Below are 144,179 nucleotides of genomic sequence, written 5' to 3'. Positions count from 1 at the left end.
AATTCACTTCATAATTAAATAAATTGTATCTTTTTTTTTGTTTCTTGGGATTCACAATTTCCCATTCTATTATTTATCCTCTTCAATATCTCTTCTTCTAGCCAAATTCTTCTCTCAGATTAGAATTTCAAAGAGAAAATTAATGCCTCCAAGGGAGGTGGTGATAACAATTACAGATCAAGGAGAAGGACTTCAAATGAAAGAAATATAGTACATCATTTTCTGAAAGTTCATTAAGTCAGCTTTGCTCTTTAAATCTGTTGCTTAAATCTAACTTGGTTAACTAGAAAGTGTCTCCTGCTGACAAGTATACTCACATTCCTTCTATTAAGTCTGTTTTATTTTAATGTCTCAATGTATTCATGAGCATATCTATCTGGGCATTCTAGTGGGGCTCATAGCCTATCCATGTCTTCTCCTATGTCTACATCCTCCCATAAATCTTCGATAGAGGATGAGATCAAACTACCAATTAATTAATAAATATTTATTAACAACTATTATGTTTCAGGTACATTACTGAGTAAAGTTGATACAAAGAAAGGCAAAAACAGTGTCTACCATCAAGGGATTTATAGTCTAATGTGAGATACAACATTTGATATATAGATAGAAAGATAGATAGAGATATATATGGAGATATAGATATAGATATATGGGGGGGAAAGGAAGGGAGAGAGAAAAGAACTGTCAGTAGATGAAAGATATTGTTCTGCCAGTGACATCAGGAGGTAATTAATGTCTTGACTTGCAAGTGAATTGGATTTAAGTGAGGCAGAGCTGTCCTAAAGCAACAGCCTGATTTTCTCCAGAGAAAGGCTTTAGCAACTGGAGGGATTAGAACCAGCAAGCTCTTTTTTGGGGGGTGGATAGAGAAGAATAACAGTTGGTATAAAGTCATCAGAACTCTAAAAACATTTAGAAAATCACTGCTAATAGAAATAAGATAATGTATTTGTCTTTTCAAGTTTGATGTTACTAAAAATCATACTCAAAAAATGAAGTCATATGTTGGTTTCTGAGATTTTTAAAACACATTTGAAACATTTAAGAACTCCACTGAAATCTAGGTGTCACAGAGGCTAAAACTTGGGACTTGGAATTAAGAAGATCTAAATTTGAACATGGCCTCATACATGACCCTGGTCAAGTAATCTAACCTCTCTTATTCTCAGTTCCCTCATCTGTAAAATGGTGATGGTAAAAGCACCTACCTTTCTGTAAGGATCAAATGAGATAACATATATAAAGTGCTTTGTGAGCGTTAAAGCAGTATATAAATGCTAGCTGCTTTTGTCATTGAAATTGGGTTCACTGTTAATCTGTTGAAGAATTCTCAAGTTAGTTGCTAAGCAATTCATTGAATAGGAATCCCAGTGATAGCCTCAAGTTCTTGAATACCTCTCAAAATTTAATGCTATTGGGTCATGATTGCATCACATGGCAAGAAAATAGGAAAAACATCAAAGGTTCACTCTTGAAATTTTTCAATTATATCAACATATTTAAGTTACATAAAACCAATAGTCATTTGTTTATCTTGGAGATCTTCTAATGCATCTCTCTCTTATTGATGAAGAAATTGACACAAGGAAAGGTGAAAGTATTTGCTTGAGGTCATGTGGCCAGTTAATTGTAGAGTTGGGTCCAGAACCCTGGTTTTTTGACTGCCATTTCAATAGTTTTTTCTATGGTACCATATTGCTATTTTAGCAAAGCTTTCTAGAAAAGAAATAAACACGAGAATATGTGTTTGAGAGAAATAGGAACAAATGATGGGAAAAAGAATAATAAATAGATAATGAGTTAAATTCTGTCCTGGTTATTTTAATACACAATGTTTTATGGGTCTCATTGGTTCACAGAAATATTAGGTTCAGATGATTGACTGTCTTCATTGTCTGGCAGCAATACAGTGAGCTCTCATGAGCAGGAAGGCACCAGCTAAAGAGGGGTAAACTGGCCCAGGTAGGAAACAATAGGTCCCAGCTTTTATACCAGTTAGTTGTACCTCCTGCTTAGTCAGGGCAGTTTGATAGTACAATAGTTAAAGCACTGGAATTAGAATCAGGAAAACTCATCTCCAAGAGTTCAAATCCAGGTTCAGACACTTATTAGCTGTGTGACCTTGGACAAATCTCACTCAACCCTGTTTGCCTCAGTTCCTCATCAATAAAAATGAGCTAGAGAAGGAAATGGTCAACCACTCCAATATCTTTGCCAAGAAAACCCAAATGGGTCAGGAAGAATTGAATACAATTGAACAACACCTAGTCAGTCGAAATAAGGAGACCCAATCTCAAAATTACAATACCAACACCCCACAACTAATAATTTTGTGTTTGACTTGTGATGTGTTCAGTGATCTTGGAGAAGATAAAAAAAATAAAAAAGTAAAATTAAAAGTAAATTAAAGTAAAAAGGTAAAATAAATGAAAGAATTATATGTCTGAAACCAGGAGTAGTATCAAAAGTCTTCTAGAACAAATTTCTTACTTTAAAAATGAAGAAAATGAATCCAGTAAAATTTAAATGACTTATCCAAGGTTGCCAAGTTTTAAGTGACAGAGCTAGAATTTGAACTTTGAATGTGCTTCATCCATAGTAAACTCTTAATAAATGCTTGTTGGTTGATTAAGCAATGCTACCTCTGTGTTTTGCCATTGTCTCCTGGTTTCTCTCTTTAAGTGGGAATACAATCAATTCTAACCAACTCTTCATTTTTGGATTTTCCATACCCTTTGCTTTTCTTCCTTCTATCTTAGTTGCCTAATTTCCAGTCATTTCACTGTTCATTAGACAGCTTCACTAGTGAGAAGAAAAGAAAATGAAACTCCAAACAGCCAATCTTTCTTCTTTGTTGGCACCTCTAGTGAAAGATATGGTGAGTAATGACAAAACTGAGCTACTAAATAAAATAAAGCTTTTGAGTTGCCTACATATTTCAATTAATTATGAATTTACTTTGCACATCTGCTTAGTTCCCCAAAATGAGTAACTGTTAGTTGTCTATATACAATGGGCCTGTTTGAACATATCTCTACATTTATACTACATTAAATGAGAATGCTTCTAAACAGTGTTGTCTTTTCCCCCTGTTCTTACTTAACTGGGAAATTAGGAAGATTTGTTTTGTGAAACCCACTTAAGATTTTATGAGAAGAGAGCCTATATATGAAGTAGGTTAATCTCCCAGTCATACCCTTCAGGCACTATCAATTGTGGCTTTAGAGCTCTGTCAGTGCAAAGGTTACATGGGTTCCTAAATTGCATTGCTGCTAAATAAAGACATTTATGTCATTATAATATTTTTCTGCTAGGCCTAAAGTTAAAGATTCTTGACTTTTGACATTGAATGCCCTTAGTCCCTATAGACCTTCCAGCTTTAATTGGTTTATATCCCAAGAGCTTCCGAGTAGAATTTTGATTATCTAAAGTCATAGAATTCATAATCAAATCTCTAAGAACTGATGTATCCAAAAGAGGCAGTGACCTAAGACATTATCTACTCCAAAAGATAGGGTGGCAGTCATGAAAAAGCACATGAAAAATGTCCTTGATGTGAATTTAGAAAGCAGTATGGTATAATGGACCTGGACTGAAATCCTGTCTCTACTACTATGTGACTCTGGTTAAGACACTTAACTTATTCTAGGTAACTTTTGCAGACTATAAATTTCATAGAAGACACCAATTTGTATTAGTAGAGGAAATTCTCCACTGGGAGTTTTATATAATGCTAAAACGGCTATAAATATTGATGAAATCCCAATTCTATTCACTATAGTGTGGTTTCCTTGGAGAAGAGAGTGGTACAGGAAGAACACTCTTAGGATTTTCTCTCTTTCCATCACTCCCCTGGTCAGTTCCCTCCTTGACAACAATACTCAGAGATAATGCTAATTAGTTTGTGGATGTGAGAAGCTGAGGTAGAATGAAGCTTTTTGAAAATCACAAGATTAAATCATGAATACAATGAAATTTCATTATACCTTGGTTCCCTAGAGTACATATCTTGATACCAGAGTAATTATTGGAATGGGGTCCTATCAGACCTATAATGTGATCCTACATTATAGATCTTCATGAGAGCATTATATTATGGCTAATATATTTGCATATATGTACATGTACATGTTAATATGTAGGACCTTTCATAACCAATCAGATCACAAGATATCTATAATTTACAGTTTTAAAGAGTTGCCTAGGACTCATAGAGATTAACTTTCCCATGATCATAAAGACAGTATCTCTGTATGTGTGTGGAGATATATATATATATATATATATATATATATATATATATATATATATATATATATCTACCTATATATATATATCTATATATATCTTCACACCCACATATATATTTATATAATTATATATGGGGGTATATGTATATGTTTGTATATATGCAAATATATTTGGGTATATATTTATCACTATAGGGTGTTATATAGCTTTTGGTATCTTTTCTTTTGGGATTCCATGTCTGTGTTTGGATGTCTTGTATATACTTTGTATATGCTATAATAGATCCATGATCTCATCTGTGTGGATATTATTTCCAATGATAAATACTTAATGTATGCTTGCCTATCCTTCATGACTTTTGTCTATCTCCTACCTTAAAGTTACCATAGAGAGTAAACCCAATCTGTTAGGGATGTTCTTCACTTTTCTTTGACTTAATGACAACACTGATGTAGTATTTGGGTTATCTGTTGGTTTCCCCTCATACCTGTCACATGATTAGTCCATTTTATTTTTTGGTCATGTTTCTTTTGTGGCATCTTTTACATACCTTATTACATAAGTCCTTGTTGTTTTGCTTTTGGAAAACTTCAAAGTTCTTTTAAAGACTTCTTTTTATACTCCTTCCCCCTTTTTAACTTCATTATTCTTCCAGTGATCTTATATGCTATTAACACTATAATCCTCAAATAATTAAAATTGAGGATTAACCAGAGGGCAATGGAGAAGGTATTTGGCAGGTATCTATCTATCTATCTATCTATATACATATGTATGTATATATATATATATTACATATAATATAATATAATATAATATAATATGTGAGTGACAAACATAAAATCTTATTCAAAGTTATGTTGGCAAAGAGATTCATCCACAAATGTTTCTGTGATTCCAATTATTTGGAGTTGTTAGGTAAAACTTATGTGATTTTTTTTTGTCTAATATCTCATTCTTTTGATCAGTTCATTCTTTCTGGGATGCCTCCAAAACCACAAACACAAATACCACATTTATATAGATATTTCCCTTTCAGCAGGAAAGACATATACTAGGAGTGATGTGGTATGAAATGTACTGAGACTAAAGAAACCTCAGGAGGTCTGCATTTTTATAGATTTACAAAGTGAATTCAGCCATATCACTTCCACTTGCATTATACCTTGATCTTCAAAGGCATCTTAATTTAAATTCCCTGGAGGAGAAACAGAGTAAATGGAACCACCTACTACATCATAGACTTTTTGAAGACATATTCTATTTTTTAACCCCTCTCACTATTTTGCATAGTTCTGGTATCAATTATTTGATTGACTGAATGGAAGCAATCTAGCAATTATCTCTAATAACACACTAGAAATACATTTTAGGAAGGTTAATTTAGGAAACAAGGTTGAGAAACTTAGGTTCTGAATCTTTCATCTTATTGTATAACATTGAAAAAGGCAGAATCTTCAGGTTCGTTAGCTCTGAAATGGGATCAGGAAACTTCAGAAATAGATATGCAAATAACAATACCTTATAGCCTTTTATTACTCATTGTAGATGTAATCTATATAAATGGTGTACAAAAAAGTAAAAGTTATCTCCCATTTTCTAGTCATTAAAAGACTGTGAAAGTAAAACAATTACGAGCAATGGGCGAAAGAGAAAATACTGAATGGAATCTCTAGACACCATTTCCTTCTCTTTTCCTCCATCTTAGTATCAACATTTTTACTGATAAATAATTGGTACTTGAATTCGAATTCTGTGCAACTTTAACCTGCTCATTTATTTGTTTTATTTTCTGATACTAAACTAAAATCTCAATAAAGCTAAGTAATTTAAAAAGAATATTGTATACAGAGGGCAGCTAAATGAATAAAGAACTGGACCTAGAGTGAGGAAAATCTGAGTTCAAATCTGGTCTCAGACACTTCCTAGTTGTGACTCTGAATAAGTCATTTACCACCCATTTCTTCAATTTTCTTATCCGTAAAAATAAATGAGCTGGAGAAGAAAAATGACAAACCACTCCTGCGTCTTTGCCAAGAAAATCTTCCAAAGGAGTCAGGAAGAGTCTGACCCAACTGAAAAATAACTAAACAAACGTCAACAGCATTGTGTGCAGATGCAGAGAATTATAATAGCACCTTTTCTTTCAAAGATTAAAATAGAATTAAGAGTTTAAAATTAGATTCTTAGCTCTATATAGAACTCCTAATTTCCTTTGTCTCCTGGAGAAAGAATTAAAAGCAATAGCTAGAAGTTCCAAAGAAGAGAGTTGAGGCTCAATAAAAGGAGAAAAAATATGCTAACAATTAGCACCACCTAAAAGTGGAATAGTCTATGTCAGGAGCTGGTGGCTTGCTGCCTTACTGGTGATCTTCAAGCAAAGTCTGAATGAACGTATCTAGAGATACAATTTTCCTTCATTATAGATTGGATTAGTTAGCCCCTGAGATCCTTTCCAACTCTGACATTTTCTATATTTCAGGAACTGACATCAACTCAATTGAACAAGCGAATTAATCTGAATTTGTAATTTAACTCACTAGTGGTGCTACTGATTGTTGCTTAAGTGCTTGGACATCTTTTGTCATGACTGGTTAGGAAAGTAAAAACTTAAGAAATACTATTACTAGATGAGACAGTATATGTGCAGCATTGGAGCATCGTGAAATAAAGATTTTTATAGCTATTCAAATCATTTTCATAAGTGATTAAAGTGATTATATTTAGTGAAACTGAAAAAAATTAGCATCATCTTTTTTTTTAATGTAGAAGGAAAACCTTCCCTTCCATAAGCTTGAAATGAGGAAAACCAGCTTTCTTTCCCTTTACTTTTATGCCTTCATGCATGAACAAGCGTGACTGAGTAGAAATTGTTTATCCCAGATATGACAAACGTGAGATGGGGTTATGCTTTTGGTGACAGGTGTCATTTATATCTGCAAAATGGTAGGTGTGTTACCATGTGTCTGTCAGGGATATTGTATGGCACTTAGCATATTTTGCAGGCTACCATCCAGCAGTTCTGTGACCCAGCCAAGGTGACTTACCACAGCTCAAAAGAATGTGCTTTTTCCAGTCTTTCCAGTGACATGCATGATACATTATAAAATAATGCAATTTTCATTGCATAATAGCATATAGCATATCAATCAAATATGTTAAACTACTATGGTACACACATTTTTGTTCAAAAACACTTTAACACTTGATCTGGAAAGAGGGACAGGAGACTTATTAACATATTCTTAATCTTCTTGAAATGGTAAGCTTTTTTCCTCCTCTTAACTTACTCTGACATAGGTTAGATAATAATAATAATAACAACAATACTAATAACTAGCATTTATTTTAGCACTTCAAGATTTACAAAGAGCTTTGTATGTTTTGTCACCTTCAATTTCTATTATATAATATATGCTATTGATTCACTTGTGGGAAGTGTAATCTTTTTTTCCCCTTCTTCATTTGACTTTTAGTTACCCAATAATTTGGTTATTTCCCTGCAATATTTCAAGTAGGAATGTAGTGCTAATCTCCTTCTGACAAATCACTGTATCTGTTAACACTTTGAAGTAGTTTGTCATTGTGAAAAAAGTACTAGAATCAAAGGGTTCAAATCCTCCAGCTCACACTTGTTACATCTTTGACAGTTTCCATTCAAGTGTACTTTTTCATGCCTAGAGATATAAAAGTAAAAGAGAAAGAATATGCATTTTCCTCAGTTTTTTTTAACCTTGAATAAATCACTTAATTTCTCTGTGCCTCTATTTTATATAAAAATATGTAAAATACAAGATGTGTGTGAGTGAGTGGGGATGAAGTTTGAACTAGATTATGGCTTTTAACCTGGGAATCATAAACATGAAAAAGATGTATTTTTCTAATTGATTTCTTTGTTATTCTATGTATTCTATTTTAGGCCTTTACAACCATTATTGTGAGAAGGGGCCTCTAAGATTCACCAGAATGGTCTATACAGGGGTGTATTGGAGTTAGCACATTCAGGGTACAGAGAACTGAAGGTTAAATTTTCTGTGTAAGCATTTGCACCTCAAAAACTGGTGAGTGCTACAAATCAGGCTTTGATTTATTGTTTTGTTGATTGTCTAGACTTCAAAAATCAATGGAGAAAATATTAATAAGGCAGACTAAACTTTGAGAGTGTGTCTTGAATACGGTTTTTTTTGAAAACCAATTATTAAACATTCAACAGCACATCCCTAGTCCATGACATAAAAAAGATTAACCACCCCCCCCATGAGATACAAAACATTGTGGGGATATTCCCTATATTAATATAGATTGTGTCTTCATGTCTTAATGGATAGTTTAGTGAAATCTGTGTTTTCCCTTACCCTCTCAAAAATAAAAATCATCCCTTGGCCCTTTACAGATGATGAGCTTCTCCCAAGTTAGCCAGACTGGTCCTCAAACCAGATATACATACGTGCATACTTGAAAACTTTCCAACTAGGGAAGACTTGCTGGAGCTTGTGCTCTTCAGGTACAGATTCTGAGAATATACACTCATCATCATGCTATGGTGAGGCAATAGAGGAGGCTTGTGGCAGAGGATGACACCAGATGGATCACTATAAGAGAATTTGAGTCTTTTAACTCCGATATAAAGTAAGATCTAAAAGTTAAACTCATTATCCTAAGATTAGTCAGTCAATAGACATTTATTAAGCTCCTTCTATTCTCTGGACATAATGCTAAATATCGATGATATAAAAAGAAGCAAAAGACACAATTAAGGAGCTCACAATCAAATAAGGGGAACAATAAGCAAATACATTATGTACAGGAAAAACAATAGGAAATAAGTAAAAGAGGGAAGGCACTATAATTAAGAGAGATAGGGAAAAGCTTCCTCTAGAAGATGAATTTGTTGGGATATGAAGGAAGCCAGAAAAAGAAGGAGGCTGGAATGAGGGGAGAGACAATTCCAGGTATTGGGGACAGCCTGAGAAAGGGCCTGGAACTGAGAGAAGAGCGGGTCCTTCTGGACACAGTACAGGGATGGAGAGACAGTAAGGGGTAAGAAGGCTGGAAAGATGGAGGGTGGGCTCCTCCTATTGATTATAAGGGGCTTTGAATGTCAAACAAATGTATTTGCTGCTGGAGGTGATTGGGAGCCACTGAAGTTAAGTAAGTGACTAATATGGCTTGAGACAGGCAGACTCCCCAGCAGGCTATTTCAGTAGCCCAGGTTTCAATTGATAAAGGCTTGAACTGGGGTGACAGAAGTATCAGAGGAGGAAAGTGATGTATTGAGAAATGCTGCAAAAGTGAATTCAACAGATTTTGCTAACAGATTAGACATGAGGGGGTGGTCAGAAATAATTAGGAGTAAGGGATCCTGAAGTTCTGAGAGGATGGTGAGGTTCTTGACAATAATAGGAAAATTAAGAGAGAAAAAGGTTAGGAGGAAAGATAATGAATTAAGCATCATAGATTTAGAATAATAGATCTAGAAATAAATAGATTTAGACTTAGACGTCATCTAGTCCAGAAGTAGAAACATGTGGCCTTGGCTTAAAATACTCCAGAGGTGTCCTAACTAGATTAAATTGTAATTGGGGAATATTTAACGAAATAAATAAAATACAATAGAATATAGATAATGTTAATGTATGGTTTTCTAAGTCAATAAACCCTTAGAGTTTAGTCAGTGGTTTCCATTTCTATGTGAGTATGAGTCAATTGATCTAGTAGTTTGCTATCATTTATGTTTTTTAATAAATGACAAAGCTAAGACTTAGAGAAAGTCTAGATATACAATTATTAGATGGCAGAATTAAAATTTGAATTGAGGATCTCTGACTTCAAATGCACAGCTCTTTCTATTTCACCAGGTTGACAAAGAATTTTAGCTAATGATTTCCCAATAAATTGCTTCTTCGCTTCATCCATGTTTATAAGTAAAGTGTAATAGTGAAGTGAGAGCTTTACTTTCCTTCTTTTATTTTGAAGTTTAAGCAGTAATGCTTAATGCTTAGTAATGCTATAGCTGAGGCTGGAGGGAGTGTCGGTTTGCTCATTAGACAAATATTAAATCAAGTACTTGATTAAAAAAAATTTTTTTTAAAGGTTTTATTTTCAAGACTCATGCACAGGGGCAGCTAGTTGATATAGTGGATAGAACACCAGCCCTGAAGTCAGGAGGACCTGAGTTCAAATCGGACATCAGATACTTAAGGCTTGCTGGCTGTGTGGTCCTGGTCACGTCACTTAACCCCAATTGCCTCAGCAAAAGCAAACAAAAAAAACACATGCATAGATAATTTTCAACATTCACGCTTGCAAAACCCTGTGTTCTAATTCCCCCCTCCTCCCCCCCCCCGCCCTTCCCGATCTCTCCTCGAGATGACAATTCAATATATATCAAACATGTGCAGATGAACTATTTTATTAAGTAAAGCAAAATTAAAATAAAATTTACCTAACTCCCAAAAAATATTCTATTGAATTCTTATGACCAATCTTTATTTCTAAACACATTGAGTATTGCCTGGGAAATTGCTGTATCCAGCATATTGGAAGAGAAATATCTGTGAATTTGAGCCTTTTGAGTACTGTAAAATGAAAAGTTTAGATTAGATAAACATTTAGATTAGACATTCAACAAGTGTAATTATGGAATCATCTGGAAATTTATAGGAATAAAGTCTAACCAAAGTTAACCTCTTAAATACAGTTTGAGCTCCATTAGTCTTAAAGAGGCAAGCTCAGCCTGGCTGGACTCTTTCCTATTTCTTCATCTTTCCTTCTTTATCCCTCCTTTCTAATCTTTGTGATCCACTGCAGTTATGAAAAAGAAATCAAGCTTTTCCTTGTATTTAAGGATTAAGTCTACAACAGCTTTCAAATTATAGAATTATAATATGTTAAATTTGGAATAGACCTTAGAGCTCATCTGATCTTTTTGTTTTACTTTGTTTAACCTTAAACCAACCTATGATGTTAGAATTTATCAATAGACATTGATCCTCCCATGCTTTGTCTACATCATTTCATTTTTTCCCTCCTCCTTTATTTCTCTTTCTTATTTGAGAATGACGAGAGAGAGTGAGGTCATTGAAGGCAGGGATATCATAGAAAGAAACTAGTGGGATAAATAAATTGTCTGGGATGTCTCAAATGGGTATGAAGCTCTAGGAAATATAATGACCTAGGTCTTCCAATCTTATTTCAGTCATAATTATTATATTTATCTAAGACAGCTGATGGCATGGACTAGTTTGACTCAAGGCAAAAACTTTCTCTGATTCCTCTCTGATTCCTTCTCTCTAATTTCCACTCTTGTGTGGGTTGAGCTACTCCTTCCCACCTAGAGAGAAAGTTGCCTTAGGCCAGTGCCTCAGAGAAGGACTTTCTCCTGCTTTCACATTTACCAATCTTCTTCCTCCCACTAGAAAACTCTTAGTTTAGATTTATGTAGGTTATTTTTTTTTTTTTTGGCTCGGATTAATTTAATCTTTTCACTATTTGAGAAGAGCTATAATAATGTCTCAGTTCAAAATCAAACAAACAAAAAACCTGTTTCATCTCAAGTTATTAGCTGCTTAAGAAATCCCAGCAATCTAAAACATTATTTCCAGAAACGTGTGCAAAAATTGGGAATTTTTAAGGTAAAAATGGATGGTTATCTCTTTTGGTTGTTGTTATGGAGGAGCAGCGTAGGATGACAAGTCCCAGATCAGAACAAAAATATTTTGTGAAAGCTGTTAAAAAGTGACATTTGGTATATAAACTTAAGTGGATGTGTTTTAGTTAAAATGATTAAAACCAAAGCAGAATGGTAAAATTTTAGGGTTCAAGATTAAAATAGAAATTAATTTTTGAACATATAAAATGCCTTGTTGCCTCTAATTATTTCCTGTATGATTTTGTAAAGCTGAAATTAATTTCACAACTCAATTTATATTTTGAAAACTGTAAGTGCTCCTTAACTTTATTGTAGTTATATACAGAATTCCATTTGGTATTAATATAGTTGCAAAAGTGATCTTTCTTATCTTCTGCTCCATCCCCACCCCCTTTTAGCACTCTGTCTTCATAATCCTTATTTATTTACTGGTTGTTGTTGACCACTAATTGCCTCATAAAGTAGTTTCAGCTTTGTTTGTAGAATATGTTTTGCTTTGTATGAGCCAGATAAATTCCTCCCCGCTCTAGCAAACCTAAGGCAGACTCACTGAGTGATAGATTGCAAGGGTGCTCTGAATCTTCAAGTACTTATTGAAGATGTGTATATGTGATTCTTATTTTAATTTTTAAAAAAGGAATCCACTCTGGTTAGGCAAAAGAGTCAGAGTGAATTAATTTGCATCAATAGGAGCATGAGAATTTTGAGTGGGATGCCCTCCATATGGCAAAGTTTTCCACATTGTGGGGCATGTCTCCCCGGAGGAAGGTGAGACTCACTCAGGAAGGGTGTGAAGCAACAGTCAAAATTAGTGAATATTTTCAATTTCAACTCCCACAGAAATATGGGAGAATATTTTTTTTCAACAAACATAAAGTTCAAATCAAAATCAACAAAAGCGACACTAATAGGACTAGATTGCTCTAATTGACAGGGAATGCAGGGCAGCTGTTACTTAATATAGTTTGTACAAATAAGGTAGAATTTGAGTCACCAGCAAGTGCCAGGTAGGCGTTATCCCCTACTGTTGCCCTCCGTTCTTGTAAGCTCATGACACAGTTGAGTTGTACCATTGTGAAGTTTGATATATTTGAAAGTTGTGAGTCAAGTTCAAGTTAAAAGGTAAAATTAATCAGTCTCTCCTGAGGAATTTTAAGAGTACTGGAATATGCTTTGTACTTCTCAATAACATTCATTTTAGCTAGTACAATACAAAAAATCTTGTAATGAGGGTAATCTGGGAAGCCATCCCCCATAGGTTCTGTCAAGGGTACTTAACATGGAATCCAACGTGCTTCCTTGCTTCTTGTGGTGTTCTCCAGTTGGATAACTTCTGATACTATGTACTGGTTGATTACTAAAGGACATGTGTGACTAAAGACTCTTGGTTCATCCTTGGTATTTGTGACAGCAGAAAGGGGAAAGGAATTATAAGAAGAAGAAGAAGAAGAAGAAGAAGAAAAGAATTGGTTATTGAGCAGGAAGAGACACCACTCAAGAGATTTAAAGGGAGAAGCAGCTTTCATTTTTGCACTTTTTTTTCCCCCTGACCTGTCATGAGTATTCAAGTTTTCCCTCAGACTTCTTGGCAATGGAGAGAAAAACTATTCATTTTCCCCTCAAAAGTTATGGCAATTGCATATACATGAAAGGGAAATGACATGCTTGTTTGGATGAAAATGAGACTGGACCTCAAATTCTTGCTGTTTTTTTTCTGCTTTATGTTTTTATCCTCAGCACAGGTGATTAAACCGAATTTCTGATATGGATGATACTGATCCCTCATCAGGTTACTCATCATTACAAAATATTCTGAGGAGAAGATAACTTACCTCTGGAAGGATGAGCTGAAGATAAGCATTTGCTTCCAGAAGAAATGGACCAAGAGTGAATTGTTCTGACAGTACAGAGAAAAGATGAAGGCCAATTCCTATTCTGATCAGATAATTTATGATTTAATGTTTTGGAATCAATATATTAATAAAGTATAATAACCAGTTCTTGCCCTAAAGCAGGATTTCTTAAAATTTTTTCCACCCGCTACTCCTTTTCACCAAGAAATTTTTACACGATCCTCATCTTGAATTTGATCTGAGGTGTTTCTGTCAGTATTTGTGCAAACACAGTGCAAAGTGGGCATGTTGTGTGTTCAGAACCAAGACTACTGTGAAGTCCTGTGATGTAACACCGGCAAGGGCTACTACAAATACCTCAGATTCATTACAGATTTGATTTTGAATAAATTTGTGGTCATTGATTTCAGAAACCTTTTACCATTGCCAAATTTTTCAGTACTCCCACATTCAGTTACTCAACTCCATATGGGATCAAGAGCAACAGTTTAAGAAGCTTTTTCTTTGAGGAAGAGGTTGTCATTTCCTGGGCTACAGACCACTGTATTGAAATAACTTGAATATGGTCTTAAATAGTCTTTGTCTCTATTTTGTAGAAGATAAATATATAACCAATTTGAAAAGAAAGGTCACTGAAGCAGCTGAAATTATTACAAAGAAAACAGAAGCTGTGGAAATGGCAAGAGTATAAACCACAAGGCAAAAATCCAATTCATTGGATCCAAATGTAATTCAATATTTATAACTGGGATTTATAAATACTATTACTGATGGAAAAGAAAAATTGCTGTGTTTGCTTTGTATAAATGCTTTAGGTATAGATAGCAAGACACTAAATAAATTGGAATGACATTTTGATGTACAAATTTATTGACAAGAGAATGTTCTAAAAGAAATAAATGTTTTTAATGAGCAAAAAAAAAAAACACATTTTCAAAATGTCAGTGGTCATATCATATATATATATATATATATATATATATATATTTCCTAAAAGAATTTCTAAAAGTGCAAAAAGCTTCATTAGATAGAAGAAATGTTAGTACTGCCTGAATCTACTAACGTATTGATGTAGTAAAAATATTACATCTCATAACACATCCATGTTCTTAGCATGAAACCAATTGAAAAATATCTGTGGAAGATAAAATTGCTCATATCAGAAGACCTGTAGTCAATTAGCCAAGAAACTAAAATCTTTGTATTTTCCATTATAAATGGATGAAAAGGCAACTAGGTGGCACAGTGGATAGACCAACAGCCCTGGAGTCAGGAAGGAGGATCTGACTTCAAATGCAGGTTTAGACACTTGACATTTAACTGTGTGATGCTGGGCTAGTCACTTTATCCTGTTGCCTCACTTAAAAAAAAATTAAATGGATGAAGAAAGAAATGTAAAAATGCTTATTTGATTACATGTATATAATATGTTATAGAAATTGGCAGTGAAAATTTGCTACTTTGCAAATTAACCAATGGCAAAACCAAGAAAAAAAGAAAATTTCAATATAATGGATGGATTTTTAAAATGAAATTATATAATGTGGGATAGATATATTGCACTCTATATTTGTGGAGCTTAATTGATATCAAAATGAAAAACAGGTTCACAAGCATTAACTAAAAATATGTGCCCACTTGTGCAATTTAAGCCTCAGACAATCACTTGTAGTGAGAATATAAATGAGGAGTCATGTGTAATTTTTCAAGTTGTTATAAGAATAACCAACTTCAAAAAATAGTCCATTAAAAGGAAAGTTTCTTGCAAAATTATATGACAATATGGGGACAGAACATAGGCTCATCTATCTTACTGTAGAACATGTTTTTCAAGTGCCACAGTACTTTGAAGAGTGGTTAAGTAGAAATTGCTATTTGTAGTAATAATAATAATTAAGATGGAGATGAATTTTCTAGAAAAATTCCTCATAAGCTTGCATATTTGGCTTATTTTTTAATTAATTTTTTAAAATAAGCATTCTAAAATAAAATCTCCTATCTCACTTACTAGATTTTTGTAATCTTGATTAGAGAATGAAAAAGATTTTCAAGTAACAACATCATCATTGATACCATGTTTTGAAAATGTTTGTAACCTAAAGCCCACTTAGTATATTAATAGTATTGTCATTTTTTGTTTAAATTAGAAATGTGAAAATAATAAATGATTTTATTAATATATGTTACATTGCTTTTTTCCATTGAATGATTTGTTACAAATTATAATAATTTATTTTTTTTCCATTTTTATAAAATACAAGTTAAGGAAACTCTTTCTATATATTATTTCACAATAAGTCTGTGAGGACTTGGAAAATTTTTGCTTAAAAATAGGAGGTATATCACCATGTACTATGTAGAAATCATTGCTTTATGAGGTTCTATTGCATGGTAAGTTTCACTACTTCATTCAAAATATTAGTTTGGGACTATTATTTGGAACTAACTGAATACAAGATAAAAAAAAAAAGGAAGAATTGAAGAAGAGTGACATCTGAAGGGTCCGGATTTGAAAACAATTCTCAAACGTCTACCCATATTTCCCTGGCTCCATCAAAATTCTCCCTTTGGGCTTCCCTGAAAGGAAGGCATCTGGATGTATTCCAGTCCGGGCTTATTTTTTATCTTAACATTGTTGGTTTTTGTTGTTGTTGTTGTTGTTGTTTTTTGTTTTTCTGGTTCTTAATCAAGCATTGCTTTTGGGCAATTGGGAGAAATGTGAATAGAACCAATATCTCATTAAATTAATGCTGGCTTTTCCAAAGTACTGTTGCGCAGCATGGCAGCAACTGCTATTCCCCAATAAACTGTTGTCCTTAAAATATAAGATAACCCAAATTTGTCAAATCCAATGTATTTTTCTTTCTTTCTAGCCTTTCTTCTTTTTAATTAACAGGATTTTTCTATAATTACACTTCAAAATGATGAGCTACTTATAACAACTAATGGTGCAGTTATAATTTGAAGGCAATCCTCTGACCTTATGAAACATTTATTCTATGTCCATTCTAGTTAGGCCAAAAGAAAGGAACAAAATATTTCATAATTACAGGTTTCAAATAAATCATAATAATTTTGTATGAAACTTCTCTTAAAGAAAAGTGGGCAGAAGGAAAAAAAAATCATGGCACAAGGATGAGGATTTGGGGATTTTACTAAAGTAGAAAAAAGTAAATCATTGAAAAAAATAAGGTTATAGAGAGTGAATTGTACAGTCTCGTATAATTTTAAAAAATCATAATTTTTGGTATTGGCCCTTTTTAGAATCTTCATGACTCCTACATTATCAAAATGAGAGAAGTTGAAAACATTTTGAGGGCTAACAACTTTAAAAGGGTATACCTAGTCATGCTGGAGTGTTACAACCCTTTAACAAATTACAATCAAATAGCACAAACTCGAATCCTATTGACTTAACATTCATCAGTAATTACAAAAGTTGTAATTTTGAAGAAGAAAATAACCTTCAGTGATTATTTTATTGATTTACTCATTATAGTGAAAAGAACATTAACAAAGTTTTCATCCCCAGATTCTTCATCAGAAAATAGGATAGTAGTATTAGTGAGACAGCTCCCAATTCTGCCTCTGATTTTCTGTGATATTAAGCATATTAGTAAATCTTTCTGGGCTTCTGTATTTCTATCTGTAACCTGGAGAAGAAAATAGATATAATTAATCTCTATAAGGGGATAAAAGAGGCCATAAAAGTATTAAGAATTATTCAGGAATGAACATTCAGATTATTTACAAATAAGGAAATGGAGAAGAAAGGGAATAAGCATTTATATAATGCTTACTTTGTACTAAGCACTTTTACAAATGGTATCTTATTTGAGGATCACAACAAGTAGGAAAATAAGTGCTATTATTATTCTCACTTTATGGTTAGGGAAACTTAGCCAGATAGAAGTGACTTGCTTGGATTGACATAACAAATGTCTGAGACTCAGGTTTTCCTAACTCCAGGTCCAGGACTCTATCCATTTCACCATCCAGTTGCCTAAGTGTTAATTCACTAAGCATGAATTTATGGCCATCCTGATAATCACTTGATGGTATAAAATATCACTCCTATCATAAGAAGAGGTAAGTCAGAATTTCTGATGTGTTATGCAAGAAATAAAGGATTTTTAAAAAATAAACTGATAAAACTTTGGATGAAGCAGATTAGATGAAAAGGAATTGTGATCCCTTTTCTCTATGATTTTGAATATTACCTATTATATCCTTATACCTAAGCAGATCCATTACATGGATCATTATTTTAAAATCAGATTAAATATTTATTTGTAACAAGATTTATTTTGCTTGCTTTCTTGTTGAACAGGGAAAGGAACAGTGGGAGGGAAAGAATTTGGAACTGAAAGTGAAATAAAATTGAATTAAAAATAAAAATCAGGTTAAGTTACATAGGTAATTTAATTTGTTAGCATTTTTAACTTGGTATTTTCAGCATCTTGGGGATCTTCCCATTTTGCCCATTCTTTTAACTTTAAGCAATTATACCAATGATGAGAATTCTATTTTTAAAGAACTTTGAACCATTCTTCCTTAATAAGTCATTTCAGTGATTTTTTTTTTTTTTAAACTCTCATGGTCAAGAAATTCTTTCTGATGTCTAACTTTACTGCAATTTAAATCTAATTTTTCTTAATTATCTTTCAGAAGATTTTTACCAAGGTACCATTCAATTTTTCCTTCTCTAGGCTAAATGATCTAGTTTTTCTTTGTTGTAATTTTATGGTTTTATAGCATGCATTTACATAGTGGTTCAAGGCTTGCAAAATGTTTTGCATACATTTTTTTCATTTGACTTTCACAAGCTCTAAGAAGTAGCTACTAGCAGTCATAAATCTATTTTGTAAAGGAGGAAATAGAGGCTCACTAACATTAAATGGTCTCTAAGGATCATGTTCTAGGTGGAATTAGAACCTGGGACTCTATGGACTCACAGTCTGGTGTTCTTTCTACTGTATCCTACTATATTTCCTACTTTTACAAATTAGGGTCATTTGAATTAAATTACATGTACCATAAGCTGTACATGAATTTTACACCAATGTTGAGAAAGTGGGCACTGAGAAAATTGAAACATTCTGCTTGAAATCTTCAAAGAGGCAAGAGTTTATAGAAATGCTCTGATGTAATTTACAACCCATTGGGACAGAAATAACCCTATTTATAAATCTTTTAAACCTAAGGATCTCTTCATAGCCTTTAGTCTTTTCATATTTCTTTAGTGTACTACCTGCTAATGTATTGAGTGTGTGTATGTGTGTGTGTGGGTGGGTGTGTGGGTGGGTGGGTGGGGGGTGTTTGAAACGGGACAGTCTCCTATTAACTAAATCCTGTTAATTTTAATGAATTATATAGTTATACAGAGGAAGGGTCCTCCCTTTCCCTAGTTGATGTTGTCACAGAAAACCCAGAATAGAATCATAAGGTGTTAATTGGGTGTTTACTTTCTGATTTCTTTATGAGGTATGAACACCTCTGATTTCATCAAGAAAGGAAAAATAGGATTGGCTGAGTAAACAGATTAGCCACACCTCTGGGGGCTTTAAATAGCTAAACTCTGGATGAATTTCAGCACTTGAAGAGTTGGACATGTTGCAAGTCAGGAGTTGCTGTGGAGGGGAAGGAGGAGGAAATTTCTATATTCTGTCCTTTCCATAAGCTTGATCCCATCACCACGTAATTTTAAAGGAGATTAGCTGGTCATTAAGAAACACTGTATCCAACAACCAGAGATAGTCATTCCAGATAGATACAGATAAAAATACAGATACTGGCTATGGAGGGAAGCAGACTTGAGGGGAAACCTAGCTTCCAAGGAGAGAAAACGCCAACAAAAAGATGCATGGAACTAGAAGAAAACCATACAAACTCATGTGGAGGGGACAGAAGTAGGCATTTCTCACAAAGAAAGGGGCAAATATTCTGAGGCAGGCTGCTTGGGTCATGCTATGACTATAAACCCACCAAACTAAGTCAGCATCTTCTTTCCTCAGGATCTCTCATAATGAGAAAAATTTTCTCCTTTTTACAGGAAAAATCTGTTTATTCTTTCTTTGTTTTATATCTTTATTTTGTCTTCATAAACATAATTAGTCACAGACCTTTGCAAGTCTAGCTTTACTTACTGAAAATAGTTGGGAAGAGGAAAGTAAGGGAGAAATATCCTATGAAAAAGATAGTGAATACTTAATAATAAAAGCTTATTATGAGCCCAAGTTCTGACTCTACAAGCAGTAAAAACAGTTGCAGCTTTCAAGCAAATCATATTCTAATAGAAGAGACAATATGGAAGTTACAAGATATATAGATAGAGATATATACATCTATCTCTAAGTATGCATATATATATATATATATATGTTTCTATCTATCTATCTGTCTATCTGTCTGTCTATCTAGCTATCATCTACAGGTTAAATTAGGGATAATTTCAGAGGGGAAGCACTAGCAGTGCAAATAGGGAAGAGGAAATTAGGAAAGACCTCTTGCAGAAGGTAAGATTAGAACTATTACTTGAAGGAAACAAGGGAATCCAGAAGGGGAAGTGGAAGAGAAAGAACATGAAGACATCCAGTGAAAAGGCAGCAAAGGGATAAAGTATTGTATTCGAGGAGGAAGACAGATCTAAATCAGGTGTTTTTACTAGAAGCACTGTCTCTGGCTGGGAGCTTGAGGCTAACAAAAGAATAAAGATACAAATCTTTTGATATTTCTGAGTGTGAAAGAGACAATTTATACAGAGAAAACCAGCCAAAGAATCAGTATTAGGTTGAAGGGGCAAATAGAAGAGGTTAAACAACCCAGATCAACATTCCACTGTACTACTATTGCTACACATACATATCAAGAGAAATTGATTCCTTATGTGTAGATCTATAATTTGCTAAATTGCTCAGAAGTCAAAAGGGAAGGAGAGTAATCCTACCTTAGCTAGCTATATGTGGTCTTTTCCTTACAGCCACCTCCTAGAACAACAATTTACTTACATTCCTTTTGATTTTTTTGCTGGCATCTACTTTCCAAAATAAAAAAAAATAATTTTTGCATTTATGACAGGCTCTCTGTATACTAACATCTTAGACTCATGTGAGCTTTTTATTAAGTATTTGCCAACTATCTTTTTTTTTTCCTCTGGGATATTTCACCCTGTTTTCTCTTCCCAACTGCATAAGATAATAAAACAATGATCTGGAAAATCTTCGTTTTGTTTGGATACCATAAGAAACAATCCGCTTTGCTAAAGAATTTGAAACATAATTGGAGATTTGGGTGCATGCTTTATGCTAATGACTGGTCCCAAATGTTGATAATTCCAGTTTTGATCTTTTCTGAGTTGCAATTAAGTGAGTGTTAGATTTTCTTTTCTTATCTATCAAAAAGAATCGATAAATAAGAATGCCTTTGTTTCTTTTTTCTAGATCCCTCTTTACTGCTCTTTCTTGGAATGACCAGCTAAATATTTAGACACAATGGAAAGCAAAGGAGGAACACTTGAAAGAGGGATGGCTTTTATAAAATGGAATTTGAGGAATGCCCTTCTTTAGGATGAGTTGCAGATTTCTAAGCTCCACAGAAACTCCAATAAACCAGTTATATGTTAGTTAAAGTCAGGCTTCACTTTGCCTCAGCCTTGCCTCATATGGAGGCATGGATACAATTTAATTGGACAAAAGCTACAAAATTACATCTGTGGAACTTAAAAAAATAACAACATAAAATTAGGCAAGTATGCTGGTTTGGGACCTAGATTTATATGCCAGTTTTGCTACTTGTTTCCTTCATTTCCTCATCTAAAAATAAGGTAAGTTGTACTAGATCAGAGCTTTTTAAACTTTTTCCACTCATAAACCATTTTTGTCCAAAACATTTGATGTGATTCTGGGTATATAGGTATATAAAATAGGTATTGATAATAAATCATAATTTCACGACCACCCACAGTTACAGGACTTCATAGGGAGTCTCCAACCACAGTTTAAGAAGCTAGGGATTGGACCCTTAAAGCCTTTTTTCAGCTTTAAATTTATAATCTATTAAAGGAGTGATTTGTTTCTGAATGGTTGGGCTTTCTGATTTTGAATTATGTGCAGGGGGAAAAAATCCTGATCACAAAAGCAATTTGATTACAAGTTGGTTGATTACTTTGATTAAGCAAAATTTATGGCCTATTCAAACTGTCATTCTCCAAAAGAATTTTTTTTCATACTCTATCATGCCTGTCACATTTAAAATAGCAGTTGAATAAGAGAACTATTACAATATAAGAGAAATGGTCAGATTTGTTTGCTGTTCACTAAATGGTTCTGTCTTTGGACATAATAGGTTAGAAGAGACGCTTAGTCATTGTTTGATTAGAATCCAATTATGAGACATGGAGAAAATGGGAGATAGTATGGCTTATTACATATTCAGGAGTGCTGCATTTGCCTATGAGTGAAACCTTCTGTTGAATTTCTTCTACCAATCAGTTCAAGCACAAAATGTCTAAGTTGTAAGAGATGAAGCAGTGATTAGCATACGAATTTTTTTTAACCCCTGGAAAAATAAGATACTGAAACCCTCCAATAGCTTCCACCATAGTTTTGTTCATTTTTCCTAAGCTCTGCAACTGTCCATCTATGAAAAGTTGGTTGCATTCTACACTGATGTATTCTCTGAGGAGTCTTTCTTCTCTTATCCCAAGTCCCATTGAAAGTTATATGATCACATTGATTATAATTATCTTTGTATATATTTTATATAAATGTTTTATCTATAAATTATTTTTAAAGCATATTCAGGAACTTGATAATACTTGTAGTCTGTAAGGAGTTTGTTATCTCTGCAATCTGCTCTCAGTACATCTAAGCAAAATTATTTTATTTACTACCTATACATCTACAATTTTGTTTTTAGATTTGTGTTCCACTGCCTAGTTGCCAAATACACTTTGAGTTTTTCTAGATAAATAGGGTCCATAGTATTAGCTATTCATGGCAAATTGGAGAAGTATACAGAGATATTTTTGGTTTTATGTGGTTAGGTACAAGGAAGGTTTAGGGAGAACATTGTCCACAAAGTTCTCCTATGGTGCAAAGAGTAATCTTTTGGCTGACAAGAGGATACTTCCTCATCTGAATAGGGAAGGAAATTTCTATGTTAAAATATAGAGTTCTGGGAGTTGTTTGCACTTTTGATAATCCAGAATTGGTAACTCAAATATAATTTGTTTCATACAATCAGAGGATCCTGACTTTAGAGTTAGAAGCAATCTTTTAGGTCAACTAGCCCAAACCTCTCATTTGCAGCTAAGAAAACAGAGGCTGAGAGAAACAAAGTGCCTTGTATAAAGTAGCAAAAAGAGTAGCATAATTGTGGTTCAAAATAGATCTTTTGAGAATGAATCTTATACTCTTTCTATTATGCCATACCATCTGTATTTTCTATATTAATTTTCTTAAATTTAATTTTGCACCACATAAACCTAAAAACAAAATTGTAGATGTATAGGAAGCAAATAAAAAGCGAATGCCAAATTGACTCTCTATTGGTAGCTGAGATCTATGTTCAGATCCTACCTCTCATATTTCTTAGTTTTTCTGGCCATCAGTTTCTTAATGTCTAAAATGGATTTATAGTACCTGCTTCACAAGGGTGTTGTAAAGCTCAAATAAGATGATGTATGCAAAAAATTCCATGGATATCAAATGTGCTTTTGGAATGCCCAAAATATAATGTACTTTTTCTTCCCATCTCTAAATTGCTTTTCAACACATTAACACTTCTGGACCACTGGATTGAGCAAAATGAAATGCATTGGTAATATTTTGAAGAACTAATTGATTAAATTTGAAGTATTCAGTATGGTGCTCCCTTAGTTTGAAAGAGTTAATCCACTTCCCCAAATATTTACTAAGCAATGATTTAGGGAGAAGGAAGAAGAGCAATAGTTGTAGGCACTCACCTTTGATTTATAGGCTTCAAAAATTCTGCCTCAAGCTTCATACTATTCAGAGAGATCCCAGCTGTCTGAGATCAGGGAGAATAAAGCTCACTGTTTATCAGTTCTTCTCCCAGATTTTCTGATAAAATGTGTGTATTGCACCTACTCCAAAATTCATTTTGAAAAGTCAGACCCCAGAATTTTTCCTTGAACAGGAAAGAGTGGAGGGGAGGGGGCACAATTGTATACTGTGTGAAATAAGCTGACAAGAATTTTAAAGAGATTAAGTACCTGATATATTTTTTTCAATTTTATCTAAAAAAGGAGAAAAAAAAAAAAAAGAAAAGAGAATCCATAAAAAAATCATTCCCGGGAAGATAAAACTGAAAGAAAATTAAAATAGAAATCATCTCTGTATCAAAAAATATGAAAATGATTGCTTCTATATTTTTCAGAATTCTAAATCTATGTTTACTATTTTAAGTTCATATTAGAACTCTGTACTGATGAGACCAATACCACAGGTTTTATTTTAGAGTGAATCAGTTTACTCTGTTCCACAGTATAGTCTATAGCAAGTACTTTTACAAAACTTCAGGTGACTGAAAGTGATCCCAGCTTGACTGGGACTAGATAACACAAATATATTTGGTCTTAGTTAGACTAATCTTTATGTTAATATTGGGACTGAGAAAAGATTGAAGGTCAGAAGATAAATGTCTGGTAAATAAGTGCCTGGTAGAGATGAATCCAGGAGATGCCAGTTGGAGACATATCTTAGATGGAGACTCAGGTATTTGGAATCCTGGATGATAATTCTATTCAGGCAAAGCTATGGGATTTTTAGAGAAACTATTGATTCATGATGAGCCAACTACATAGTAGAGATATTTGAGAAAAGCTGACAAAGAAATTAGATACCTAGAAAAAAGAGAAGTTTATTCTGTGGGCAGAAACTAGTGAATCTGTCTGAGTTCTGTGGCTCAGAGAATTATGGAATACATCTAAGATTCAGAGAGATTCTGTCTTCTTTAGTTATTAAGGAGTACAAGAAAAGTAGGCATATGAGCATAAACAGTGAGCCCAAGACAGCAGCAATATAACATTATCTATAGAGTGAAAAAATGAGAGTAAGATAGAGAACCCTTAGTCCCCACAGAAATACTATTCTACGTTACTTTTGTGCTTTAATTACTTTTTGCAATTTTATTACGTGCAGTAAATGTACACTTATAAAGCACATTTCACTCCATTCCTTTCAAGGACACTAGCTAGGCAGTGATCATGAATGCCATTGGTAAACCGAAGGAGTAGTTTGCGAAGAAGTAGGAAAGAGAGAAATAGAAGAGTAGTGTGTGGATCAGGAAACAAATCCCATCTTAAATGTATTAGCATAGCTGGCTATTTAACCTTTTATCAATTCAGCTAGTATTTATAAAACACACATATACTAATCACTCCATTAGGTTCTGGGAAGAACCCAAAAAAGGAAGGCTCTGAAGGAACTTAGATTCTACCTGGACAAAGGAGAAAAAAAAAAAATTTATACAGATAAATATAAAATATCCACAAAGTTAAGTGGAAAGTCATTTCCAATGGCTAAGGGAACATTAAAGTAAATACTTTTAAAAGGAGAGAAGGAGAAGGAGAAGGAAGAAGAAGGAGAAGAAGAATTTCATGATGGAAATCGCCACTCTACAGTTTGTATTATTAGGGTCAATTTTATACATATATACACATACATGTACACATACATGTATATATCATACATACATGAATTATACACACACACACACAGAGTCAGAGACAGAGACAGAGACAGACAGGGAAAGGGAGAGACAGACAGACCGCAAGACCAAGAAACATTTTAGAGGCAATGGATAGAATGCTGAAATTAGAATCAGGAAGACTAGAGTTCAGGCACATAATGAACTATGTGGCTCTGACTTAATGAACTAAGCCTCTCTCTGCCTCTGTTTCCTCAATTGTAAAATGAAGATAATATTATCACCTACTTTCCAAAGTTGTTGTGATGATTAAATAAAGTCTTTTTCAAAATTTAAAGCATAGATGTTAGATATTGTTACATCTAGGACACACAAGCATTTGCTATAATTCAGTACTAAAGAAACAAAGATGAAAACTAGGTGGTGTTTGTCAGATATGAAGCATAGTTTTAATAGCTTTTTTGAAAGAAGCTTAGATTGGTAAAATAGAAACTTACTCTTTATTTGTGAACTGATTAAAAGATGAAACTACTTTAGAACAGTGTGGAAAGATTAACAAATCTTAATTAAGTCATGGATGACCATTCCTGTATTTGTATTCAGTGCATTTGTACCCTATGGTTTCTTTTTCCCTGGTATAACCAATATTACCCAAAATTTCTGTCCCTCAGGCTTTTATTGCAAGTAATTCCCATTTATTTTTTAGAAAGATATCTGGGGAGAAGTATAGATATGAACTGGAGGATCTAACCCAATATTCATTGTATAATTTGACTGTTTCTTAAAGTGATTTGTATTTTCTAAGTGATAATCTCAGCTGGCACTTCAAAATACAATCTAAAGTCTTTTGTTAACAATCCATCAATAGAAATCCATAAAACATAAAAGCTTTTACAACATTGCTATTGTTTTTACTATATATTTATTGAGCATTATACCAATGATGAGCTAGATATCATATACGATCCATACATTCTTGCCTGGAGTTCACAATTTAAACTAGGATATAAAAAGGTAAAAAAACAAGGGAAATATGCAGGAAATTAATTTATCTGGGTACAAGTTCAAGAAATAGCAAATTAAAATTTCCTCTTGTAAGTCTACAAAGTACCGTGGCATTATTGTCTCTTATGGACTCCAAATCCATCCCATTTGCAACCCTTGCAATTATTTTCTATCTTTATGGAGTTAACCTTATTGGGGCTGATTAAATCCACGAAGAAATCTTTCATAAAAACTCAATGGAGGGTCCAGATGGCAAGACAATAACTCCTTTTGTCAGAAGAAATAACTTGAAGATTTTTGTCTAATTAAATATTTGTGCTGGTGGGACTTAAATGAATTATTATTCCTGAAGGAAAAAAAAGGGGTCTGCATTACAAATAATCCTAATAAAATACTAATCATTCAGAAATTTGAATGTTGCTTTCATCCTTCATCATGTTCCTTGACTAGAGCAACAATAGTATGATATTCTGAAACCAGATAGTAACAGTAATTGAGATTTCAAATGGGAAAGTTCAGTTATGGATAATCAACATTACAAGTGTGTGTGTGTGTGTGTGTGTGTGTGTGTGTGTGTGTGTGTGTGTGTGTTACAAAATGCCAGAAAGGTCAATTCTATTCCTTTCCTGCTGTTTTCCAATAATATCTCACATTGAACTTAACTCTTATCAAAATATTTTCTGATTCAAACGCCAAACCATAATTAGCACCTTTTCTTTATAATGAAAATATCACCTGTAGTCTTTAAACAAATAGGGAACATACCTACTAGTTCCTTGCCTCCAGACATGGGTGTAACTATTAACACAAAATCATTTGCCCAATAGTTCAAATATGACATTTCTGCTGCTAAAAAGTTACATATTCCATCTTTTCTGCAAATTTCTTCTGAATCAAAATTCTTCTGAAATATCCCCAAAGTCATCCATTTTTTTGAATCCTGACTTGTATAAGAATGGCAAAAGACAGAAACAAAGCCAAAAACAACACTGGACCATTTTGCTCATGACTAACAGACGGGTGAGAACCTGTACCCATGCTTTCAATATGCCCCTTTGTTAGAGATGGTTAGAGAACACGGTTGTGATGAGAAATTTCCAGCAGGGGGCGTAGTTGTCACTATAGGGCAGGTTTTTTAACTGGCAACATCCCCACAGGATACAGAAATGTGAAATCTGCAAAGTTCCAGTCAAGTTTTAGTTATGATGGCAAAACCTAGACTGGAGCTGCTCAAAAAAGGGGGAAAGGTGATAGCTATCCATTTAGGTCTCAAAAGATCAAACACATTGAGACTTCAAGATGTGCAGAAGTGCTAGGATTGCCTAGAAGAATCCCTAAATTGAAAGCATTCCTGACTAGACTCTCTGAATTTTGCCGAATAAGATGAAGAATGAAATCCAAGAGGAGAAAGCCTCCATTGATTTTAGGTGTCTGGTACAGTAGAACAAGCATTTAAGAAATTCTTTGTTAAAGGTTAGAACAGGCGAGGTGAGTTCTGCTTTTTTTTTTTTTTTAAGTGCTACACATGTTTTCTTTAAATTGTTCCTTTAAATATTTTTTAAAGACAACATTTGGTGGTCTTTTTTTTTTAGTTAATGGTTTAGTTCAATTTTTAAATTGTGTTTTATTGTCCTTATTTTTAATTTTATTTTCTTCCCTTTATTTGACAAAGTGTTAATACCACAAAAGAGGATACTATTTTTATAGTAAAAGGTACACTTTGAGATGTTATACTTGTTTTTTCTTCTGCAGAACCACAGCCTTAAGAAGTTAATTTTTAAAAAAGGTTTTTTTTTTTTTCCAAACCAATTCAGTCTTAGACTATGCCTGCTGATAAAGAGTAATGTCTAAAATCTCAGCACCCTAAAATAATAATAACTGACAAAGCACCTTGCAAAGTGCCATACATATATTATCTCATTACATTCTCAGGACAACTTTGGGAAACAGATGTTATCATCATCACTATTTATCAAATGAGGAGACAGACTAAGAGACTTTAAGTGAATTCGACAAAGGTCATAGAGTTTTTAAGTGTCTGAGGTGGGATTTAAACCCAATTTTACTTTACTACAGGTCTAATGCAACAAACTATACCACCCTTAAAACAGGGTGGAAGACATGCATTAAAGGGTAATGAGGACCAAATATTTGTTATGGAAATGAATTATAATAATAGTAAGCATTTATATAATGCTTTGATATTTGCAAAAAAAACTTTTAAAAATATTATCTCATTTTATAGAAGAAACTGAGACCCATTGAGGGACTTGCTCAGAGTCACAGAGCTAATACATCTGAGGCAACATTCAAATTCAAGTTTTCTTCTCTTGTACAGCATTTTATCAATTCTGTCCACCAAGTTTCCTATCACTTATTGATTACAATAGTCAGATGTCCTAGGATAAGATTATGAGGTCATAGTTACTCCATTGTATTTTAATTCTCACTTCTGCATAGTATCAGAGATTTAGAGCAATGAAGGGAACGCAGAGGTTAGTTATTAGTCTAGTGTTTCTCAAACTTTTTGAATTCGGGACTCCTTTTTATAATAACAATTGTTGAGCACCCCCTCCCTGGAACTTTTATTTGAGTTATATATTTACTGTATTAGAAAGTGAAATGTCTTATTATTATAATAATAGACTTTACCTTGGAGACACCATGCTTCAGAGACCCCTTTGGTTCTCCAGACCACATTTTGAGAACTGTTGTTCTGCTTCAACCCTTTGGTTTCACAGATGAGGAAACTTAGGTCCAGTAAGTTTTCTAATTCAGTGTTACAGAGGTAGTAAGAAGCAGAACTCTGATTCACATCAGGTCTAGGCACTTTCTATTGCCCCCAAAACCTCTGCTGAAACTTGAACAGGCACTTGGGGAAAGGGAATTGAAACCTCATAATCCTGTCCCATATATTTATACATCTAAATGAGTACTAATTACTTGACTCTAGCAACTCTAGTTTATGATGATATATGTGCCAACAGTTAGAAATTTCCTTATTTATTGGGGGAGGGGAACAGTTGATAAACTCTTTGAAGTCAAGGATTGTGTTATAAATATTTGTTAAATTACATTTAATTTTTCATGCTTCTAGAATTTATTATTTTTTAATATTAAAATCACTACTACTATTATATCTTTAATTTTTAACCCCCAAATCCAGAAATGCTTTACAGGTACTTATATATTAATTTCCTCAAATTCCCTAAACAAAGGGAGGCATCTCACTCTAACCCTATACCTAGTACCTTTCTGTATCTTACTTTTAAACAACTCTCTCACTATTTGATTTTTAAAATCTTCTTTGCTAACTTCCTTTCTTTCACCTTAAAGCTCCTAGCAATATGACCAGTCCATAACTCAATAGGCAGAACTGGGTTCTAAGTACTTGGCCTAAAGTAACTAAGGGACATGATTTTTTTTTTTTTTTTTTTTTTTTTTTACAATTTACTTCTGCTAATTAGAGAAGCAAAGATAAAGTGGGATTAGAATTTGAGACTTCTTGTTTTCTGCCTTACTTCAGAAATCCATTGTTTATTGTTAAGCAATATGGGGAAAAAGGAAAGAGAGGAACGAGAGAAAAAACCTCTCCTGGAATATCTTGACATTTTTACTGACACAAATATTTTTTAACAGATTTTACTGACAGGCAATTTTCGTTGTTTCTTTACTGACAGTTCATAAATGTACTTATGGCTGGCAGCAGCTGCATCATTATAGCACTAAAAAACAACCTTACATACTACTAGTACCTTATGTAACCTAAGAACTAAGAAACAACTTGAATTTACAAGTCTTTTAAATATTTTGCTTTACAGATGATAACCAGTTTTTAGAATAAGTATAAATCTATTCTCTTAGAGGAATCACCCAATTCTTCTGCATCAATAACTTAGTTTTAAATTTAACAACAATATGAAACAGATTTATGATTAACAAATACTTCAATTTCATAGAATCTTTTGAAAACTACCAGCATGTGAACTTTGTGACCTTGGACAAGCCAGTTAACATCCTTGGGTATCAGTTTTTTAATCTGTAAAAGATCCGTGAATTGTATTCGATTATCTTCAAAGTCCCTTTGAGCACCAAGATTTTAGGTCTATGTTTAAACTAAGATTTGGCTTAGGGCTCGAGTGCCCTCAAAGAATGGATACTATAAACAAGTGATTTATTTGTGAAATTCCTAGAGGTAAAGGCATTACACGTGAAAGAAGGACTGGAAACGACCCAAAATTAGGATACACTGACACGCTAAAAGTAATAATGCAAGCCATTAAAAAAAAGCAAAACCCCAAGGGAAGTGGCTAATGGAGAGATTTTAGTCAACAGGGATGGAGTATTACTACCATCACAATATTCTTTCCTCATGTCTGACTTACCCTCTTCTTGTTCTAAACTATTTCAAAGCGTGTGTGTGTGTGTGTGTGTGTGTGTGTGTGTGTGTGAAAGAGAGAGAGAGAGAGAGAGAGAGAGAGAGAGAGAGAGAGAGAGAGAGAGAGAGAGAGAGAGAGAGAGAGAGAGAGATTATGGGCCTGAGCCCTTACGCCTTACATTCGCTAAGAAATAGACTCCTCCTCTTGGCTTCAGTAGAGTTTTGCCTTTCGTAGAAGTATGGCATTGACTCCAATATACATGTATACTGCCTCTACAATGAGTGAATAAATGCTTCTTACTAGTGATCCCCAAGCCAAGCCGGCTGCTCTCACATACACACACATTGTTAAAAACCCTTGCATGTGTTTGTGCAAGCGTGTTTGTGGGTTTCCTTTTCTTCCCTCTCAAAGAATCTGTCTGCTCCAGGACCGAAAAGGGATTTATTTTGCCCATGCACATGTCATGTTTTGCAACACATTAACCCGATCTCTGGTTCTTTCCTTTGCAGTAGAGTGGCTTGCCCTGAGCTACGGAGAGAAAACGAGGAATGAGGAAAGGGAAAACGGGGGTGGTGCTTAAGCAGTGTGGCATGTTGCTTTCAAAGTGTGGAGGGGTGGGATCGAGGAGTAGGATAAGGAGGAAGGGAAAAGGAGAGGAAAAAAAAAGACACACAATCCCCAATGGGTGAAAGGGAGAAGGTGGGAAGGAATGGAGTAGGCGAGAGAACCAATGAATAGGGTAAAGTGAGGAAGAAGGGGGGGGGGGGAGAATTCAAAAACCAATAGGGGAGTTCGAAGTGGGGGGGCAAGGGCCAAGCTCCCCAATCCGCTCCCCTCCCCCCCAAAAGCTCGCGCCTTCCCCGACTCCTGGGAGACGAGGGCCAGGGCGGGGCTAAAATGGGAGAGAAGCGGGGGGAGGGAAGGGAGGTGTTGGGGAGGTGAAGGACTGCTGCGGGCGGGGGATGGGGGGTGGCGGGGGAATGAACGCGAGGGCGCGCGCGCGAGAGAGAGCTTGGAGCCGTGGCGGCGCCTCCGCTCCGGGTGTGGGGATGTGCGCGCGCGCGTTCTGGCGGCGGTGCGCGCCGGGAGAGATGCTGAGGTAAAGTTCGGGAGAGAGGGAGCGAGAACCGTCAGCGAGGGGGAGCTAGAGCGGCCGCCATTACTGAGCCCAGCGCGGCGGCCGGCCGGCGGGCAGGCTGCGACGGGTGGAGGGGCCTGGGGGGGGAGGGAGAGAGAGGGGGAACGAAGACCCAGCCGCGGCCGGGCTAGGAGATTTGGGGCGTGTGAGGGGGGGAAGGGGGTGACTGGAGAGACGCGGCGGCCGGTGCTGCTGGGAGGCGAGCGGAGAGTGGTGGAGGAGGAGGAGGAGGAGAAGGCGGCGGCGGCGGCGTGAGCTCTCCCCAGGAATGTCGCTGCTGCTGCCGCCGCCACCCCTGCCGCCGCCGCCGCCGCCGGGGCTGCTGCCTTTGAGGAGGAGGCGGAGGAGACCGACCGTGTTAGGTAGGACCTTCTCTTTTCCCCGGGGCCTGGTCAGGGTCGCTCCCCTCTCCACACTCACGCCCGGCGGCCACAACCGTTGTGGCCGCCGATTGCAGCCAGTTCCAATGGCTGTCTCTCCCCCCCAACCCCCCACCCCGGGAGCCCTCCCCTTCCAGGTCGGTGGGCCGAGGAAGATTGGAGGAAAGTGTGATCGGGGGTCGGGGGTGGGAGACAGTGAATGTGAAAGGCAGAAAGAGCCGCTGCCGCTTCCCAGGTGACGCGGTTCACACGGACAGGCCGGCCGGCCGGCCTGGGAATTGGGGGAGACTGGAGCCGGCTTCCTCCCTCCGACTCCCAGTTTGCTCCCCACAGCTCCCGGGCCCTGGTGGCGAGCGGCGTGCGGGGGAGGGAGGAGTAAGGTGGCGGTGCTTCTCTATGCCTCACTTCCCTGGCTTCTCAGGGCTGCCGCCGCTGCTAACGAGTTCCACCTGGAAGGAGAAAAAAAGGGGGATGGGGTAGGGTGGGGGCATGTCAGCTGAAACGGAATCTTCGCTCCGAACTTAAGCCACCTTCGAAGTGAGCTGCTCTTTCACTTTTACTCGCGTCTGCCCTCCCAACGCCACCACACACAATCATACACTCTCTCATACTCCTTCTCTTTTTCCTTCTCTTTGATTTCCCTAGCTCTTGGGGTTCGGGGAGAGAAAGCAAGAAGTTTGGGCCACGACACCGTAAACACTAGGTCCTATCAGCGAACACAACTCCCATCCCAGCGCCGCATTTCAGTTTCTACGAGAATAACCTCTAGACTCCCAGTCCTTTGGTTTCCACTAAGGAACAAGTATCGGGGTGGAGGGGGGGAAGCCGCGCGGGAGCGCGCGCGCACTTATACACATTAAATATATACACACTTACCCATTCCCCTTCCCCCTCCCCTTAGCGTTATTAGAAATGCTCTTGAGGTGGAGTCTGGAGAATGTAGACTAGGTGGAAAGGTAGTGGGAAGTGATGGAGAAGCTGGCTCCAAGGACGCTTGGGAGAATTATGACAAAGTTGAAAGAGAGAAGCTTACACTCTTTTTTCCCCCTATAAAACCTAAATGTTGGATATATTTAAAGGGGAGCTGAAGTGTTTTAAACCTAGACCACAATAGGCCTCTAGGTGGGTGTGTGCACACGAACTTTGAAGTTTACATTCTCAGATAATTTGATTTTACTTTGTGACGTTTGCAGCAAGCAACAGTGGCAACATTTTTAAAGAGATGTTCTTTTTATCTTGACAAAGGGGTCACTGTACTAATAATCTTTGTAATATCTTCAACAGGTGTCTCTTTCTTTATAAAATCCCATATACAAAACCCTGGAAAAAAGAAATACAAAAAGAGAAAATTAGGAATGGTGACTTAAGAATATCCATTTGTATTAAAGGATACTGATTTCTGGTGTGATTTTTCTACTGTGCCAGACAGGATCACAAATATATAGGCCCTCAGTATAGATCTGAGCAATTAAGCTGTCTTTAAATTACAAAATTATTGTAATTTTATGAATTTGTATTGCCTGTTTAATGTCTATCCATATTATTTATATTAAAAGCCTTACAAAGAAGGGGGAAAGAAGGTAAAGTGGAGAACCAAAAAAAAAGTAAGACTTATGCAAAGTCTTATTATAAAATCTGAGAGTGCAAAAAAACAAAACCCCAAACCTTTCAGGTTATCAAGTCATAGCAAAATTGTTTTTAACAGATTTTATCCTTTGGTGGAAAGCAACAAGAAAAAAAACCGAGTCCATTGAAAGACAAAATGGTTGTCTTGTGTAGAATTTATTTAATTCAACTCATTATATTGCATTAAGAAAGCATTTTTTTTTATTTCTGTAGGTAGGAGGAGGTTCTTTTCATCTGAGATTTGACCACATTTAAAATGCCTTTTAAAGATAGTGTCCTAATTTTGTCAATTTTTTTTATCCTTAACGTTTTGAAGTCATATATTTTTTAAAAAAGTTTCACAGATAGTACTAGTATATTTTGTTTCACTTGAAATTTAATTCTTTGCTTTTTACCTTGTGAGTGAAGGTCAAAGGATGGAAATTGGTTAAAATGGAAATTATTTACATTCGATATTTGGAATTTAAACTAATTTTCAATTTACAAAAATCCTATGACTTAAGTTTTTTGTTAACTTTAAAAAAATCTTAATACTTAGTTCAGGTTAAGCAGTATAAGCACTTCTATTTCTCAGGGTAGATCTGGCTTGTAATGAGCCATTTACTTACTTAAATGACTTTAAATACATTACTCATAAGACCTAGCCTTCAGTTTTCTCATCTAAAAAATGATGTTAAAGTCGATATTTTCTGAGCTTCCTTATGAAACTTATCACTGACTATAGTAAAATAACCAAAAGTTGACATATAATCTTAATTTTATGTTGAACAGCATTCACTTTATAACATTTACTAAATATTTCTACTGTCTGCAGGGCATTGTAGTGCTAAGTACACACTAGGTGTATGTAAAAAATTTTTAAAAATTCATTAAGTCTTGTCTTTCAAGGTGCTTCTAAAAATCTAATAGGTGAGATAAGACATGTACATAACCAAATAAGGTATAAAATAGAATGTGATAAATACAGAGAAGAGTTTGGGTCAATGTGAGAAGATCAGTAGGATTTTTTTTTTTTTGGCTGAGTCAATTGGCTTTAAGTGACTTGCCCAGAGTCACAGACCTAGGAAATGTTAAGTGTCTCAGACCACATTTGAACTCGCGTCTTCCCGGACTTCAGGATTGATTCTCTATCCACTGTGCCACCTCAATGCCCCAGTAGGGATATTGTTTGTAGAAATTTGGCTTAAAACGTTAATTTTCAATTTATAATTGTGATCATATTCATATGATGACTGCTGAAATTAATTTTCTTAACTTTACAGGGCTTCAAGTTCTTGGAGTTTGGGAAATTACTTGCTTTATGTGAAATTTTAATGGCAATTTGATATCTATTTCAATATTCCAATGTGAGTTAATGAACTTAGACATTTTCAGAACTTTTCAGAAATGTTTTTTAGGAATTCTTTTTTTGCAGAATCTAATTTTGTCACTTCCTTTTACCTTCATTTTAAGGTACATGGTAATAAACATTCTTCATTCTTGGAGGATTTAAGGTAGCCAATTTGTTTAATTGGTAGTTTAAAAATTCTAATATTAACATATAATTTGCATAATGTGCTAGTTTCATGCCTAAAGTTTTTTTATATAAAATATTTAAAAGAATCTAGTGAAATTCAGTCATAAAAGAACACTGTGGTGAATTTTTTTAGTAAAATGAAGAAGCATTTTGTAACTTTACTTTGATATTTTGGATCTGTAATTTCATCTGTGCCGAATACTCCTTCCACCATGAAGAGTGAAACCCCTATTTGTCTTCTAATAATTATACTCATAGATATAAAGTTATAAGGAACCTTAGAGGTTATCTCATCCAGCCATTTCATTTTACAAAAGAGGAAAAGTCAAGCCTCTTTCCTTTCTTCCTCTCTCCCTTTTTTTCCTTCCTCTCCCCTCCCCTCTAGATTACATAGGAAGGAGAGGGGAAAAGGGAGTAAACATTTATATAGCACCTACAATGTCCTAAGCCTAGTGCTAAGTGCTTTGTTTTGTTAGTTTTTTTTTTTTTTTAACATGTCTCATTTGATTCTCACAACAGCCTTGTGAGATAGATACTGTTTATTCTTCCCATTTTACAGTTGAGGAAACTGAGGCAAATAGATATTAATGGACTTGCCCAGACAAGGTCAGATTTGAACTCATTTCTTCCTAATTTTAGGTGCAGCACTCTAATCATTTGCAACACCAGTTGCTGATATGGGTTAGAATTGGTACTTTACCTCAGATCCATCATTCTTACTGCGCCATATTGCCTCTCTAATTACCTTTTTCTTAAAAGTTTTCCCTAGAGGATCTGCTTTACTGGCTGAAGGCTTTCTGTCTAGTAGGTATTTAGCATCTCTGTGTTCAAAGTACTTGGCTATGTGTTAAGTTCAAAGGAAAAATCAAAAATAGCCTTACCCGAGGATTGTACCATATACTGGAAGAAGTACTTTAAAAAACTCCATATTTAGAGATAGATTGGGATATTACATGTATTCAGATAAGTATATTCATGTGTATATATGTATATATCTGTATGCATCTATATACCATGAATATATACATGAACATTCTTAAGTTAAGAGCCTACTTCTCCAGTTGAATGTTTATAAACATTTATAATACATTCATATATGCATATATATGCATGTGGCTATATATGTATACATGCATATATGTAAATTTAAGGGAGAACACTAATAACTAGGAAATAAGGTAAGGCTTCCTTTAGGAGGCAATATGTAAATTGAATCTTGAAAGAAGCTGCGGTTCTGTAAGACAGAAATGAGAATAGAGTGTATTCTTGGTATGAGGTGATAGTGTCAGTGACAGAAATAGGGAAGGGAATTGCTAGCTAGGCACTGTTGAAAGGGCTTTACTAATATCTCATTTGATCCTCACTGTAACTCTTCCAAGTAGGCAGGTAATGTTATAATCCCCATTTTACAACTGAGGAAACTGAGGCAAACAAGTTAAGTGACTTTGCATAGGGTCCCATTGATGAGAGATAGAACGCTGCACGAGGGACAATCAATTATGTCTGGGGGGGAGGGGATGGGGAGGCGAGGGGAGGGGGCAGGGAGACAGGGAGGCTAGTATGAAATAAGCCTGGAAAAACAGTCTGGAACTATATTGTGAAGGATTTTAAATGTCAAATACAGAAGTATTTTTAAAATTTTAGAGGTATTAGGTAGCCATTGCAAGTTTTTGAGTCCAGGAGTTTGACATGTTGCTGATTTAGGAATGTAACTTTGGCAATTTTGTGCAGGAAGAATTGGAGAAGGAAGCACTAGAAACTGAGAGTGCAATTTAGAGGCTTTCTCTAAAAAAATAGTTCCAGTGAGAGCTGATGAGAACTTGAACTAGTGGTGTGATTATTGAAGAGGAGCGGTCATAGATGAGAGATAATGTGAAGATAAAGGTCCATCAGTGTTGGCATCTAAATAGATTTGGAGGATGAGGAATAATTGTTGAGAATGACTCAAAAGTTTCACACAACTAGAAGTGCCTCAAATGAAATAAGGAAATTTGGAAAAGAGATAGATTGAGAGGAGGGGTGGTTAATTTAGAAGATTCCACCGTGGTAATATTGACTTTAAGGTGCTCACAGGACATTTCAGTCTCAATGTCCAACATATAGTAAGGAAAGTAAAGTAGGAAAATCGAATCATGTGTGTTGAAATAATTGAATTTATGTTTGTTCAGTGTTTGTATTTTAGTTTCATTTAAAAGGAAAATCTCGGTGTAGCTGTGACTTCAGTTCATCCATTGGTGTGTCAGCATGCTTATTGACCAAAAGATGGCACTTTGTTTACAGAAGTTTAAGTCAAAGTTTGTAGGTATTATAAAAAATAGGATTCTTGGCACCCTCTACTCCCTTTTCTGCCTTTAATTTTGGTAAGGGTGGAAATAGTATTAGACTTTAAGATTATTTTGTATTTCTTGTCTCTTTCATGGGTTCCTTGGCTCTAAAAATTCAGCATCAGGTGCTCATTTTATTAATAGTTTTTAATTCAGTAATTAAATAATTATTTAATACTTGATATATAAAAACACACATATTATACACACATACATATACATATTTCACCCTTAGAAATACAGGTAAATAAGATATACTAAAATGTTTAGTAATGTAGATGTTGTAGGTAATTTGTAATTTTTAAATTAACTTTTACTTTTTCCTTAACATTTGCAATATACTAAATTGGTTACCTAAATCAGTTCAAATTTACTTTCTATAATGTATCTTAAGGATTTGGACTATAAAATAGTATACAGGAAAGTTGAAATGGTATACTAGAAAGTCTTATGAACTTGGAGACAAAGAACCTAAGTTTGAATTTTGCTCTGCAGTTGAATACTATGGGTAAATTTTGACCTCTGGGGCTCATGTGTAAATGTTTCCTCACATGTGAAATAAGAACTTTGGACTAGGCAACAGCTATTGTTCCTCCCAGCTCAGACTGAATACATACATATACATATACATACATACATACATACATATATATAAAATTCAATGCTCAGTGAGTATACCTTTTGTAATTAATCACTCAACTTTTAAATATTTAATTGTAAAATAGTTCATACAATAAATAAAATTTTCTTATGCACTTAATTATCAGTAAAAAAAAAAATTTTCTGAAGTTTTAAATTTATTTCCTGTGGGTCAAAAATTAGTTTAACTGCACTATTGCATTAAAAAAGCAAATACTTATTCACCTTTCATGTCCATGAGCTTGATAGTGCCATGAAAAGTACTATTTTAGGTGCTGTATCGATTGGGTCTTTCTTCTAGGACCTTATTATAATCTAATTGGACATAAAGCATAAACAAGAAAAATTCAATGACAAGATTTTAATAATACTTCAGGATAATGCTAGAAGAGGTGTCAGCAGGCAATTTTAACTTGTATTGTTAAGAATAGTTTGAATTTTAATTTTCTCTGATCTTATTCTGTTTGACCTTTGGACTTGACCATCTCCTGTTGAACTCTTATCTTCCTTTAGCTTTAATTACTCTTCTCTTTGATCTTTCCTGTCCATTAGTCCTACTAAGACCCTAATCTGGGTCCTTTTTCTTTATGTATACTTTCTCTCTTGCTTAGCATGGGTATCTTATCAATACCCACAGCTTCTGTTATTATTTCCATACAGATGACTGACTCTAAGATCTAAACATCCAATCAAAACCTCCTCTCACAAATACCAATGAGATACTGTGCATCTCTACCTGGATATTCCATGGGTGTCTTCAGTGGAACTTGTTTACATTTTACCCTTTACCTCCAAACTTGAAGTTGATGTTTAAGATTAGTCTACCCTATCACCTAGTTTTGAAACTTTGGAAGTTATCCCTGATTCTTAATTTTTTCATTCTTCATATATGTCAATTGCCAAATCTGGTTTTCTGTAGCTCCACAATCTCTTTCAAATCCATCCCTTTCTTTGCAATTATACTTGCTCTTCCCTAGTTCAGGCCCCTATCACCTCTACTTCTTGAAATAGCAAGTTTGCTCCAAAGCACAAGTCAGGTAGGTGCCAACACATCTACACTTAAGCCAGCCTTTCTTAATCTAGATTCAAAGGATCTTAGTTTGTGGCCCTATTATGTCAGTTAGCTACGTGACCTTAAGCCTCCTTGAGTTTCTGTTTGCTCATCTTTAGAATATGGTTAACTAGAGTATTAAATCACAGACTTATTAGGATTGTGTGAGTAAGTATATAAAGCAGTTTGTAAATAATCATGTGCTAGACAAATGCCAGTTATTAACTTTTTTATTATTTCTTAAATTTGCCCTTTCCCATTGATAGTATCTCTTCCTCTATCTAGTTTATCCTTTTCCAAGCCATACATCATATTTCCTGTAAGAACTTTTATTTCCCACATTTCAAGTTCTTCTGTGTGACTTTTATGATTCTGTAATCTTAGCTCAGTTTTCATGTTGAATCTTTTTCTTAATACTCCTCAACTATGGACCTGATTCCCTTTACCGTATCTCATAAAACTCATCCTTGTTCTTTGGACTTTTCTATACATAATTTTCTAACTTTCTCTTAAGTTTTTTTATTCTTGTTTATCTGCTACTCAAAAATGGCAGTTTGTGTTATATTTTCATGAAATTTCTACCAAATCCCTGTATTCTCTGAACACCTAATACATGTTTGTATGACTTATATTAAGTGTTTGCTGGATATTTAGGATTATAGTCATAGATTTAAAGTTAGGATGGACCTTAAAAGACTATTGACTCCAATTTTTTTGTGGATGAGGACACTGAGACACAGGATAAGTGACTTGTTCATGGTCATGCTGCTAGTGAGCATCTAATGTACTTGAGCTACTATCTTCACAACTCCACATTTAATGCCTTACCCACTATGCCCTGGCTTCTTAAATTGTGGGTTGTGATCTCATATGAAATTTCTTCATTGGATGTAGGGGTTGTGGAATTATGATTTATCATGACTAAATGTTTGATTTGCATTATTCTTTATATACTTGTATACCTGGGGTCATGTAAAAATTTCTTAAGTGAGAAGGGGTTGCCACTGGAAAAATTTTATAAAGCCCTGTAGCCTTGTACTATGTGACATATCTCTTGTTTATTGCTTTTCAAGAATGATGGCTTAAGTGCAGTGATGAGTATTTTCCTTATTTTCACCATCAGTAAGAGAAAGCCTTTTTTGAAAGGTCTTTCAGAGTAAGGTCTCAGAAATATTAGATCACAATTTGAATCTAGAATAAAAGAATTTGTTTTAGGTCAGTGACACTTACTCTAAAGCTTGTAAGACACTCCTCATTTCTATTATAGTTCATTACATTTGACTGGACATGTTACTGTCACATGTTCTTTTAGTTGAAGATGCTAATAAATCTGATTTTAAAGTCACAGAGTAGGGGAGCTTCTAGGGAATCTCAACTGAAACTTTTTGAAAGCATTTGAACATATAGACTTTAACTTGATTAAAATTAACACTTAAAAATTTTAAACATAAGAAATGAATTTTCATTTTCATTTTATTTTATTTTTTGGTTTCATATGATCTCATCTCAAGGCTAGAATTTAGTGTTAAGATGCCCAGGGTGGAGGTGAGAAAGATGTCAGTTTAGTTCAGCAGACATTTATTATCAATTGTGTGCAAAACATTAAGCAAAACTTGGTTAGGTAATTACCCATTTTTTAGGGTGCATAAAGTTTAGTAGGGGAATATGGCACATTACTAATTATTAAATTTTTAATTAAGCGCTTAAAGGAAAATACAGTGTTCTTTAGGAGTCTGTGATGGAGAGAAAGTCATTACCAGCTGATGTGATTATCAAAGAAGGCTTTTTGGAAAAGGTAGTATCTTTCAGCCTTATGACTGATTGTGGTACAAGCCTTAATTTATCATCTCATTAGGAAAGTCAGTTTTCATGTTACTTATTTCCAACTTATAGATAAGTTTTTTAAAAGTAAATCTTGAAGTGTTTACTATTTCTCTTTCACTTCAAGTAATATATATCCTTGAAATTAGCAACCTTTAAAGATGTATTATATCAAAACTTTCAACTTCATTTATGCTAGTTAATCTTATTTGATTAATTGTTCAATATGTAGCCAAATTTTGATTTGAATTCGGTCTACTGAGTTCCTGTGAGTTGAATATTTGCAAATTAAAATACTTTATTGTCATATGTAGTGTTTTTCTTCTTTAAAATTATAGTTCTCTCTGGGAGAGGGGAGGTTTTCTGGAGGCAGCCTTAGTTGCAGTTCAGATCAATAATTACCCCAAATGCAGCCAGGTGATAAAAGTTCAGATCTTTTATTATTTCCAATATAGCCTGGTTAGCTTAGAGGCCCATCTCTCTGCTTGGTTCTAAGAACTCTTGCAGCTTTGTCCTATGGTTCTGCCTCTGCTTTCTTTAGCCTGCAGAGCCAGCACCAAGTTGAATCTGTCTTGCCTCTGAGAGAGGGCTTCTGGCTCTCAATCTCCCAGAGTGTTCCTCTCTGACTCCAGTCAATGTTCCGAAGTAAAACTCCTCACTCAGAGAGGGCTTCTGGCTGAACTCACTTGACATTCCCCTCTCAATCTAAATTCAGCTCCACTCTCTTACTGGTAGCTTCTTCACTCTGAAAAATTTCTTGACTGGCCCATTGAAGCTCTATTTATACTCCTTTGAGAGAGAGGGATTGTGGGATGTGAGAGAGAGGGGCGGGGAAGAGAGGGGGTTGGGAAATTATGGGTTTCTTCCCGAAGTGTTCTCTGGCCCTAAGGGAGGTGTGAATTCACAAAGTTATAGAGTTAACTTTGTGAATCTCCCATACTTGTGAATTCCAATGAGTAAAGGTGTAAACACAAGCATTGTATCAATTAGTTCTACTTAGTACCTGGCCCAAAACATCTCAACTCTAATGACTTAACAGTTTGTAAAGATTCCAACATCTCCCTGCTTTCTTTTGTTTTAGAACATAATGTGGTCATGACCTCCCTGACTTCTCAAGGAGGTGAGAACCCCAGAAAGGTGATCACGTGGTCACACCCTGCCTGACATCTCAGGAAGGGAGATGAAAACACCAAAGGAAATAGGAAATCAAATCAGAGTAGCAGGTTTCTGAAGGGGCTCACTTGAAACAGGTACACATAAATCCATCAATATGGGCCAGAACTTTGAAACAGATATACATGGTATACATAAATCCATCAATATGGGAGGCATTACACATAATTTACATAAGCACATAACAATATAATACAGGCTAGTAGTAATGTAACAAATAACATGAATCAACATGAAAATTTAAGTACTGCAATAGTCTCATCAACAATTTTTCATCTCAAGAAATCCAATGATTCTTGCAATTACATAAAATACATAAGCACATAGCAATAATATAAATAGTAAAGATTCTAACAGTCAGAGATGGGAACATTTAATTTCTCAGTTGTATCTCTCGGTGGTCTTGAAAATATAAAATATTTTATATATTTAGACTTTGAAAATGTAAGTTTCCTGTCTCCATATTTTAAATTGCAAAAATGTCTTGGTTTAAAAGTAATTAGATAATATTTTTAAAGCACTTAGTGCACTGACTGACACATAACTGGTGTTACATAAATGCTAGCTGTTGTGGTTATTATTATTGTATCCCAAAATATTTTCAGTTGAGGCTGCATTTCAGGTTATACTCGCTGAACTTTTTGAAAATTAGTTGTTCCCTTAAATATTATAAATGAGCATAAGAATACTATTTTGCATTATCATTGTTGATCCTATCTAAAGAATTTTTAAAAGTTATTTTTGCTCACTACATTGAAATTTGTCTTTTTTTTTTTTTTTTTTTTGTCACTGAATTCTAATTTAGTATGAGATCTTTTGGGGCTCCGAAATATATGAAAGGCATTTGAAAATATGAGAAAAACAAAACAACCCAACAACAACCAACTCTTAGATACCACATTGAGAGAAATTGGCATGTCATTACCTAAAAATACTATTTGTTTTACATAGTTTCTTATATTTCTTGGCAAAGCATCTCCTGAAATAGTTTGGACATAGAACATTTCTGGACTTGAAAAATTAATGCAACTCATAAATATTGATCTGACCATTATGGGAGTTGGGAAATTTTAGGTAATTAAGCCTTATCCATACCCCCCCCCCTAAATTTCTGCAATAAGTTCCTTCAATACCTATGTAATTTCATATTCACCATTTTAGAAAAAAGTAAATGGTCAGCATGGTAATCCTCTTGGGATTCCTATATATTACATAGTACATCAGGGATCTTTGGAACATAGTTTGGACAATACTGTTTTTGTGCCGTATTTTAGAAGTACAAGATAAAGTATTGCCTTTAAATGACATCTGCTGTTTTAAATAAGTTATTATTAGGAAGTAAGAGGGAAAGAAAATTTGTTCAAATTCTCAATAAATCTTTTAAAAAAATTTTTTTCAACTCCTCTGAAACAAGGGCTTCTTAAACTTTTTCCACTTGTGATTGATTCCTTTTCCTCCAAATTTTATGCTCCCAATGTATAAAAAGTATAAATAAAACATTTACTGATAATAAGTCATAATTTCACAATCTTCATGTTCAGTTACAAGACTGTCCCACAAAAAGAAATTTTGCTCTAAAAGACTATTTAGAAATGGATAGCAAATTAAGATGAATTTAAAGTTGTTTCTTTTTTTCTGGCATTATTTTACACTGGAGTAGTTAAGTTTCCTCTAAATCCAAGCTACATATTTACTTTATTTGATCAGGCATCCTTTATAGAATTGTACCTTGCTCTAATGTCTTTAGGAAGTTAGATGGCTCAGTGGAAAGAGTACCAAGGCCTAGAATCAAAAAGACTCATCTTTTAGACTTCATTTCTCTCCTTTGACATTATCTATGTGATCCTTTGTGATGACCGCGTATTTAAAATCAGCTGGAGTCAGGAATTCAGGTTAAGGGAAAAATCTTCAATCTTTATTCTCAGTAGAGGTGAAGAAGAATTGCGATAGCAATATAGGCAGACAAGAAGCCAGCTAGCAGAGAAGGATTGGAGGTGAAGGGCAGTCGCGATAGCAATGTGAGCAACTGTGTCAAGATGCCAGCCAGCAGTCTCTCTTTCCGCTTCCCTTTCCACTATAGGAAATCGTCATTTCCTATACAACACATCAGGACTTGCACAAAGAATGGGTGGGGGCCATTCTTTCTCAAGCTTATATATTAATAGAGTATGGTCCAATTACTATTTAGCCTCACGTGCTTGGGACCTCTCAGTGCATCAACTCAAGCCTCAGCCCATTACATCTCCCACTTTCTTTTGTTTTAGAACACAGGTGGTCATGCCATCCCTGACTCCTCAGGGAGGTCAGAGCCCCCAAGGGGAGGTGATCACACCCTCCCTGACTTCTCAGGAAAGGAGGTGATCATGACCCCCCCCCGACTTCTCAGGAAGGGAGGTGAAAGCACTAAAAAGGAGATAATCACACCCTCGCTGACATCTCAGGAAGGGAGATGAAAAGCACCAAAGAGAAGTAGGGGGTGCTAGCAGGTTTCTGGGCTGCGGGTCTTATTAGAAACAGGTATGCACAAACCCATCAGCATGGGAGGTATTACACAAGCACATAGCAATAACACAGAGGCTATTAGTGATGACTCTTCCCACAGTCAGTGCAGGCTTGATGTGGTGTAACAAACATGAATTGTACACACAAGTAATGGTATAACAAACAATATAAATCAACATGGTGTTGTAAAAGATTGCCAGAAATCCTAGGAGAGTATGTAAACAGCAGTCACACATACTTCTTCAGCAGCCAAGAGATAGTCCAAAACCAATCTATTGTCCATCGCTTCACATATCAGGGAATCCAATGATCCCCCCCAAGTTTTTGAAGTCCTGCAAAAGTCTTGTTATGTGTTAGGGAATCCAATGATTCCAGCAGATTTTGAAGCCCTGCCAACACTTTCACCTGTTCCTAGCCAATGGAAAACTGATACACCAGTGTGGCTAGAACAGTGGCCCTTAGGTGGCGATAAAATTTAGGCCTTATTAGATATAGTACAGGAGCAGCTTGAACAAGGGACTTACAACCTTCTCTAAGTCCTTGGAATTCCCCGGTGTTCATTGTAAAAAAGAAATCTGGAAAATGGAGGATGCACACTGATTTAAGAAAAGTGAATGAACAGATGGAAACTATGGGAACTCTTCATCCTGGACTTCCATCTCCTATTCAATTGCCTAGAGAATGGCCTCTTTGGGTCATAGATATTAAGGATTGTTTCTGTTCTATCCCTCTGGAAAAGGAGGATATGAAAAGATTTGCCTTTTCAGTGCCCAGCGTTAACTTAGCTGAGCCTTATAAAAGATATGAATGGACAGTTTTGCCACAGGGAATGAAAAACAGCCCCACGTTGGGCGCCAAATGTGATGACCGCGTATTTAAAATCAGCTGAAGTCAGGAATTCAGGTTAAGGGGAAAATCTTCAATCTTTATTCTCAGTAGAGGTGAAGAAGGATTGCGATAGCAATATGGGCAGACAAGAAGCCAGCTAGCAGAGGGGGATTGGAGGTAAAGGGCGGTCGCGATAGCAGTGCAAGCAGCTATGTCAAGAAGCCAGCCAGCAGTCTCTCTTTTTGCTTTCCTTTCCACTCCCTTGCCTCCACCCATCAAAATCATCATTTCCTATACAACACATCAGGACTTGCACAAAGAGTGGGCGGAGGCCATTCTTTCTCCAAGCATATATATTAATAGAGTATGGTCCAGTTACTATTTAGCCTCACGTGCTTGGGACCTCAGTGCATCAACTCAAGCCTCAGCCCATTACAATCCTGAACAAGTCAATTAATTTTGTTTGCTTCAGTTTCCTCATCTATAAAGTAAGTTGGAGAAGAAAATTGCAAATCCTCTTGTATCTTTGCCAAGAAAATCTCAAATGTAGTTGGGAAAAGTTGAATAGGTTTGAAAATGTCTCAACAAATGATGTTTTCAGAGACTATTCAGCTATCTATGTTGGAGGCGCTATTTTTCTTCTAAACAAAATAAATCCAGACTTTTAAAAATTTCTAATTCTCTGATTTTTATAGTTTTTTATATATCACTTTGCCATCTACCTATTATTTTTCATTGTTGTCAGTGTATGTTCTTCTTGCAGTCCTGTCCATAATTGTTTTTAATATGCTGTTACAGCTTGGGATATTAGCCACATTTATTAAACCAGTAAGCTTATCTTGCACAGTTATAAAGCAGGCTATAGTATAGTCTTCATACCTCTTCCAGTGGACTAAAGAATGTGGATTTTGAGCTTGAAGATTTTGGGTTATATTTTAGATAATAGAGATTTCAAGAAATTTGACAGCTGGGCAAGTGGGGTGTTATAAATAAATAAAACCCCTTCTGTATAATGTAATTGGTTTTTTAACATTTAAACAGTTATGTTTAATAAATTTTAGAAAATGAATTTTTTTGGGTGTTCATTTGATACAGTGAGGTGTAGTAGGTACTCTTTAAAAAAAGGAAAACTTAAGAATATCACTTAACATTAACTGATAATGGAGCTGGGTATCTTCTACTTTTTAGCTCTCTTACTATGGCTCATATGATATCAGAATTACCATTTAGTCACTATCTGATATGCACATATAACAAAAAGAACTTTGATCTAGATTTTAGAGGAAATTCTGACTCGGTTAGAGTGCCAGTTTTATGAAACTCTATAACACACAGGTGACTTGGATAGAATAGGTCATAGAATAAATCTACTAGAGCTGGAAGGACCTTTGGAGGTTCTCTAGTCTTATAATTTACATGTGAGAAAATGAAGGCTCAGAGAGGCAAAGTACTTACTCAAGATCACACAGCTAATAAGTGGTAGGAAAAGCTAAAGTATCTATCTAGCTATATTCTGACTCCTAACTTAGCATATTCCTGCCCTGGCTTGTTAAATGTCAAGAGTATTTTGATTACTAGTAATACCTCAAAACCTCAGGAAAAAAAAAAAAAAGTTGGGAAAATGGGGTTATTAAATTGTAAATCATAAGGGTCAAGGACACTTGCAAACAGAATTTTATTTTTCCCTAAGCAAATAACAGCAAAAAAATATAGTGTTTTGATATGAGACTGTAATTTTAAAATTTCTTTTAAAATAATCTTTTATCTGAGGCAGCACAGTTAGTAACTAATTGAGAGTATTAACACTGCTACAAGATTCTGTGATTCTAAAACCAGTTTTTCATTTGATTTTTAATATAGATAGACCTTTGAGGTAGATAATGTGTATAGCAGTATACCCATTTTACAGATGAAGAAATAGAAACTTGGAGAGGTGTGATATCTCAAGATCACACAGCTAACAAGTAGATGAATCAAGATTTGAACTCTATAGTCTTCTTCCAAGTCTAGAACCCCTTCTTCTTTACTGGCCCACTATCATATATAAAGTACAAAGATTTAGACAATTCTATTAAACTGAAATTGATAATTTGCTTTATATTGAGCAGCTACATTTTGTGTAGTAAATTAAAGAACTGACTTTTTTTCTTTTCTTTTCTTTTCTCTAGGAAGATGATCGATATTATGAAGACTTACTTTCTGCACAGAAATGAGGAAAAAACAATATAGTTCTGAAATTGAGGATTTGTATTTTTATGGAATGTTTTCAGAATGAGAAATACATCTGGTTACCTTAGTGAACGTAGAAGGATGAGAAGAGCGTTATGATGGCAAAAAACAAAGAGCCTCGTCCTCCATCCTATGCTATCAGTGTAGTAGGTTTATCTGGGACTGAAAAGGACAAAGGTAACTGTGGCGTTGGAAAGTCATGCTTGTGCAATAGATTTGTGCGTTCCAAAGCAGATGAATATTATCCTGAGCATACCTCTGTGCTTAGTACAATTGACTTTGGAGGACGAGTAGTCAACAATGATCACTTTTTGTACTGGGGTGACGTAACACAAAGTGGTGAAGATGGAATAGAATGCAAAATCCATGTCATTGAACAGACTGAGTTCATTGATGATCAGACTTTCTTGCCTCATCGGAGTACAAATTTACAACCATATATAAAACGTGCAGCTGCATCCAAATTGCAGTCAGCAGAAAAACTGATGTACATTTGCACTGATCAATTGGGCTTAGAGCAAGACTTTGATCAGAAACAGATGCCTGAAGGGAAACTCAGTGTAGATGGGTTTTTATTATGCATTGATGTAAGTCAGGGATGTAATAGGAAGTTTGATGATCAACTTAAGTTTGTGAATAACCTATATATACAGCTGTCAAAATCAAAAAAACCTATAATAATAGCAGCAACTAAATGTGATGAATGTGTAGAACATTATCTTCGAGAGGTTCAGGCATTTGCTTCAAACAAAAAGAACCTCATTGTGGTAGAAACTTCAGCACGATTTAATGTCAATGTTGAGACGTGTTTCATTGCACTGGTACAAATGTTAGATAAAACCCGTGGCAAACCTAAAATTATTCCCTATCTGGATGCTTATAAAACACAGAGACAACTTGTTGTCACAGCAACAGATAAATTTGAAAAACTTGTGCAAACTGTGAGAGATTATCATGCAACTTGGAAAACTGTTAGTAATAAATTAAAAAATCATCCTGATTATGAAGAGTATATAAACTTAGAGGGAACACGAAAGGCCAAAAATACATTTTCAAAACACATAGAACAACTTAAACAAGAACATATACGTAAAAGAAGAGAGGAATATATCAATACACTACCTAGAGCTTTTAATACTTTGCTGCCAAGTCTTGAAGAGATTGAACATTTGACCTGGTCAGAAGCCCTAAAATTAATGGAGACGCGGACAGAATTTCCACTGTGTTTTGTGGTGCTAGAAAAAACACCTTGGGATGAAACAGATCACATAGACAAAGTGAATGATAGGCGGATTCCATTTGATCTCCTTAGCACTTTGGAAGCTGAAAAAGTCTACCAGAACCATGTACAGCATCTAATATCTGAAAAAAGAAGGGTGGAAATGAAGGAAAAATTCAAGAAGACTTTGGAAAAAATTCAGTTCATTTCACCTGGACAACCCTGGGAAGAAGTTATGTGTTTTGTAATGGAGGATGAAGCTTTTAAATACATCACAGAGGCTGATAGCAAGGAGGTATATAGCAGACATCAGCGAGAAATAGTTGAAAAAGCCAAAGAGGAGTTTCAGGAAATGCTTTTTGAACATTCTGAACTTTTTTATGATCTTGATCTTAATGCAACACCGAGTTCAGATAAAATGAGTGAAATTCATACAGTTTTAAGTGAAGAACCCAGATATAAAGCTTTACAGAAACTTGCACCTGATAGAGAGTCCCTTTTACTTAAACATATAGGATTTGTTTATCATCCCACTAAAGAAACGTGTCTTAGTGGTCAAAATTGCATGGACATTAAAGTAGAGCATCTGCTTGCTAATAGTCTTTTACAGTTGGATCATGGTCGCTTACGTTTATACCATGACAGTGCCAACATAGATAAAGTTAATCTTTTCATTTTGGGAAAGGATGGCCTTGCACAAGAACTAGCGAATGAGATAAGGACACAGTCTACAGATGATGAGTATGCCTTAGATGGAAAAATATATGAACTAGATCTTCGGCCAGTTGATTCCAAGTCGCCTTACCTTTTGAGTCAGTTATGGAATGCTGCCTTTAAGCCACATGGCTGCTTCTGTGTATTTAACTCTATTGAATCACTTAGTTTTATTGGGGAATTTATTGGAAAAATAAGAACTGAAGCGTCACAGATTAGAAGAGATAAATACATGGCTAATCTTCCATTTACATTAATATTGGCTAATCAGAGGGACAGTCTTAGCAAAAGTTTGCCTATTCTCAGACACCAAGGGCAGCAGTTGGCAAACAAGCTACAATGTCCTTTTGTAGATGTACCTGCTGGTTCATATCCTCGAAAATTTAATGAGACTCAAATAAAACAAGCTCTGAGGGGAGTATTGGAATCAGTTAAACGCAATTTTGATGTTGTAAGCCCTGTTCCTACGAACAAAGATATATCTGAAGCTGACCTAAGAATTGTCATGTGTGCCATGTGTGGTGATCCATTTAGTGTGGATCTTATTCTTTCACCATTTCTTGACTCTCATGCTTGTAGTGCTGCTCAAGCTGGACAGAATAACTCTTTAATGCTTGATAAAATCATTGGTGAAAAAAGAAGAAGAATACAAATTACAATATTGTCTTATCATTCTTCTATTGGGGTAAGGAAAGATGAACTCGTCCATGGATATATATTAGTTTACTCTGCTAAAAGGAAAGCATCCATGGGAATGCTTCGAGCATTTCTTTCAGAAGTTCAGGATACTATTCCAGTGCAGTTGGTGGCAGTTACTGACAGCCAGGCAGATTTTTTTGAGAATGAGGCTATCAAGGAGTTAATGACTGAAGGAGAACACATAGCAACTGAGATCACTGCTAAATTTACAGCACTATATTCTTTATCTCAATATCACCGGCAAACTGAGGTTTTTACATTGTTTTTCAGTGATGTTTTAGAGAAAAAAAATATGATAGAGAATTCCTATTTGTCTGACAGTACCAGAGAGTCAACACATCATAATGAGGATGTTTTCCTTCCATCTCCCAGAGACTGTTCTTTTTCCTATGGTGGCTATATTGATTCAGAAGATGATACTGAAGCACCACCACCATATAGTCCAATTGGGGATGATGTTCAGTTGCTTCCAACACCTAGTGACCGTTCCAAGTATCGATTAGATTTAGAAGGAAATGAATACCCAATTCACAGTACCCCAAATTGTCATGATCATGAACGAAATCATAAAGTGCCTCCTCCAATAAAACCCAAACCAGTTGTACCTAAGACAAATGTAAAGAAATTGGATCCAAACCTTTTAAAGACAATTGAAGCTGGAATTGGTAAAAACCCAAGAAAACAAATTTCTCGAGTTACTTTGGCTCATCCTGAAGATATGGATTCCTCAGATAACTACGCAGAACCTGTTGACAGCATTTTTAAACATAAATGTTATACTGATGAAATTTATGTTGTCCCAGATGATAGTCAGAATCGCATTATTAAAGTTAGAAACTCATTTGTAAATAATGCCCAGGGAGATGAAGAAAATGGATTTTCTGATAGAACAACAAAGAGTCATGGGGAACGGAGGCCTTCAAAATACAAGTACAAGTCAAAGACATTATTCAGCAAAGCCAAATCTTATTATAGGAGAACACATTCAGATGCAAGTGATGATGAGGCCTTTACCACTTCTAAAACAAAAAGAAAAGGAAGACATCGAGGAAGTGAGGAAGATCCACTTCTTTCTCCTGTGGAAACCTGGAAAGGTGGCATTGATAATCCTGCTATTACTTCAGATCAGGAATTGGATGATAAAAAAATGAAGAAGAAAACACACAAAGTAAAGGAAGATAAAAAGGTAATTATATTTTAAAATTTTGAGTTTTTGTTTTAAAATTGTAATGTTGTCCAAGCTTTTATTTTAAATGTGTACAATTTTAAAAGACATAGGATTTGATAAATTAACCCCATTTATTGCTTGTGTGGCATTTGTATTCATGAAAATTTTACTATTCTATATCACATATTTAGTAAGCAGCCATTTCCAGGCTTTTCCACACTTGAATTATATTATCTTGAATGTCTTCTTTTAATTGCATGAGTTATTATTGTATTCCACTTATTGGCTTAATTAGTAGTTGTGGTTTCTTTTATTTTTAATGGGAGTCTTATTTGATCTTCTGTGTGTGTGTCTCTTATATGTGCACACAATTCCAGATGGATAGAATTGTTTGTACCTTGAACCTTATAGAAATAGCCTTTAGGGCCCCATATAAGAGTCAGTTAAGGGATTTTTTTCTGCTAGCTTTAAGTGAAGTGGGAACATACCACCTCCTTTTTTCCTCTTTCTCCTTCTCTCCCCTCCCTCCCTCCATTTCTCCCTTTCTCCTTCCTTCCCTCCCTTCATTCTTCCCTACCTCCCTCTTTCCTCTTCCTCCTTCTTTATCTCCTTCCTCCCCGCTTCTTCCTTCCTCCCTCCTTCCTTTCCTTCCTCCTTTCCCCTTTTTCTTCTTTCTCTTTTTTAAAGAATGTAGTGTAATGTCTCACACACAAAGATTCTCAGTATGTTTATTGAATTGAATCCTGTATTTTCCACTTAGTACAATTTTATGCCAGATGATTGTTAATTAATAGAACTTTTACATGTATTTTAAAGCCAGAAGTTTGTAGATATAACTTTCTAACTTTTCAATAGCTGTGATGGCGACTTTTTAATGTCACATACTTTTTGCTCTCCTCATTAATTTATTCTTTCCTGTCACTATACTTATCCTAGAACACAAATACTACTTCATAGAAATAATTTTGTTTCAGTTTTGACTTTTTTTCTTTTTTGTTAGTATATTGAGTATAAGATGTGTGATAGATTGTGGGTAGGCTAAAAGGTTTGAAAAATTTAATCACGCAAAATTTTTATCTTTTGGGACAGCTAGATGGTATAGTGGATACAACACCAGCCCTGAAGTCAGGAGGACCTGAGTTCAATCTAGCCTCCAACACTTAATACTTCCTACCTGTGGGACTCTGGGCAAGTCACTTAAAACCCCAGTTGCCTCAGGCTCCCCCATCCTCCCAATCTGTTTTATATTTCCTTGGGACAAAGAAATGATTTACACACTGGTAGGAAACCTTAGAAACCTGACATTATGTGGTATGACACTATAGATCAGAATTTGAATTTTTGTGAAAATTTATTTTTCAGAATTTGATTTTTTATTTGTGCCTTCTCCTAGTATCTTTTGACTGGGAGCATATTTATACAGGTAAATGGCAATAAAAAAGAATCCTTAGAGAATTTGTTAACTTGACAAGCTCAATAAAGAGATTCTTATAATGATGACAATGCCTTGAGCAGTGGGATTAGAATCTGAATAAAAATATTTGCCAGGATTGTCTACTATTTATTAAACTAGATTAGATTGAAATGCAAATATGTATACAGGAATTCTTATAAAATAAAATTTAACTTTTTTCCATTTACAACTTTCATTAACTTTTCACTGTTGTCTGGTACACCCTTGTATTTTGACAATTATCAATTATATTAAGTTTAGCGGTATTAACAAGTTCTCTTTTTTGAAAAGTTAATTTAACCTTGACTTTTTCCCCCCTCTAAAATGCCTATTTCTGCTTAGTTTACTTTTATTCATTCTTAACCACCATCACTATGCTCACTCTGACCACTTTTCTACTATTTTTAGTTATAATTTGGTGCTGAGCTTATTAATTCCTATTATTTCCTAAAACAACCATATTCTCTCTTTAGTAATTAACTGACCATTCACATCTCTTAACCAAAACATTCTAAACTAATTCTTTCCCTTAAAAAAAAATCCTATTTTACAAGGCAATGGATAAAGATTTTTTTCCCCTCTGATGTAATGATGCTCTTAGACATTTATTTGTGGCAATAAATGCATGGGCATTCACATTTTAATTATTTGTATCTTTCTTTTATCTCTAATTCTTTTCTCACTTGTATTTGAACTGAAGTTATAGTTGGGTTCAGCAGGAGAAATTTTAAAGCTGCTCTGAAAAGACAATTTTATATTTCTATTCCAGCCTATTTGACATATTTTTCGATGTTGGCATTACTATCTACATACATTTGCCAATTTTTCTGATATTAATGCTTGATAGTATTTAAACTATGGAAGAGATTGACAGGATTGACTTGGGTAAATATTTTTAATAGAGTGGGCTATTTCAGTGGCCTTCAAAGTTATGGTCCAAATACCTATTCGATAAAAGCAAAAAACCTAAAACTTTATACACCACTTATTTTATTGTTACACTTAAAAAATGTTAATTTCAATGCATCTTGATATGTGTACAAGACTGCAGTCAATACTCAATTACTGTGTAACTCAAGATGGTATAATTATAATGGAAGCAAAGTCAGGATAGTATAGAAAATTCTTGTGCCATATTTTGTAGTGGTTATATTCATTTAAAATATTAAAATGTGATTCAATACATATGTTGACACAGAGAAACCTATTCTTCTTTCTATAAAATTTACCCTTAGAAGGTTTTCTATTTATACAGATAATATTCCATGTATAAATACATGTTATTTTATCTGTCAATTGGAGAGAAGGCTAAAGAGAGAAAATTGTAGAGGCTAAACTTGGGTAAGAAAATGGTCGAGATAAATTAGAGATGGATAGTTTGGGATAATTGATAGTGTAATTGAATTAATTAAATTCCTTGAGTGTGTTTTATATCTTGTGCCCATCATTATAGTGGAGGGATTTTAAAAGTTGAAAATTTGGTTTCTTGAGAAGCATATAGTCTCTTTGCAGAGATGAGACAACACTATTTAATAAATGACTAGGTAATTCTATGATAATATATAGGCTTACTTTCACTAAGCATATTAATTGGTTTCAACAGTATTGTAAGAAGTAGTTCCATAGCAACAGTATTATAAATGAAAAGTAACCATTGGTCAGACATATCGTTTGTAAAAGTTTAAAAGAAGAAACACCAGAAAATAGTAGGGATGGGTCTCTCTGAAGATATGCTGAAAAGGAAGGAAGAAATCAAGTATTAAATGCCTACTATATTTCAGACATTTTGCTAAGTCTTTTACAAATATCTTATTTGATACTTGCAGTATCTCTGAGAGATATATTGTTTTTGTTCCTGTTTACCAGCTGAGGGTACTGACCTCAAAGTCCTAAAACACATCCCAAAGGTTTGCAGCAGCACTGGAATTAGCTAGGTTAAGAGCAAAAACTAAAATAGCCAGGTATTAGAAGGAGAGTAGAAAAGAACTTTCTCCTCCCCGGGAATAAGAAAACTTAGTTTAATATTTAGCTAAAGATGGCTGTTCGTTCTTGACTTTGAGTATTGTTTACTCTTCCTTCTCCACTCCCTTCTGCCCAATTTATCATCTACAAATACCTATAATTGGGTGGGGAATATCTCAGAGTAATAAGTCTGAACAATGTTGAGTCCTAAAATGTATGAATTTGGGAAGCTAACTGCGCTGGAGCCTGTAAATTTAGGATCCAAGTTCTTCTAACTCATTTCAGTTGCTAAGTAATCAGCTTTGAACTTATGTAACCTGGGCTAAAAATTATTTTCAAAATGATTGTTTGATTTTCTTCTTTTTGTGTTCCTGACTAGCCATGTGGAAGAATTAATTCCATACTTCTGTGAATAGGTTGTTACTGATTAGGCTTTTACTATCTTTTTGAATGAATTGTTTTTATAAATGCTTAACAAACATCACTGATATTTAACAAATAGACTGGAGCACAAACTTAAGTTAGATGCTAGTACTAAAGAAGGTTGTTAAGAGTTCCATGATATTAAGTGAAGCTTGTTCTTAGCTAATTTGTAATGTGCCCATAAAAGCAAATTTATTCTGGTAAAGTACCAAGTTCTGTGTAGATGGTAAGTAAAGTAGAGGACATTGTAGGGTAATTAAGGGAATGAATGCTTTATAGCTTGACTCAGCCTTAATTCATAGAATTTTAATTGTTAGTAAAAGAAGGTTTTCTTGGGAGGTAAAAGATATGGGAAGTTTCAAAGATTGAGTGGACTTGGTGGATGTGTGAGAGATGACCAGAAGGCTTTTAGTATTCATCAAAGGGATACACAAATTAAGATTATATGAAACCTTGAATATCAGGCTCAAGAGATTGGAACAGTTAGTAAACCATTTGAACCACTCAAATACTCACGGATTTGTAATTTCATTGATTTACATGTTCTCTCCTGTCATAGAAATAACCAATCCATGCCTCTGAATCTCAAACCTTATATAAATATATTCTCTGAAAATAGTTTAAAGGAGTAAGTGTGATGATTATGACTGATTTCAGATATCTCTTTACACTTTGGTCATTTGCCAATTAATAGAATGTAGCTGGTACTAAATGATTAATTATAAATCACAACATTGTCCATTGTCTTTGAACTGAATGTGGTTGCTGCTTGATATATTAGCCTTTTTTTTTTTTTTTTTTAAACTCTTGGTCCTCTCATATTATAGATAAACTGAAACCTTGGTGATCCCTGTGGTAGTAAATAGCAGATAGGTTTTATAATCAGGCTCTTTAACTGCACAGTTAAGAGTTTTTTTTTTTTTTTTCCCTATTCTGTTGTGTATCTCCCCTTTCTAATCATGAAAGTATATAAGAACCCCAAAAGATCTGTACCAAGAGCCTAACTTTTTTTTTTAACCCTAGCTTTTCTATGCTGCTTTTGAACTATTTTCTACATTTATTTGTATACTTAGAATAAACTTCGTTGTTCAGTTACTTCAGTCATATCTGACTTTTTGTCATTTGAGACTTTATTGGCAGAGATATTAGTTTGCCATTTTCTTTGTTTATAGCTTACTTTACAGATGAGGAGCTAAGGCAAAGAGGATTAAGTTATTTTCTCAGAGTGATACAGCTAGTTAAGTGTCTTGAGGCCAAATTTGAACTTGGGGGAAAATAAGTTTTCCTTTCTTTAGGTCTGGCAGTCTATTTACTGTGCCAGTATTGTATACCTCTTTCAATTTTACTGTAGGCATAACTCTTCTTCATGCCCTTAGTCACCTAGGGACTATTAAAATAAGAGATTTTTCACATTGAGAGTTGATTATGTGCATGACATAACAACAGATCTGGAACTCCCCTAACACCTCCCCAAAAGGGAAAGAAGAACACAGATACTGGTATTAAATGGTTCAAATAAAAGAAGTTTAAAGATAGGGTGAGAAATGAGAACATTGATGTTCAAGATTAATCCTTTAATGTACTGATAATCTGAAAGGGTCCTCTAAATTAGCCTTTATCTTATTTTTTTGGCACTGCAGACTTCTGTGAAGCCATCTAAGGGGTTCAATATAGGGGAGAAAAAGTTTAAATGGCAAAAAAGCAAACAGCAGACCTATCTCCTAGGTCAGTTGCACACAGTATGTATGCAGAAAGGTATCACATTGATTAAAGGTGATAATATAATAAAAGATAAATTATTAGACTAGGATCAGACATAAGATTTGTATACTAATACATAGATTTAATCAAAATCATTGTTATTTGTAATTTGTGGACTAATGCACAAGCCAAAAATATAGTCTAGCTTGAATTCATAATACCTTATAGAAACAATTTTGAGAAGTGACATTTATAACCCCATTCTGGCCACATTCAATAGGCTTTTTCAGGTGTTATCATTCTAAGCCCTTCTATTGCATTTCACAAGAATCACTCTCCTTGAAGCTCTCCTTCTTTCTATATGACAATACTTTTTGCCCAAACTATACCTCAATAAGGGCCCTTTTTCCAAATACTTAATAACTATTTTGGATATCCTTTGAATTGAATGGGGGAGTGCATGATAAAAGTGACTTCTTATATAATTGGGCAGCAGTAAATAAGATGGACTAGAGGTGAGAAGGGAAGAAAACCTGAAAGTAGGCAGAGATACTCTTGTAGCCAGGATATTCTTGTAAAAATTTACATATGAAGTGATGACAGTTTGTTGGAATAGAAGTGTTGGATCAAAATGAAAACAGATACTATGGGATGGCTTAATAATAGCAGTGTAGGAGAAGAAAGTCTGTAGACAGAAGTGAATATCATTAACACAAATTAAGGGTGCTACTTTACAAATCAAAGTGAGTTTTGTGGGGGTTTTGATATAGAATATATGAATGTTGAAATGGTAGAAACTACCGAAGATTTATACTGATTACCATTATATACTAGAAACCGTCATTTAAATAAGAGGCCATGTTTAGGCATTTCTATGTTTAATTCATCTAAGAAGTAGGGAAAGATAATCCCAAGGTTCTTTGGGAATATACTTCAGGACATGCTTTTCTACTTTTTGTCTCTATCACTATTTTTTCTTTTATTGCTCCACCCTGTCTTACCAATTTGATAATAGTTGCTTTGAGTGATCTGTTGTCTTTTTTTCTTCTTCTCATTCTTCATTAATGATCTCTCTACTTCATTTTACATTGTTGACCACCTCTTCTTCTTGACACTAGCCTCTCCTGGTTCTCTTCTACTCTTTTCTCCTTTCTACGCCTAATTCTTCATGACCTTAATGTTTCCAGTGGTTTAGTAATCTCTCTGACATATCTGTGCAAGGTGTCCCAAAAATCATAATGCCTTTTAAAGCTATTTAAAATTACATTGAGATTCTTGCAATACTTGTAATAGAACTGTATAGAATTGGTTCTCATCTATGCACTAAACTTTTCCCCATGGTGCCAGTTACATATTTCAAAATGGATATCCTGCTGTGGGCCTCTCAGACTCAACATGACCAAATAGAATATTTCTCCAAACCCACCTTGAAACCTTTGCTATTTCTGGCAAGGGCATAGTCTTTCTTTTAGTCTCCCAGGTTTCCACACTCATGTCTTCCTTAGTTCTCTACCTTCTCTCATCCCGAACATTCAGGTAGTTTTTAATTCTTGCCCTGTCTACTTCCACAATTCCATATCCAACCCCTTGTGTGTGTATGTGTACTCATACAAGTTCTACCTTACTCGAAGCTCTTTTTAATTGGTCTCCTTGTCTCAAGTCTCTTTCTGCTCCAATGTATTTTCTCCATAGCTACTAACATGATTTGCCTTATGTGCACATATGACCTTGTCATTCCTATCTCTATTCAACAAAAGCCCCAGAATTCTCTGTTGTGTCTGGTATCAAATATAAATTTCTCTGATTGTTAAAGCCTTTTACATCTTGGATCTATTCATTGGACCTATTTACATATTACTACCTATCTTGAATTCTTATTGATGTTTAACTAAACTAACCTCTTCTGATTTTTCTTACACAAGGCGGGCATTCCATCTCTCATATTTACATCAGTGGTGGTTCCCCATAGCTGGAATGCAGTCCCCCTTCATGGAATGAATCTCTTACTTTAAAGATACATCACAAGCACCAACTTATACAAAAATCCTTTCCTAATTCTTTCTACCTCTGGGTCCCCTCTTCCCAATTACCTTGGATTTATTTTTAATTTATTCTGTGAATATATATACACAATATATGCATGTAATATATAGTTCTTAAATTTGATAATTATAACATACAATTACGTGTGTATATACATACATATACGTGCTTACATATATATTTGTTTATGTTCATGTTATTTCTCCTGATAGACTATAAGTCCCTCAATATGATGAATGTTACATTATTTGTATTCATTTCCAAATTGGTACATAGTATCTGGTACATAGTAGATGCTTAATAAATACTTGTTGATTGATGATATCTCCTAATAGGTAGTAAATGTTCCTTTATGTTTTTGAAAATCACTTATGTTGTCAATTAAATTTATATCCTTTGGTTATATGTTTTGAGAAATTTTTAACATCTATTTGCTTTTTGTTGCAACATAGCCCATCTTATTTTTAAAGTCGTTTGCATATATGAGTTGTATGATTTTTCTGCAAGCTAAATTTATGTTTTTGGGGTTGTTCATTTGTTTCAGTTGTGTCCAACTTTTTGTGACCCATTGGGGTTTTCTTGGCAAAGATTCTGGAGTGGTTTGCCATTTTCTGCTCCAGCTCATTTGTCTTTGCTCATAGGTTTTATTCTCTGGTTTTATTCTCTAGTTTTTGTCTTCAATACATTTTATACAATCTTCTTACCTTTTGAAAGCTTAAACTCTTATTTTGTTGTCATTATAACTACATGCATACATATGTTACTGTATTGCAGCTTGGAAGTAATTTTAGAAAAAGTTAACTTCATAATTTTATAGAACTGGATTTTTAACTAATTGCTCCCATGCTTAGAGCAGTTAAATGTCCTATAACCAATCCTTTGTTAATTCTTTTTATACAACAAAGAGTATTCCCTCCAAAGAAAGCAAAAGGGAAAGTGTTTTTCTGTGTTTCATCTCCTTTAGAAGAAAACATTCTTATTGTTAAATAGTCCTTATTCTCTTGTTAAGTATAGTGTCTTGCATGTTAATAATAATAAAATATAGTAGATGGCATTTATTTCATTTTCATGTTATTCATATATTATACACTATCATTTTCATTTTATAGATAAAAATTCACAGAAAAATGGGCTAAGTAACATACTCATTCTTGTACTCCAAGTTCAATGCTTTGTTTGCTAGACTACCCTGCCTTTGCACATTAGATACTTGTTTCATAGTTTGAAACAAATTAATTTTTTAATTAAGCCTACCTTGCGAGGTCTTTTTTTTTTTTTTTTTTTTTCCTGAAAATTTCTCCTTTCTTGCTTAGGTTTAATTTTAAGCCTGCCTTTTGATAAATCTAAACCCAATTTGATATGGTGTACTAATTAAAAGTTATTCTTATGTTTATATGTTACAAAATATTTTTGCTATCTGAGGCTCATCAGGGAAGATTTGGTTGCTGTTTTTTAGGATCTTGCCACATAGTTAAAGGATATATGGAAAGATAATGAATAATAAAAATATTAATATGAGTATCAAGTGAATGCTACAGGTGAAATAATAGCAATAATTTTGAAATGTTCCCTTGATTTTTGTGATTAGAGCCTAAGCCAATGTGGAAAGAATCAAGGATTATTGTCATTCTTTTTTTAATCTGTTAAATACAAACAAGTATATATAGAATAACTTGATGGTATAATTTTAGAAGGCATTAGCATTAAGGAGGACTGGGACATCTTTTTATTGAAGATGGAATTTTATTAAAAGACTTGAAAAAAGTTAGGGGAAACCAGGAGGCCGAGAAGGAAAGGAATTCCCGTCACAGGGGATAACTAGTAAAAATTCAATGTTACTGCATTATAAAGTATACAGAGAGAAGCCAGGTGTAAAGAAGACTGAAATGTTAGAAAGGAACAAAATTATAAAAGGCCAAAGAACTTCATCCTAGAGGTAATAGAAGCCACTGGAGTTTGTTAAATAAGAGAGATGACTAGACTTGAGCTTTATGAAAATCTCTTCAATAGTTGTAGTAAAAGTGTATTAGGCGGGTCACTAGGTGGTGCAGTGGATAGAGCACCAACCCTGAAGTCGGGAGGACCAAGTTTAAATCTGGCCTCAAAGACACTTCCCCCCCCCATAGACACTTAATACTTCCCAGCTGTGTGACTCTGGGCAAGTCACTTAACCCCAATTGCCTCAGGGGGAAAAAAGTGTGTTAGAGTAGGGAGAGACCTAAGGCAGAGAATTCAACCAAAGGCTTTTTTTTGGAGTAGTCTAGTTATAAGGGAATGAGGGCTTATACCAGGGAGTTGTTAGAAATGTCAGAAGAAAGAAAGGAATGTATAGAAAAAAGGTTGTGAAGGTAGAATCAACTGGATTTGGCAAAAAGTCGGTATGGAAGAGGCTGCCAGGTAGTAAAGAGTCCAGAATGACACTAAATCTGTATGCCTGTGATGATGGTGATGTCCTCCATGGTAATAGGGAAGTTAAGATTGGAAGACTTTGAGGAAGGGAGAAAATAACAAATTCAATTTTGGACATATTGCATTCAAGATGTAGGACATGATTTGAAATTTCCATTAGATAATTAAGAGATAAGAACTGGAAGTTAGGTTGGATAAATATCTGAGAAACTTCTGCATAGCTGATGTAAAAGGTGATATAATGTCTTATACACTATTAATGGAGTGGCCAAAGTAATGATTTTAATCTTGAGTCTCATACATTCAAAAGGAACATTTCTAGTCATTGTGTCATTGCTGTTGTATCTTAAACCTTCTCAACAGTATACTAACTGATCACAGTTCAAAATGAACATTGTAAACACATTATCCTGGCCCTATATCTAATGAATTATGAGACTTTGAATAAGTCATTTACTTTTTTGGGTCTTCAAGTCCCTAATTTTAATAATGAAAGATTGTAATTTAGAATCATAAAATCTTAATGCTATCAAGACTTAAGGAAATCTGGTTGGTTTTTGTTTATTTTAATGAAGAAAAGTTCAGGTTGTTATTGACTGATAAGTCTTTGGCAGTCCTTCACTTCTTTTCTGGCAGGAGACTGACAGTGAATTGTCATAATTTCAGGAGAGAACTAGAGAAGACATACACCAAAGCTCTAAGGTTCCAAATTCTAACTTGACTCAAAGATGACTTAATTTTTAAAATCTTCTATATAGATTAAGTTCTGCCAATGGATTTTTTTTTTTAAACACCACATCAACATATTTTGCTTTACTAGCTTTCCGGGGATCCATTAAGTTCCAAAGCCCCAAATTTTCTTTTTCCTTGAATACTGTGCTTTAATAAGTATTAGTAGAATTGAGTATACCATATTCCTATAACATTCTCACTTGGTGACTATTTCCACTTACTTCAACTCAAAGAAACAGGAGAAAGACCAGATATATATATATACTCTTTCCCATTATCATTCCCATGCCATTTTTCTGCTGCTATCATTTAATGATTTTTCTCTTTTGGGGCCAGTGTAATTGTCCCCATCTTTGTTGCTTTCATCTGCCAATGTTCAGATCTTGCTCAACTTTTTGTTTAGTTTCTCAGTAAATTTTTTATCTTTTGTTTTTACATTGCTCAATTTTTTTTCTCTATCCCTTTCTCTTCCTCCTTCCAGAAAGCCATTTCAATTAACAAAGAATATTTTTAAAGGGAAAAAAGAAAGAGGAGAAAAAGCTTTAAAAAGCAATTAACATACTGAAAAAGTCTAAATTTGTGTTATATAGCTCCTGCCTCAACAAAGGAGTGGGGTAGAGGTATCTTCTCATATTTCTTCTTTGCAACTATTCTTGTTTATTTGGAAACATTTACTTTTGATTGTTTTGTAATTCTTTCCGTTTATATTTTATAGTTACTACATAGTGCTTTCTTGTCTCTACTATGATGATGTCAGATTGTGTAAGTCTTTTCATTATCTATATTTGCCATATCATTTCTTATCGCAGAATACTATTGCATTATAATATTATTTGATATTATACTTTTTGTCTTATTATAATTCTAGCACTGCAATTTGGAGTCACTTAAACTAAATGATCCTAATACCTGTAGAAACATAGGCAAAACAGATACTTTGTACTTTTTCATTGTTAATTCTGCATCCAGTAGATAAGGGTTATGACTTCTTGATTGGATGAACTCTTTTTTTTTTTTTTTTTTTTCATTTTTTTCTGACCTGCTATGACCCCATGGTTTTTTTGTTTTTGTTTTTGTTTTTTTCATTTTTTTTCTGGATGAACTCTTGACCTGCTACAGAGGTCTTTAATCATTCTCATTCTCTTGCTGCTTGCCTCAGTTGAAAGATCCTTCTACCAGACCACAAACTCTTCCTGGTAAACAAATACTCTTTACTTGAACTTCACCTTGATCTGGTCCTTATTCTACATCTGGCATTCCTTATCTATTCTCAACCAAACTCATTCATAGGGTATATAATCTTGCCACTTAAACCCCAACTTATAGCATATTCCCTTCCCAACATATCTTCTTCACCCTGAAACTGGGATGAGTTTTTTGCATGTGGGGACATACTTCTATCTCTTTATATTGCCAGTGTGTGTATTTGCATTGTTTTGCCTGTTTTCTGTGTCATATAATGATGAAGCTCATATTTGTATCATCTTGAGTGCTAATTTTCTGGCAAACCTAGGTATTCTATTTTACCTGATCATGAGCAGTCACAAATAAAGTAACCACAGTTTATTTAGCCATTCCCCAATTATTGGATATCTGCTTTGTTTCCAAATCTTTTAAGTGATAAAATATTTTGGTGTATATTTTGGGCTTTCTTCTTATCAGTGACCTCCTTGGGTTATGTCCCTATGCTGGAATCTCTTAAGTCAAGGGGTATGCACATTTTAGTCACTTTGTGTAATTCCAAGTTTCTTTCCAGAATGGTTGTAGTCTTTCACAATTCTATCAATAATATATGAGTGTGCCTAGCTTTTACAACTCTTGATTATTCCTTTCTTTTGTTAGCCCTGCCAGTTTTCTCAGTGTGAAATAAAAACTTAGGAATATTACTCTCAACTTTTAAAAAGTGACTTTAATAATTGGTTTCTGGAATTTCTCTTTACTTCATTTTCTGTTATCATCTTTGGGGACTTTGTTTATGTTGAAGATCTTACCCCTCTGATAGCCTAATAATTTGTTTCTTCAGCTTCAACTCTAGTTATTTTAATTCTTTATAATAATATGATTTCAGTTTGAACTTTAGGATTTCCAACTTATGCTGCAAGATCTAGAATTTTGAAATTCCATGATATTAGCCTCTTCTCTTAGTTTTTCACTAATACTAAACTCAATCATTGCCCTCACTACAACTTATACTCCAATCCTTTGAAGGAAATTTTCTCAGTTCACCTTCCACCCTCTGGCTTTATTCACCTTTACAACTAGCCTTGACCATATTTTAATAATTAATTAGCCACTATGCTATGCCTTAACTTCTAGCCCCACACTCTTGTTCCAATTTTTATAATTCCCAGCCCTATTCAGTTGGGCTCCTGTGTTTATAACCTTGGGATTATCTTTGACTTTTCTTATTTCCTCAACATATACATCTAATTACTTGCCACTTGTTGTTACATATTATTCCCCTTATATCCTAATATCTTTTCTTCCCATGGTATAGCCGTCTTAGGGTGATAACAACCTGAAGTGTAATAATACATTTGCCTCTACTCTCTTTTTTTCTTTCTCCTCTTGATCTATATACTTGAACAAACATTAAATGTCTTATTGTGTGCAAGTTCTTTCCTAGTCATAGATCTGGCCTTTAGAAAACCTCAGTGCCACTCTTTTGCTTTTTAAGTAAAGTTAAGCTTCTTCTACCCTTAGAAGTTCAGACCCAGTATGTAATGAATCCAATTCCTAGACTTTTAGCTCCAGGATTATTTTCACTAGTTGTTCTTCTGGTCATTCCAATCTTGACCATTCCATTCCCAGTGTTATTCTTCACAATCTCTCTATAAAATGCTGTGATGATGGTTGGGTGGACAGTAATTATGTATTTAATTTTACAAGACGGCCAAAGGACCATCTCATTTTATTGTGTGAATAGGAGGTTCCTGTCTATTCACTGGAGAGTAGAGATAGATTCTTCTTGGAAAACAGGGGAAAGCCATAATAAACCTAGTACTTTAGGGAATTCAATTTAATAATATTGTAGAAATCAAATTGGAAGGGGTAAATATTTGAGTTAGGGAGTCCAGTACATAAGAATTACCAAGTTAATGGATGTATTCCATTTAACCTATTATTCTTTCTTGGTAATACTAGATGTTATGGTTAAGTGCACAGTGATTTTCCTGATGTTAGGTTTTAATATTTCTTTATATATCCTTGACACCTTAATCTTAATGATTCTGTTTTGAAGTGATTTTTAAGTTGAGGTAAAGTTTGTTTTATAAATAAATCTACAACCTGTTATGTGTATAAAGCTAAGTGGTATAGTGGTTTGAATATTGGCATTGGAAACAGGATTATTTATCCTTTATTATTCTTATTTATATAATATTTATATTTATATATTTATACAATATATTTTATGTATTTATTTGTGTAATATATTTATATAAATATATGTTTATATAAAATATAATATATAATATAATAATTATATATTAATTCATATTCTTCCTCAGATACTTAATAACTTTATGATCCTGGGTAACTCATTTCATCTCTCTACCTTAGTTCCTCATCTGTAAAATGAAGTTTTTAAGAGCACCTACCATTCATGATTTTGAGTATAAAATGAAAAAATATTTATAGAGCACTTTGACAATCTTAAGGTGCTAAGAAATGCTAGCTATTGTTAATAAGAAGACAAAACTCTTTCACTTTGTTAAGAGTCCCCTAATTGTCATAGATACAAGGTGACTAAGTTAAATTTTTCTTTATCTTTCTTTCTTTCTTTTTTTTTGGAGTTTTTTATTACAAAGCATATGCATGGTTAATTTTTCCAACATTGACCCTTGCATAACCTTTTGTTCCAAATTTTCCCCTCCTTCCCTCCACCTCCTTCCTTAGCTGGCAGGTAGTCCAATACATGTTAAATATGTTGAAATGTATGTTATATCCAATATATGGATACATATTTATACAATTATCTTGTTGCTCAAGAAAAATTAGATCAAGAAGGAAGAAAAGAAAGACAGTTCTCTCTCTGGGTGTAGATGGCTCTCTTTGTCACCGCACAAATGGAACTGCTTTGAATCATCTCAATATAGAAGAGAACCAATTTTATCAGAATTGATCATTGTATAGTCTTCTTGTTGCGGTGAATAATAATCTCCTGCTTCTGCTCATTTTACTTAGCATCAGTTCATGTTGGTCTCTCCAAGCCTCTCTAAACACCCTGCTGGTTGTTTCTTACAGAACAATAGTATTCTGTAACATTCATAATTTATTTAGCCATTCTCCAATTGATGCTCATCCACTCAGTTTCCAGTTTCTTGCTACTACAAAGAGGGCTGCCACAAACATTTTTATACATGTGGGTCCTTTTTCCTCCTTTAGAATTTCTTTGGGATATAAACCCAAATAAACCAAGATATTTGGGTTTATATCTTTGGGATATAAACCGAAAACAAAACTAGGTTTCTATTTTGATCCTGAAACATTGCTGAATCAAAGGGTTCCAATTGCTCTCCAGAATGCTTGGATCTGTTCACGGTTCCACTGGCAACGTATCAGTGTCCTGGTTTTCCCACATCCCCTCCAACATTCGTCATTATCTTTTCCTATCATCTTAGCCAATCTGGCAGGTGTATCCCAGTGTAATGTATAGTATCCCAGAGTTGTTTTAGTTTGCATTTCTCTGAGCAGTAATGATTTGGAGTGCCTTTTCATATGACTAGAAATAGTTTCAATTTCTTCATTCGAAAATTGTCTGTTCATGTCCTTTGACCATTTATCAATTGCAGAATGGCTTGGTTTTCTTTATCTTTCATTGATTTTGTAGGTTTTAGTCAAATCTGCTCTCAGCTTCATTACATTTAGATTGAAGAACTGTCATCTTTTTGGGAAGGATCAGGCCCTATTCAAAAGGAATAGATTAGTTAAAAAGATATAGTAGAATAGTAATATGTTTTTTAAAAATTTTTAAAAATTTATTTTCAGCTCCAAATTCTCTCTCTTCCACTACAGCAAAAAATATGATAACCATTGGTATACATCTTAAAAAACCTTTTTGTTGGTTTTCCTATCTTTTTCATTTTTGTTAAAAATTAAGAAAACTGTTTTCTTTTCCTTTTATCTCTTTCTTGTCCTCCCTGACAAAGACACATACAGAAATAAAGAGAAAAATGATACTCTAGTAACATGTTCACAGTCATGGATTTGCCAGATTGGCGATGTCCAGAAAATATGTGTCAGTTTGTACTCCATCCATTATCTCTTTTTGGGGAAATAACTAGTATTCATAGATTTTCTGGAGTATTCCAAAATTGTCTCTCTCTATAATGTTGCTGTTCCTATAAATTATTCTCTTGGCTCTGTTCTGCATCATTTCATTCATGTAGTTTCTAGTTTCTATGAAACCCATCCCTTTTATCATTTCGGATGTTCAGTTATTCCCCATTTTATGAATTCCCTTTTTAAGTTGTTACCACAAAAAGAACTATAAATATTTTTGTGTACACACATCCTTTTTCTCTTTGGTCTCTGGGGTATAGAGTATATATGTGTGTGTGTGTATATATATATATATATATATATATAGAGAGAGAGAGAGAGAGAGAGAGAGAGAGAGTGAGAGTGTGTGTGTGTGTGTGTGTAGGGTATATCATTTGTCACATTTGACTTTCTATTACTTTATTGCACTGAAGTATTATTTCAAATTTAACCTAATATACTCAGATCTCAGAATATGAAGTTCTGAATTTTACATATAGTGCTGTTTAATTTTTTTAAAAAGTTTTTGTTGGTCTGTTTCTCATATTACCATAGTTATCCTAAGTATCATTCTCCCTCTCTTCTCAGAAAGTCATTTCATATGACAAATAGTGTTTTTTAGAAAGAAAAAGAAAAAATCAGTACAACTGATAGATTATTGAGAAAGCCCCAAAATTTCTTTAGTGTGTAACATTTATTGATCTCCTACCTCCACAAAGTGAGTAAGTTGGGAGTATTTTCACACACATTTTTATTCATATTTTTCTTGGTCTTTATAATTTTGTCATATTTATTTTTATTTTTTTCATGTGTAATTGTTAATTTACATTTACATTGTTCTTATTACTTTGTATATTGTTTTCTTGATTCTCTTTACTTCATCTGCATCACTTCATATAGATTTTTCCATGCTTCTCTGTTTTCATCATGCATCATATCTTACAGCACAGTTATAATACATTGTACTTCTATTGAGCCATTTCTCAGTTGATGGACATTTACTAGTTTCTAAGTAGTACTATTAATTTAAATATTTTATTGATATATTTATTTTTTCTTTTCTGAAAGTAGTTTAGAAACCTTTTTGTTGTCTTTCCTATTCATTTTTCTGAAGAGGAGAAGTGAATAATCTGTAATTTTTCTCCTTTTGTAGGCACTAAATTGCTAATAGACATTATTGTAAATTTGCTGGACTTAATTAAGCTTTATAGTAGATAGTAAGAAATAAACAAATACAATACAAATTAGATTATAATAAATGTTCATGAGTTATAAAGTGCTTTGACATTAGATGAGGAATTCTTTGTTTTAACTATTCTTTTAGACTAAAGAGGAAAGATGTGATTTACCTTTTAGTTTCATTAACATTTACCAGGTTCTTTACTCAGATTCTTTTGTTATATTTATAGATGTTACTGTATAATAGGACACGTTAAAGAATTGGTTATAAGATTTTGGAAATCAAATTCTATTTCCCCATTTGACTTTAATAATTTTTATCATACAACCTGAGATTTACTCACACTGAAAAAATCAAAGTGGATTTTAAAAATTCCTATACACTAAATAATTTTCTAGGTTACCAAATGGCACAACAGAAATATTTCTATATGTATACGAAAGAGACATATGCCATGTGAATTCTAAGCTTTAGAAATAAGTGATGAAATTACTGAGCTGTTTCTGTTTAGAGGAAAATATGACCAGCCTTGAGTAATCCTTTTTTGTTATCTTGATACATAACCACGTAATCATTCAATTCAGATTAAGTAGCTATGACATGAAAGAAGCAGAAGAAAAGGATATTTAATTTTTCTACGTATCTCTGGCCTTAGTGATATAATATTTATATACAGATAGATTGAAATTTTTGTTGGTATGCTCTTAATATTAATAGTTTTTAAGAAATTTTTTTTTTGAGAACTAACCTAATTTTCTTTTAGTTTTCAAAAGATACTCTCTTAGTCTGGTTCTATCCCTTTTCCCCAATAACATTTTTTATGGAGCACCAGAATGTATTGTTCACAATACGTGAATCTTATACTGCTTATAGAAGAGTAGAGGGGTGGAAAAAAGTATTTTTAAGTGCCTTCTATGTGCCAAGCACTGTGCTGAGCACTTTTAAATTTTTTTAAAGATTGCTTTGAATAGACAATAAAAATACTACTCATAGTTTCAGTGTACAAAATAAGTTTAGTTCTGTTACTAAGTAAATTTTAAGTAAACATTTAGATAGCAGGGAGTTGTTTTTTTTTTAAAACATTTCACAATTCCCCTTCCCTTCCCCCCCTTATAATTCTTTATGCTTTGTTGTTTCAGCAACAGTTGAAAATCACAAATAATTGAAGTTACTTTATCATAATACTGCATATATTCAATCTGTTTATTGTGGTTTGTAGATATTTACAGAAAATTTTTAGGCCACCTACCTTAAAGGAAAACTTTTTCTCTGCACTACCTTTTCTCACAGCATAGTATAGAGACGATGATTGTTAGTTTTCAAAGTATATGGCAAAACGTTTATTTATCTGATTGTAAAATTTTTTTAATTCTTAAATTAGAAAGTATAATTTTTCTTGCTCTTCCACTAAGGAGTGTGGTATAATGGAAGGCATGTTACATGATCAAGAAAAATCTAAGTTTGAATTCCCCTTGCAACACTTACTAAGGGATGTGAAGTTGGACAAATCAATTAAACAGCCTCATTTTTTCTCTGCAAAATGGGAGATACTTATAGTTATGAAAGAGAGAGAGAACAAGGACATATCATATATATAAACCATCTTACACAGTTTTGGTCTTTGTGTAAAAGATAACTAATGAAGGAAAAAATCAATATTTAACATATTGAATATAGATTGACATAGATTTAGACTGGAAAGAGACTTGAAGAATCAACTAGGCCAATCCTTTCATTTTACATGAGGAAAATGAAGCTTTGGGAGATTATAACTTGCCCAGGGTCATACAGGTCTTAAGAGGTCAAGATAGGATTTGAATTCGGGCTCAACTCTAAATCTATTCTACCATGGTATAATCTATGCACCAGCCTGAAAAGTGACTCTCCCTGTTGATAAAGAGTGAGGAATATCCTTTAACCAAGTAGGGTAATTAGGGAGAGAAATAAACAAAATTGCAATCTTGGGATAATGGGTTTCAATCATTATAGTTACAAATAAGAAAAATGAATTCGAAGTTATTACAGACTATTTCTTAAGGATACCAACCTGCTGTTGCCAAAATGGTTAACAAATCTGTACAGTCAAACCTTTTAAATTTAAAACTGGCCAAATCTTTATAAAATAAGCTTATAAAAGAGCTATAGAGAAGACCAATATATGTTTCTCACTGATTCTCTTGCTTTAATACAGACACCTAACATTTTAAGCCCTATACAATTTATTTCCTGGCTTATTTACCCTACTCTGAGAGATTATGTAGACATCCTAGAAAAAATGGCCTTGCTTTCTCTCCCCATATTATATTGTACATCCTAATGATATATGGCTTTGCTCAGATTTTCTTTTCCCATGCCTGAATTCTATTTTCATTTCACCTTTGTCTCTTAGAATCTCTAGTTTCTTTCAAAGTTCTGCACAGACACCATCTACTTACCCAAAGTATTTTTTGAATCCTTCTTTCCTTCTTCCACTCTGCCTTTGCTTTATTTTATTTGTATTGCAGTTAAGAGTTTGCTATAGTATTGTAAATTAAATAATATCTCCTTGTAAGTCTTTTTACAAGTCCTTTTCTCTTTTTCCTCCTCCTTCAACCAACTGTCCTTACTTGGGACCTCATAGCAATATGGGATTCTTGTTGTTGTTATTTTTTATGTGTTTGTCTTAGCCTCATTCTGTGTAAGTTCTTTGACAAGTTCGGGCAAAATTTATGTCATAAGAATCAAAATAGTAAATGGAAGATATGTGAGGTTTGGCCTGAGTTTGTTTCAGTTCATCAAGAACTGTTTCTCTTTGAGAAAGGTAGAAGGACTTAGAGCTTAATCTTAAAGTTCTTCTTGTAGTTCAGAGCTATAGTTAGTTCCAACTCCTTTATAGATTAGGAAAAACTGAAGATTAAAGGAGTTTAAGTGACTTGTTCAATCAAGATAAGTGATTGAAAGAACTAGGCTTGAAACCTAGGACTACAGATCCTAAATTTTCAATTTTTCATATGTAAAATGGAGATAAAAATACTCTAGCTACCTCATAAAGAGTTGTTAGATAACATGTTTAACTTTTTTTTAATATCTTTATTAGCATTATGGAAATGAGAGGTGCCACCATTAAGTCCTATCCCATTTACCTTAGTGCTTTACTCACTCACATGTGCTCAGTAATTACTTATTCAATTGAGAAAAGATGTGGTCATGTTGTGTTTCTGTCCTCACTTTTTTCATTCTGTAATACTTTCTTTGGGGATGTGGCATCTGTGGCAGAGAGAACTATGAGCTTTCACTTAGTAAATAGGAAGTTTTGCCAGAGTGCTTTTTGCTGATTTGAAGTTTGTATTTTTTAAATGCAAACTGATAATTACTAGCAAATCAGTTTGTCAAATGTTTTCATGAAACATTTATGAAAAACAAATTTCTATACAATCATACTTGGTATTAGTTTCATTAATTTTTCACTATAATAAACATCAAGTACCTACTATGTTTTGGACACTCTGCTGAGTGTAGAGATATAAAAAGGTGAAGAACAGTCCCTACCTTCCATGAGCTGGCAAAATAGTGGGGGTAGGGTAGAAGTAAGTAAAAAGCATGCTTATATACAAGATAAATAGGAAATAATCAACAGAAGAGGCATTGGAATTAAGAGGAGATAGGAAAGACTTCTTGTAGTAGGTGAGATTTTAGTAGAAACTTAAAGGAAACCCAGAAAATCAGTAGTGGGAATGGAGAAGGGAGAACACGTCACACTTAAGAGATAGCTAGAGAATAATGCAAAGAACTGAGAGAAGCCAGGAGGCTCATGTCACTGGATTAAGCATGTTGAGAGATAAAGTGTAAGAAGACCAGAAAGATAAGCTAGATTATGAAGAACTTTAAGTGCCAAACAGTATTTGCATTTGCTCTTGAAGGCAATAAGAAGCCATTGGCGTTTATTGAGTAAGGGTGTGACATGATCAGACTTGGAATTTTAGGAAAGACATTTTAGTGGTTGAATGGAAGATGGATTAGATTTAGTCTTTGTGGCAGGCTGATTCACCAGCAGCCTGCTGCAGTAATCAAGATATGAGGTGATTCTGGCCCTGCACTAGACTGATGGTGTTAGGTAAGGAATAATTATTAAAAGAAAGAAGAGGAAATCCTAATACCTAAATTAAAATTATACTAAATATCAAAGAATAAAATTTCATTTTAAATCACATATTTAAAGATGCTTGTATTTGACAGTAGGGATTGTTTCATTTGTATTTGTAGCCTTGGTGCCTAGCACATAATAAATGTTTAATGATGCTCATGGATTAGTCAACTGTTATATTTAGTTGACATATAAATAATTTAATTTCTTTTTTTTTTATATTTTTGGCAGTTTTTCTCTATTTACTCTTTGTTGCATGATAGTAACTCATCTTATTTTTTGAAGGCTACAATAGTGTTATTTCTTAAGCATAATTTTTTTTTTCTTTGAAAGCCTCTACTCAGAGGTTTTGTTCCCTACTTTTTAATTGCTTTCAAGGTTTATGTTTGGTGGTTTGTTTGTTTTTAAAATTTGTCCATATTTGCCACATTATCATCCTTAGTTTTTGAAATACAAGCCAAATGTCAGGTCTAAATAAAGATTAGACTGGTGCTAGTTATCAAGGAAAAACTTGCCTTTATTGCTACTTCAGAAGTGATTTTTATTGACCACATACTGGTTGTAGGATTGTCAGAAAGCTCTCTCTCTCTCATAATCCACATACTGGTTGTAGGATTGTCAGAAAGCTCTCTCTCTCTCATAATCCAAACAACTTTGTAGAACTCTTTAAATTGCAGAACTCTTCATTTACATTGGCATAAGCAGTTTATTCACTAGAATGAAGTCACAAGTCTGGTTTTTAAAACTCTCTCAGAAAAACAGCCATAATACAAATACACTTAAAACATAACATACCCCCCCAAATTTTGTATTTTCTTCCTTATTCATAACTGGAGATTTGATTCTATTAGATTATGGTAGATACTCTTTCTTTCATTGAATATATTATGCTTTTAACACACTCTTCACCCTCCTCCTTCCCCTTTTTCCTCTCCTCCCTCAGAATTGATCATTGTATAATTTTGCTGTTGCCATGTACAATGATCTCCTGGTTATGTTAATTTCATTTCATCAGTTCATGTAAGTCTCTCCAGGACTCTTTGAAATCATCCTGCTGATCATTTCTTATAGAATAATAATATTCTATAACATTAATATATCATAAATTATTTAGCCATTCTCTGATGGATATCCACTCCGTTTTCAGCAGAAACATATCTTTTAAAATCAAGACTTACTTTAGCCATTTTTAAATGAGGGAAGTTCTAAAACTATAGTGAACATAATGTAGCCTCCTCTTTAATTCAGACATTTGTCATTTTGAGCCTGTAATTATGTTTATGGATAAGGAGATGTGTGTTTGGAAGGAGAGAGTAGAAAGAAGTTCTTTGAGTCTGATTGACATTGTGAGTTCAGAATAATCCCTTAAACAATGAAAGCTCCAGGTTTTTGATAAGGTAAATGAAGAAGTTGATGTCTTCAATTTTATGATTTCATCTTGTATAATGATACAGATCGCTATATTTGAAGTCAGAAAATTTCCTTTTGATTTTACTTCTGGCATTTAATTAGCTATATGACCACTGGCAAATCATTTGAACCTTGGTTTTCTCATCTGTACAATGCAAATTAATGATATTTAGATTAATTAATGATATTTATTTCATAGAGTTGTTGTAAGGAAAGTATTTTAGAAATGTTAAACTGCTTTATCAAGATAACATTGCTTTCTAACTAGCATTTTATAACTTAAAATGTTCTTACCACCTTTTTCTCTTCTTCTTGTTTTGGCTGACTTGGCCAAATGGTTATGCAGCAATAAAATGGTGCCTGCAAGGAAATTCCTGTGAGGCCACAGAGGATATACTAACATGTTTCTGCCTGCTTAGTGGGGAAGGCAGGTTTTTCTAAATGTGCAATAGTCCCATCTACCCTGCCCCCACTACAGTAGTATAAGAATGTCTATTCAGGAATGAGTTAATTGAGAGCTTGAACTATAGGCTGTTGCTGTTGCCTAAATCTTAACTATCCTCATTCTTATTCCAGTCATGTTTTGTGGTTTGGAGATAGTGAGTGAAAATTAGAGCTGAAATTCTGAGTAAAGAGGAAGAAAAGCACTAGACAAGATCAGATCTAGATAGAAGATACCATGTCAGAATCATCAGGTATTTGGAAGTCCAGGGTTTTAAAAGTTAGTCATACTTTGAACTTTTAGAAAAAAAAAAATTAGCAGCAGTAGCAATACTTATGCTTGGATAGCAAAAGATAGAAAAAACTGAAGGATATTTTTATATTGGGGGGGAGAATGTTGGGAAGAAGGAAAAATAGGGACTGTTAGAAAAATTAGAAAGCTATGGTTGTCTTTGTATTTTACTACATTGTAAGATTGTGCATTAGGAATTCAGTTATTGTAGAATTCTCGGGGGGAAATGGTTGGTTGATACTTTGATAAACTCAAACAGATCATAACCCATTTGATACAATAGTACCTTATGCTTTCATAGAAAAGCTACTAAAACTTTTGTTAACCTTATTATGATTTTTTCCTAGATGATAGAACGGTCTGTTAATTGTATAGCCACTGGAATGTGGACTGTGCTTGTGAGCATTCTCATAGATAAACTGCCAACAGATAAGATAGACTCCTGCTTCTTAAACTGTAGTTTGTGACTCCTTAAGGAATTTCATAACTAAATGTAGTTATGATTATGATTTATTATCAGCAAATGTTTAATTTGTATACCTATTTAATTTACGTATATATGAATGTCACATAAAAATTTCTCAGATGAAAAAAGGTCGAATGGAAAAAGTTTGAAAACCTGAAATAGACTATTTCTTGGATAAAGAGTATATGTGGGAATAAGGGGTCATTTCTCCCTGCCCAGTAACTAGTAGATCCTATAACCCCAAGTTTCTGGGGATGTTTACAGTATAACTCTTAGTTAATGGAACATTAACAAACCAATAAAAATGCTCAGGTACGCACAGCTCAAGGCTTACTACCCTGACTTGTGCAACCTGACAATGAGTATGGGTGCCAATTTTTTATAGAATAAAAGACATGACTCAATACCTGCACATCCATCATTAATAAGACCAGGAAATATCTAGGTATGGGGTGGGTGAGGGAGGGACTCAAGTTTCACAGAAGTATACATCAAAGATTGACCATTTGTCAAAACCAGAAGAATCAGATAATACATTTTTGTTAGCAATCTCAGGTATATAAATTAGAGTCACATTTTTCCAAGACAACAAAATAGTATCAGTCTATCAAATTGTTGAATAGATATTCAACTCTGATATTCAATATCTCTGCTAATGAAGATTGTTGCAGCTGATTCTTAAGCAACAGATTTACTCTGTATTCACAGCAGTACTTAAAGCATTTGCAGATTGGTAGATGATCCCCTACTTGAATTTATGCTTCAGTGAATTGGTCTTTAAGATTGTCATCTTCCTGCTGAACTTTTTAAATCTCTCACCCAGATTTGTGTGTGTGTAATCCAGATTTCTGTTGGCTGGTTTGCTTTAGGTGACGTTTGGGTACACATCGAGTACATGGGATTACAGCTATTATAAACCAGCATTTGTAATAATGGGTTCTTCTCAACAAACTCATTTCTTTGTCCTAGTTGATGTCTGCAATACCAAACATCTGGCCATTCACCAGCAGGTTTTCTCCAACAGAAAAGAAATCTTGTGTTAACAAATGTTTTCTGTCTTCTTTAACAAAAACATCTGATTTTTAATGGATGTGTAATGTTCTAACAGTAACCATTTCCTTTAAGCCCAACTAACTTCTCATCTTCCCTAGGAATATCAATTACCCCATTCTAAACCCTAAAAAAATTAAATACTGAAACAGCATGGAAAAATGAAGAGTGTGCAGTAAAGATTTATGTGGTACTTCATGTTATGAACTTTTGTGCTTGTTTTCTATTTTTGATGCGAAGTTGGGTATTTTATATTGTTAAACGATGTTTCTTAAAATTTTTATTTAATTTAATTAATTTTTGTAATAACTTTATTTTCAAAATATATGCAAAGATAGTTTTCATCATTTACCCTTGCAAAACTTTGTGTTTCAAATTTATTCTCCCTCCCTTTCCCCATCACCACTCCTAGACAGCAAGCAATCTATGTTAAACATGTGCAGAAAGTGGGTTTTTTTTAAGCATTGTGTTTTGTTTTACTAACTTTGATATTTTAATATTTCTCTGAGCTTTGCAGATCATAACCCAATCATGCTTTTTCATCCTATGTCATTCTTTTATAATACCCTAATGAAGATCCTCCATAGAACATCTATCTCTCCATCATGTTGGAGTCCTGGATTCTTAATGTGATGAACTTCTTTAGTAGGGGATCCCTTCTCAATGGGGTCAATGGGGTCAAACATTCTCAAATAATGTTTTTAAAAGTATAGCATGAAATACATAGGATGATTAAAAAAAAAACTTTTAAAAAAAAATTCAAAGGACTATTACTCTAGGTCATTCTATAGTTTGGGTAGCATTGAAATGCTTTGGTCAGGAAGTTTTAATTTTTCTCCAGGACTCTAGCTTTGTGACCCCACCAAGTCTTTCAACCTTTCTTAGTTTTCAGTTTCCTTACATGTAGAGTAGGAATAATAGTAGCACCCACTTCATCAGATTTGTGTGAGATTAAAATGAGATAGATAATATGTAAAGTATTTTACAAACTTAAAAGCACTATATAAATCGTGCCATTATTTTAATATTTTTTATACTGCTACTTATACATGTCATCATTAGACTATACTGTGGTAGGATATGCTGTAGAATAACAATGATAATCTTCTATAAAGAATGAATATATGAGATAAATTTTTGGTATTTGTTTTCTTGAGTGGCCTAGCTAGTTTGGGATCATAATAATGAAGTGTATATAATACTGCTTCTGAAATTAAGAAATCCTCTAAGAAAACATTTCTAGTTAAGTGCTGGACCTAATTAGAGTCACAAGACATGGAGTCAGACTCCAACCAGTATTCACTTTGTGACTTCAAGCAAGTCACTTAGTCCTTAGTCTTTTGTTTTTCCATTTTTGAAATATAGAGTTCAGAATTAAAGCTTTTGAGGATCTTTCACATCTAAATATAATCATCAGTTCTGCTCAAATTCATTACTGCCACCCTTCACCATTTAGTCATTTCATCTCTTTGTGCTGTTTGAAGATAGTCAAGTGGTTGAATGTCTTACAGAAGTATGGAGCACATTGTCCTTTATCCTTACCAACTTGCAAACTAAAATAGAGTAATAAAAAAATTTCATTTTTAGTTATTCAAGATAATTTGAATGAATTTTATCTTCTGGCTCAAACAATTTAGATTCCAGAGACCGATTGGCTTTCTTATGTACTTTTTGAACCTTTATTAGTTGAGAGATCCTGGTGAATGGGAAGGACTTGAAGCATCTAAATAATCCTGAATTTACCTTGTTAATGGCTTCCACCTATTCGTCATTCTGTCCTCTGAACTAATAGGATATATTTGGATATGTAGATATAGATATATGGATATATAATAGGATATATATTTGATCCCACTTACACAGAACAGTCATGGAGTACTTGAAAGTGTCTTTTATTTACCATTTTCCCTAGATTTCTGCTCCAGGCAGCACACCCCTAGTTTGTTTAACTGGTTTGTCTTATGGTATTATTTCAAGACTTAATCACCATCATGGTTGTCTTTTCTGGTTGCCTTCTTTTGATAGTTTATCAGTGTCCTTCCTAAAATATACAGCGCTCAGAACTGAACACAGTACTCCAGATCTAGGTGGGGCACTTTTTTTTTTTTTTTTTGCCAAGGGCTATTTGGATATTCATAACTTCATTTTGGGGCCAATGAAAATTACTTGGAATTCAAGAATGAAGAATGGGAAGGCTATAATACCTTTGTGGCTTTAGCAAATAAGGCCAGCATGCTGGACATTCTCCATCCCTGCCCTAGGTGGATATCCAGCAGAAAAAGAGTTGTCTTTAAAACACTTAGTAAATACTTTACAATCTATAAAAACCTTTATATATTATCTTATTTGATTCTCACAGTAATTCTGTGAGATATGCAATTATTTTCCCCATTTTATAAGTGTAGAAAATGAGCCTGAAAGACATTTTCTTCTAGATTATTGATGCATCCAGTACTTCCACATTCCACCTAGCTTATCTCCAAATACAACAGTATTGTCACTTTTTTCACTCTTAAACCATGTGTCTTTCTTGATACACTAGCCTTCAGTAACCTTTTGGGTTGCTCATTACATGATTAATTGAACTTTTGAAACTATGGTTCATATTGTACCATGAACTGTGATCAGTTAAAGTTAAAAGCAAAATAGTCTTTCCCCAATTCTTCTCTTTTTGTCTATCTAATCTGTATCATTTGGTATACTAAGCATCATCTTCTCCTAGATACTTTAGCCTCTGGGCTTTTGAGACTGTTTTCTTTTCTCCTTCATGTCAGATCACTTTGATTCCTTCTGCTGGATTATCATCTTTGTCTTATCTGTCCCTAATTGTGGATATACCTCAAGACTTCAGAACTTATTATTTTTCCTCCCAAGTCCATTTCCTGTCTTCAAAATTCCTATCTTCAAAAATTTCCCTTTTCTCTTGTATGCCAGCTTTCCAATCATTAACACTTGAATCCTTGATGTCACTCACTCTGTTGTACTTCTCACTCACTCTCACTTATTCCACAAAACCAATCAGTTGCTAGATTTCATTTGTTTTCAAAGCCTAGCAGCCATTCTCTAAAGGCAGCTGGTGATGTAGTAGATAGAGAATCAAGAAAACATGAATTCATTTGTGACCCTGGCAAAGTCACTTCACTTATGCCTATTTCCTTAACTGTAAAATGAAGTTAATAATATCACCTATCTCAGGGTTATAAGTTGTTATCTCAAAAACTAAAATTATTAGCATAATGTATGGAATATAGTAAGTGGTTACATTTTTCTCCTCTTCCCCTTTCTTTATACTCATATAATATCGTTATCCTACTATATAGACTCTTATCTCTCATCTAGAATAATCGAATTGGTCACCTTAATTCCATTTTCTTCCTCACTTTTAATTCATTTTCCACATAGGAACTGAAGTGATTTTCCTAAAATTCGAGTCTAGTCATCTCATGCTTCTTTGGCAATCAAAATACTTCACAATTTGACTGTATAAGCTGACTTTCCATCGTAATTACACCTTCTGTTCTGTGTATTCTTTGGACCAGTCACTCTAGTGGTGTTCCTCATACTTGACCCTTCATTTTTGTTTCCATGCCTTTTATACTAGCTCTCTACTATCCCTTTCTACCTCCCTATTTTAGAATCCCTAGTTTCTTCTAGTCTCCTTCTCCATGAAGACCTTTCTGGTTCTGTCTGTAGATTACTAGTACGTCCTTCCCCTGCTTCTTTTTCTGTTTTGCCTATCCTTGGTACTAGTTTTCTCTCTTAATTGGAAAGTAAACTCCTAGAGGAAACCTACTGTTTTGCTTTTGTATTTGTGTCCTTAGGGCCTCACCCAGTACCTGGTATTTAGTAAACAAATACCTGTTGATTGATTTGATAAGCTTGATCCTAGTTGTGGAAGTTCATTAGTGAAATGCCCCAGGGCATCTTGTTTGTGTTTTGTAGAATGGAGAAAAGCATGCTGGACTTATTAGAAAAACCTGAATTTGCACTATGCTGTAGACACACATTTACTGATTTTCTACTATTAATATCTCTCACTGGATGGTTGTGAGGATCAAGTGATATAATGTATGCAAAGTGCTCTAAAAATATTAAAATGGTATATACATAAGAGTCATCATTGTTAATAATTGTTAATTTTAAAAGTGACTTGGTTAGAACTATAGAAAGCATGCTTATTAAATGCTCATATCCCTCAAATGTTGACAGAGTATTTTATAGAGTTGTTACCGAATTAGGGGTTTAAAAATTTTACTAGGTGAGGAGGACAGTAAACTTGAGCTTATTTATTGGGATAAAATATAAGCCCTGTATCTGGTCCAAAAGACAAATCAATAGTGTAGGTGAATATATTGCTAGAAAATAATTCTTTGAAGAAAGACCTAAGAGTGTAGTGGACTACAACTTTGTTGTGAATCCCCAGTGTGGTATGGTATCCAAAAAATGCAATATTACATTGTATTGATGAAAGATTACTGTCTAGACTAAGATATGAGAAGTAAAGATATCAAAACATAAGATATCTAAAAATTTAAAACTTTTTTGCTTTGAAGGTATAGATTAAATGTATTTCTTTTTGGAAGATATCTTCTGTGCGCAATACTACTTGATGTTCAGAAAAGGTCAGCAAACGTGGGATATACACTTTTTGTTAAGAAAAATTCATAATCTCTAAGTTCAGTGACTTTGCCAACAAATAATGACCAAAGTTTTGTGTGGGAGAAAATATTCATAATCTTTTGGGGTTTAAGTCTTCTGGGTGGTTTTTGTTTTGGTAAAACTTAAAAAATAAAGTTTTCTCTGGCTTGAATCAAGAACTCTACAATTTTTTTTTGCATTATATTTCTATCTTTTTACATAGTTTTTAAAAAATGCACATCTTAATCTTCCAATGGTTTATTTCACTTAACGTTTATAGATGTTGAAACCAAACAGCTTAATCCCTCATTTGTTAACCTTGAAAGTTCCCTTCCATAAAAAGTGTTTATGTTAAGATTAATGTATATATGAAGAACAGGAAGAAGGTCATTTTAGCAGTCCTGCTAGGAGAAAGAAATGTGGTGTATAAAGGGCTAGAAAGATGTAGCATTAGGATAAGACCAAGTTGGGGGAGGACTTCAAATGCCAAATGGAGATTTTATTTTTGCTGTCAGAAAAAATAGTATGAGTAGAGGAGTGATGTCATAATGTACTTTAAGAAAATAACCATGTCACAATTATTTGGAATATGAATTAGAATAGGGAATCATCATCATCTTCTTCTTCTTCTTCTTTTTTTTCTTTCTTCTTTCTTCTTCTTCTTCCTTTTTATTTTTCTAAATACATGCAAAGATAACTTTTCAATATCCACCCTTGCAAAACCTTGTGTTCCAAATTTTTCTCTCTCCTCTCCCCTAAACAGCAAGTAATCCAATATGGGTTAATCAAGTGCAGTTCTTCTAAACATATTTCCATATTTATCATGCTACCCAAGAAAAATAAGATCAAAAGGGGAAAAAACGAGAAAGAAGAAACCAAGCAAACAACAATTTAAAAAGTGAAAATACTATGTTGTGATCTACATTCAGTCTGGATAGTCTTTTCTTTGGCTATGGATAATGCTCTTCTTCAAAGTGTATTGGAATTGGCCCGAATCACTTCACTGTTCAAAAGAGCCAAATCTATCACAGTTGATCCTCATATAATCTTCTTGTTGCTGTGTTCAATTGTTCTCTTGGTTCTACTTGCTTCACTTGGCATCAGTTCACCTGAGTCTCTCCAGACCTTTCTGAAATCAGCCTGCTGATTATTTCTCATAGAACAACAATATTCCATTACATTCATATACTACAATTTACTCAACTTTTGCCCAACTGGTGGGCATTCGTTCAGTTTCCAGTTTCTTGCCACTACAAGGGCTGCTACAAACTTGTTTGAACATGTGGATCCTTTTCCCTTTTTTCTAATCTCTTTGAGATATAGAACCAGTAGAGACATTGCTGAATCAAAAGATATAAACAGTTTGAGAGTCTTCTTGATGAGAAACTAATCAGGATGATTAGGTGCTATAGTGTGAACATAGAGAAAGGGACAAATGAAACAAATGTAGTAATGATAGAATGACAAAATTTGCCAGTTGAGGATCCATTCATTATATTCCAGTGTGAGAATGAGTAATAAACATTGAAAATAACTCTAAAATTATAAACCTAAATGACTGGGAGGATGCTAATAACCTTCTATAAAAATAGGAAAGTTTGGAAGAGGTATAAGTCTGGGGACAAAGATAAATAATATAGTGCAAAATGAAATGCATGCATGCTTATTCCATCTATGTGGCTCTTTCACACTACCAAAAACAATAGCCAATGCACAGAGCTAACAGACCTTATGGCATTAAGATACAGGTAAAGTAAAAATAGCATTGTTATACTTTAAAAAAAAAATTTGTACTACAACTGTATGTATTCTGGAAATTTGGGACAGATGGTGAGTTAATGAGAACTTAGTCCAAGTAGGCTTCATGGAGAAGATAGGAATTGAAGTGAGCCTTAACAGCTAGATAGAATTTAAATGAGAGGAGAAAAATTGGATGATATTCTTAGATGGGGTGGAGCTGGGAGATTGTCAATTTGGAAGTCTCTCTGACTTGATAATATTAAATTCAATAAAATTTTTGACATACCTATTTTAATTGTTAAATATAATTATTAATATTAAGATTTTTTCCTTCAACATTATAATGACCAAGTTGACCCCAAAGAAGGGAGTGTACTTACTTTCCTTCTTTGCCAGAGGTAAGGTAGTATAAAATTCTACATGTTCTCTCTCTGATTATTTTGTGGAAAGATAATTTGGTGGAAAAAAAGGTAATGTAAAATATGGGTGATACTGATTCATTTGTACTCTGTTTTGGTAACATCACATTTGTAGTGTTTTATATGCCACATCTTGGCAATGACATTGAAAAAATAGGATGTGCCCATAGAGGTAAGTTCTCTTCAAGTATTTGAAAGGCTGCCATGTAAAAAAAAAATACACACACACACACACACACACACACACACACACACACACACACACACACACACACACACACTTGTTTTGCTTTCCTCTCAGAAGGCAGACGTAGAAACACTGAATAGAAGTTAGAAAAGTAAATTTGTACAAGTTAAACTTACTAGTAGTTTGGGCTGTTACAGGTGTAGTAAATCACTATCACCTCAAGTTCTCAGAGCCTGACTTAAGCAACTGCTTTTTTGGATTGTTAAAAAGGGAATACTTATCCTCTTTAGCATTTGTTGGACTAATCTTTCAGATGTCATGATTGAGTAGAGACCATCACTAATCGTGATGTATTTTAGAGTTTTTTCATGTAGAATTTGAAGATGTCTTTGAGCTGAGAAAGAACTATTGGTAAAAACCAAGGGAAAGACTGATTATGTGAAAAGAATATGACATACAGAAATAACTTTCCTTTGCTTCATTCTTATTACCCACTAGTCAATAAAATGAGTTAGCAAGTTGATAAAATGGGTAGAATGCCAGATTTGGAGTTAGAAACTAGACCTGAGTTCAAATGTGACTTTACACATATAATTAATTACACATTAATTAATTTATTAATTAATAAATGAATTACTATAGACAAGTCATTTGACCTCTATATGCTTCAGTTTTCTCATCTGTAAAAAAAGGTAGGCATAATTGTGCCTATTCCTCAAGATTGTTGGGAGGATCAAATATATAATACTTATAAACCACTTAGCAAAGTGCCTGGTACAGAGTAGGTTCTGTTAATAATAATAATATAAATGAAACCAAAATTACATAGTAGTGTGTGTTAGCTAACATTTGCTTGACCTAAATGCCTGAATTTTGTTCAGATGCCCTATTATAAGAGGTGATGAAGATCTTAAATTCTCAAAGATCATCAATCACCAGGATGGCTATAGAAAATAAAATTTTGATTTTTGTTTGTTTATGAAGCAATTGGGGTTAACTGAGACTTCTAAATTGACAATCTCCCAGCCCCACCCCATCTAAGAATATCATCCAATTTTTCTCCTCTTATTTAAATTATATCTAACTTTTAAGGCTCACTTCAATTCCTATCTTCTCCATGAACTCTATTTGTACTAAGTTCTCATTAACTCACTATTTGTCCCAAATTTCCAGAATACATACTGCTGTGGTATAAATTTTTTTTAAAAAGTATAACTATATTATTTTTACTTTACCTATATCTTAATGCCTTTAGATCTGTTTGATCGGTGTTCTGGCTATTGTTTTTGGTAGGGTGAAGGAGCCTGGGACTTGCCCAGGCTCACACAGCTAGAAAATGTGAAGTATTTGAGACAGATTTGAACTCAGGTCCTCCTGACTTAAGGGCTTGTGCTCTATCTACTGCACTCACGCCCCAAGTATCTGAAATCTTAAAGGGATAGTGATTTTGGTTAAAGGAGATTTTTGACTGAAAAAAATCACAGGACTTTAGAATATTTAGCAAAGGTAATTTTATGCAGGGACTAAGGGTAAACTTAATGACATAATAATTAACAATAAACACATGTTAAATGCCAGAGACTGACTGTAGATTAGACACTAGGGATACAATGGAAAAAAAAAAAAAAAAAGAAGTAAACCATGGCCTTGAGGAGCTATTAAGGGAATGGGCATACTTTTGTATAAAATTACAGAGCAGATTAATTTTCTCTCTTATACAGCAGAATAGTATAAGATACTTATGAGTTTATTGATTGATGTTAATAAAATATTTTGACTTGGTAGGGAAGGAAGGGAGGAAAGAGAATAAGCATCTATAGAGTAGCTAATATATGCTAGGTATTGTACTAAGCACTTTTTTTTTTTTTTTTGCAAGTATCTCATTTGATCCTCACAATACGTAAGTGCTGTTATCTCCATTTTACCTTTGAGGAAACTGAGGCAAACTGAGGTTAAATGATTTGCCCAGGATTACCTAGCTAGTCATTGTTTGGTATGGGATTTGAAATCGTCTTGATTCCAGTTTCAGCACTGTATTCATTGTGCAGAGTACAGATAAACTAGTCAGCTGCCTGATTAAAGTCTTGAAGGACTTTTTTCTACTATTTATCCCCATATATCAGTCATTCAGAAAGCATTTATTAAACATTTGTGGTTCAGACATTGTGCTAAGTCCTGGAGATACAAAACAATAACAAAAACCCAGAACAGCCCCTTTCCCCAAGTAGCTCATATTGTTATAGATGAGACAACATGTTTAAAAAAAAAAAATCCTGGCTGTATATAAACTGTGCACAGAGTAGGTAGGAGGTAATCTCAGAAGAGAAAGCACTAGCAAACATGGGACTTGAAAGGCCTTCTTCTGTGTGTTTAATTTTAGCTGAAACTTGAAGAAAGCCAAGTAAACTTAAGAGACAAGGAGTGAGGAAGAAGGGGAAAGCATTGTGAAGTTGGAGGAGAGAGGAAGGCAATCTATACAGAGGCTTAAAGTTGGGAAATGGAGTATTTCATATGAGTAATAGCAAGCAAGAAAGCCAGTGTAGTTGCATCTTAGGTTGTGTGGAGGGGATAGTAAAAGTAAGATGACTGGAAAGAGAGGAAGGGGATCAAGATATAAAGCCTTTGAGATGCCAATTTGAGGTTTTTAATCTTTGATTCTGGAGATAATAGAGAAGCACTGAAGTTTTTCAGATAGGGAATAAATAATGAATTTAGACCTGTGCTTCAGGAAATTAATTTTGGCACCAGGATAGAGATTTAAAGTGGGCAGAGATTTGAGGCAAAGAAACCAATCAATTAGAAAACTATTGTTGTAGTCCAAGTGAGAATGGGTGGTGCCAAGTTGAGTAAAGAAAAGAGAAACATTTGGTAATTTTGGATATGTGGAGTGAGCATGAACATTTTCATTAGGAGTTTTCTTATTAAGTTTTGGTAGCTTCTATTATTTCCCCTATTGTTCACCTTCTGACTTTCTTCCTTGTGATAGTGGTTTCCCTGGGGAATGTCTCAAAGCATCTTAGCCTTTTCTCATCTGTGTAGTTTATGATTCATTAGCTAAATAGAACTAGTCTGTCCCAAGTGACTTGACAGAGGAGAGAGGAGATACTGAATTCTAGCAGCCAGATGGATGCTAATCTCTTTGAAAGCTTAGCAAAGTGCTGTATAGTCCTCCCATACATTGGCGACCTGTCCTATTCCCTTTATTTCTCAGTTCTGTAGCTGAGAAGTTCAGAGCTCTATTATTTATTTATTTATTTTTGTAAATAACTTTTTATTGACAGAATCCATGCCAGGATAGTTTTTTTTTTTAACAACATTATCCCTTGCACTCTCTTCTGTTCCGATTTTTCCCTTCCCTCCCTCCACCCCCTCCCCCAGATGGCAAGCAGTCCTATACATATTAAATAGGTTACAGTATATCCTAGATACAATATATGCCTGCAGAACCGAACAGTTTTCTTGTTGCACAGGGAGAATTGGATTCAGAAGGTATAAATAACCCGGGGAAAAAAAACAAAAATGCAAGAAGTTTATATTCATTTCCCAGTGTCCTTTCTTTGGGTGTAGCTGCTTCTGTCCATCTTTGATCTATTGAAACTAAGTTAGATCTCTTTGTCGAAGAAATCCACTTCCATCAGAATACATCCTCATACAGTATCGTTGTTGAGGTATATAATGATCTCCTGGTTCTGTTCATTTCACTTAGCATCAGTTCATGTAAATCTCGTGTCCTCTTTGTATTCATCCTACTAGTCATTTCTTACAGAACAATAATATTCCAAAACATTCATATACCACAATTTATCCAACCATTCTCCAATTGATGGGCATCTATTCATTTTCCAGCCACTACATTTCTAGCCACTACAAACAGGGCTGCCACAAACATTTTGGCACATACAGGGCCCTTTCCCTTCTTTAGTATTTCTTTGGGGTATAAGCCCAGAAGTAACACTGCTGGATCAAAGGGTACGCACAGTTTGATAACCTTTTGAGAATAGTTCCAAATTAGAGCTCTACTATTGTAGCAAGAGGTGATTCCTGTCACTCTATAAGAGAAATGGAGAGTTGAGTATAGAATAGAGTTCTGTGGAACTCTTAAGCAACTAAGAATGCTGCCCTCACTCTGGCCACCAAGACTTGGGGAAATTTCCACAGCCTAAAGTAGGGCATCTTAAAACACCACATACATATGGTTTTTGAGAACCATAGTTTAAGAAGCTAGAGTCTAGAGCACAGATTTCTGTGACAGTGGAAAGAAGAGTTGCTTTTTGCTGCAAGCCTTTGTATTGGTGACCTTGCTGCCAGGAATTGTGGGTTGCTACATGAGCTCAGAGTTCAGAAGTCAATTCATTTTTTTTTTTCAACCTTATTTTGGGTTCCAAATATTCTAAACTATGGAAACAGCTAATATCTTTGGTATTCGTAGTCTTTGTTTTGGGGAGTGTGAGAGATCTTGAAGATTAGAGAAAATGTCTAGGCATATTAGTCACATGACTTAAGTCCTTTGACTATTAAAATAATATTTGAATGTTACGAATAATAGAATGTGTATTAAGGCAGAACTTTTTAATTTTTTTCCATTAATATCCCTTTTCATCCAAGAAATTTTTATGTGACCCCAGATAGATAGGCATATTTAAAAAAAAACATTTTTTCTGATAAAAATCATAATTTGTAAACTATACATTCAGTTACCAGACCCTGTGTGGGGTCATGAACCACAATTTAAGAAGCTGGATTGAATATATTACAAGGTACAATTGTCCTCCTTGATACATCCATATTTGGTGTGAATTCTAGAATGTTTTTTTGTTTTAAGTAGTTTGTTAGAGATATTAATTACAACATGGTTTACAATGGGAAAATAAAAACTGAAAAACCACTTAAAGAATTATTGACAAATTGATTAATTTTTTTTAATTCAACTAACATTTCTTAATCACTTATTTTGTATCAAACTTCATGTTATACTGGGGAAGACAAGGACAAAAATTTTTAGAGTTATTTCCCACAAAGAACTGCATTATACTAGGGAGAAATACTTGGGAATTAGAGATAGAAACTTTTGTTACTGGGAGAAGCAGGAAGAGCCCTATGTAGTTATTGTCACTTAAGCTGAGCTTTAATTGAAGTTCTTGGGGAAGAGAAATGTTGTGAAGGACTGTGCAAAGACATGGAGAAGAAAGACTTACTGCATATGTGAAGAATAGAAAGTAAGGTCAATTTGACTGGCATGTAGAATATGAAGACAAAGGTTGTTATTTGGAAAAACAGATTACAGCTATATTATAAAAAGTTTTAAATGCCAAATAAAGGAGTTTGTATGTTATTCAATAGGGAATAGAGAGTTGCTGAAACTTTTTGGACAGAGAGTCAAATTGCCCTACTTTTGATTTAGGAATATCATTTTGGCAGCATTAGAGGATAAATTGAGGAGGAGGATCTAGAAGAAAAAGAGCTGTTATGGAATAAGAAGTGATAAAAAGCCTGAGATGAGGGAGTGGATGTGAGAGATGTTGTAAAGATAGAAGTGGGCAAAATTAGCAATAGAGAGTTTTGGAGGGGAAGGAATAGGAAAACATTTAAGATAATTCGGTTGAATCTGAGTGACTTGAAAGGTGAATGTCCTCAACAGAAGGAACATGGTGTGTATTTGGCAGGGAAAAAATAAAAAGTTACATTTTGAACATATTTGTAATGTCAGGGGGACATCTTGATAGATATATTTAGTAGAATTTGGTAGGATAGTGAAGTGTATGGGAAAGAAATGAGAGTTGGTTTTGTAAATTTGGTAATCAGCATAGAAATGAGAGAGGTGAAGAAAAAAAGGAAAGAGAGTGCAAGTGCAATAGAGCTCATGGTGACTGTCTACTATGTGAGTGCTGGGTCTGGTGTCAGAAAGTCTTGAGTTCAAATGCTATATCTCAGACACCACTTGCTAGTAATATGACCTTGGGCAAGTCATTTTATCCCCTCTTGTTTCTCCAAATTGAAAATGGGGATGATAATAGAACCTTTTTTGCAGTTATAAAGTGTTACGCCCCCTTTGGACTACTCTAACCTTGTAGCTCCCCTTAGAGCTATTCTTAATACCTGTCCGTTGACAGCACACACACTTATCTATCTTTGGGGCACCAACCCAGATCCCACAGAGACAGACCACCTGGAGGTAGGAGTGAAGCGAAAGAGAACTTTATTCTTAGATAGGATATATTTTTACACCGCGAGGATCTGGGGGAAGGGGAGGTCATAACCGAGCTAGGCTTTGAGAGTGCTAAGGAGGGAAACTTGGTACCTGGGGTCAAACACCGCCTCTTGGGGCTATGCCTCACCTCCATGTAGGACTTACCTGTGCTTCCTCTACCTCTCATCCCTCAGATCCTCCCATATGCCTTGAGCTGCATTCCTTGTTTCCAGAGGCTTTTTAACCCTTACAATAAAGATCAGTTATTACCTTCCTTTTAGAGGTCTTTGTGACCTGTTTTGGTTGAAGAAAAACTCACTGATATATAGTTGTGAATCATAAGAGTTTTGAAAAAGGTGTTAAACTTTGAGAATGAGTTGGACTTTTAACAAATTATTTGGATCCATTTGATTTATTCAGTCTTTTTTGGCAGTATGAATAAGCTCTTAAGATAATTTTTTTGGGGAAGGTAAGATTTAAGTATGTTTGCTGTGGACATTCAATTTATAGGACATAGCTTTTCAAAAGTTATCCATTATCTACCAGTATTGACTGCTATTTTTGCTTAGATAAGGTAGTGCTACTCTTGCTATTTAATTTTTTGTTCCCAAATTTATTAGAAAAGTTTTTAGATTAAGAATGATTTACTAAGCAATTATGCTAAGTCTGCTAGAGGCACAAAATCTAGTGTAACATTTCATAGTTTAATATTTGTTTAAAGTTTAATAATGTTTAAAAGTTGTTTGATTTAATAATGTTTAAAAATAGTAAAATTAGGAAATTTGATTAATTTAGTTAAAATTCTATAACTAGTATTTTATGGATAGTACTTTTATCTTACTGACATTACATTTTGAAAGCCCACCATCAGTCACTTCCATATCATAGAAGCATTGTAGAATAAATGTAAAAGTTATATAGCATAACTTTTAAGTACCTTACAAATGTTCTGAAGTCTTCTTTAGAATTTCCAGAGAAATTATCTTCCTATTCTTAATTAAACTCTTCTCTTTAGCTTAGCCTTCATAATAAAAATTTTCAACCTATTTTTATCTTTTTTTCACATCAATATAATACTTGTAAATGTTGCAAAAATTACATGGTCAACTTTTATTGTAAGACCTATTATATGCTGAGCACTGGATGTGTCATGATGTTGATGTTTTATAACTTCTACTGTTTTAGTATTTTAGCTGCATATTATAGGTTAGTAGGTCATATGAGTTATCCTTGAAACCCCCAGAATCACTTATATTTCTAAGATTCTGAATTCCAAACAACCAATGGTTGGATTACAGTTTGTTCATGAGTTGAGCACTGTTTGCATTTTCAGCCTCAGCACAAATGAAGAAAGTCTTGATTTAAACAGCATCATTAAGGACATTAATTCAGCAATGTACTGGAGCCACCTCTGCTTAGTTGTTAAATTTTTTGTGTGAACAGTTGTTCACACTTGGAAAGTCTTCTACAAATAAGGGCTTGATTTATTTTGTTGATTGTTTAGACTTAAGAAAGTGATTGAGAAAATATTAATAATGCACATTAAGCTTAAAATGTCTTGTGTAAATCCCCCCCTCATGTTGGTTATTAAATATTTAACAACATCCAGCTGGACATTATGATAAAGTTTGGTTGCCATTTCAAAATGGTTATTATGACATTTGGGACAATATTCTTTCTATAAATATGGCATCCTCTTCATTTAGTTCCCTGCTTCTATCCTCTCCATCTACGATTGGATCATTTATTTTCTCTAAAGCATAACTTTGAGGTAAATTATACATCATTTCCCATTGTTTACCATTAGAATAGGGAACTTATTTATTCTCTGATGAATACCTACATATGTTAAAAGAAAAAAATGTTTTTGTCCACTTTTTCCTTCCATTTAGATGAGAGAAGATGGAAAATAGAGATGGGAAGAGAAAGAGTGAAGAAGAGGTGGAGAGAATGAACAAATGAGCTAGAATCTAATATTCTAGGTTATTTGTTTTTAAAAAAATCTACCTTTGGGTTTTGTTTTGGGGCAAAAGTTCCCTATGCTGTTGAAAAAAGATGAATAAGGCAAACTTCACTTTTAGTTCTTCAGTTCCAAAAAGAGCTTCATCTCATCTATCTCTCCAGGACACTAGAACCTAGCTGGCAACAGTTATCTTGCCATCTACTTTTCCACCATCTATCTATACATCCTTTATTAAGTGAGCTTTATTTTTTTCTTGAGTACTATAATCAAACCAACATTGTCATTGCTACTAAAAAAAGATTTACAGTGTAAGCCTATAGGTTGTCTAGACCCCAAATCTCTAACTAGGTCATTACCTCCTGCTTCTTTGTACTTAATCATGTTAGATCTATCTTTCCTGAGCTCCTTTTCAGTTTTGCTTTCTCCTACTGCCCTGTGGAATACTTATTCTCTCTTTAGCAAACTGCATTGCTTATCACATACTTTTCTTTCTCTGTGTAATCACAGAAGCCTGGCTGTCCCTCATAGCTATTATATTTCAGACTTTCCAGTACTAAATACACTTTTTCTTATATCCCGTAACACACTGAGTGGACTGGGAGCAAGAAGTAGATATACTTTGTTTCTACTTCCATTCAGGCCCTTCCCTTAACTCATTTCATTCAACAACCTTCTCTTTGTTTTTTTTTTTTTTTTAAATATTTAATTTTATTTTATTTAATAATAACTTTATATTGACAGAATCCATGCCAGGGTAATTTTTTTACACCATTATCCCTTGCACTCGTTTCTGTTCCGATTTTTTCACCCCCTCCCCTAGATGGCAAGCAGTCCTATATATGTTAGATATGTTGCAGTATATCCTAGATACAATATACGTTTGCAGAACAGTTCTTTTGTTGCAGAGGGAGAATTGGATTCAGAAGGTAAAAATAACCTGGGAAGAAAAACAAAAATGCACATAGTTCACATTCGTTTCCCAGTGTTCTTTCTTTGGGTGTAGCTGCTTCTGTCCATCATTTATCAATTGAAACCGAGTTAGGTCTCTTTGTCAAAGAAATCCACTTCCATCAGAATACATCTTCATACAATATCGTTGTCGAAGTATATAATGATCTCCTGGTTCTGCTCATTTCACTTAGCATCAGTTCAGTAAGTCTCGCCAGTCCTCTCTGTATTCATCCTGCTGGTCATTTCTTACAGAACAATAATATTCCATAATGTTCATATACCACAATTTACTCAACCATTCTCCAATTGTTGGGCATCCATTCATTTTCCAGTTTCTAGACACTACAAACAGGGCTGCTGCAAACATTTTGGCACATACAGGTCCCTTTCCCTTCTTTAGTATTTCTTTGGGATATAAGCCCAATAGAAACACTGCTGGATCAAAGGGTATGCACAATTTGATAACTTTTTGGGCATAATTCCAGATTGCTCTCCAGAATGGTTGGATTCGTTCGCAACTCCACCAACAATGCATCAGTGTCCCAACAACCTTCTCTTTGTGGTTCATTCTATCCAAATGAATAATCATATCCATACCTTTGTGGCTTTTATATGCTCCAGGTTATTATACTTCTTTGTCCAGGATTTCAGTATCTAATTAGTCTGGAAATATTTAGTAAGTGCCTGTGTGTCAGGAACTACAAGTTGGAGATATAAAGATATAAAGAGGCAAAAGACAATTCATCCTACCTTCAAGAAATTCATAATCTAAATAAGGAAGACAATAAGTAAACAAATATGTGCAAATAAACAGAAAATAATTAAAAGAAGGAAGGCACCAGAGTTGAGGGGCTGCAAAAAGCTTGCTCTGGAAGCTGCTGTAAGCCTCACGTTGTTCCCCTCAATTCCCATGTTTATTTGGGCATTTAAACTTAAATATTAGTGTCATCTCAAATTTTCTTCCTAGTTAATGAGCTTCCTTGGTTTTAATTTTTCCGACTTCCCAGCATACATTACTCTTTTACATTCAAGAACAACAGAATATAATTCATAGGAATTTTCAGTAATTGCTGAAATAATTATTATTCTATATTTATCATAATATTCCTTTTGTGTTTTCAAATATTAATGAATGGCCATAATAAATAGTAGAGCATTTTCTATATTTATACTAAAAAGTTTTAGGGGTTTTCTTTTTTTAAAAGTGTGTTTATAAATGATGTGTACATCAGCATACTATGATGATTTAAAACTTGCAACAAACCGACTCATTTTCCTTCCATCTTTATTATTTCTTTTACTCATTGATGAACATCTAAAAATTTATTTATTAAAATGAGAAATATTAAGCTTGGTAATATTTTCAAAGAACAGTAGCCTATAATGAATATTCAAACACTGGGATAGTGTCATTGTTTCCTGTGCTTGCTTTCTTATGAATCAATTTGAATCAACAATGTTCCCATTATTGATAGTCTAATTTTCATAGGTGAATCCCTACACTTTCCCTGATTTCTTGCTTGATTTCTTTTTGGGGAAAGAGGGGGAGGAGTCAGGAAATTTTTTTTTTTCTAAGAAATGTTTGGAAGGAATTGCCTCATAGAAAGACTACTCAATTCCTTTGAGGTTTGTACCTTTACTTTTCCTTAGGCATTCAGAGGAATGGGAATACCTTTGATTTCATCATCATCCACAGTATTCCATCTTCCCAATGGTAACTTATTTATCTGACCATTTCTTTTTTTTGAGGGCTTTCTATGCCTTACTCAAACTCTTCTCTTCATTGCAACCTTCTATTACTTTCCCATTTCTTGCTTTCTCAGGACAGTACTCCAGCCTTCAAAACTTCACCCATTTAGTTAAACAGTTCAATTGCACACTATCTATTATCTTTGAATCCCTTGTCACAATGTTTTGTTTCTTCCATTTCAACCTCCAATCTTTGGTTATTCCTGTCATCTTTCTTCCCATGATGTGTTTAGTGCCATTTGGAGGAAGTTGTAGTTATTTTGAATTCTCCACGATTAGTGCAAAGTGGTTTTTAAAATGTGGTTCTGAGGTTTACTCCGAGGGTGTGTGAGGTCAAAACTATTTCTCATGTGATGAATATTGATAGCCATAATCCACATAAACAGCAGCTCTTTGAGGCATTCAATGGATTTTTTCATAGTGTAAACAAAACCTGAATCTAAAACATTTGAGAACCATTATTCTAACACTTAAGCTTCTTAAATTGTGGGTCCTGTGTGTGGAGGCTGTGAAAAATTTGGTTACAATTAAAGGTTTCAGAATGTTGTATATCTTACTATGTCACAATATTCTACCAAGATTTCTTTATGTAAAAATAAGGCAACAGTCCATTTCATTAATATGCAAATTTCCTTTCATTTTTAATAAATGGTAAAAATTTCTTAGGGAGTAGAAAAAGTTAAGAAGTCTTGCTCTAGCACATTCTTTACACCAATAAAGCAACTGTTTCTGATCTTCTCTCTTCAAGAAACATATACTATTACTTCCTTTTCTCAGAAGAAGTTAATACTTCAATTAAAAAAAACATTAAAGCTATTCATTATGAGCTCCATTTCCTCTTCACTTCAGCATCATCTTCTGTCCTTCCCTCTCTTATTCCAGTTATAGAGGATGAGATGGCTTTTGTCATCCACACTTGTCTTTGATACTTCATTCTCCTAGAAGATAGTCCTTTTAATCATCCATTCGCTCTAATTTTAAGCATCTTATCTCCTAGCTCTCCTTTCTTCATCCCCTAATTCTTCTTTCTTTTTGCTTTCAAACATATTCAAGTTTCTCCTTAAAATTTTATGTCATACTTCTATCATATTTGAAAGCTACTGTTTTGTATCTATCCCTTCCCAGAAAAGGTTTTCTGTCACATAAATTTTATTATTTCTTCCTACCTCCTTGTAATTTGGGTTTATTCCTACCAATTAGCTGAAACTACTTTATTATTCCTAAATCTAGTAATTTTTTTGAGTTTTTGTCTTTGTCTACTCTTGTCTTGTTTGATGCTGTTGATTATCCTTTCTTGCACTGCATCTCCCAGGGTTTTTATGGTTCTATTTTTGCAAGGTTCTCTTGCTTATCAAATTGGTCCTTTTAAAATCTCCTTTGTAGAATCAATTTCTCCACTTAACCCTCTCTCTTTCTCTCCTTTCTTTACCTGTTGGCAAAAATTACTAAAATAAATGAAACTCAAGAGCTGATGACATTATGGAGAAAAAGTAGCTCTCAATCAAGCTTTTATTTTATCAAGTGCTTCCATATATTTTGTACAGTGCTGAGAATAGAAACAAAAATGAAACAATCCTTGTTCACAAAGAACTTTTCTTTTGTTGAATGAGATAGCATGTACCTATAAGTTTATGCAGAATAATTACAAAACACCTGAATGGTTAGGGAGGTAAGTCACTCATAGTTGTAATCAGGAAAATGCTTTCTTTAGAATGTGGTTCTTGACTTCATTTTGTAAGATGTGAGGAATTTTCTAAAGTGGAAGTGAGAAAGAACTACATTGTAGGCATGGAGTTTGATTAGTGAAAAAATTTATAGTGACTCTAGAGGACTTTGCCAGATACTGAGTTAAGCATATTTAGAACTATTATATCATTTGATCCTTGCATCAATCCTGGGGAATAGAGGCTATTTTTATCCCTATTTTACAGCCAAGGAAATTGAGGTAAATGGGTTAAATGACTTGTGCAATACTGAGCAGTTTCATATATCTTATTAGAACTAATAATCTTCATATAACTCCAGACCCAGCATTATTCATTTTGTCAACAGATGCTAATGAAGCATATTAACCACCTCCTAATAAAATGATGAAAGCACTTGTAGAGATGTATGTTTTTGGCCACTGTGTGCATTCATTTTACTTGGTGGCTTTTTGTTAAAAGAAAAAAGTTCCCTTTTTTAGTCAGTAAGAGGAGGGTTAGAAGGGAAAAGAAGTTAGCAGTAATGGTGCCCTTCCAACAAGAGAATCATTGAAACTTTTTTTTTTTTTTTTAATGCACAGGAGAGAATAGAAGTTCAGAAGGAAACAAAACAGTTTTGAAAATAATGTGCACAATTTTTTATATACTTTTTTCTTAAAGAAACAAGCATGATGAAATAGATTCACGGTTTCATGTAGAATTGTCTTATATTCTTTCTTCTTAAAAATTTATTTAGAATTAAATGTAAATATTAATGAAGCCTCTTATATACAAGGCAGCTAGGTGATACAGTAGATGGAGCCCTGGGCCTGGTATCAGGAAAACTCATTTTCCTGAGTTCAAATCAGGTCTTAAACACTTAACTAGTTTTATGATCCTGCTTAAGTCACTTAACCCTGTTTGCCACTTCATTTGATTTACCAAGAAAACCCCAAATAGCATCACAAAGAGTATTATCTACTGACACTACTGAATAGCACAATTACAGTCATTACATTTGGATGCTCTTACATATGCTTACTTTTGAAGAAAGATTATGGCATTTTTTGTATTTCTTTAATGCTTAAAAAATAATTTATTAGAAACTTAGTTGCTGGCATCATCAGACAGTTTTTATAAGCAGTTTTATTGTTTCAGTTGTTCAGTTGTTTCAGTTATAACTGACTTTGTGACCCTATGTGAGATTTTCCTGATAAAGTTTACTGGAGTGGTTTGCCATTTCCTTTCCCAGCTCATTTTACAGATGAGAAACTGAGGCAAACAGGATTAAGTGAACTGTCCAGGGCTATATTTGAATTCTGTTGACTCCAGGTCTTGAATTCTTTGTATTGAAGAAAGCAGTTTTGTATCATACTGTAATTATTCTAAACACTTTATGTCTATAATTAGTTGTGCTTTTGCTTTCTCCAATTATAATATATTTGGGTGCTATGGATTACATAGAATAAAATTGCTTTTTGTTGTGTCTACCAATACCATGCCCCCCACATTTACTATTGTACTTTTATTATCTAATATGAAGAATAATATGAGAAACAGTATATTAGAACTTCATTACCAGGTCTGCTTCTGTAACAGGTTTGGATTTAGAATATTTACAACTCTGTATATAATATTTGATTAATGGAGAGATTTAAACTATTCCCATGGAACTCTCTATACAGGAAAAAAATATATAGAACACCTTAATATTTATCGATAGAAATGGTCATTTGTTGTTAATTCCCCTTTACTCTGAGGATGTTTATTTTAGTAGAAATGCCCCAGTTTCCAAAAACAAACAAACAAAAAAGATATGTTAAGCCATATTATATTATATAGTTTTAGTCCTAATCATGAATCTTGGAAATGCCTCTACTCCTGAGTATGTTAAAGTATCAGCATAAACATATGCTAAAACAATTTTTAGGTGACCTGACTTACTGTGATGGAATTTTCCTTTTTTGATCAGCATTTATTATAATTTATTTAAGAATTATGGATACTTAGTCATGTGACTGTTCTCTGCATTGTATTTTAAGGTACTTTGACTCTGTTTTCATATACAAATAGGATAGAAGTATACAATCAATTCTTTCTGGGTACAAAGTATAACTTTAGTTATAAAGCACCTTATAAACAAGGTATCATGAATGTACAAAAATAATTTCTATGTACTGATGTCATGTAGTCATAGCTAAACTGTTTCATTCCTCATTTAACAAAAAAAAAATGATTAATACTAATAGCATTATTTTTTAATGGCCTGATGTTAATAGTATTGTAACTTTAATATGTTTTATTGTAGCAGAAAAAGAAAACTAAGACTTTCAATCCACCAACCCGTAGGAATTGGGAAAGTAATTACTTTGGGATGCCCCTACAGGATCTGGTTTCACCTGAGAAGCCTATACCACTGTTCGTTGAAAAATGTGTGGAATTTATTGAAGATACAGGTAGGTTAGAAATGTCACTATGAGAATAATTTGATTTTTTTAAACTACTATTTCTTTGGTGAATTAAAATTAAATGACTGTCTTCACAATCCAACTTTCGCTATGTGCAAAAGCTTACATTTTGAAAGTGGCATATACTTTTCACTATTAGAATTAAATCCCTAAAGTATTTAGGAAAATTAACTATAAATGATATTGAAAGATATTTATGTTCACATTGCAATTTGGGAGCTTATATTTGTAATGTAGCATCAAACTATTGAATGAAATACTGAAGATACTTGACATATTTTATCTTGGAATTAAAAATAACTTCCATATTATACTGCTATTTGCTTAATCAAGAGGTATTTTATCTTTTGAATGGAAAACCAGAAATGTTCCCAGAAGCAAGTAATATATAAGTACATTTTCCTTAAATTCATTTTCTTTTCATAGCACTTTTAAAAAGAAGTATGAGAAGCTTCTAATCTGTTTATGGCATTTTATATATTTATATGTTCTGAATTGCTGTGATTTTAGTTGTACTTGTTAGGGATATATATATAAAACTCTTAAATATCTTCCCAATAGTCTTATTCCTTTCTAAAGTTAATATTTTGATGAGGAGGAAGAAGGCATTATTATTGTGATGTCAGGAGCTGTAATTTCTTTGAAGTAGGGTACCCTCACTGAGAAAACATTGTTTGGAAGACGAAAGTCTTACAAAAGAAAATGATTGTCAAAAGCCAGATAAAATTCTGTTCATGTCACTTGGGAGTCACTGAAATGATTTGCACTTGATTGTTTTATGTATTGTAATAATGTTAATGCATATGTATACTAGCAGTTTTTTCATAGTATAGATCAAAGGTTCTCAAATGTTTTGATCTCAGGACTCTTTTAAACTTTTAAAAATTATTGAAGATTCCCTAAAGCACTTTTATTTATATGGATTATATCTGAAGATTGGATTGCTGTGGATTGGTCTTAGTATTATTATAAAAATGGCTTTGACTCCATGAAAGGGTCATAGGGGACCCCAAGGAGGTCCTTTTTTTTTTTTTTTTTTTTGAGGCCTCTTGGTATGGATAAACAATATACATTGTCTTTTTAGTGGGACTTCAAATTAATTGGCCTTTCTGAACATTAATACATATAAAACATTACAAGCCACTTGGGTTTTCAAACCCAATCTGAACTGTATTGCAAATAGATATTTATGTCTTACAAATTGTGTCTGCCTTTACTTAGTTATGAGTGAGTCACTTCTAAACAACCTTGTAATCTGGCTTTACTTCTGACTTAATTCTACTGCTTTCTCCAAGATTATTAGCAATCTCTTACTTATAGAATCCAATTGTTATTCTATGTACTTAGACAGTTTGATCTCCCTAAAGCTTCTGATACTATTGCCTTAACCCCTCTTCCCATGTATTTTTTTCATTTATTTACTTCCCTGACATTGCTTTTCTGTTGTGATTTCTCCTACCTGTTTTACATTTTCCTTTTCATTCTCCTTTTTTTACATGCTAAATTAATTTACTGAATCTATTTTATAGGTTCTTTCTCTCTTTTTTCCCTTAACTTCCAGCCTTCATGACTCTGCTAAACTGCAGACCTCTGTCTGGCCTAAAAGTTCTGCCAGGACACCAAATCTAAAGTAGTGATTTAAGATTTTCAAATTAATTTGCTCAGAAAAATGCTATGCAGTACAATATTTGCCTTTATTCCATCTCTATCAGAAGTACTACCATTCTTCCAATATCTCAGTTTTATTAACTTGTGACAATCTCTGACTCTTCCATAATTCCCCATTTCAAATTAATTACCAGACCTTGTTCATTCTACCCCCACAACCTCTCTCCTACCTATCCCCTTCTGCCCACACAGCTACCACCATAATTCAGTTCCTCATCATCTCTCAGAATTCTCTTGATTTGCTTCCTGCTTCCTTTCTCTTTTCTCTTCATTCTATATCTGCTGGTTAAACAAAATAGCCCAAATAAATAATTGCTCTGAATTTTGATCATGTGTGAGATCTAATTACAAGAAACATAATATCTGTATAGGAGGCTTCAAAAAAGAATAGATGCTTGTACATTATTATATTGTGATCCTTTTGTTGGCTTATTATATTCTTGATTTTTGTAAAAGACTTCACTGTACATGGAGTGTAAAACTGTAGATTTTGAATATAAGGATAGAACCAGATAAGTATGGTTTGTAAGAATTGGATCAAAGCCAGCCTTTTTTTCACTGCCTCAATTATGGTTTTCCACATCCACAAAACATAAATGTTTAGGAATAAAGGAAACATCCCAGTAAGCAGAGCTTCAGGTATAAAGCACTAAACTATTGGGACCAGGAATGGATTTTTTTTTTTTTTTTAATCTCTTGGCATCAAGCTACTGAGGCATAGGGTGATGAACCCTATTACACTCAGATGGCCTAAAACAGTCGCATCTCATTCCTACTTGGACCAGCCAACTGTGAAATTTATGTTCTTACGAGTATTACTTTATAAGTATGAAATCAAGAGTGCAAAATTGTGTGCATTTTGTCAGTTTGATACTGAGGGAACAGTGTAACAATGTTGTCCAAGAGATGGGGAATGAAAAGTCCTCAACAGTAACTTGGCCTTCCTTGATGAAAGCTGGGTATGTTCCCATTGATAATATGATAGTTTCTCCTTACCACACAGCAGTCTACTTCACACAGCTGCTCAAGTAATCTTTCTTTCTTTTTTTTTTTTTTTTTTTTTTTTTTGTTTGTTTTTGTTTTTATTCAGTCATTTTCAGTCAAGTTCAACTCTTCATGAACCCATTTGGGATCTTCTTTCAAAAATACTTGAATGGTTTGCCATTTCTCCCCCCCTTCCCCCTTTTTTTTTCCCCTACTTGGAGTACTTTATTTTTATTTTTATTAAATAACTTTTTTTTTTTTTGACAGAACCCATGCCAGGGTAATTTTTTACAATATTATCCCTTGCACTCACTTCTGTTCCGATTTTTCCCCTTCCTCCTTCCACCCCCTCCCCTAGATAGCAAGCAGTCCTTTACATGTTAAATAAGTTACAGTATATCCTAGATACAATATATGTGTGCAGAACCGAACAGTTCTCTTGTTGCACAGGGAGAATTGGATTCAGAAGGTATAAATAACCCGGGAAGAAAAACAAAAATGCAAGCAGTTTATATTCATTCCCCAGTGTTCTTTCTTTGGATGTAGCTGCTTCTGTCCATCCTTGATCAATTGAAACTGAATTAGCTCTCTTTATCGAAGAGATCCACTTCCATCAGAATACATCCTCAAAACAGTATTGTTGTTGAGGTATATAATGATCTCCTGGTTCTGCTCATCAAATAATCCTTCTTAAGCATAGGTCTAACCAAACCATTCTCCTGTTCAGAAACTCTTTAGGTGTTTCTCATTGCTTCTGAAATAACATTGAAACTTCTAAGCTTGTCATTTAAGATCCATCTTATTCATATCTGTCTATCTGTCTTTCATAGTATTCTTCTTTGTATACTATGTATTCTAGCCACATTGGACTATACTGGACTACATTCTAGCCACTGCCAACTGGGCTCCCCACTTGACGTATGCCATGCTTCAGTGTAATCACACAAGCCATTTCCCATTCCTAGAGCATACTTGTGTAACTGCCTAGTCTCAGAATATTTCAATGCTCAGTGCAGATTTCAGCCTTCTGAAGGAAGCTTTCTCTTTCCCTGGTTTCTCTCCCCTCACCCCTTGTTAATTGTACTCTTCGCTCCACTCATGGTAATTTGTATTTTTCTTAATAGTGTACAGGTTTTATCTTTGGAGTAGAGTGTAAACTCGAGGGCAAGCTTGTGTTTCTTGACCTAGTCAGTAAGTACCGATCACTTAACATTTTTAATTTTGATGAAAGGAAATTATAATGAGAGATTTGATGCAGTTTGGTATCATTTTTATATTATATAAATTTTATTTCAATGGTATGATACTCTTCATTGATACAGTTAGAAATACCTTTCATATCCTATTCATTTCTCATTTATGTCTTTTATAAAGCTTTGATAAAGTATCAATGCAACCCACTGGAATTCTTTCTCTTTCTTATTTTAATTGCTGATTTATTAGTAGTAACAGATTCTCATTTCATTCCTTCTCATTGCATGACAGCTTTTAATACTTACTGGTATTTACTAGAACAAAGTATCCCAATAGGTTTTCAAGTAGTTCTAGCCTTTGATGTTTCTTTCTCTCTTCCAAAACAGTCAGCCTCAGGACAGCTTTCCACTGTTTATTTCTTGGTCTTACTTACCTTTTGTTGTTGTTGTTGTTTCTTTGAGCTCCTTTTCTTTCATTCTTTTTTTAAATTGAAAAAAAGCATATAACTTTTCTGTCTGACTTCAACTCAAGTGTTCATCATTTTCCCTGAGATGATGCTGTCACTAGATGAACAACATTATGATCCAACATTTAACAACATGACTTCTTTAAAGAACCTGGATTATTTTGTAGCAAAACTAAAATAGGTTAAGGTTCAAAATAATACTGTATATGAGAGAGACAGACACAGACACAGACACAGACAGACACATCTGACACTTCTCAGATGTGTGGTTTCTTCTCATAAAAACCATGAGTAACATCTCTGGTTTCTTGGAGGAGGAAAAGGGAGTGACTGAAAGAAACAAAAATAATATGTCTCTTATATAAGAAACTAATAAAAATTTTGTTGTATATCAATAAGTATTATTAAGCAGAGTAAAAAGTTTAGTGAGGACTACTTTTCTTTGTTATTTTAGTTTTAGACAGCAATTTGTCACAACATAATTTTGTATCTGTGTTTGAAGCCAAAAAAGCTGGTGAGAAATTAGTTTAGAAATTCTGGACTGACTTATTTTATCTAGCCAACCTAAAAAAGTGATGTTAGTAGGGAAAACACCCAACTATTGATTGGAAAAAAAATGAAAGATGGAGATTCTTCACTTGGCCCTGCCACTAACTGTTCTTGGTTAAATCATTTCCCTTTTATGAGTCTCTTTCCTTATCTGTGTTTATGAAGAGTTTGACTAGATAATTTTTAAACTCCATTATAGTTCTAATAGATTTTAAATGTGAAAAAGCCTTCTCAGAAAAAGGACATTTTACTGTTAATCTTATTTTTTTTAAAAAATTAGATAGGAGAATTTTAGTCGCCTACTTTTTTATTTAAATAATATAACCTTAGCAAAATTTATCTGCATATATAGTTAGTGGAATTTATATCCCATTCTTACCACTCTTGGTGATACCTATTTATAAAACAAATCTACATAGCATAAATGCCTCTTTCTTTTTGGAACCTGTGCATTACAATAAAATTGAACATGAAAATTTTTATGATAGCACTAGTCCTATTTCCCCTTTTTATATAAATGGAAATAGATCCCTGTTTTACTTACTTTTCTTTTAAAGATAAGGTGAAGGTCAGCCTAGTTTTTTGAGTTTTTAGTGGCTAGAAAGTACTCTGCTTCTAGTCAGGAATCCAAATTCCATTAAAATATTGCCTCTAACACTTTAGCTCTAGGCAAATAATTTAATTTCTCCTAGTTTATGTTTCCTTATATGTAAAAATATAGCTTTCCAAATTAGTATGATTTGGCCTCCATTTTAGCTTCATGTCTGTGATCCTATGAAAAAAACCTTTTAGTGTGTCACTAGATGTTTACTATCTTTAATCATCTCTCATTCCAGAATCTCCTATCTAGTTTAGCACCCTTTCTTGGAGTAAGAATAAGTATAATATCGTTTAATTAAAATAGTAGCACATATAAATTTCTTTATCTTCAAAACAGCATCATTAAGTGGACAACATGCACTTATTAACCCTACTTTTCACAAGAAGAAACTGAGACAAATCTTAATTGTGTAGCTATTGAAATTTTGTGATCTTTGTTTCATTTTTGTCCATGTATTTACTGCTTTTAATAAAACTGAGCTATAACGTTTTACCAATAAGTGTCATATACAATAATCTGTCATATTAATGTGTGGGATAGTAGCAGCTACAAAAACACACTCTCAGTAAGAAAAAGCAAAAAGAGGTTTATTACTATTTTGGAAGAAAGGGCATCTCCCATCTGACAAGGTGTTTGTCAGTAAAAGGAATGCTGAATAAAAACTACAAAACACAAGATTAAATAGCCTTAATGCAGAAGCGAGCCCCATTTCCCCCCTCACCTTTCCCTCCCCCAGCTTGGCCTTTTCTCCCATTGTTTGGTGAAATCTATCTAGCCTTATGTTTTAATTACAAAAATCTAACCCAGAAACAAAAAGAATTGGCTTTAAAAAAGGTATTTAAATGCTGATTAAGAGGTGGTGAGAAACTGGAAGGGACAAAGAATTACAACTTTTTTTCCTAAAGTCTGAAATCATAATCGTTTAAAGGTACGTCTATAGAAGGCTTTATTCCCATGAGAGTATAAGAGTGTCTTCACTCAGTTAATTCTACACAATCCCTCCTCATTTATATGTTATTCTTTGAAGATCTCTCACACCATTCTTGATACATTTTCTCAAACATCTTGTTTTCAGTCTCCAATCCCCCTGGACCTGGCTTGTTCTTTTTCTCTACCAGCATCCATCCTTGTCTTTGTTAAAGGGAGATAGCAAGACAAACCTTAAAGATTAATATTCTAAATAGCTTTGGTCTAAATTCACAAAATTTATACCTCATATCTAGCTGGGCTGATAAAATGTTAGAAGTACAATCCATGCAATTTTTACAAACTGCTCAGTGTCCAATTTAGCATTTTAGTAGCTTAAATATATTTCATCTAATTAGGAGATACAAACATGTGATCTTTTAAGGTTAGTTACCAGAGAACCAAATTTTTAAATTTAAAATCAAATACAGATTTAAATTTCTAGTAACAACACTCCAATATCAATGCACACATTTCTAAAATCTTATACCAGAATAAACAAGTTCATAATTTTAGCACACACTAGTTAATAATAATTGTCTGGCTTAGAATGGTGAAGGGTCACCATTTAATAAAAAACCAGTGAGATCTCTAGGAGCAAAGCAAAAGTTTATTGTATCTTCTGAGAATCAGGCTTCCCTCCCATTGAGCAAGCAATCAAAAGGAGGAGGCACCTTTTGGGACACATTTGCAATAGTCCCTAATGCAAATACCCCTCCCACCACTCACCATCATCCTCATTGGCTGAGAGTCTTACATTCTAAACGGGGGAACTACCCAAGAAATTGAATTTGACCAATAAGTACATGGTTGCCCATATTTGATCAAAATAGGGAAAAAATGATGTCATGGGAGTAAGTATACCCTTGAGTCAATGCTCAGAGACTTTCAGGCCTACTCAAACTCTGAAGTAGATGAAGCCTTACTCAATTTTCACAACTGTCTTGAAAGATATCACCTCACCTCGTTCATAATTAGTTTCAAAATCAGAATTCCAATTTAAACACACACAGCCCCAAAATATAAGATGACAGAAAACTGCCCTTTCAAGTCCATAGGACTTTAAGAAATTGGTGGACTTTAGGAGCCTGGGAGAAGAGGGTCTGAGAAATTTGGACCCAGGTGTTCATTTGCAGGTCTGTGATTCTTCCCTCTATGTCAGAAATGCTCAAGGAGGGGGGGGGGAGGAAGGGAGGGTGGGTGTCAGTGTCAAAGATGTTGGGACACCAGCACAAACGCTAGCAGAATTCAGGCCAGCCAGGGACACCAACCTAGCCAGAGTAGATTCCAGAAACCTGAGAAGCTTGGAAAATCCCAAAGAGGTTGTTTTTCCTTCAGCAGTTTTTTCCCCCCTATAAGCCTCAAGTTCTGACCCTCAGAATGCTTTTAATCTTGTAAATTAAGCCTACTTAAAAATATAAGTGACCCAACCAACTTAGCTGATAGACAATAACAAGCAACTTAAAATTTAGTTTCAAAACCCCCAGAATGTACTAAAATATTTTAACAGTTCTGTAACTTTTAACTATTTCTGCAGACTAAAATTGGCCAGTCCACAGAAATGCCTTTTTTTTTTTTTTCTTTTTTTGGTATGGCAATTAAAAACTTTCCATCTTCGAACTAGTCCTTTCTAGCTAAAAGCTGTTTTCATAAGTTCATAAATCAAATTATATACAAAACAAATGCTTTTAAATCCCAAGTAGTTAGATTTTTTCTTTTGTAATTTGGCTGACCGAGAGAAACACAGAAGACAAACACAGGCTTACACACACAAACATAAATTTCTTTTCTAAATCAATCAAGCTCCTGTTCTTAGTCTCACCTTGGAATGGAGGTAAGGAAGAGAGTTCTGGAGCAGAAGCCTCAGGAGTTAGCCAGTCGGGTATTGAAGGCTCTTTTGAATTTATACCCAGCCCTTATGGGATCTGCAGTTCCTCCAAGCTAGGGGCACCTGCCCAAACAAAACAACAATATTTAACCCCTGTACATTTTGGTACTTCATCCCAGTTCTTCCTAAAGAATTATGTTCCTGGGACATCAGATAGTTTTAGAGCCAGCTACTTTCCTTTCCTAAGGTTCACAGTATCTTATCCTCTTTTAATGGAGGACTCACCTGTTCTTACCAAATGAAAATAGGAGAATCTTTACGAACTTGAATCACCTCGGATTTTCTCAGTATCAAGATAGCTCCCCAGTTACTTTAGATGAGAGTCCTCCCCTCTCACCATTTCTTGCCATTCAAAGGGAAAGGGGAACTTTTTACATATTAACTTCCTAAATTCTCCCAGTCACCCAAATGGCTCACCATTTGCTTGGCAGAGTTTCTTTTCCTCTCAGCAGTTCTTGCCTTTGGTTGAGCTGTGCACAACTTAACCTGACTGATTTCAAACTTTTCTCAGCTAGCTTATATGCTGGACCAAATGAATCCTCAGCCTTTGCTAGCCCACTTCCATTTTTGCTTTCTCTGAGTGTCTCTGTCTCTCTTTGGGAGCTCCTGAGCCAAGACCAAGGATCACTGGAGAACTCTCTAGAGGGTCCCTGCCCAAGGATTCATTGCAAGAGAGACCCCTCATGAACAGGAAATATCCTGGATGAGCCCCCAAACTGTGTGATACAATAGCAGCTACAAAAACAATCAGAGACTCTCAGAGTAAGAAAAAGCAAAAAAGGGTTTATTACAATCTCATGAGAAAGGGCATTTCCTTATGACAAGGTATTTGTCAGAAAAAGTAGAAACTGCAAGGCACTAAATAGCCTGAACACAGAAGCCCCCATTCCCCTACCTTCCTCCTACCTCAAGCTTTCTCCCATTGTTTGGGGGAATTTGGGCTTACATTCTAATTGCAGAAATCTAACCCAGAAACAAAAGAATAAAGTGCCTTTAAAAGAGGCAATTAAGGTAAATAGGAAAGAATAATCACCTGCAATTTTTTTTTTTTTAATAAAGTCTCAAGTCACAATTAAGGTATAATTTAAGGCTTTATTCCCATGAGAGTGTCTTCACTCAATTCCACAATTAGGGTAACTTGCTTTAGTTTCAAAATTTCTTAATTTTTAGACTTCATTTGTAAGAAATAAGCTTTCTTCTGAATTATTTCTATAAGTCCAAAATGTTTGAGCTATGCTTACTTATGATGGAGACTTGTTTATAAAATGAAAAGTGGAAAAGATATTTAAGTATCCAGATATATTCATATATAGTAGACATATATAGTAAATTTAACTAGCAGGAACCTGAAGTTTGTTTGTTTTGAAAAATACCAGTACTTTGTTCACTTATTAAATGGTCATTAGCTACATATTACCATACTCTTTGAAAATTGCTAATTCCTGTATGGTGTATAAATACATTTCTTTCAGAATACTTGATTAATTAAAATATCTTTAGTCCTGAGAGAAGAAAATTTAATGTACTAGCTTATTGAGAGTGGGAGTGAAAGTAATAACTCAAAGTATTGCTGAAACTTAAAAGAGAATATACATCAATTCCAGAAATACTAATTTTTTTTCTTAAATAAGAATGAGTATTCACTGACAGTCATGTCAGCAAGAAGAGAATGTATGTACAGTTGAAAGATTAAGTTTTAAGAAAGCCAATTTTTTTGAGAGGGAAATGATATTTATAATTAATAGCTTGAATTCAGAGAAGGAAAGTGACTGAAAATTTGAAAGGTGAAGGAATGTAATTGTAAGTCATTGCTAATTGTTTTGGCTTCTGTAATGTTCTCTCTAAAATGTAATGTTCTCTGTTGAAGTTTTCTTGGGGTCTCTGGAGGCAGCTGTCGTGTCAGTTCAGTAATCACCACAAGTGCAGCCAGGGATTAAAGTCCAAATCCTTTATTGTCTTGTCTTCTTCAAAGTCCTATTTCCTTCACTTGCCGCTTGGCTAGTTTTCTTAGAGGCCTATCTTTCTCCTTGGTTCCAAGAGCTTGAGCTCCTGCCTCCTTCTCTGCCCTCTGAATCTCTCTAAATCCAAAGGTTTGTGCTTCAGCCTCCAGCCACCACAAAGGTGGACGATGGAATGAATCTGTCTCAGCTTCTGAGAGCTTCTAGTGCACTTGTCCTTTCTGGCCCTGAGAGCTTCTCCCTAATATGCTCCACACTGAGTATACACTAATCATTATATCACTAGGAAATCATTATTTGTTGTAGGATTAAATCAATGCTAAACTAGATTTAATCATTGTCTCCTCAATTCCACTTAGTACCTTGTTTCAAGTTCTGGCCCATAACATCTTCTTGTAGCATTAAATCAGTCATACTGAACCATGCTAAATTAGATAAATTTAGTCTCTTATCAATTCCACTGACTTAGTACCTTGTAAGAAACCTTTGTTTCAAGTTCAGAGTTCTGGCCCATAACAGGTTCTATGGAGATCAGTAAAGGCACACAATTGGAGGACAATTTTGTCTCACCTAAATTTTTCTGATTTATTCAACAAACAATAATCATCTCCAAGCATCTTTTTTACAGTCCTTTTGTAAAGGGGCCAAGATTTGACTGCTTCCTTTTTATTTCTTCCCTAAAATCTTTTGTAAGAAAGGCATGTGATAGTTGTCCTTCAGTTTGATTTGGGAGCGGACATATGAAAGGAAGAATAAAACTTGAATACTTTATTGAAGAATAAGTAGGGTTAGGGGATTGATGTTTGGAGAGAGGTTCAGACTGAGTTACTATGAGGATTTTTTAAAAATAATTTTAGCAGTTGTATTCTTGTTGAGAGAGAATATGACTGCAAGTTTTAAGCAGCCTGCAAAAAACTCATGTATCTGAACCACATTAAAGTTAAATTGAGAAACGTTTAATAAAATAAATAACAATATAGTATAACACAGGTAGTGTTAAACTTATATCTTTCTAATTTCATATGCAACTTGTAAGGATTCTTAGATTTTCTATTTCTGTTTGACATCAATTTTTTAGAGGATGGAGAACTAACCTGAATCAAGTCATGAAGACCTGAGTTCAAATCCCATCTCTCATATATATTATGTGATCTTGGACAGTACCGTATTAATGTCCTATTTTATTCTCTTAAGCCTGCAAATCATAAGATATTTGCAGATTTGCATTGGTGGAAGGATATTCTGCACTTGGATAGATTGCACCATTTTACACTGATGAAATCATATGTCAGGAGCACAAACATTTTTCCTTTGTTTTTCTTCTGTTTGTTCTGTAAGTGATTTTGCTTCTCCCATCCTTACTCCCCCCACTCCTTTCCTCTTTTTTGTTGAGATATTTTGGATATCAGTAACCAGAGAAATAGGTGATTTAAAACCTGATGATCCATACATAAAATCACTGATGGATCCATACAGGTATACTTACTTTTATTCAGTTATATATAATATAAATTTATATAATCATCAGATAGTAATTATTATATATAAAATGCTGACATAACTAAGGCTTAAAATTCCTTTTAAAATTCCAATTTTCTAAATAAATAAATATATATGTATGTAAAAACAGCATTGCTTTTTTTTTTTTCTCCTGAAATTCTTTTCTGTTTCTCAGAATTAAATGTTCTGATTTCCTCAGTTGTCTAGAATTAAATTTTTAACATTCTTGGTGGTTCTGAGCTTGAAATTGACAAAACCCTGCAATTTAGCAGAGTATTAATAATAATACTGGTATTCTATGCTTAATTCCGTATTTCAAAAAACAAAACATTTATTGCCTTCCATATATATAAAACTATTTATTACAGCAGTTAGTATCAAGAGAAAAAAATTAATTCTTATGTCTTGGGTTGGCAGTTTGAGAATGTGGTGTGAATAGATAAATATATTTTTAGATCACTTAGTATGTAGAAGCTATATAATTGACTGTTGTATGGATGATTTGACACCCAATGATGAAATGAAAGGCAGTGTTTTAGCAACCATATTTCTGCAGGACATTCTTCATGTTATGTTAAATGGAGTTGGATTTTGAATAGCTGTTTAATAGCTGCATAAATCCGAGGCAACAGGTATTTTATAAAATGTCTGTAATGTCTTTTCTAACATCTCAACTAAAACTGCTGTGTTTAGCATTTAAGAATGAATCAATTTACCAGATAAAGTAAATAACTATTTTTAATTCATGAGTGATCCTAAAACTTTAGGGGGAAAAGTTGGTAATGTGATGTTGGCTTAAATTAATGTTATAATTTAAATCTGTCATACACATACATATTCACATATGCATACATACATATATTTGAGATTTTTATAATTTTTAATGACTTGAAATGCAACCCATTATTGGAAAAAAATTAATTATTTTTTCCTTTTTTCACACACTTAGTTATCATTTCCATTTCTGTTACTTAAGCCCTTAAGATAGCAGTGGTATTTGGCAACCACTTGCTGTCTGAAAGGCATATAGCTATAGTGAAGAACTGTAAATTAATTTTATTACAGTTGATTACAAGTTTGATTTTGAAAGTTTTGATTTTTAAAATTTGTTTTGTTATAGCTAAAAGGTATCCTGTTAGAAGTCTGTTGTTCAATATATTTTGAGATGGTATAGTTCAACTTTTTTTTAAGAAAAACTACATTTTTAAGTGTTGATTTTTTTTTTTGTAGAAATTTTTAGGTTTTTTTTTTTTTTTTTTAAACTTCTCTCTTTACTTGGTCTAATGGAAAAAGAACATTGTCTCCAGGTAGTTTTCTTTACAACATCTTCGATATTAGAATCAGTCTTTCATTTCTAAAGAAACTTTGGCAATAATATTTTCATTTAGTAACTGTCTTTTCATAATAATTCAGTCATGCATTTGAAAATGGGGTAAACAAAGCTTAGGCTTTAGTTCCATGTCTTAAATGTTCTCCCTCTTCATCTCTGCTTCTTAACTTCCCTGCCTTTCTCTAAAGTCTTTTTCTCCCTCCTGCAAGAAGTCTTGTCCGTGCTTTCTTAATCTTAATGCCTTTTCTGCAAGACTATTTCCAATTTATCTTATTTTACATAGTTATTCATCCCATTGGACTTTTACTTCATTGAGAACAAGGATTTCATTTCCTTTCTTTGTATCCTAGTGTTGGTTATGCCATGTATATAGTAGGCACTTACTAAAATATGTTAATTGAATTACCCCTGATTTATTTTATAGACCATGAATCATGAACCAGAAGTCTAGAAAGGTGAAATGATTTACTTCTTACTCTTAAGTGGTAGAGATAGGATTTAGATCAAGGTACTCTGACTTAAAATCCATGTTTTTTCTGAAGATATAGTACATATTGCTAATAAAAGAATGGAGTTTCAAAGGGCACAATGAACAGAGTGTGGAAGGATAAAGTAGTTCTAGGGTGGGTTATGACTGACAGTTGAAGAAAAAATTAGCAGTGGAGAGATACTGATACTTAGGCTGAATGATAGAGATAAGAAGTTGGGAAATAAGAATTTTAATACATTTTGTCCTTAGGAGCTGGGGAACAGACTGGAAGAACATTGGATAAACTGAAGAATTAGTTCTAAAGAGTTTGTAAAATTAAAAAAAAAAAAGAGTCCAAATTCCAAATGGAATGTTATTATGATGTTAGCCTCTATGTTTTTTCTCCCAAGTTTCTTTAAGCTCATAAAGTAGCATCTGGATTAAAGAGGGTATAGCCTATGATATAATTGGCTAGTGGAACAAGCTTCAGTGGCTTGCTTTCTTAGTTTTAGGGCTATCAAATATTTATATAGAGATGATTCATATAGACTCATTATTAGGGAAGTTGGAACTTATTTAATTTAATTTAATTGATGGATCAGGTTCAATTTCACCTTTTTCTAATAGAAAAAAATTTTGAGAGTGTTTCATTTGTCTTTAATAGCTGAACACCTTTTAAAGGTCTATACTATGGGGTTTTTAATAACATTTTTTACTTTTCAAACTGGTTTTGCATCAATGTCACATTTGTTTAAATAAAAATATATTTTTGTCTCGTTTATTTTTCTTCAACAAAAAATTAATTTTAGTAAAGCATGATGTGATGTGCTTACTTTAGAATTGGATTGACCTAAGGTCAAACTCCACCTGTAACACCTGGATATGGGACTCTGGGGAAACTCAGTGTTTCAATCAGTGTTATAAGACCATAATTTGCACATTGGATATGGGGGGGATGCACATCAACTCGAGAATGGCTGAATAAATTGTGATATGTAAGCATAGGTACTCTCAGAAAAACCCGGAAAGTCCTCCACAAACTGATACAAAGTGAAATGTACTGTGTACAAAGTAATAGCAGTGTTGTATAATGATTAGTTGTCAATGACTTGGCTATTCTCAGTAACACAATTATCCAAGCTTAGGCTGAAGAATTTATGATGAAAAATGCTATCCATACCCAAAGAGAGGGGAAAGATTGTAGTTTGCATTGGTAGAATTAAGTTTGCTCTGATTTCAAGGAATCCTATATGAATGATGTTCCTTCATAATATCATAAAGGTCTATGTAAATGAGTAGTTGTTATAACAATATGTTCATATTTAATATATTTGTGTGTGTTTATATGTAATGAATGAATGTGCATAAATCCAGGAAAGCAAAGCAAGATAGAGCTGACTGTAAGCAAAATTGTGAAGCCTTTAAAATGTATTTACTTCATCTCTAACCTCTTTTTTCATTCTCAGTGTCAAACTCCTTCAACTTCAGATTATCAGCATCTTGTATTCTTTCATTAAAATAGGAAAGGATTTAATATTAGTTGTTAATGTTTGCTATAGAGAAGGAAATAGCAAACTGCACCATTATCTCTGCTTTTTTTAGCCTATGTCCTAAATCATTTATTTGGTATTTTCTTAATGTTATCTCTGTTTTTCTGACATCTTGGGAATTAATTAATCCTTATGCTACTGGTAATCAAGATACTTGACAGAATTTTATAGAATGAATCCTTTTTTCTGATAGACCATTTCTTGAATGGTCAATTGCTCTTACTACTGAAATATTATTACAGTCGATTCTATTTAAGGATACTGGTTTGTACCAGTAAGTCTGCTTTAGAATATTTACAAGGAAATAAGCCTCATTTGCTTGTAGTCTGTGATCTAGAGGTTAAGCTTTAATCTCCAGACACTGCACTAAAGCTTTGCATTGTATCTGGGCAAATTATCCAACCCCTTTGAGTCTTGGTTTAACGTTTTCTTTAAAATAAAAGAATTGGGGCTTTATAACAAAATGGCAGCGTGAATGATTACTTGTCAGCGTAATATCTTGTACCACTTCAAAAGAACAAAAAATATACTAAGTAATTAAAATTACAAGTAAAGAAGGACTTTCTAACAAGGTTAAATCTCTAGAGGGAAAAACAATTTCATAATGAATATACACTCCCATTTATACTGTCCACCTCACAATTAACAAGAGACATGCATTTCAAGACTTGAGTTTTCTATCATCTTTGCTATTCTTTTTTCATAGTGCTCTAGTCGGATTCCCACACATTTGTTGGGAGAAAATCAGGCTATGGTAGGAGTTGCAAGAACTGGGGAGAGCAATGTAGTGGTATTAAAAAACTAGGTAGAGTAAATGAAATTATATGAGTTTAAATTTAGTTATAGTGTTTTACTTGCTTTAGGAACCCCAAAAATACTTTATGGAATGAAATCTCTTTCTTGATAGCTATTGTATTTCTTGAACAGTCTGTTGCTCTTACTTACAGATACCTTTGTATTACACATGCCTTTTCTTGATTGTAGGAATTTCAGCATAAAAAAGACTTTGTATAAAAATCATAAATTTGAAAAGGATTTATTTTAACAAAATCCAGAATCTATTTTTGTTAAGACTAGGATACATAGTTATTATTCCTTAATATAATTAATAATACAACAATGATAATAGTGTTAGTGAAGTAGATGCTGTTATCTCTATTTTACAGAGAAGTAGACTGATATGCTAAAGTGACTTAATCATGGTCACATAGCTAGTGTCTGAAGCAAACTCGTGATTTCCTGACCCTCAAGTCTAATTCTCCATGATACCAATCTGGTCTAAAACAAACTTATAGGGTATTCAGGAAGAACTAGTACCTCTGGTTTAAGGACTTGCCAAATCTTTTTCAGGGCTGCTCATGAACCTTTGGTGTCTATCTGCTACCCAACTCATATGAGCAGCCACCCTATCCTGATAAAACCATCATGGCAAGTGAGCTAAATCAGGTTGAAGGTAACCAGTAGACCTTAAATTCATTAGTGAGGTAAGGGGTTATCTATCCTCGGCATGTGAAGATTTCTCTCAGTGGAATAGGTGGAGGAAAACGTTTTGTTCCAATGGCCATAAAGGTGGTGGAGGCAAGCACTTGTGGAGCACTAAGAGTGACAAGACATTGATTACATCAAGATTATCCATTGCATCCCAGGCCAATACCGATCATTTTAACTTTTGTCTTGCTATGCGATTTCAGTGACTCTGAAAGAGTGAGGCTGATTATTTTGTTCAACCCTTTCTTAGATAAATCCAATTCACATACAAGTCAAGACATCATCCCCATAGTATCATTATTTTTCTTTGAAAGGAAAAATGAAAAATGCCCCTATCTAATGGTCCAGTAATGAGAAAATGAATGATGGGACAAGAGTGGGAATAGACAATATAAAGGAACCTGATATCTTCAGGTTCATATGACAGGAGTAAAAAATACAAGAAAACAAAGGGAAAGATTTAGATATTCTTAACACTGTGTCTTACAAATTGATGTGATTTAATCAGAAAAAAAAGAAAAAATAAACAATATGTAAAAGCAGTAGGGTTTATTAACATATTCCAAAAGCAAAAGACGATATTTATAAGGGATGCCTAGCAATTGGGGAATGATTAAGCAAGCTGTGATATATGATTGTGATAGAATATTATTTCACTATAAGAAATGACAAGCAGGATGATTTCAGAAAAATCTGGAAAAACTTAATGTGAACTGATGCAAAGTGAAATGAGGAGAAATGGGAAAATGTTGTCTATACTAACAATATTGTTTGATAAAGAACTATGAATAACTATTTTCAACAATAAGTGATCCAAAACAATCCTTAAGGACCATGATGAAACATACCATATATTTCCAGAGAAAGAACGAAGATTGAATACAGACTGGAACATGCTATTCTTTTTTTTTCATTCTTTGTCTTTTACTTGAGTCTTGTACAAAATGGCTAATATGGAAATGTTTTGTATAATTGCACATGTTTAAAATTCATAGCTGATTACCATCTCAGGGAGTGAGTGAAAGGGGAAGCTATAAAATTTGGAATTCAAAGCATTTTTAAAATGTTTCAAAATTGTTTAAACATATAATTTGGGGGAGAAATAGTATTTTTAATACCATATTTATGCAAAGAAATAAAAGCTAGTATATTTTGGAATGTTCTTATTATTTATGTTGTTTTAGTCATTTTGTATATTGTTTTCCTACTTATTTTTCCCATGCTTCTCTCTCTTAAGAAATAGTAATTATGAAGAATTATTATTTCTTAGCAGCGCAGTAACCTTCTATTACTTTTATATCATAGCATTTGTTTACTCATTTTTTTAATTGGTAGATATCTCTTTTTCTAGTTCTTTGCTACTATAAAAAAGTGTTGTTATGAATATTTAGATGTATATTGGAATTTAAATTAGATTTTTCAAAGATGAGCAAGACAACAACATAATAATATGAGGTAAACTTGTTAAGCCACTTGAGGCTCTCAAAAAGGAGGTCAGTTTTGAGGAATTTTGATAGATTAATATAGAAGTGAGAAATTGGAGTAAAAAATGAATAAAAGAGGACTAGGAATCTATGAGTTTTGTATAACCCTAAAAACTGAACATGTGGTACACAAAGAAAATCAAAGACCTCATAAAAACAGATTTCATTGAAAGTCCTAAATGCTGCATTACAAGACATATAATATATGAATAATGGCCTGTCCAGAGAGATGCTACAAAACCCCTCAATAACAAAAATAAATAAAGTATCTAAGACTCAGCTCTTTATGAATAATATAGGCCTGATATAAAAAATGTGCAGTGGATTATATATAAAAGAGAACATTAGATCCACTGAAAGATTATCCCTGAAAACATTTAAATGTTGCTAGAAACACATTTATGATAACTATGGAAAATAGAAGTAAAAACAGATAATGGAAAATGAATGTAAAAGTATGGTTTGAATAAATAAGAATATTTAATATGGTAAAGTTTGGAATAGGAGTTTGTAAGTTGAAAGTGTTGTTATAGATCCTGACAATCCTGAAGAATTAAAAAATATTTAATTTTATGCATGTATATAGAGAAATGTTTGAACTACTTTTTTTCTTCAAAATGATATTTTGTTTCAGCAGTTTTAAGAATAAAATACCAATATTTAATGTTTTTTGTAGGCAAGATTAGTAGTAGTAAGTAGTTTAGATGTTGAAATTAGAAGAAACTCATGCCAGGTCCCCTCCCTTCCCCTTTTTTAAACCATTTGTCTTTAAGTGAGCCACTTAATATTCCTGGGCCTGAGTTTTATCATCTATAAAATTAATAATATCTAGATGGAATTACATGGTAGTTGAAGTCCTTTCTTTCCAGATCTAGATTTATGATCCTAAGTGTCAATGTCATAAATGTCATGAGATTTTTGTGAATAAAAATCTCCTTATCTTAATATTAATAACAAACAATATCTCTATTGTTTTTACTTTATAAATTGCAGGTGTAAGAACTCCAAATCATTTCCATAAATCTGTACATTACTTTTTTTATTATGATTGTAACTAAGAATTTGTATTTTAAAATTTTATAAATTCAAGAGAGAGGGTGCTGCTATACAAATTTGGGAAATCATTGACTGAAGCTTTCAAGAGGTCAGTTTTTGCATTTGCAAAATTAAGGAATTGGACAACATAATCTTCAAAAATACTTCCAGCAGCAACAAAGCCAATTTTAGACGAGGTAAACAGTATTTTAAGAAATTTGAGTCAACATTGGCTTTTCTTGTGATTAAGAAAAATTTACCTTTTTAAAGAAAATCAACATTTTCATGTCCTGACTTTGGGTTTTGTATCTATTCTTAAGAAGATTGACAGACTAAAACATTATTGTCTAATCATGTTCCTCTCCTGGCATATTTAAATGAAATAACTATTTTCCCTCCTACATGAAAATTTGGGTGAGGGTGAAGTCTTTAAATTTTAAAACTTTTTAAAAGTCAAAATAAAATTTAATTTTTTTAACACAATGCTATGTCCTTCCGAAATATATTAGCTTATCATAATTTGTAAATAAAATTATCATTTTCCTTTTGAATGATTTGATAGATTTATTTCATTTATGTAAATGTGATTAAATAGTAAGAGCTTCATTATCCTTTTTGTAATAGTTTCCATTTGTGTAGTAGGAATCAGGAGAAAGCGAATCATTTTATAGATATTTACCTTGTAATCAGCTTTTCAAGAGCATGTTTATTCCATAAAGTATAGAAAATACTAGCAGACAAGTAAATTAATGAGCAAACATAAGGAAAAAGATGTAAGGGAAATTTTTCATGCTGATGCAATGGGAGAGATGCCAGTTACAGTTTTTTTAATTTTTGTGCCATACTTAATTAAAATTGCTTATGAAAACTAGCTCCACCTTGATTAAAATTTAGTTTTGCAATGCTAATGTTTAATTATCGATAGAATTGTTTAAAATAAAACCTTTTAAAAGTTGTTAAAAATACAAATTAACTTTAACCATACCAACATTTACTCAGGATGTACTGTACAAAAATCGGTAAATTAAATATAGCAAAAATAAAGTTTTAAGACAAGTTCCCTGCTTTTATGGAATTTGCAATTTATTAGAGTTTGCCTCCTGACCAAATGCTGTTTTTATAAATGACTTTCAGCTTATCTTTCGGATTTTAATATTTTAGTAGGTCAACTCTCAAAATTTATTTTAATCTTTGACAAATTAAATAGTAAAAATTATACACATTCTAATTAAAATGCAAGTTATTGTTCTAAAAATTCATTTAGAAAAATGTTTTATCATTTTTCAAAGTATTCCATAGCCTGCTTCAGAATTTCTAATGCAGTTTTCATTTTAGACAAATCTTTTATATACAAGGCACTATTTAAATGTGAATATTCTGAATATGTTTCTTTTCTCTTCAAGGTCTTTGTACTGAAGGCCTCTATCGTGTCAGTGGGAACAAAACTGATCAAGACAACATTCAAAAGCAATTTGATCAAGGTAATGATAAACTACTAAATATAATAAAATCTAATTCTGTTCTTTTTGCTATAAGAATTTAATTGTTTAATTTTTCAGTGCAGTAAGCCAATATATTGAACAGAGTGACTCCTAAAAAAGACCATAGAATTTAATTTCAAATCATTATCATCTTCAAATCCATTTCTTTCGAATTCGATGAGTAGATATAAGAAAGAATGTGAAAAGCTGATTGTTCAACACTTTGATTTAAAAGGATGGAGATAAGATGTTAGAAAAGACATCTATGTCAGTAAAGATTTCTTAAGGCATATAGATGTTTATGTTCACATAAAAACAATTGGTCCCTAAACAAGAAAAAAACCAAAGTATTCCTTAATCGTGAAATAATTGGCAAACTCTTGGCCAGGAATGGAATATACCTAAAAAGTATTTATAATATTATAAATGTATTTATATATATAATGTGTGTGTGTGTAATATTTTATAAATAGAACATATTCTATAATAATAAAAATCTGATAACTGCATTTAATATGTAAACTGAAAATGAAAAGAGGAGGAAATTGCATATAGTTTGCCAAGCTAATTGCCATACAGAATACCCTTAGTGTAGAGTTGCCCAGAAATTAGCAGGGAATTAAACCCAGGAAAGGACACAGCAATAAAATCACTAGCCCCAGATGCCTCTACACAAATGTACAAAGAATGGATTTAAATTAAAAACTACAGAGATTCTAATGCTAGAAGGCAAATTTATCTTAAGATAAATTTGGGGAAGGATATTTTGGATAAAGATCTTGCTGTGCTTATGAAATTTTCAAATGATTCAAAACTAAGACAGCCAAAATATTGGGTGACAGAAAACAGTTTGACAGACTAGCGGTCATTGAAGAGGAGACCTAAAAGGAATAAAATTCATTCGGCTTCACAGGTACAAAATGGAAGAGGGACCGGCTAGATGACAATTTGTCTGTAGTAGCACTGCCAGCTCAGTGGTAGTGTACAATAGTGGAAGAGATGCTGAATCAGAAATCAAATCACCTGTGTTTGAAGATCAGCTATTGGAAATCAATAACCTTTTGAAAAAGCCTCAAATTCTTTTCCAGCTTTACATCTAGTGTTATGTTTTATTGGTGACAGTGTGCAGTATGGCTGTCAGAGTTGTCAATTTAGTTTTCATTAGGAAATCCTGTGTTAGGGAGAAGGTAATTCTTTTTTCACTCTTTCATAGTCATACCATTTCTGGAGCATTATTTTTAGTTAAGCTAGCATATGTTTATTGGAGAGCAATCTGGATGCCTGCAGGTTTCAAAATCATACTAGATGAAGACTAGATGAAGGAATCGAGGGCATTTACCCTGGAAAAGAGAACATCTGGAGAATCATGATTTTTTTTTTCAGGAGTTTAAAGGTGCCTAGTAATTGGAAATTGGAATAAATTTGTATTTTATGGTCATGTGGGACAGAAAATGTTTGTTAGGGAAAACTTGATAATAATAAAAGCTGTAAAAAAGAAAGTAAGTTGAATATTTGGTGGGAAATTATTTCTTTCACTGTAGATCTTCAGTCAAAGGCTTGAATATAATATCAGTCGTATCAAAGGGTTGTTGTCAGGTTCGGATGAGGAACATTTTTGTAAAGTGCTATGTGTTAGCTGTTGTATTGAATGCTAAATAACTACTTTTCAGGCTTATTGTAACAATGAGTTTTATCCTGGCCTGTGTTCCAACTTTTGAGTTCATGTGATTCAGAAGCAAAGCAAGTAGATGAATGTATTCTATAAGGTTAGCTTTACAGAGAAGGGAAAATATTTTTTACTCTTGAGTTTAGAGATAAGAATTTTGAAAGGAGAATTTTACATTGAATAAAAGAAAGCTAGAATAGAGACTTCAATCAGGTGATTAGAACATAGTGCTAATGAAATTAAATTTTACAAATTTGCTCCTTTGTATGTGATCCCATTCAGCTGTCTCAGAAAAATGTGTAACCATTTTGGGTTTGGGGGGAGAATGAATCAGTGAAAAACAAAAAGAAAACCTACAAAAAAACCCCAAAACAACCAGCAACAGGTATTGATCAGTAGTGGTATGTTATATGCAAAGTAGGGCTTTAAAAACAGCCCAGGAAAAACTAATATCAGATTTTTCATATTTATTTTATTAAGTGCTTTTGTGGTGGGAGGAGGGTAGAGCAAAAAACCTATGATTTCATTGGAATGGGGAGTTCTTAGTGAGCAACTTTCTCTACAGTTAGAGAAACAATCTACAGATTGTTACCTTGTCTGCAATTGAGAGGCTTACCTGGCACACAAAGATATTGAGACTTTATAGAATTTACATTGGCCAGTGTAGTTGAGGTGGGGGTTGAAATCAGTTCTTCTAACTTCAAGGTCACTACATCATGCTACCTGTTATTTCATTAATTCATAATAAATTAGAAAGATAGCCTTTTCTTAAGTGAAAACAGGATCAGATTTGTTGCTTATTTTTCTAAAGCATAATTCATTCTTATTTTTTAATGATGTTTAGATGTCAAAGTTAGTGTCCAGATTAATCAAGAGGGCAGATTTTATAACCAGCTAATTATGCTTGATAGATGCATAAACATCCTTTAAAATTATTTGTTAAATACCTAAGTATCTTTCTGCTTAGAGATTCTTACTACACAGAAATATAAATTTACTAACATTTTTCACTCATTCTGTTAAGAAATATTTCATTTTCTACATCAAATTAATCAAATGACCCCATTTTGAATATTAAATAAAGAGGCTTTTAATTCATTGAATTTATTGAATTTATTTCAATAGTTTTGAGTTTTTAATCACTTGAATTTAAATATATGTAAAATATTGCAATACAAATTCTGAATGATCCTGTGGAAATGTTTTGTGCTTTTTTTTTTGGTAGTTTGTATGTTTTTTTTTTAATTCTCTCTGTCCACATATTATATAATAAGTGGTAGAATCACTGAATGATGGTATAGAGAGATAAATGCTTAAATTTTTTTTCAATTGTTGATAGCATGGCTGGTGATCATTTTATTAATGCAGAAGAAAAGAAAATGCTGACATGTTATTGTGATAATTATAATTCATTCATGTACACCTTTTAAAATCCTAATCAATAGGAATTATAGGACAATTGACACAAAGGCTTTCAAATTTAAGAAAAGTCCTTAAAGATGTAATTGGTAAGTGAGATTCAACCTTTTGGACATATTTGAATGTTTAATGGTAATTGACCTTATGTGTAAAATACATTTGACTAGTTTGCTTAAAACAGATTTCCAAAAGCATCTTGTTTTTATAATACTTCAGCTGTTAAATTGTCACTTTATTTTTGTTTTGTAGATCACAATATTAATCTAGTATCAATGGATGTAACAGTAAATGCTGTTGCTGGAGCTCTGAAAGCTTTCTTTGCTGATTTGCCAGATCCTTTGATTCCATATTCTCTTCATCCAGAGCTATTAGAAGCCTCAAGTAAGTAATAATCTTTTGCCTTTTGTGGATTATTATAGATTACCAAGTAGTAGGCATTAACTTTATGATACCTCTAATAGATTTAGTTCATTTTAGCAATTTAGCCTTTTTGAAATATATTTTGCTAGAACTTGAGGATATTCAAAAGTAGTAAATCTATCCATTACAGAGACATGTAGACATTCAAGTAATTGAAGCCATAAAATTACACTTTGGTTTTCATTATCAGAGTTTTTAACAGATAATAGAAGTTCTTAGCAGATTTTTAAGGCAGTGGAGAGTGTGTGTGTGTGTGTGTGTGTGTGTGTGCGCGCGCGCACGCGCACGTCCCGTGTGTGCATGTGTGACAGACAGACATAGATTTTGGTGTAATTTGGCTAGCTGATAGAAGCCATTGATTGCATGGAAAAGCTATGTTAAATTTTTAAGATATCCATTTCTTTGATTATTTGTAGTGATCTACTTATTTATTATACATGTGTTCTTATAGAGATAATTAAGTATGTAACAACTTACATAAAATGGACCATTTTGCTGATCTCTGCTTTAAACAATTTTTACATAATTTGAATTTGCCTGTGGAAATGGGGAATGGAGAGGGAAGTAGGAAAGGAGATGCACACTCATCGAGGCAGGGGGCTACCACATAGTTCAAGGCTGCATGGCAGCCAGAGACAGAGAAGCGAGAACAGGAAGAGAGGGACATATTGGGGCTGGTCCAATCATATTGAGGTCTGACCAGAACAGACACCCAGTAGGAGTGTGGGAAAATACATATAGAAGTCAGACATGGACAAAAGAGGGTGGCTGATAGATAACTCAGAGACAGAGGACAGATTGAGTACTAGAGTGTGGTCAGAGTGGGGTAAAAGTTTCTGCCTTGGAGGTCTTAAGCCAACACCAGAACTGGTGGTAGGGATGGTCTCTCTACTTTTATTCTGTTTTCTCTTGGAAGGATTTTTTTGTTAGGTTGTTTTTGTTTTTTTGGGAAATGAGCAGGCTATGGAGGGGCAGAAGCAGAAAGGGAGAGAACATAGTAAAATTCTGTAAATTTATTCTGTAAATTCTGTAAATTTTTGTAAAATTCTGTAAAATTATTAACAGGTGTTTTTGAAATACAGATTTTAAGAAGTTTTTAAAATAAAACTTGCATAATGCCAATTTATATAAAGTGGGAACTATCTGTATATGGAATTTTAAAAGTGATAGTGATGTTTTGACTTAACTAGATAATGGAAACATTACGCATATTTTGGTTTCCATTTCCTAGATAATTTTTATTATTAGAGAATTTTCTTTGTATAATGCATATGATGGTGATGAAACTATTTGGAAATCAATAAACATAAGAGTTTATATTGGAAAACATTTTAACTCTGACTTGATTTCTTCTGTTGAAACCTGTTCAATTTGGTAGCTAGACCATTATTGAAATAAACTCAATTCAATAATGGTCTATCAGTATTAAAACTTTTATAAACATTTGACTGGGTTTAGAACTAATATATCTATAATAAAAAAATATACTTATTTTAGGCATGTGATGTTAACCATATTTCTAAATATACTTTTATTTATGTCCTTTTACTCTGAATAAAACATTTATTGTCAGTGTTAATATCATTTTTTTCCTTCTGTAGTAGGAACACATCGATGACTTCTTTCATTGTACATTTAGAGTATATATAGCTAATGAAATTTGGTTAGATATGTATGCAAAAATGTATACATATATGTGTGCTTATGTGGTTATATATGGTAACACAACTATGTCTTTACAGCAGCTTATGTGACCAACTGGTTAGAAAAAGACAAAACCATCTCTTTTAAGGTGAAAGGATTTATTCCATCTTCAGAATTATATCATTCTGTAACATTTTCAAAACTGATCAAGATTTTTTTTTTTAATGATATAATCCTTACTTAACAAAGACATCATACTCTGATTTAAATACCGGTTTCAGTGAACATAATATCTGACGAGACTTCTTGGCATCTTATACTTTTTCTTGGCTGATGTTGGAGGAAAGAATAGTTTTTTAGCATACCAGCCAAAATGGCAGAATAAGATGACACAACACACCTAGTTTCCCCCATAGCTATTCCAAGAAGATCTAACAAGCATTCCAGGCTGAATAATGATTAGGGAGTCGGAGGAAAACCAGTGTCATTTTTCCCATCTAAGATCACAAATTCAATGTATAGGCAAGTGGTTCTGTCTTGCAGCTGTGGAAACTGTGGCTTAAGACATCTAACCCAAACTTTGGATTAAGAATAAGACAATGATGCTATTGAGCTGGAGAGAGGATTACGGATTCAGCACCTAAAAAAAAAGACCACAGAACTGTCCAGTTGATCCACATAGTGGGTCATTTACTCAGTCCTTGGCTTAGAAGAGTACTATAGCATTATAGTTCTGACCTCATAGCAAGATTAACAACTTAGCCCAGGCTTATAACTAGGGTTAGGCTGACTAGCTGGCAATGTCTATATATGTTTTCTAAAATCAGAACAAAACAGTGAGTTCACCTCAAAAATTTAGAGAATGGATGAGCAGGCAGCACAGTCACTCTGAACTTGCAAAACCTTCTAACTAGCTTGCAGGGCTAGGACTAGAAATATCTACTGCAGCTCTACTTATAATTAAGTCTGCCTTTGTTGTTTAGACCTAAATCTGAGTCTGGAGGGTAAATAATTTAGGAGTACAGTAATCAAACCATGCATTTGATTTAATCTTATAAAGCTTGCTGAAAATTCAGAGCTTCCTCTTTCAAAATATCTCTATGATTCTTGAACATAGTATATAATACCTTGAGAATGTAGCAAAAAGACTTCAGATCAAATCAGTCTGGAGCTATATAAAACATTGAAAATCCTGCCACACGTTTGGAGAGTTTGTCTATAACATAGGTTCCCAGTCCAGCAAGTAAAGCTTAGAAGAATGATAAACAAAAAAAGATCAAGATATATTTTGGTGACAGCAAAACACAAACTCAGAGGAGGAGAATCATTCAAAAATGCCCATTCTCAAAGCCTCAGAGTTGTACACAATTTGACCAGATAATTTAAAGTTTATTTTCAAAAAAAATTATATTTATAATTATAATTTATATAATATATATTATTATTATACTAATAATGTCAAAAAATCTGATTAATATTACAAATGAAGTGGGAACATCAGAGAAAGACTTGGAAAAGGTGAGAACTACAAAAGGAAGACTTGGAAAGAAATGTAATAACACAAGAGATATAAATTTTATCTAAGTAAGAAAATTAAAATAGACAAAGCTGAAGTTAGCATGAAACCACAAAAAATATTAAAGCAAAGTTTTAAAAAAGAAAGAAAGAAAGAAAATTTGAAGTATTTGTAAGCTGAGCTGGCAAGCAGATTGAGGTAATCAATGGATTACCATAAAGCTACAACCAAAAAATAATCTGCATATCATACTTGTAAGAAAGCTCCCAAGATCTATTAAGGGCAAAGTAAAATAGAAATAACCTGCTATGTATTGCTAGAAAAGTTTTGAAATAAAAACTCTTAGAAACATCGTAACCAAAATACATAGCATTCAGATCAAAGAAAAATGCGGAAAGTGGCAAAAGTCCTTAGTACTAAGAAAGCAAAACCACAATCAAGATCACATGTGATTAGGGACCAAAAAAACCCAACACTACACAAATGATAAATCAACAGAACAAGAAGGAAAAATTTGAATACTATCCTACTATTTGAACACCACCCTCTTCTCCCAAAAAGCCTAGACATATATGAAGAAATCTTAAAAAATGATAATTGCCTATATTTCTAAGAATCAAAGGCACAATGGAAATAGAAAGAATCCATCAGTCACCAAAGGGTCCTCTTAAACTTCCTGATCTATATCTAATCAATGAATGGGAAAATTAGGCAGGTGACCTTGCACAGCCTTCCCTCACTTAAATTCAATTCACTTGCATGTCATGGTACCACTATGCTCTGTGATGTCATGGTCCTTTCAAGAAAAAAAGACAAACACTTAGTCAACTCCTTAAAGAAACTTCAAAATGAGTACTCTCAAAAATGTAGCAACTAAACAGAGCTTCCAGATCAAAGTTAAAAAACTGGAAGCAGCCAGAATGAAAAAATTCAATTAGCATCACACATTGTTTAGCAGCCATTACTACAAAGGACTAGAAAACAGAATATGATGTTCCTAAAGATATAGGCTTTTAGGAAAGAATAATTTACTCTACAAAAGCTGAGTATATATCTAATTATAAGAGAAAAAATATAAACCTAAAATTTATAAGTCATTCTGATGGAAATACAAGAGCTGAGTAGAAACTTTGACATATTAGCTTGATAATAATGAGAAGTATTAAAAAGGTAAATAACTGTCAATAATTTGGAGGAACTCTATGTATATCACTATTGTCCTCAGTCACAGAGGACTTAAGGTGTGATTTTGATGTGTTTGATCATTTAAGGTTATTTTAGATTATTTAAGATTAAGATATATGAAAATCACTTGTAAAAAAGTTCTCTCTTACAAGTGATTTTCATATATTTCATTTAAACTTATTTTATTTAGGAGGCAGTTCAGGAAGCTAGGAAGTTATAAAATAAATACCTTTTTATATCATGCCATACTGACCTAAGAAAATATAGGACCCTTTTAGGACTTCTATTATAAAATTAAGTTAGAAAATTAACTTGTTATGACTAATGTGAAATTGTGTATAATATGATTGTACATGTATAACCTATTATTTGCTCTCTTGGGGAAGAAGAAGGGAAAGGAAAAAGAAAGGGAAAAAATTGAATTCCAAATCTTATAAAATGAATGTTAAACTTAAATCTTTACTTGTAACTGGAAAAAATAAAATACCATCGAGTGGGGGGAGGAATTTTTTTTTTTTAATTTTGTTTTCTCAAGTATTACTGCTGTATATGTAAATAGTTTGAAAATAAATTATGAAAAGATTGGATTAATTGGATTAATTTATCTCTTTGACTTATCAGTAAGTTTATAATTGAAATCAGAAAATCTTTTGCTGATATATAATTGAGAACAATATTTCTAAAATCAAACAAGGTCTTTATTTAGATGGCTTTTTAAAATTCCAAGGCAATCAGTCATATGGTCTAAAATAAGTTATTTTAAGAATGAAATTTTAAGAGTTCATTATTTCCTTGTAACAGTAGCATTTAAAAACCAATATTTCGTTCAGATTGACACGGATCCAAGTTATTAGTATTAACTTCATTTATGTGAAGTATTAGTCACCAGTTTTAACATATTGGAAAGGTAGGTACACACATACACACTCGTAGTCACTTCCTATAAATTATTAAGATTAAATTAGTTTAACAAGTACTGTGCACATAGAATGTGCTTATTAATAAATGTTTACTAAATTGATTCAGACTCACAGTCTATTTTCTGATTGCAGTAAGTGGACTTTTTATTTTGAAAGGGAATTCTTTAGATATTTGAGTCATCATCATACATAACAGACTAGTTTATCCTGTATTTGGTGTTAGAATGAAGGTTTAACTTAAGTGAATTCTTTTTTTGGAAATAAATACATTATTAAAAGATGTGAAGAGCAGTATTAGGATTAGTATGATTTAGAAAATTTATTTACACACACACACACTATGTTTGAATCAAACTAGCTGGCCTCCTTTATTTAATCAGCTGATGTTTATCTTGTTGCTGAAAATATTTTTGCATTTCAGCATCTTACGTTACAATAAAGTTATAATTATTATTTACGCAGAAAAAAAGAGAAATTTTGAGGGGAAAAAAGAATAGGAAAGGAAGAGGTGAAGAATTCAACTGATCTCACATAGTCAGGATATAGTATGTCTATGAAAACAAAGAAAAAGTAAAGGGAATAGATATTTAAAATATAGTGGGGCGGGGGGGGGGGGGGTTGGATCTCAGTGAATCCTTTTCTCATAGCTAGAAGAATTTAACCAAAAAAAAAAAATTAATGATTTGTATAGAATTTTAGAAAAGTTAAATATGAAAGCTTCTCTCGTGATTTTTGATTTGCAAAGGAAAGGCATGTACGTTTTTCTCAGCTGCAGATGTTAACATTACAAAATTTGACCCTGTATTTAGATTTTAAAATCTCACAAACAAGATAATGTGAATATTGAGACAGGAATATTTCACAATGCAGGCAGAGCAGTCCTTAGGGGAAAATTTATATCTTTGAGCACTCTTAACAAAAGAGAAAAAAATCAATTGGTCATGTAACTAAAAATACCCATAAAAATCAATAATAAAAAACGACTTGTAAGCAACAAAATCTAAATAACAAAAATCAAGGAACAACAATGAAAATTAAAAACTATTTAATAGCTAAAACTAGAATTTACTTTATGCAGAAATAAGAGAGGAACTGTTCATTTCACTTTTAAGAGAAAAACCAAGTTACAAATCTAAAAACCAAATAAAAGATACTCTTAGAAACCATTCTGTCTCACTATATAACCAGTAAAGCTGGCACTATATAATCAGTAAAGCTGGCACAATAAATGCAATGTAAAATACCTATAAGTAATAGAAGATGTAGAAAATTTTAACACTCTCTTGATTGCAGAAAAAAAATTCAATTTACAAATTCCCAAGAAGAAAAATAAAAGGATTTTATAGATTTATAAATAAATTCTACGAAATATGCAAAGAACAGTTAATTCCAATATTATACATCCTGTTTTCAAAAATAGAAAAAGAAGTAATCCCATCACACCAAATTACTTCTATTATATAAATAACATCTTGATGCCTAAATCAAGAAGTCAAAACGCAAAATTATTGATTAGTATTCCTAATGTGCAGTGGACTTAGCAACAGAGGTTGCTATGTCTACATATCATAAAGATTATACCTGTGACCAGATTTATTTTTGTCAGATTGGCTTAATATCATGAACACAGCAAGCAAAATTGACTATATTAATAATATATTAATATGAAATTATTAATTTTATATTATATATTATTTAGATTATATATTTGTAATATGATAATTGTAATTAGTTATTAATGTATTAATATAATGTAATAATAGGAAGAACAATAATTTTCATATGTCAATAGATGCAGAAAAGGCTTTTGACAGGAGTATGTACCCATTTTTTATTATAAAAAAATTTTGAGAGGCATTTATGGCCTATGTCAGGGTCACACAATTAGTAAATATTAAGTTTCTGAGGCCAAATTGAATTCCCCTTGGTTCAAGAAAATTATGCTACCAGTGTAAGTTTTGGCTCAATAAGAGAATGTGGTTGTAACAGTACACAAAACTGACTGTTTAAGGACCAGAACTTAGCTTAGAAAGACTCATTACCAAAAGATAGATCACTAAATTGTTTGAACATATTAAAATACAGAAAATCCATGCAGGAGGTTTAAAGAATTTATTTCAGACTATATTAAAGGAAGAGGACATTTTTAAAAAGTATTCAAGATTATAAGTGATATTTTTTCTAAAGAATAGTCACAGTGAAGACACCAGAAACTCAAGGCCTATAATACCTATTTTCTTTTATTTATATTTAAAAAAAAATACTTAGAATGATGCTGGGCGCTCTATATATATCAAGAAAAAATAAAATACAATTAAGTGCGGGTGGGGAGACAGTAAAAATAAATACACTTTTTAGAGTAACTATGTTTGGAGTCAAACAAGACTCATCTTCCAGAGTTCAAATTTGACTTCAAGATATTAACTTTGTGACTCTGAGCAAGTCATTTACCTTGTTTGCCTCCTTTTCCACATCTGTAAAATGAGCAGAAAAAAGATGAAGCACACCCACTCCACTTTGCCAACCCCAAATTGAATCACAAAATTAGACACAATTGAAACATCTGGATAACATGGGCAGTAAAGAGATATATAAGTGTAAATAAGCCACTAATGGCTTATAAAAAAAAAAAGTGCTATTAGAGGCATGATTTATGACCTTTAACCTGGAAAATGAAGTGAACTAGTCATTTACTGAAGGCTAGTATATAAAAACAAATGGACAGTACAGAGCACTGTTGTTTTCCATGAAATCTTTAAAAACAAAACCTAGAAGGTTTCCTATTGCACTAATGGGAAAGTTCTTAAGTTCATTTAAACAAGCATTTATTTAGTAACTGTCTAGTTACTTTATGCAGGGTCTTGGGGATATAGAGACAAAAAGGAAGGAACAGTTTGCGCTCTAAAGAGGAGAGTACAATCTCCTTGGAAGTTGGGGAGAAATAAGTATAAGATGATTTGAGAAGGGAGATGTGATCACAGAGAGTACTAACCGCTAAAGTAAAAGGAATGCGTCTGTGAGTTTATCACATGTTGAGATTACATGAACCAGAATCAAACAGGATGAGAATGCTTAAAAAATATTGTAGCCTGTGCCAATGGAAGCATTATTTCTACTTATGAGAATATGAAGCCATTGAAACAATGAAAAAAATTTCCTTAAAAGATCAGTAACATATGGAAATGTGTTTTACATGAATACACATGTATAATATATGTCAAATTGCTTATCTTCTCAAAGGGAAAGCCTCTGTAGGGAGAGAGAATTTAAAACTCAAAATTTGAAAAGGAAAAAAAAAGTTAAAAATGTATTTACATGTAATTGGAGGGAAAATAAAATATTAAATAAGAAAGCCCACCATTGGAGTTAGCACAAATTTGAGGAACATAAGAATGATACTCAATAATGATCTAAAAGAGAGAAGATGTCAATACTTAAAAAAAAAATTGTCAATATAATTACTACTGAAAAAAGAAAACCAACAACATTATACTTAGAAATGTGATCACCTAGGGCAAGAAATGTTTAAGGAATAATTGAAACAAAAAGTTGGATAGTCAAGGAGTAAAAGGTCTTGGGAGTTAAAGTAATGATTGAACTTGGAGGTCAGGATTATTGAAGTGGAGCTGGGGTAAGAGAGGAAAAGATTTTGATTTAGGCACAGAATTTATTAGTGAGAAGAAATGGTGAGCTGGAGGTCAATAGGTCACAGCAACAACAATGAGGATCTGGGATGTATGGAATGAATTTTAAAGAAGAGGTGATTGCTGTGTTGTCTTACAAGGTAAGAGAGGCTTTTAAAATAGCATTAGGAATGAGGAAAATGCCAGCTTCTCTCTTAGGAGAAGGTGTCAGAAGATAAGAAAAAGGTTACCTGAGCAAGGGTGACAAAAGGTGCTATTTCTTTAGAAGAAAGATAGGTTTCAGTGATCACTAGGTCAAAGGATTATAAGGGGAAGAGATCTAGAAAGAAGGAAAAGTTAATAATAGAGAAATAGGAATACAAAGACTAGAGAGAGTTAGGCAGGAGGAGAATGGGGATAAGAATGTAATGAGAAAAAAAGAAGTGTAAAAGGAGAAAAGGAAAAGGGTTTAAGTGTAGGCAGTCTGATTCCAGGTTCAATTTTTGGAGGAGAAAGAATTACCAATCCTACATATTGGCATTTGGAGAAAGACTCCATATTCTCCTACCCTAGTCATGACTTTGCAGCATGCTAATTTCCCATTCTTTCAATGCACTGTGGCATGGTGAATTGAGAGAAGGTCTTAGAGGTAAATAATTAAGATTAAGTCCTATGTTTGACCCATATGGGTTATGGAAATCATGGGTCACACCCTCTCCATGCCATAGGCAATTATTGATTATGAGATATAGACAAATTGCTGAACTGAATGAATCAAGAGCTTTTTCCACAATTATCCTTATGAAATCCATAACTCCAAAGCAAAACAAAGTTAACAGGGATAGGTTGATGATCGATGGCAAAATACATGGCTAGATGACAGGTAAATGAAGAAATTACATACATCTTTATGAAAGTAATTATACATATCAATATTCTGAGAAAGACAAAGCTTTTTGCAAAGAATATTTTTGGTAGACCACATCTTTATGACAGTCTTACAACTGTCTGAAAGGTACTGGGAATATAATATTTCACAGGCAAAAACAATACAAAAAGACCAGTAATAATTTTTGACTGAATAAAAATATATAAATGATTATATCTTGCTATAAAGCATTCATTATATTATAATATCTGTTCACAGCTTGACACTGTTGAAAGCATCATACCAGGTATATGAGCTATAGATGTCTGTCTAGTTCATTGACCAGGGAGGAGTGTTTTGAACCTTAATGATAATTTTGTCTTTTAAAATAGGGATATTGAAACAGTTACTGATATTGGCAAGTTCATTTGTAATTATTTTTTAGGATCTTATATAGGACTTAATTTTTAAGTTTTAAAATTTTTATTACCTTTTGTATTTATTTATATGTTAGAATAGACATTACATTATGTAGCAAGTAGTATATAATGTGATAGCAGCATTAGCTGCATTTTGCTGTAGTTAATAGCATTATCAAATGCTTTAAGAGATTCTTTATACCATTTTTTCCCCTCCCAAAACACAATTATATTCTTTTTACAGAAATCCTGGATAAGACAGAACGACTTAATGCTTTGAAAGAAATTTTGAAGAAATTCCATCCTGTTAACTATGATGTATTCAGATATGTGATAACACATCTAAACAGGTTTGTATATTTCAGTAATTTTTAATAATACATATAATGCACAATTGTTATAATATTGCTAAAATATTAGTAGCCATGATGATAAATAGGTAAAAGAGTAGATTTGGAGTGACAAGTATTACAAAATAACATAAATCTTTCACATTACTACTTGATTTCAGATTATTTATCATTGTTTTATCAGATAATAGGATTTTAGAATTAGAAAAAAGTTTAGAGAACAACCCTTCATTTAAAGAGTAAGATGGAGTTTGTGATTTGCTTGTAACATTCATTGTTAAATCCTAATATCCGGGGCCCCCATATTCTTTCTTTTGTAAATACTACTTTACTTCCCTTTTTTAAAAAAAGTGGACCAAGGGGAAGCTCGTTGGTACAGTGGATAGAGCATCAGCCCTGAAGGCAGGAGGACCTGAGTTCAAATTTAGACTCAGACACTTAATATGTTCTAGCTATGTGACCCTAGGCAAGTCACTTAACCCCAATTGCCTCAGCCAAAAAAAGAAAAAAATGGACCAAGTATTATATATATAAAATAATTAATATATGTACATATATATACATATGTATTCTATGTTGATTCAATCATAGATTATCCATTAATGGATTTTCTTAGGAAGTTGTTTTTTGTCTTATTCTTATTTCTTTTTGCTACCCAAGCCATTTCTGAACCACTTATTATAATCCATTGAAATACGTCTGGAATATACATTATTTTAAAGTCAACTCAAGATAGCCATAGTTTAGAAAGGTAGTTTTATGAGGAGAAAAAGTACTGACTTCTTTTGATGTAGAAATTAATTGTGCCATGGCTCACCTTTTCAAATGTGAATAATTGAGAATCTCATGTATTTCAGGGCACAAAGTTGCCTTAGTGAAATACTGAGAAATACAATTTCATAAATTGCACATAAAACTGAAAGAATTGATTAAATTCATGAGAAAGTAAAAGTTAAGAAGCTTGAGTTCATCATAGTTTTGAAACTAATCAGTTTTATGACCTTAGATCAAGTCACTAAATTTTTGAGCCTCTTAGCCTTCATCTATAAAATTAGGAGGTTGAATTAAACAGTCTCTTAAGATAATTTTAAGAGGTTCTGATTGTGTGTGTGTGTGTGTGTCGAGAGAGAGAGAGTATGCAGTGAGCTTGGCTTTTAGGAGTTGAAAAGGGCACAAACTTGCTAAAAAAGGTTATAGTTTTAAGAATGCAAGTTGACATTGCATAGGATATCTTTAGGGAAAAATGTTCAATAATTTTGAAGATGAACAATTAAGACAAAGATTTTGAGTGCAATTCTTTTTGGTTAATTAATAGATGGTAATTCAATGTTGAAGATTTTGATGTAAATTTGGTATTTTTCAGTAGCAGTGGAAGAATTAACCCAAGTTGTAATTTGTCCTCATCATTTTGAGAAGTTTATCCTTCTAATGGAATAAAAGAAATTGCTTCCATTTAAGAAATTGCTTCTCAAGGAATATTAAACAAAGGAAATCAATTCTAGAAACTTAAAAAAAATAGTAATATTTTAAAAAATAATAGTAATAGTAGTATTTGGCAGGCACTGTATTAAATAACTGGGCTACAAAAATGTCAAAAAACATACGAATTGGTTATTTGCTAGCAGTTTTTCTTTACTGGAATGGAAGGGTAGGATGGAAAGAAACTGTCTTAAATTTGACGTTTGGGTTCTAGTGGGATTGTATTATTTCTAAGGTAATTTCTTGGTTTAAAATTCTATGATTTTCTTATCCACTTGTAAATATGTATTATATATTTTTTCTTTTATAGGGTTAGTCAGCAAAATAAAATCAACTTAATGACAGCAGACAACTTATCCATCTGTTTCTGGCCAACTCTGATGAGACCTGATTTTGAAAATAGAGAGTTTCTGTCCACCACTAAAATTCACCAATCTGTTGTAGAAACTTTTATTCAGCAGTGTCAGTTTTTCTTTTACAATGGAGAAATTGTAGAAACTGCTAATCCTGTGGCACCTCAGCCACCATCTTCAAATACTGGACAATTGGTGGAACCAATGGTACCACTTCAGTTACCACCACCTTTGCAACCTCAACTAATACAACCACAGTTACAAGCAGATCCTCTTGGTATTATATAAGTATGAGATGATTTCAGGCAGCCTGGCATTGAACAGAAAAAAAAAAGCAAAGCTAGACATGCATGTTTCAGGGTACAATAGTGTATTTCATATTTCTGACAAATAATTCATGTTCATACTGAGAGAAACATCTTTCTCTTAGAATATATCATATTCTTCTTCATTTCCACTGCAGATCAAGACCATGTGATAAGCATGACTGGAGAGGTTTAATTTTTTTAAACAAAAATAACTATAAAATACAAAGCTACTGCTGCTGCATGTAATCTTATTGCAATCACTATATCATTCCTTTGGCAATTTCTGCCTCAGTATATTGTGAATAAAATTTTTCTATAGAAATTAAATGATTTAAAAACTCACATTTATGAAACATTCAGTACTTTTCAGCCTGCTTTATAAGGCTGTTGTTTTTTTTTTTATTTCATGTCACATTTGGGCGACTTAATTTTCATTCAAACATAAAAGTCCATTTGTAGTTATTAATATGTCAAGTTACTTACATCAAACTTGGAATGGTGTTGGAAAGAATGAAAAAATGCACTGTTGAAATATATTAACACTCCTGCACCTTCCATCTTCTGAGTAAACCTGTGGACAATTTGATGAGGGGTAGGTTAAGTATAGTTCTTAATTCTTGTAGCACAATACCAAGGACATGTTTGTGGCAAAATTGAATTTAGAATATTGTGCAAAAAAAACCCAGAAGTCATCTACTTATTTCTTTATGTTTCATTAATGAGATAAACATTTTGTATACTGTTAATTCTGTAAACAAATGCATGTTCAGAAGATCATTGATGGTCTTTTAAGCTTAATCTAATAATATATTTTAGATATTTTAATTTTTTCCCTCTTGGGGAATACATTTAGAGTGTAGAAAATAGCTCATGACATTTTCATATAAGGTTATATAACTTTTCATACATAAGCATAAAATTTGTTGTAGTAAAATTCTTTAAACCAAACAATGTTTTAATCTAGGACATTTAATCTGTTCTTTAAAATCTATTTTTATGTGGCCCTTTAAATATATACAAAAATCCATTGCTAATATAGCAATAAATACTTTGGGTACTGACTGCCTCTTTGGAGTGTACATATAAAATTACAGACTTGTATTCATATTCTTTTCTGTGGTATGTTGTACTAAAATTTCAAAGTTACTTTTGCACCATTTTTAAACATTTTTTCTTTGATGTTGGTACCAGTTTTGCTGTAAAACAATGCTGCTTTTTTTTTTCATTTTAAATATTTTATTAGTGATGATGCAACTTACAAAGCTATAAATTATAGATAAATTTTCAAAATTAGGTGGCTGTAAACTTTTTTTTAGGCTTTTCTCAAGAGTTCTATGAACAAACTATGCCATTTTTGTCTGGGGAGGAAAGAATTCGGTTTGTTTTCAGCTGCTAGGGTACGTTTTTGTGATAAAAGAAAAGACATTTGGTCATTGTTGTAATCTTCATTCATAATGAGATTTTAAGATCGTCCTATGTATAGTAAATAGATGATTTTGAGATTTAAGGTTCTTAAGAGTTTGATTTGCTCTCTTTTCCTAAAATAAAAATTGCCTTTCCCAACTGTTATGTCCTAGGTATTGTACTTCTAATTTTAACTTGGATTAATCATTCTGGATCAAGATGTTGACATGAACCAGGCTGCTGTTGAAGTACATGTATATTATAAATTATCTTATGTGTTATATTCTTGCAAGTTATTATCTTTTCTAAGAAAACAAAAGCCCTATTATTCCTATTGCAAAGCACACAGGAATCGAGAAAGTACAATAATTTAAAAAACTGTCCGGTAAATGTAGTATTCTTAACTTGTTCTATATTACTTAAACCTGTTGTCTATATAGCTTTAATTTATAGCTGTCAGTTTAACATTGGCATGTCTAGCAAAGAAAATTAAACTTTAAGAGTTTTATAAACTGTTTCTAGGTTGCTAAAGAATTTATTTTTCTACTATATATGGTATAGACAAAGCATCAAAATATGTACAGGAAAAAAGCCTGACTATTTCTTTTGGAAGTAGGCTGAAAGGAAATTTTTCAACTGTCCATATCTTCATATTCAGTCTAGTATAACTTTCCTACTATGATGTGAATCTCACTTTACACTATTTTTTTTTTTTTTGCTATACTAGTATATATAGTCAGCTATGATAATTTAAATTTCATCTGCATACAGTACCATTTTTGTTATGTTAAAACTAGCATTTACCATTTTCTACATTAACCACATACTATAACTCTGCAAAACTGATAATTTCTTCTTTATATTATGTCATAGACATGATACTTATACTGAGTCCATCTAAATATTCCCACAATTGGCCCAATTAGCAATTTTCATTAACATTGATTGAAAATTAATTAACTACTTAAAACAATATATGACTCTGAATACTTGTATTGTTTTTGTCCAGAGCTTAGTTTTATGTTTTAAATGTTGAAAAAATATCTTAAGTATTTGCTTTCCGAAAGAACAGTTGGAAGGCAAGGGGCATATTATAACATGAAACTTTAGGAGATTAAGAGAAGGAACAAAAGAATCTCATAAATTTTATCAATACCAAATTGGGGAGAAGGAACAGCACAGTGGGCTTTAATGATTAAATTTTAAGGAAAGCTAATGAATAAATTCACAAGATAATGAATTGCCATTATTTTCATTGATGCTTCTTATGTCTAATCATTACATTATTGGGCTTAAAGAGCCATGTCTAGATTAGTTACATAAAAGGCATATTGCTACTCTGATTTACGCATTCAATATATATATCCATTGGGGAATCAAATTATAAGCCTTTAAGATATATAATTTCTTTTTTAGAAATAAAATTCATTTAAAAATAATAGTCCAGGTACAGTGGATTTTGGTTTTAAATGGTATTTGTTAGTAGTTTTGAACATTTATAATGTAAATACTATAGGTGACAGCAGTCTGATTTAGGTGAAAAGCAGCTTTTATTTTCCATCCTGTATGTAAATAATGTGGACTTGCTTTTTCTTTTGAGGTACTGGAATATAATTTCTAATATCTCTTAAAATAAACAAAAGGAAACAATTGGAGTAAGAACCTAGGCCTTAGCTTCCATGGTGATTTTAGTTGTTTTTTTTTTTTTATATATACAGTAATAATTGTGATGCTATTTGTCAACTGGATATAAATATATATATAATTTTTAAAAGTCAAAAGCGCTTTGTTTCTTTGTTTTTAATTAATGTAATCTTGTGCTTCACCACCAACAGGATGCTGCAGTGAATTAAATATCAGTGAAGCTTATTCTGTATAAAGAATGCTATGAATAAAACATTATGATGCTTACTGTGTATAATTTTTAGTTCTAGTGCTCTTCACCATTTTGTTGTTTAAAAATTAGCTTACATTTTTCAAGTAAAATTAATGCTCAGGATGTTTTTTAACTGAACTTTGTGTATATATGGAAAAGGGAGAATTTCACTAGGTAAGATAATTTAATGGTATCAATACTGTGTTATCAGTGGAGGTAGCTGCTTCTTGAATTATCTAGTGAACTGAAAGTTGGGATGAAGAGCATTCAGTGTAAACAAGATATTAAAACATTGATCTCTGAAGCCTAGGTAAATCACTGAATAAAGGATTACTTTGATTTGATATGAATTTTAATGGCTTACAAGCATGTTTTATTACAGCTAAAACTTTTCAGAATAGAACATCTAGGAGTATTCTTTTAGTTTTCCCTGTATGAAATGAATTTCAAGTCTGATTTCTGTGTGAATTGGGGGGAGGGGAGATATATAGAGTAGTGGCAATTGGGTGGAAACCATTAAGTTTTACATAATCTCTACTTTTTTCTAGAATCATTTTTTAGCTTATTTTTTATTGCATTTTGAAAAATGTATCAGTTATTTAGCTTGACTCTTATTTTCTCTAATCTTGAGACATTAATATTTTTATAAGCTGTTTAAATTCACAGCATTTCTTGTTAAAACTGACTTCTCCCAAACTCTTAGTTAAGGAAAGAGGCCAGTCTTCACACTTACTCTCTTGGTATTTTTGCATTACATATTACAATGGAAGGCTGTGCTCCACTCATTAGCTTCATAACTATGTATGATTCTGTTAGTTAAATGTGTGTCTGTCTTTTCTACCTTCCATCTCAATAACATCAACTATTGATAGGTGTCAATCCATTAGCTTCTTAGATCTTTATTTTAGAGTGATTTCCCTGGAAACATGGGGAGGGAAGCAGATGAAATCATTACATAATTTCCAAATAAAAAAGTGTGATCTCAATAATGTTCACAATAAAGCAAGAATTCTTTCTACTACATTGCCAGCAAGGGTTCTTTTAACCCTTCTATAGGAAGACCTTCAGGCAAGGGGCATCCAAACCACAAATGTTCCTTTTCCTCGAGCAAAAATGTGCTAGCTCTTTTATATCAACTTCATAATTTCTTGAAACACAAGAAGGTGATTTATTCATCTCCCTTATTTACAAAAGCCTTATGACTATTGTAAAATTTTGCTTTGTCACATTTTCTCCGGGTTAAAACAATGGTGAAATGAGTCTGAATGTTCTAGACTACTATTAGTGGGCATTATCACCAATGCCAGAAAACATTGCTCGATAATTTATGGAGTTTTGAGAACTTTTAAAGTGAAATCGAAAGTAAATTGTCTCCAATTTTAGATTTATTTTCACTATATACCCCCTTTGCTCCTACTGCTGAACTGAGCTGGAGAAGGTCATGAAACTATATTGATTGGATCTACTATACATTAATGTTACATATTCTCAATAGGCCCTTTGTTATAGACAGACTAGATTCTTATAGCTGCAGTACTGATTTGCTTGTAATCTCTTTAAATTATTGTAAAGCAATTGTATGACACTTAATTCCCATCCTCCACCCTTCCACCTCAGATCTCAATCCTTAATCAAAAAGAAAATCTTACACCAAGAGCTTTCTCTCCTCATCACTCAGATATTTTACCTCCTTGTCTTCACTCCTGTAGAAGAGGTGAACTTTTCCTCTTGAAGGCCAACCCCGCTGCATGTCCCATTTCCTGTTCTCCAACAGATTGTCCTTGTTTTCACTTTCAAATTCTGTCTCTGCCTAACTACTAAGGAGCGTTCTTGGCTGTTTACAAATCTCTCCCATCTTTTTAAAAAACCATTATTTGATGCAACCATTTCTTCCTACCTATCCTTATCACAATGCCTAGCAGATAAAAATTCTCATTGACTTGATATTTATGAACAGAGTAACAGTATAAATTGTGTTTTTCCCCATCTTTCCCCCTCTATATCAAAAAATTCCACACTAGGCAAATAAGCAAGCCATGTTAAACTTTTGTCACTCAAATATTTTAATATTTTAGTCATTAAATACAAAGTGAGAAGCAGAAGTATTGAGTGGCTATAACTTGATTTTGATTTTTCATTATAATAGTTTCAATTATAAATTCTTTAGGGTAGTGTTCTTTTATATCCTCATACAGAAAATGTCCAGTACATATTTAAAGAATTACTATTAATAGTTTTTCTAGAAGTGATATGAATTTTGTAAATGGATCATAATTTAAAATGGGAATTTCTCCTGGGGTTTTTATGCCAATAGCTCCAGAGATCTGTATCCTTAGGAAGGTATAATCTGCTGGCATTTCTAAGCCTGTCATATCCAAGTCAGCCAGTCAACCAGCCTACTTTTAGAGATTCAGTGGCTAAAATCAGCCTAAGAATGTTAGCATATCTTGGAAATTCTGAAAGTGGCAGATTTTTCTATGAAACAATCTCACTTATCCTATAATGTTGCTGAAAAATCATAGATTCATAGACTTTAGAGATACTAAACACTATTTCGTTAGGATCATTGAAACAGAAGCTAGACAAAACTTAAAAGGTCATGTAATTCGTCCAACCTTTATTTTACAGATGAAAAATAGACCCAGAGATTAAATGATTTGCTCAAAATCAAATGACTATATTTTGCAATAGATAGTTTTATATCAGAGGCAATAAAAGAATCCATATGTTTTTCACAATTTTTTTCCTGGATATCTCTGTTTTACAGTAGTCATATTTAAAAACAAACAACTATTTGTATTTCCCTCCACATCATTATTGATTTATAGATTTTTAAAATTAAGGAAATGTCCTTTTATTCCTATGCTTTTTAGTAATGCAACAAATGATGTTTTATTTTATCAAAGACTTGTCATATAGGATTTGATTGTTCTACAAATATTTGATATAATTCACTTGTAAATCCATCTAGTCCTAGAAACTTTTACTTTGGGAGAAATCTTCCCATGAGAATTGCTTTAGTGGTTTCCTGGAAATTGCAATAAAGTCTGTAATTAACATATTAATGCATTTATTTTTTATTGAAAACCAGGTATTCTCTTTGAGAGTCCCATTCAGTAATCGCCAGAAATCCAACAATTCTGTTGGTTTCTACCTTCTAAATTTTTTTGTCAACCTGAAAAAAGACTCATAGAATTATTTCACAAATAATTATTCTCTAGGTCTTCCATTTAACTTTTTCTTTGAATACTTCGTTCCTAGGTAATTTGCACATTTATTCAGTAATGATGTTCATCTATGATATCTTTAAACATACATAAAGGAGTTTCTCTACTTATCCCCGCTAACTTTTTATTTTTTTAACTGTTGCTTGAGGCCAAGTTTACTGCTTCTCCTTTTGTGATTTCTCCAGAGGAATAATAAATTATACTCTGAAAATAAGACTGAAGTCTTATTTTAATTATACATATTTATATTTTGTGTGTTTCTTGTAAATACCAGATCATTAGATCTTGCTTCCAAATATATCTTCCTTAGTTTTAGTTTGAGTGAGTTTATTGCATTCACTTTCATAATTGATAAGTTTATTTTTCTTTCATCAAACTGTTAAAATATTTCTTCTGTCCATTTCTCTTTACTTCAAGTTCTTTCTTCCCAGACTTGCTCTTCTTTAGCAATACCCTCTTCAGCTCCAGCCTAGTCCCCAATTGATTATAGATATATTGATTTAAGCTTACTTGCTCAGCCCAAATAAGAGAATCAGACTCTTCTTACCCTCACTTCAAAGCTGGAATGATCTTTTCTTGTCATATCCCAATTAAGAGAAAGAGTTCTCCTTTCTGCTTTCTTAGGGCATTTTTTTCTTCCTTAAAAAACAACCCAAAGCTGTAGTTTCTCTGTGTTACTTCGTTAGGGTTAAATTTTGAATGAACAATATAATCTCTCTTACTTTATTATAGAGGTAAACTTTTGATTATTTAACTTATCAAATTGTTCAAATATGTTTGCTTTTTTAAAAGTTTCTTTTGTCCATTGCATTTACTTTTTGAAGTTTCTGATCAGCTAGCTATGATTCAAAAAAAAAAAAAAAAGTAATTATTTATTTTGTTAAAAAGTTCTTTTTTCCCCATGCAGGATTACTCAGCTTGGCAAAATGAGTAGTTTTTTAGTTGTAAATCACTTTTTTTTGTTTTTTAAATTTTCCTTTAGTTTTTATCTTTTCTTTCCTGTAATAGATATATAGTCCTATATGATTCTAAGGTTCCATGCTAGAAATTTCTACTTGAAATTTTTTTTAACCTTGGCCACCTCATTTTGAGGTGTATTAGTGTTCTCTATAGCTGTCATTTGAAGGGTTTAGCAAAATATACTTTGTTACCCAGTTCTTACACTTTAACAAAAATTCATTTTAACATTTCTTAAAATGTGATATTCAGGCTTCCTTGTTTTTTATGCTCTTCTAGAAGCCCAGTAATTTTTAGTTTTTCTCTTTATATTTTCCAAATCTTACTTTTGATAAAACCTGGAGCCTACATTAAGCATGTCACTTAATCTCTATCTGCCTCAAGTTTCTTCAACTATAGAAATAAATGCACATATCCCAGAATTCTGAGGATGAATTAAGAAAATATTTGTGGAGTGCTCAACATAGTGACTGAATATAGCAGGTACTTAAATAAATGTGAATTTCCCCTATCTTCTAGAGTTTTTTTTTTAATATTCTTGTAGCCTTAATTTTTTAGTTTTTTTTTTTCATAACACTTCTCTTCTGACTTATGTTTTAGACTATCAGATTTATCTCTTTTCACTCTTTTAGTAGATTTCCCATTCATTTTGATAATTATTGAAACCATTCTATATTTTCTGAGATTTGTTTTGGAGTTTTCTTATCCTATAGTGTGTCTTCCTTGTATTAGTTTTTCTGTGTTTCATCATTTCTTCAGTCTCTCTACTTTTTCCTACCCTTAACATGGCATCTGAACTTCAGAATTTTCTCCTATCTGAAAGATAGACTAGTTGAAACATTGAAGTGACAATTTGCTAGAAGGTCCTTGGTGATTGTTTGCTCTATTTATAATTACTTTCAAACTTTCTTTGATTCAGTAGTTGATATAGCCAAGACCAAGAGAAGCCTATAATTACCAGGAGTAGGGGATGAACAGAGAAATTAATATATTGTACTAAATCTTTATACTAAGGGAAAATGATTATAATTGAGCAATGCAATAAAATATTGAGGATAAAGCTGAAGTGTTGCAGACTTTCTGTAACTATAATTTTCACACATTCCCAACTCTCCTGAAACTTTTATTTTGTTAAAAAAAAAATCCCTATTCATCCTGAGC

General features: G+C 33.4%; 1 protein-coding gene across 2 annotated transcripts; it reads left to right on the top strand.

Annotated features, from left to right (window-relative positions):
- The first annotated feature begins 32,216 nt into the window (after positions 1-32,216).
- On the top strand, positions 32,217-138,879 carry ARHGAP5 (Rho GTPase activating protein 5). 2 transcript variants are annotated; one of them, XM_051977280.1, is made up of 7 exons: positions 32,217-32,315; positions 47,982-51,860; positions 98,617-98,761; positions 119,307-119,384; positions 122,719-122,850; positions 133,309-133,414; positions 135,204-138,879. In XM_051977280.1, exons 2-7 carry the CDS (start codon positions 48,138-48,140, stop codon positions 135,532-135,534), a joined length of 4,515 nt encoding a protein of 1,504 aa, XP_051833240.1. In that variant the 5' UTR covers positions 32,217-32,315; positions 47,982-48,137; the 3' UTR covers positions 135,535-138,879. The 2 variants fall into 2 exon arrangements, with proteins under 2 accessions (XP_051833240.1, XP_051833239.1); XM_051977279.1 differs by having other exon boundaries at positions 98,614-98,761.
- Positions 138,880-144,179: the final 5,300 nt, after the last annotated feature.

Source organism: Antechinus flavipes, chromosome 2 (genome assembly GCF_016432865.1).
Source record: "Antechinus flavipes isolate AdamAnt ecotype Samford, QLD, Australia chromosome 2, AdamAnt_v2, whole genome shotgun sequence".
Lineage (NCBI taxonomy): Eukaryota > Metazoa > Chordata > Mammalia > Dasyuromorphia > Dasyuridae > Antechinus > Antechinus flavipes.
The sequence above is the reverse complement of the archived record's forward strand: the minus strand, read 5'-3'. Positions and strand labels throughout refer to the sequence as shown.

Coding starts and splice junctions, on each gene's coding strand:
- ARHGAP5 (XM_051977279.1), top strand. CDS start 48,138: ATGATGGCAAAAAACAAAGAGCCTCGTCCTCCATCCTATGCTATCAGT. Junction 122,851..133,308: donor AGAGCTATTAGAAGCCTCAA/GTAAGTAATAAT, acceptor TTCTTTTTACAG/AAATCCTGGATAAGACAGAA. Junction 133,415..135,203: donor GTGATAACACATCTAAACAG/GTTTGTATATTT, acceptor TTTCTTTTATAG/GGTTAGTCAGCAAAATAAAA.